General features: G+C 43.2%; 1 protein-coding gene across 2 annotated transcripts; it reads left to right on the top strand.

Annotated features, from left to right (window-relative positions):
* The first annotated feature begins 44205 nt into the window (after positions 1-44205).
* On the top strand, positions 44206-136147 carry ADA (adenosine deaminase). 2 transcript variants are annotated; one of them, XM_033914664.1, is made up of 12 exons: positions 44206-44360; positions 77856-77909; positions 81319-81380; positions 88574-88696; positions 92172-92315; positions 96724-96839; positions 107389-107513; positions 117103-117174; positions 122765-122866; positions 129210-129277; positions 132801-132930; positions 135573-136147. In XM_033914664.1, exons 1-12 carry the CDS (start codon positions 44328-44330, stop codon positions 135675-135677), a joined length of 1134 nt encoding a protein of 377 aa, XP_033770555.1. In that variant the 5' UTR covers positions 44206-44327; the 3' UTR covers positions 135678-136147. The 2 variants fall into 2 exon arrangements, with proteins under 2 accessions (XP_033770555.1, XP_033770556.1); XM_033914665.1 differs by lacking the exon at positions 77856-77909 and having other exon boundaries at positions 44207-44360.
* Positions 136148-141812: the final 5665 nt, after the last annotated feature.

Below are 141812 nucleotides of genomic sequence, written 5' to 3'. Positions count from 1 at the left end.
ACAAACATTCAGGGAAGCAGGACTCCAGGGAAGACTATCTGGCCAAGTCAAGAGCCGTCAAAACGGCAGTCAGAGAGGCCAAATTCCAGATGGAGGAGAATCTAGCAAAGAACATCAAGAAGGGCGATAAATCATTCTTTAGGTATATTAGTGACAGAAACAGGAACACAGGAGGGATAGTACGCCTTAGGAAACCAGACGGGAACTATGGTAGAATCGGACTCCGAAAAAGCTAAACTTTTAAATGAATACTTTTGCTCAGTCTTCACCCATGAGGCGCCGGGATCCGGCCCTCAGCTACCGACAGGGGATAGCTCGGTAGACCCGTTTTGTAATTTCGGGTTTACGCCCAGTAGTGTCTACAGTGAGCTATCCAAACTTCAGAGGGTGGTGGTGAATGGCACCCCCTCCGAAACAACAGGGGTGATCAGTGGAGTGCCGCAGGGCTCGGTCTTGGGCCCAATCTTATTCAACATCTTCATAAGGGACTTGGCTGAGGGGCTTCAAGGTAAATTAACATTATTCGCCGATGACGCCAAACTATGCAATATAGTAGGCAAGAGCACAACAGGGCCTGACATTAAATCAATGCCCAACAGTATGACGCACGACCTTCTACTGGAGCATTGGTCTAGGACCTGGCAACTAAGTTTCAATGCCAAAAAATGCAAGGTCATGCACCTTGGCAGCAAAAATCCATGCAAGACTTATACTCTTAATGGTGAGATCCTAGAGAGAGACTGTAGCGGAACGAGACTTAGGGGTGATCATCAGTGAGGATATGAAGACTGCTAATCAAGTGGAGAAAGCTTCATCTAAGGCCAAACAAATCATAGGTTGCATACGTAGGAGTTTCGTTAGCCGTAAGCCCGAAGTCATAATGCCATTATATAGGTCCATGGTGAGACCCCATCTGGAATACTGTGTACAATTCTGGAGGCCACATTACCACAAAGATGTGCTAAGACTTGAGTCGGTCCAGCAAACGGCCACCCAGATGGTCTCAGGACTCAGGGAGGAACGGCTGAATAAATTGCAGCTCTACACACTAGAGGAACGCAGGGAGAGGGGAGACATGATCGAGACATTCAAATACCTCACACGCCGTATCGAGGTGGAGGAGGATATCTTCTTTTTCAAGGAACCCACGACAACATGAGGGCATCCATGGAAAATCAGGGGAGGGAAATACTTCTTCACCGAGAGGGTGGTGGATCGATGGAATGGTCTTCCGATACAGGTAATTGAGGCCAGCAGCATGCCTGATTTTAAGACTAAATGGGATCAACACGTGGGATCTCTTCACAGAGAGAGGTAAGGGAGGGTCATTGGTGTGGGCAGACTGGATGGGTCTTGACCCTTATCTGCCGTCACTTTCTAGTTTCTATGTTTCTATGTTTAAACCCCAGCTGTTCCTTGTGACCCTGGGCAAGTCGCTTAATCCCCCATTGCCCCAGATACATTAGATTGATTGTGAGCCCTCCAGGACAGACTGGGAAAAATTCTTGAGTACCTGAATAAATTCATGTGAACCGTTCTGAGCTCCCCTATGGAAAATTGAATAAATAAATGGTGTGAAAATTTTCAACCTCTGATAACCAGAGCTGGTATTGTGACATCATAATGCATCATTCCACTAATGCCTAAGAACCAACCTCATCGGTGATGTCACAATGGCATGGCTGTCCTATACTTGACTCACTTTTACTACATTTTGATTTCTAGACTGGAGTAGTGGTTAAAGCTACATCCTCAGCACCGTAAGGCTGTGGGTCCAAACCCCAGCTGTTCCTTGTGACCGTGGGCAAGTCACTCAATCCCCCCATTGCCCCAGGCACATTAGATAGATTGTGAGCCCGCCAGGACAGACAGGGAAAAATGCTTGAGTATCTGAATAAATTCATGTAAACCATCCTGAGTTCCCCTGAGAGAACAGTACAGAAAATTGAATAAATACATTTTTTAAAAAAATTATTCCAGGTTCCTCATTAAGGGCCTGGCCTTAATGCATTTTATTGCAGGAATTTCCTTCATGCTAAGCCCAGATCTGATAAAACATTCTGTTTTTTCAAGACTTTATTTTATATTTGCAAGTCATGCACGAATGTTTCCCCTCAGCACAAAATACCTGCAATAAATGAAGGCAGGGACACCTACCACGTCTTATTTAGGAGTCAGTAAGGGGGGAATTCTATAAGAGTTAGGCTCCTAACTTAGGTCCCCTTTTATCATGCTGTGTTAGGTTTGTTTGTGTTTTTTTATTGCGGGCCGCTGTGGTAAAAGCTCTGGCGCTCATAAAATTTCTTTTGCCACAGGGGCCCGCGATAAAAACCCTAATGCAGCTTGATAAAAAGACGCCTTAATTAGTAAATTAACTTTAATTTAAGAACAAATTTGTATACTTCAAATCTACAATTCTCTGCTGTTTGCAACCTACATACGTAAAATACTTTGATTTATGTTATAAGAAATGATATGTTGTTTGTCAATGATTCATATCAATAAACCCAAGTAATATAACATTACAGGAACACTTGAGAAAACAGATACGTTTTAAAGATTTTTCAGTCAGTCTTTTGGAAGTGGGTTCTATAACTGAGATCCCATGACCATAAAGATTGATTCTCTATACACTTCCCCTTCAATATTCATTACATTCACTTTTCATAAGTTGTTATCATTTTGGTATTTTCCTAGACTCTAGTTGGTTCATTTGTTGTTTTTCTCACACTTTACACAGCAAGGCAACTCTTGTTCAAAATTTCCCCCGAAGAAGACCCGCTCCGGGTTGAATCGCCCACAAAAAGAAAAGGCGTCGGGAGTTCTTCACTATATCAACGTTGATGGTGGGTGGTTCTACCTCACCACAAGTTAAGTGTTGCCTTCCTTCCTCTCTCTTTTGTTTCAAATATCAGCTATTTTGCACATAATTTGTTCATATTTAAGAGGTTCCTTTAGGCATACGTATGTCTTAGGCACATGCACTTTAGTTTATTAGACATACTTATACTCACACTTTTTTATACTCTGCAGCTAATTAATTGAGTTTTTCATTTTTTATAGTTTCTTAGGTAAATGCACTTTAAAAAGTTCTGTTATAAATGTATTAAATTTTTAAAAAAGCACAAATTTAGCACACTCAGATGAATGAACTATTTAGGTTTCTTTAATAAACCATTCTGTTTATTTAAATACTCAACAGGGATTGTGATTTAATATCAACATTTTCATGAACACATATATATATATTAGAAATTATTGACTCAAATCTGTCTTGCTAGATGTCATTATGGCCTTGAAGTAGTCATGAATATTGTCAGAGTTGATTGCTCAATTATTTCATTTACTTATTGAATTATCTTCCCTTTCATCTCTTTTTGTCAACTATTACTCCATGGGTTATGGCAGGTACTAGTGACCTGGATTGACCACCATGAGAATGGGCTACTGGGCTACCCAGTAAGGCTAGTCTTATGATCTTACATGAGCCAAGTATAGGACAATTAAGCCATTGTAACATCACTGATGAGGTTGGTGAGGCGTTACATCACAGTCTCAGTTCTGGAATGTTGCTCTCAGTGGGGTTCCAGAATCTTGCTATTCTTTGAGATGCTGGGATGTTGCTACTCTTTGGGTTTTGGCCAGGTACTAGTGACCAGGATTGGCCACCGTGAGAACGGGCTACTTGGCTTGATGGACCTTTGGTCTGACCCAGTAAGGCTATTTTTAAGTTCTTATTTTCGTGCAAGAGGTTATAAGAGTCCAAATTTCTTGCACATTGGATGATACATTGTGTCGGTGAGATCTCTTTTGCATATTGGGTGTATGAGGTACTATTAGTAGGGGGGGGGGGGTTCCAGATGGGATTGAAATATGTGAAAGTTTTGTAGTGTTTAGTGCTTGTAATGTTGCATATCCAGTTATCTAGTGCAGTGATTCCCAACCCTGTCCTGGAGGACCATCAGCCAGTTGGGTTTTCAGGATATCCCTAATGAATATGCATGAGAGAGATTTGCATATAATGGAGGTGACAGACATGTAAATCTGCTCCATGCATATTCATTAGGGTTATCCTGAAAATCTGACTGGCTGATGGTCCTCCAAGACAAGGTTGGGAATCCCTGGTCTAATGAACTTTAATTCAAGATTTGATTTAAGGGGGGGAGGGAGGGAGAAATTTAAAATACAAAAAAATGGATGACAAGAGTTGTAACATTATACTTGATTGTTGTACTGTTGTGAAGTCAACATAAACTGTTGAAACTTAAATTGTATTTTTAATAGGTTTTTAAATGGCGTTTGAGTTATCAGCGCCAAGTAACCAATTAAAAAAAAATTAAGGGCTCCTTTTATAAAGCCGTGGTAGAGGTTTCTACCACCGGCCAGCAAGATAAACGCTCTGATGCTCAGAGGAATTTTATGAGTGTCGGGGCATGCACCTCGCTGGCCTGCAGTAGAGACCTCACATCAGTAGGTGTGCCAATCTAGGCGCTTAGTGATAGGCACCATTTATAGAATCAGGGCCTTAATGCCCTTTTGCGAACAGACACCTAAATTCTAATATATATTCATTACAGTTTTCTTCTTAAAATTCAAATATGCTAAAACAGCCAGAAACCCAGAAACTACTATAAAGCTTAGAGAAATCTGATTTAATGCAATTTCTTTATTTAATAAAGAACTATATGGTTAAGTATGCATGTGGATACATATTTTAATATGATAGGGTAATGAATTAATAATCATTGTGCAACAGCAACACCTACTGGCTGAATTTAGGAAGTACAGCTACCATGCTTTAAGATGGACCTTGAGCCAGCACAGATGTTCACACTGGTAAAAGGGGCTTAATTCGGCAAAAGCTATTGTAGCTATAAATAAAAGACAGAATGTTATGCTTGGGTCTGTGCTTCCTCCCATCTATAGAAGTTCCCAGACTGTGGATTGGAGCACTAAAGAAGTCTCAAATGAGGTCAAAGAAGCATGGCTGCTCCTTCTCCCTCAGTGACTTGTGCTCAGTTGTGGGAGCCAGTATGTGACAATCTGTGAGTCAGAGGAAGTTCACAGTCTGGGCTCCTCCTCCTCGTTAATGGGTTTCCTATTAGACTGGAAATGTATACAAAGTAGAGAATGGCACAGGGACAAATTTATCCTCATCCCTGCAGGAACTCAATTTCTCCATCCCATCCCCATGAATTTTGTCATTTTCCCATCCCGGCAAATTATTTTCCTGTCCCTGCCCCATTCCTGTAAGCTCTGCCTTAACCGCCCAAGCCCCAGACACTTATGATTTTAAAGTGTTTGAGATTTGTGCAGATGAGGATGGAGCTTGCAGGAATGGGGCAGGGATAGGAAAAGAACTCGCCGGGATGGGAAAACGAGTTCTCGTGGGGACAGGGAAAAATTTGTTCCCATGTCATTCTCTACCTGGGAGAACAGTATAGAAAATTGAATAAATAAACAGTGTGAAAAGTTTCAGCCTCTCATAACCAGAGCTAGTATTGTGACATCATAATGCCTCATTCCACCAATGCCAGAGAGCCAACCTCATCAGTGATGTCACAATGGCTTAATAGTCCTATACTTGGCTCACTTTTACTACATTTTGATTTTAGAGTGGTGTAATGTAGAGAATGACACTGGAACTCAATTTCCCCATCCCGTCCCCATGAGTTTTCTCAATGTTCCTGCCCCATTCCTGTAAGCTCTGCCTTATCTGCACAAGCCTCGAACACTTATGATTTTAAAGTATTTGAGGCTTGTGCAGATGAGGACGGAGCTTAGGCATTGGTGGAATGAGGCATTATGACATCACAATCTGAGCTCTAGAATGTTGCTACTTATGATTTTAAAGTGTTTGAGGCTTGTGCAGAAGAGGATGGAGCTTAGGCATTGGTGGAATGAGGCATTATGACATCACAATCTGAGCTCTAGAATGTTGCTACTTATGATTTTAAAGTGTTTGAGCCTTGTGCAGATGAAGACGGAGCTTAGGCATTGGTGGAATGAGGCCAAATCCTTGCACGACATGGCGCTGGATTATGTGACCGTTAAGCTTCCTCCGTAGGTGCCAAACAGATCCCTCCACTCCCATAATGAAATCCACCTCAAAACCACGACCCTGGTCGTGCCCTTCAACTGCAAACGGCCAAACGATGTTCCTGCTCCCACTTCATACCGAGCCACTGGAATCGACTGCCCCCCTCAAATCAGATCCCTTGAAGGACTCCTCAACTCTAGGAAAGCAACCTAACTCCCCTGCCCACGATCAAAGGATTATACAGAAATGTATATTGGCACCAGATCCCAGTATTCAGGTGCTTCAGTTCGATTGTGAGCGTTTTAGACAGATAGTGAAGTTCCAAGCGCCTAATATTAGATATTTAATTGTATGTGAACCGCAAAGAGGTATTGGCAGTATAGTACTCCTCCAATATTCGTGGGAGTTCCGTTCCATGAACCCCTGCGAATGTTGAAAAACTGCGAATACGGTTTTTAGTGGGGGAGGCAGGAGAAGGCAGCCGGAACGCCAGCGAGTGAAGGGAATCTCTCGCGGTATGCTCCGATCGCCTCTTCCTGCACTACAGTCGGGCCTCACCAATCAGGAGCTACGTGTCAAAGCAGCTCCTGACTTTAGTGCAGGAAGAGGCGGCTGCCCTCTACTGCCCGGTCATTTGCGGTGGGAAAATACCGCGAATGACTGGGACCGTGAATCTCCGACCGCGAATGAACGGGGGAGCACCGTATATAAATAAAAATTGTATTAGGAAAACTTGTATTGAAAAATCTTGCTGTAACTATGGCAAATTCAACCTGTATACTGTCTAAGAATGTTAAATTTAGCAGTGCTATGATTTATAAGTATCTACCCCTATATGTCTAGAGGGAGTTTGTGTGGCGTTGCAGAACATTTGTATATTTTCTGTGTAGATTTATGTACGATACCTCTACGTTTACTTAATGGTTTATGTGACTATATTGTTTTGTATTTGAGAAAGAAAACATTATTAAATTGAGAGGAGTGTGGGGAGTGAGTGGCACAGTGGTTAGAGCTACAGCCTGAGCACCCTGAGGTTGTAGGTTCAAATCCGGTGCTGCTCCTTGTGACCATGGGCAAGTCACTTAATCCCCCCTCCCCCCATTGCCCCAAATACATTAGATTGATTGTGAGCCCACCAGGACAGACAAGGAAAAATGCTTGAGTACCTGAATGTAAACCTCTTAGACTATAAGTGGTATAAAATGCTTAAATAAATAAATTCTATTTATTTTAACTGCCCTCTAGCACTCAGGCCAGTCCAGCTCATTTGTAACATGCAATAAAAAAAAAATTTTTAAAAGACGTTCAATGCTTAATCACTTCAGTCTGACAATACAATGTACTTGCCTGCACCCAGATGGAATACTCTCACAAAATATTCAACACATTTTCTGCAAGCAAGAATTTCCACGAGCACGGCCAAGACTCACAGAGCTGGTAGAGAAACACTTGGCTTGTCCTGGCTTCGACATTCCTTATATAAAAACATCCAGGACCACAGTGTCCTATTTTCACATGTAACGCCAGACTGACATGTTTTGAAAAAGATCCTATTTTAAGAAAATACATTGCATGCATTACTAACAGACTATCATTCTTCAGGTCAAAACATCCAAAAGTGACTGGTCTAGGCCACCAGGCAGTCTCCACTAAGAACATAAGAATTGCCGCCGCTGGGTCAGACCAGTGGTCCATCGTGCCCAGCAGTCCGCTCACGCGGCGGCCCTCTGGTCAAAGATCAGCGCCCTAACTGATACTAGCCCTACCTGTGTATGTTCTGGATCAGCAGGAACTTGTCTAACTTTGCTTGAATCCTAAAAGATGACCCATTGCTAAGTTGAATGTCGCTCCCAGCGAAGAGCAGTATATTCACTTGGCCATAATTGCTTGTAAACTTTTCCTTTAGGAATTGATCCAAAGTGCTTTTAATGCAGCTGGGTTAGAAGTCTTGACCACTGATGTTATTTAACTATGACATCTGTGATTGTAGCACTTTGTTCTGGCTTTCAATTGTGTAGTTGGTCTTTGTTTCTGGTTGACTGTTTTATATTGTGTATGTATGTTGTAAACCACCCAGATTTGTCGATGTGCGATATATCCTATATAATAAAACGCTAGCCGTGCATGTGCACTCCTATCGGCGTGCTTCCATGATCAGTAGGTCTGTGGCAGTAGGAGTGCGATGCACGAATCCCCAGCACCTACCTACATCGCCGGAAGGACTGGACCCCAGCGCTGGACATCAGTGGCGTACCTAGCATATGTGACACCTGGGGCCCATCATTTTTTGACATCCCCCCATCTATATGAAAAATATGATTTTTAGTAATAATCCACATATCGCACAACAAGAGTGTACCTAGGAAAAGGCAGCATCTTAAACACTGCAGTGAGCACTAGAATACCAACACATACATTGTAAAACTAAACAAACCAGATCCCGCACAGTCAATTGATCCTGTACAGTCGATACTATCAGAAAGCCATGTCCCTTTCATATACACAGACAGATACACCCTTGCCCAATATGGAATAATCACAAACTAAAAATAAAACTATGTAGACAAAAGTTAAACTGAACTGCCAAGAAACCAAACTCTGCATACAATGCAACACCACAAAAACAGTAATACATGTCCTCTAATACTGTGCAAAATATAAAGACAGTAGATGTAAATTTGAAAAAACTGATACATAACAATCACCACTTTAAAAATTAACAAATAAAAATAAAACAAATAATGAGAAATAAGAAAATACCATTTTATTGGACTAATCCCCGTAAGCTCGGTCCTCATCCCCACAAACCACCTGATTCCATCCACACAAGCCTTGAATTGTTTTATATTGAACTTATTATATTAAAGTATAAAAAGAAATAATATTCTGTACAATTGTCAATTTATAAATCAGCGTCTTTTCCCCACTCTCTGTTTCTCATTTCCTTTCAGCGTCCTCAGCCCACTCTCCACTTTCCTTCAGCGCACGCACATAAAAACAAGCAAGTAATTTTATATCATTTTCATTCTATTCATTCATAGAAATTAAAGTCTAGATAATGCCAGTCACATAACAAAATATGATTTTACAAAAATAATTCCCTGCACAGTCAAGCCTGCAAGGATTACTAGATGTCTTTCAGTAGCTCCCCTCCCTCCCCCCCTTACCTTCGTGGCCAAGTCAAAATGATCTACCAACAATAACATTTTAAAAACACAAAGCACACTGTACGCAGAGAAAATGTTAATTATCATTTATATTCTGCGGGTTTTCAAAGAGGTCAAGGCAGATGACTTTATGCAATGTCACCTCAGTAACAACTATACAAAAATAGACAAATATATTCCCTCCCTTTTTACTAAACCGCGATAGCGTTTTATAGCGCAGGGAGCTGCGCTGAATGCCCCATGCTGCTCTCGACGCTCATAGGCTCTCTGCGCTAAAAACTGCTATTGCAGTTTAGTAAAAGGGGCCCAGCATATATAAATTCTCAAAACGGACACATTTTGATCACTAAATTGAAAATAAAATCATTTTTCCTACCTTTGGTAATTTCATCAGTCTCTGGTTGCACTTTCTTCTTCTGACTGTGCATCCAATATTTCTTCCCTTCTTTCAGCCTCCTGTATGCTTCCTCTCCTCCAGACCTCATTCCCTCCCCCAACTTTTTCTTTGTTTCATTCTGTCCCCTTCTTTCTTTCTCTCTCCATGCCCCTTTTCTTTCTGTATGTCTGTCTTTCTCTCTCTCTCCCCATGCCCCATTTTTTTCTTTCTTTCACCCTGCCCCCTTTCTTTCTTTCTGGATCCCTGCCCCCCCCTTTCTTTCTTTCTGGCTTCCTGTCTCCCCCCCCCTTTCTTTCTTTCTTCCTGCCCTCCCCCATGCCACCGCCGCCACCACCACCATGCTGCCACCACCGCCGGGGAAAGGCTGCCACTGGCCATCGGAAACATGCCGGCGCCAAATTTGCCCTGCTTCGTTTCCCGCGGGCCGACTAACTCTGGCTGTCCGACGTCAATTCTAACATCGGAGAGGACGTTCCGGGCCAGCCAGGCAGCGATTGGCTGGCCCAGAACGTCCTCTCCGACGTCAGAATTGATGTCGGACGGCTATAGTTGGTCGGCCTGCGGGAAATGAAGCAGGGCGAATTCAGAGGGAGGGAGAACTAGCGCCGGCTTCTTTCTGATGACGGCAATGGTAGGCCAGCTGTGCACCCCCTTGGGCCCGTGCACCTGGGGCGGACCTCCCCCCACGCCCACCCCTAGGTACGCCACTGCTGGACATCCTGATCTCCTGTTGGCTCCTTTCACGAGCCGCACCAGCGTCGGAGAAGGCTTCCGACGCTGGCGGGGATCGAGAGGAGCCGCGGCCACACCTCAAGGGGCGGGAAGGGAAGCACCGAAAAAGATTCCAGCCGCTACTTTCTTTGCGGTCCTGACTCCAAACGCCGATTCAAGCAGCATGTGCAGCACTCTACACACGCTGCTTCGGGGCCTTCTACTGCCCTGATTTGCTCTGCCGCATCTCTGATGATGTCATCAGGGACATGCCAGAGTAAATCAGGGCAGTAGAAGGCCCCGAAGCAGCGTGTGTAGAGTGCTGCACATGCTGCTGGAGTCGCAGGTTTGTCGGGAAAGGGGAGCAGGAGAGAAGACATGCACAGCCACTTGCAGCAAGGGCTTAGAGGGCAAGAGAGCTGCAATTGGACAGACTGAGGAAGGAAATGTTCAGATAAAGAAGGGCTGAGACTGAAGAAGGAAAGAAAATTGGAGAGACTGAGGTAGGAAATGTTCAGATAATGAAGGGCTGAGACTGAAGAAGGAAAGAAAATTGGAGAGACTGAGGTAAGAAATGTTCAGAGAAAGAAGAGCTGAGACTGAAGAAGGAAAAAAAATAGGAATAAATACCTACAGGGAAACACAAGATCAGGAGCATACAGAGAAAAAAATACAGCATAGAGGTTTGCAGGAATAAGGAACACATAGAGAAAGTAGAGCAGAGACCCCTGCAAGAAGAGAAAAAGAGCAAAGAGACTGGGGATGAGAAAGAGATCAGAAATTGCTTGCAGGAGAAAAAGCGAGGCAGTAATGTTACAGCTGGAGAGTGCAAAGTGAGGAAGAAAGCAAAGACAGCGCTACACAGGGAAATGGAGGGGGAGAGAGACAGAAAGAAAAAAAAAAAAAGACAGACATATATTCTAGCACCCGTTAATGTAATGGGCTTAAAGACTAGTATATATATATATATATATATATATATATATATAATAAATTTTAAATAAGTAAGCACCCTCCTCTTCTATCAGCCAGAAGAATAATTCCTTCTAGACTTTGTAATGTTGATTTAAAGTTGGTCTTGGAGAAAGCTGGAATCACATTTGAGGTTTAAAAAAAAACTCTTCAGTCGGTTAAACAAAGAGAAGTACAGGCTGCATAAAGGAGGTGTTGATTCCCTGTACAAGTCATTGGTGAGGCCCCACTTGGAGTACCGTATCCAGTTTTGGTGGCCATATCTCTACAAGGATGTAAAAAGACTTGAGGTGGTTCAGAGGAAGGCAACGAAAACGGTCCGTCTTTACGAAGGAGGACACCTCAACAATACCTGAAGCGGAGAAAGTGTTTGCAGGAGAAATAGAAGACAGCCTCACCACAGTTGAAGTGGACTTAGACCAGATATACTATCAGATCGACAAACTTAAAAGTGACAAATCCCCTGGACCGGATGGAATTCACCCGAGAGTCTTAAAGGAATTGAAGGTTGAAATCGGAGAGTTATTGCAAAAACTTGCAAACCTGACAATCAGAACTGGACAGATACCGGACGACTGGAGGATAGCAAACGTCACGCCAATTTTCAAAAAAGGATCGAGAGGGGAACCGGGCAACTATAGGCCTGTGAGTCTTACGTCTGTCCCCGGCAAGATGGTTGAAGCACTGATCAAGGATAGCATAGTCCGGCACTTGGACGCACACGACTTGATGAAACCCAGTCAACATGGATTCAGGAAAGGGAAATCATGTTTGACGAATTTACTCCAATTTTTTGAGACCGTGAACGAGCAAATTGATAGTGGGAAGCCGGTGGACATAATATACTTGGACTTCCAGAAAGCGTTCGACAAAGTTCCACACGAAAGACTTCTCAGGAAACTACAAAGCCATGGCATAGAGGGAGATATACAAAGATGGATAGGCAAATGGCTGGAAAACCGAAAGCAGAGAGTGGGCATAAATGGGAAGTTCTCCGACTGGGAGAAAGTGACTAGTGGTGTACCCCAGGGCTCGGTACTTGGGCCGATCCTTTTTAATATTTATATCAATGACCTGGAGGAAGGAACATCCAGTGAGATCATCAAGTTTGCAGACGATACAAAACTATGCCGGGCAATCAGAACGCAGGAGGATAGAGAGGAACTCCAGAGCGACTTGTGTAGGTTAGAAACATGGGCGGAGAAATGGCAGATGAAGTTCAATGTGGAGAAATGCAAGGTTATGCATTTAGGCAATAAGAATAAGGAATACGAGTATACAATGTCAGGTGCAACTCTGGGGAAGAGTGAACAAGAAAAGGACCTGGGTGTACTGATAGATAGGACCCTGAAGCCGTCGGCACAATGTGCGGCAGCGGCAAAGAAGGCAAATAGAATGTTGGGCATGATAAAGAAAGGAATCTCGAGTAGATCGGAGAAAGTTATAATGCCGCTTTATAGGGCAATGGTCAGACCACACTTGGAATACTGCGTCCAACATTGGTCTCCCTACCTAAAGAAGGATATAAAACTGCTGGAGAGAGTGCAGAGACGAGCAACAAAACTGGTGAAGGGTATGGAGAAACTGGAATACGAGGATAGACTTATAACATTAGGATTGTTCTCCCTTGAGAAAAGGAGACTGCGTGGGGATATGATCGAGACCTTCAAAATACTGAAAGGAATCGACAAAATAGAGCAGAGAAGATTATTTACATTGTCCAATTTGACACGGACTAGAGGACATGTAATGAAGCTAAGGGGGGACAGGTTCAGGACTAATGTCAGGAAGTTCTGGTTCACTCAGAGAGTGGTTGACACCTGGAATGCCCTCCCAGGGGAGATTATTGCGGAATCTACCGTCCTAGGCTTCAAGAGCAAACTAGATGCATATCTCCTTAAGAGAGGCATATAAAGATATGGTGGACTATAAATTATCAATATTTATATTCCAAACATTCCCATATATATAAGAAAGGTGTAAACCACCGATATTTAAACTCTATTTAGGGGGGAGACCTCAGTAACGGAGCCCACGTACAGTCGTTTTTCACAGACCGAGAATTCAACGTGGCTCTATGCTCCTTAGCTCCAATCATCGGTCTCCTTCCCACCTATATTTTATCCTGTGTTCTAAATATCTTATAAATATTATTTAAAAAGTATTTCTTTATTTGTTTTTTTATTTTTACTATTTAGTATTTTCTATTTCTGATTAATGCACATCTTAATACTTTTTTTTATTCTAATTACTCTAATATAATGATAAGTCAGGTGTCTACACTCTTTCATTAAAGATCAAGCTGACATCACTTATACTTTTCTAATTTCAACTGGTTGTTAAACATTTAGTACTTATCAATCGTATGTTTTAAAAGTACTTAGCTTTCATTTTTTAGCTTTCATTTTTAGACAGCGCTCGTATATCATGCAATACCAACGTGGCCAGCGTTTCGTAGACTTGAATGTTTGTCTACTGCTTCAGGGCTATTTTCCACGTATAACAAGCTGTTGTTCAACACACACTATCAGTCATCTCAATCATAAAATACTAAATAGTAAAAATAAAAAAACAAATAAAGAAATACTTTTAAAATAATATTTATAAGATATTTAGAACACAGGATAAAATATAGGTGGGAAGGAGACCGATGATTGGAGCTAAGGAGCATAGAGCCACGTTGAATTCTCGGTCTGTGAAAAACGACTGTACGTGGGCTCCGTTACTGAGGTCTCCCCCCTAAATAGAGTTTAAATATCGGTGGTTTACACCTTTCTTATATATATGGGAATGTTTGGAATATAAATATTGGTGATTTTCTTCTCATTAGGGGACTTTACTATAGTGTAGTTTACAAACCTGGACTATAAATTATGCCAGGTGTACACCTGGCAGGGCCTCCGCGTGTGCGGATCGCCGGACTTGATGGACCAAAGGTCTGATCCGGAGATGGCAGTTCTTATGTTCTTATGTTCTTATGGTACAGTGTTTGTGCCATAAGACGTATGAGAAGAGACTGGAGGACTTAAATATGTAAATACTGGAAAAAAGAAGAGAGAGAGGTGATACAATATCCCTCCTCGAGGGCCACAATCCAGTCAGGTTTTCAGGATTTCCCCAATGAATATGCATGAGATCTATTTGCATGCACTGCTTTCATTGTATGCTAATAGATCTCATACATATTCATTGGGGAAATCCTGAAAACCCAACTGGATAGAGGCTCTTGAGGACCAACTTTGACACCTGTGATAGACCTTTAAGTACCTGAAAGGTATTATTATTCAAACAAACCTATCTCAGAGACGTAGGCGCAGTAGAACTAGAGGATATGAATGGAAGTCGCAGAGAGATAGACTCAGGAATAACGTCAGGGAATACTTTTTTTACAGAGAGGGTGGTGGTGCATTTTCACTAGGGCTATCCCGAAAACCCAACTGGCTGGTGGTCCTCCAGGACAGGGTTGAGAACCACTGGCCTAAACTTCTACAGGTTGCTGGAAAAATGTCGTTTCTCTTGCTTTGGGTGAGTAATTCCAGTTTGCAGTGCTGCCATGCTGTTTGTGTTTATATCAAGCCGAAGGAAATAAATCTGAAAGGAAACAAAACAACTTGTCCAAAAGAAACAAACTAGCCTTTAGCTCAGTATGTGAGCACTCGATGTGGAGGCACAGGATAAGAGAAAAATCTGCTCCGAAACTGTTCTCTTCTGAAGCAAAGTTTATAGTCATAGGAACATAACAATTACCATATCGGGTCAGACCAATAGTCCATCCAGTCCAGCATCTCATTTCCAACAGTGACTAATCCAGGTCACAACAAGCCTACCTTGAACCCCAAAATTAGCAAGATTCCATTCTACCTATAAGCGGATTACAAATCACATAATTATTATTATTATCCTCTTTATGAAACAAGGGTGCCATCATGTGGCTGTCATTAGGTAACACATGTGCAATTCTCTTGTATGTATAAACTGCTCTAATACATCTTGCAGGGATCTCAAAGTCCCTCCTTGAGGGCCGCAATCCAATCAGGTTTTCAGGATTTCCCCAATGAATATACATTGAAAGCAATGCATGCACATAGATCTCATGCATATTCATTGGGGAAATCCTAAAAACCCGACTGGATTGCGGCCCTCAAGGAGGGACTTTGAGACCCCTTATCTAATGTATCTGTTTTCCCCGTTGCTTACTTCAATTGAAGGCTAGCCTGTTATAATTGCTCCTAGAATCTCTTACTGTGGACGGGCCTGAACTATGGTAAATTACTTAAGAATACCTGATTACTATTCAATGAATTGTTTCTTTGTTTTTTAGTTCATAAAAGCTTTTCATTGAAAAAATTGAAATATGGAAGGGGAAACCCCCCCCCACACACACACACATCCAATGAACGTGGAGGTAATCTACATATGCATCATAACCATACAAAACTATCAGCAGTAATAGGATTACAAATACAGGACACATATATGATCAACCCCCCCCCCCTCCCACAAGAGAACAAACAGGTAACCTGGAGAGGGAAACACAGGGAAAAAATGCAATGAGAGGAATCTTGTAAAGGAACTAGAATTTAGCAAGGGGGGAGGGATATAACCAAATAAAATAGCAGTTACAATAGATAAAGAAAAAGAAAAAATTTTCCAAGAGGAGCAAGCCATGATATAAGAGCATAGGAATGTTAATTAGTCTTCAATGAATGGTTAACTGCTTTGGGTGAATCTCTTCATGAAAAGGTGGTTTAAAAAAACCTCTAAATAAATAATAAACTCCCCCTTTTACAAAACCATGGTGTGAGTTTTAGTGCCAGCTGTAGCGGCAACCACTCTGATGCTCATAGAATTCCTATCTATAGAGTCCTTGAATGAATGGCTATACAAGAACTGGAATTGATATATATGTATAAGTTATCCCAAAGAGAAATATTCCAGTATGATAATCTTAATACACTCCAAATTCATAAGGAGGAATGAGATTCGCGATCCTCAGAGGGTCAAAAACCCAGGAAGTTCAAATGGGTAACAACTCATATGAGTATGTTTTGGGAGCCTCGACCCTGAGGAAAGTGTCTGAAACATGGACATGTTGATGGAGGCGCTCCCTGTTACAAATTAAATACAAGCTAAGTAAAAATTATTCATGATCTATTATTGGATAGAAGATTAAGTATATAAAGAAAAATATAATAAAGAAGATACATTTGGATCCCATGAAGATTGGGTTCTATGGGTTGTTACCCATTTGAACTTCCTGGGTTTTTGACCCTCTGAGGATCGCGTATCTCATTCCTCCTTATGAATTTGGAGTGTATTAAGATTATCATACTGGAATATTTCTCTTTGGGATAACTTATACATAGAATTCCTATCAGCACTGGAGCTGTTACTGCCGCAGCTGGCGCTGAAAACTGCGCTATGGTAACATAGTAGTCAGCTGTAAAGTTCAGAAATAGCTGTGAGCGCATCTGGAAGTATCTTTGTGGCTGTGTGTAGGTCAGGAGCAGGGCAGAATTGCCCCATTGGCAGGTCCTAGGCAAAGAAGTGCACTGGAACCCCCCCACCCCCTTTGAAAGATATGGGTTTTATTGTGAGCTTTTGAAACCAAGTCAGACCTAAATGAATTGAGGTGGTATCCCATGAAAGAAAGGGCTCCTTTTACTAAGGTGCGCCAGCGGTTTTAGCACACACTACAATACCGCACACGCTAAACGCTAACGCCTCCATAAAGCTGGGGATAGTATTTTTCGTTTAGCGCATGGTTAGCGTGCGCTAATCTTTAGTGTGCTCTAAAAACGCTAGCACACCTTAGTAAAAGGAGCCCAAAGTTGCGCCGAGCCAAGCCAAAATCTAGAACCCTCTGCACACCCAGAACTAAAAGAGCTCATGTATGTTACATGCAACATGGGCTAGAGGTCTGTCACTGGATCCTCATATTCCTCATTTTTATTAGCATTTCTAGCTTTAGCTTGTGGTTTGTTATTCTTTATAACTGGAATGTCAGCAGCCAACATAAAACATATTATCATTTCGTGTTAGTCTGGTCTAGCACATCTTATATTAGTTATGCCATTTGTTTAAAAGTTGCTTTTTAGAATATTTGTGTTGTTATTGGCGTTTTTAAAATTTTTTTCCCCTTCATAAGCGACAGACTCAAATTTTAATAAAAACTTGAAAACTTGAATCTGTTTGAAATGTGTAATTTTAAATCTGCACACTTTTCATCTACTTCTTCGTCTTGACAGAAATCGGTTCCCCCTAAAATACATAGACAATCTCCAGCTATAGATACGAAAAAATGAATGCCGATAGTTTGGGGCACAGTAATTTATTTAAGCTGGTTTGGGGGCTGTTGACATCATATATTATCTCACTATAGTAGGTCTTTGATTATGAGTCAGTTTTGGTTTATTTTCATACACATCCAGGAAAGGGGGGGAGGCCTATTTCTGTCCTAATTTGACTTTTGAGTATGTCCACCTGGGGTGGGAAGAGGGTGGGATGATATTTTTAATCTGAATAGGGTAAGGTTATTGGGATAATCTATGTTTTGGTATTTTATTGAATAGTCATTGGGGGGGGGGGTTAGAAAATGGTTGGTTATGCATATTTGTAAGTTGAATGTGCTTTGATTAACTTATTATATGATATATATTTGTGTATTGCACTTTTGAAGTTTAGAAAATCAATAAAGAATTTTTAAAAAATAAAATACATAAACAAAATAAAAGGTTAAGAAAACAGCTCTTTTTCTGTGCTCATGAACTTCAGACTGGACTTTCTGTTGGGGCGATTGAGACAGTCAAATCGTCCACCGCAGGGCACCCAGTAGAAGCTGTTTTGAGCACTTGCAGGATTTCACATCGGAAGGCAAAGTGTTATATCAAGGTTTTATTAAAATTTGATTTGATTGCTTATCCAATTTCTAAGCGAGTTTACAATATAAAAATGACATTAGCTGTCCAAACTGGAAATTATAGCAAATTTCAGGATGTGTGGAGGCCATTGATAGATTATTGCAAAGATTAAAAATATTCTTCCCTGATTATAATATATGACATATAAGGGAGGGTGGGAGGAGGGAAAATTTGATGATGATTATTATTATTATATATGATATATAATATATATTATTATTATATATTATTTCATATTATAAATATATAATATAAATATATTACAATATTTTAGAATGATACGATCAAATGTAAGAATTCAAGTGTTTTTAAATGTTCAGTTGTTAAACATCATTTATTGTACTTGATTTTAAGATATGAAATGAATAAAGATTAAAAAAAAAAAGACAAAACAGAGCATGAACATAATAAAAATGCCATTGACAATACCATTAACACATACAGAAAGAAAACAATTACAGAGAAACATCAACTAATACGTGACATATTAAAAGGAGATAAATGAGACAGACAGATGGGAGACAAAAGGAAATAAGGTTAGAAATAGAAATTCGATAGGAACGAAAGCCAAATAAGGAAAGGGCTCATTGCTGCTTGATTCCTTATGGGAGTTAAAAGGATACTGTAAGTTATTAAATCAAATGTTAAAAGCTTCTTTAAATAAATGGCTCTTGAGTAGGCTTTAAAAACGTTAAAGATTAGCTTCTTCTCTTACGAGAGCTGGCAGGGTTTTCCATCTGGGATGTACATTTCGTACAAATCGAAAAGTGTGTGCTACTCTTCACGTATAACTGAGGGGCTGAAGGGATTTTGACACATATTGGCCGCCAATCGCATGTCAATCGCACAAGGGGGGCTGGGTACAGAATCGCGCCTCTAGCCAGTGGCATAGCGAGAGTGAATGGCACCCCTCCCCCTCCCTTTTTTCTGTTCCCACTCCTTCCTGGCCCCCCTCTGCCACGCGCATGTCCCCCTTCACTTTCCCCATACCTTTTTCATTTTCCTGGCAGAAGCAGCATCACGAACTTGCTTCCCACACCGTGTTGGCTCTCCCTCTGATGGTCCTGGACGCAGGACCCGGAAGTGACATCAGAGAGAGCTGACACCGACACGGGTAGTAAGTTCATGATACTGCTCATGCTGGGAAAATTAAGGAGACACAAGGGAAGGGAAGGGGTGCACGCTATTCTGTGAAGGATGCACATCCCTTTTAGAATAGCGCTCACGCACGTATCTCGTGTAACTTTAGACACCAGACTTAAGCCTGCTGAAACCCAGTATAAATGCTGGAGCCCAGGTTAGGTGCACTGATCTACTGTTCTAGAACTATGCGTTCAAACGTTTGAAATAGAGAATGACACGGGGACAAATTTTTCCCCGTCCCTGTGGGAACATATTTTCCCATCCCTTCCTCGTGAGCTCTTTTCCTGTTCTTGCCCCATTCCTGCAAGCTCCGTCCTCATCTGCACAAGCCTCAAACACTTGAAAATCCTAAATAGCAACATTCTAGAGCTCAAACTGTGATGTCATAATGCCTCATTCCACCAATGCCTAAGCTCCATCCTCATCTGCAGAAGCCTCAAACACTTGAAAATCATAAGTAGCAACATTCTAGAGCTCAGATTGTCTTGTCATAATGCCTCATTCCACCAATGCCTAAGCTCCGTCATCATCTGCACAAGCCTCGAACGCTTTAAAATCATAAGTAGCAACATTCTAGAGCTCAGACTGTGATATCATAATGCCTCATTCCACCAATGCCTAAGCTCCGTCCTCACCTGCACAAGCCTCAAACCCTTTAAAATCATAAGTAGCAACATTCTAGAGCTCAGACTGTGATATCATAATGCCTCATTCCGCCAATGCCTAAGCTCCGTCCTCTTCTGCCCAAGCCTCAAACGCTTTAAAATCATAAGCATTTGAGGTTTCTGTGGTTAAGGCAGAGCTTAAAGCAGTGGTCTCAAACTCAAACCCTTTGCAGGGCCACATTTTGGATTTGTAGGTACTTGGAGGGCCTCAGAAAAATAGTTAATGTCTTATTAAAGAAATGACAATTTTGCATGAGGTAAAACTCTTTTTTTTTTTTTTTTTTTTTTTAGTTCAATGTTTTTATTAATGTTTGTGAAAAGTTACAGTCCAAGTACAGGTCCAAATACATGTTTTAAATACATATTCAAAATCAGAACATCAAGACTAAAGCACTTAATATAGTACAACTTCAATTGCAATTAACTATAGTCATGTCGAAACTTTTTAAGAAGTTCATAATACTTGAACCGTCAATAAGAGAACAAGAAGAAAAGAGAGAAAAGGAGGGAAGAAAAAGGAAAGAAAAGAATGAAGGAAGGAAGACAAGAGGAGGAAGATGGAGACAGGAGTGTCTATGAAACAGAACGAACATAAAAATCTAAGAATTTCCAGGGAGAATTACATCGTACCATGTTCATGGAAAGACGAGCAATGTTTTTCTTCTCATATGCATATGATTCATATTTATGGTACATACTCAAAGAGTTCCACCAAAAAGTATAGTCCAATAAGGAAGAGGATTTCCAGTTTTTTAAGATATGCATAATGGCAGTCACAAACATAGTATCTATGAGTTTGGGAGGACAGTTTGACAAAGTAAAACATGGGTGTTGAGAACGAAGAATAATAATGTCTAAGGAGAGTTCATCCGAGCAGTTGGTGATACATTTTATAGTGACCCAAATGCGAGCCCAGAAGGAACGAACTGGAGTACAGTGGAAAAGCATGTGATCCAAGGTTCCTGTCTCTTTCATGCAGTTCCAGCATACAGAGTCTTGTTTGAGGTTAGCCTTCCACATCCTAAAAGGAGTCCATACTGCATTCCACATGACGAAGAACATTGACTGTGAAACTCTGGAGGACAGGAGAGGACGGTTTGTCGAAGACCAAAAAAGATCCCAGTCAACATCCGTAAGAGGGGTCGTTAGCATGGATTCCCAGTGTTTCATAGAATTGGAAGAAAAAGTAAAGGAATTGTCTCTTAGTATGTTGTAAAATAAGGAGATTGCTTTACCGTTTAGTATAGCCAGTGAAGACCAGTGGCGTATAGTGTGGATGGATGATTCAAAGTCAAAACGTAGAGACAAAGAAGCCAGCGCTCCAGTGAGAATAAGCCATTGAGAAGCTGTAGATTGGGGTAGCGAGTAAGTGGAGCAGAGTATGTTAAAGGGAACAATAGAGGATTGTTTAATAATTTGATGAGGGAACCACAACCCAGACCTCTGCCAACGTTTCCATGAGATTGATTTTCCATTATGTTGAAGTTTGGGATTATTCCAGATACACATGAATGGACTGTCTTTAATTGAAATTTCTGCGATTGCATCTAATAGATGAAGGGCATGCTGCGTTGCACTCAACAGAGAGTATCCTCTCAAATTTCGAGGAACAGGTATAGTTGCCAAACAGGAAACATGTAATGGTGTACAGAGAAATCGCTCCATTTCAAACCAGGTTGGAGGATCTTGGGGACAAGGGTCAGTGATCCAATATGCTCCGTATTTGGCCAATGATGCTACATAATAAAAATAAAAATCAGGTAGGTTTAAACCACCATGTATTCTGGAGGCTTTTAATTTAGTGAGCGCAATACGGGGCTTTTTCTTATTCCAAACAAAATCAGAAATTTTCTTATTTAGCCATTGAAAAAATGTCTTCCTGCATAAAGATGGGAGCATCGAAAGGGTGTAATTTATCTGTGGGGCGAGAGTCATTTTGATGGAAGCAATCCTGCCCCACCAAGACAAATAGAGTGGGGACCATCTAGATGTCGTGTTCAAAACTAAATTTTTAATTTTAGTCAGGTTGAGATCTTGAGCATAAATTGGATCTTTGTGTATTAAGACACCCAGGTACTTCACAGCCCCACGTGACCAAGAGAAGGGGAATTGAGCGAGATCCGATGGAGAGATGTGATCATTAAGGGGGAAGATCTCTGATTTTTCCCAATTAACTGAGTATCCAGAGAGCAGGGAGTATTGAGAGACAATGTCAACAAGAGCAGGAAGGGAATTAGTAGGGTCTCGAATGAAGAGGAGAACATCATCGGCATAGGCCGCTAACTTGACATGACGAGAGGAAGTGGAGATGCCTTTAATTAAGGGACATTGACGAATGGCCGAAAGAAGTGGTTCTAGAGCTAAATTAAATAATAGGGGAGAAAGTGGGCATCCTTGACGAGTTCCTCTATGAAGTGGAAACTTATTGGAAAGAGAATTGTTGATAAGAATGCGAGCCGTGGGTTGTCGGTACAAGGTTTCAACCCATGACGTGAAGGAGGTACCAAAATTGTACCACTTCATGATTCGAAAGAGAAAAGGCCATTCGACGCGGTCGAAGGCCTTTTCAGCATCAATAGCAAGGCCAATTACAGGATCTGGGAGGGTCTTAGCATGGGCATTAATGTGATGAAAAAGACGTAAATTATCACCGATAAATCTCTGTTTAATAAATCCTACTTGATCCTTATGAATTAAAGAAGGGATTGCTTTATTAAGTCTCAGGGAAAGGAGTTTTGCCATAATTTTATAATCTAAGTTAAGAAGAGAGATGGGGCGAAAATTTTTAACCAAAGTGGGATCCCTGTCAGGTTTGGGAATAACCACAATAGTGGCCTCGGTAAAATTAAATTGTTTTTCTGGGGTAGAATGAAGAAATTCGTAATAAGTATGCAAATAAGGGGCCAAGAGAGTCCGAAATTGTTTAAAGAATTCATTAGTGAAGCCATCTGGGCCCGGTGCTTTGCCGTTAGGTAGAGATAAAATTGCTGCTTCTATTTCAGGTATAGTAATAGGAGAGTCTAAGTCCAATTTTACAGATTCTGATAGAGATGGGTGATCCAAAGGAGCTAGGAAAGAATCTATCTCAGAGTCAGAGGCTGAGTGTTCAGATTTATACAAAGTGGTATAGAATTGTTCAAATTGAGAGGAAATCAGAGATTTAGTCTTAACCATCAGCCCCGATGAGTCTTGAACAGCTGTAATATGTAAGCGTTTAGATTTAGTTTTAAGATATCTGGCCAGTGGGCGACCCATCAAATTGTCACCTAAGTAGTGGCCCGAGTTTGAAATAAAAATGTCTCTCCTAGCGTTTTGGGACATCAAGGTATTATATTCATATTTAAGGTTTTGGATACGCTGATGCATGGCCGGATCATATAAGTGATCAGACATATGTTGTAATTCTAACATTTTAATAGAGGATTCCAATTCCTTCTCTTTCTGTATGGATTTTTTCTTTTTCCAGGATGAAAGTTTAATTAATTCACCTCTAAGGGTAGCTTTGTACGCCTCCCAGACAATGGCAGGACAAACCTCAGGATCTTTAGAGTTAAGTTCAAAGAATTCGGCGGTGATTGATTTTATTTTTTCAGCTATTTCCGTATCTAAAAGTAAAGTGTTATTCAGTCTCCAAGAAGGGGAATCTTTGCGGGGTGCCGAGAGAAGAAGATGTAGTGAAATGGGTGCATGATCTGTGAGAGAGATCGGATGAATAACGGTGTTTGTGAGATCATGAGTTAGAGAAGAGGATAAAAGAAAGAAGTCTATTCTTGTGTATGTATTATGTGGCGGTGAAAAATGAGAATACTCCCTACCCTTCGGATTGAGCAATCGCCAGGGGTCCATTAGCGAATAGGTGTCTTTAAGGGCCTGTAGGGCTGCGAAGGACCTGGATTTTGAAGGTTTGCATGACGAAGATCTATCGGTATAAACATCCTGAACTTGATTAAAGTCGCCCCCTAGTATTAAGGAGCAGGATGCATGTCCCATCAACTCCATCTGAAGATCTTGAAAAAATTCCGGGTGATCTAAAACTGGAGCATAAATATTAAGAAATACAAAATCTACCGAGTGCAACGCAGCATGAATCAAACACCATCTGCCCTCTGTATCAGTTTTAGAGGAGTGAATAGTAGGAGAAAGTTTATCATTAAGAAATATTGACACTCCATTTTTTTTACGCTGGGTGGCAGGTGAGTATATATGAGTGGAGTATCCTTTAATTTGGAATTTCATAGCGGCAGCAGGCGTGAGGTGGGTCTCCTGTAGAAATATAACATCAGGGTGTTTACTATAAACGTAATTGGTTATCTTTTTTCTTTTAATAGGGTGGTTCAAACCATTCACATTAAAAGAAAAAACATGTAGGTCAGTCATAGGTCACAAAATGAAATATCATAATACAGAAGAGACTATCCATGCTCAGAGGAGGCACAAATTCAGCATAATAGTAATGAAATAAATAAAGGACACTCCTGTCAGAAAATAGAAAAGGGAAAAACAGAGAAAGAAAGGAGAAAAAAGAGAGACAACTAGAAATATCAGCATGTAATGCAGTCAAAATGGACTCCATTGCCATGCGTACAATATAACAATTCAAGGGTGCACCTATGGGCACAGGGAACTAGCACGGATGAGACAACTGGCAAACCTCCCACCCATATATTATCAGAAACATGAAAAAAAAAAATGTGCCTGTCAAAGAAACAGGTAAATACACTTGTAACTGTGAAGGGGAAAAAAAAAAAAAAAAACATATTAACCAGCAGCAGCCTTCCTCTTCAGCGCATTTTCAAAGAATCAAGAAAAGCAACTAAATCATCTGGCTCAGTATATGAAGTGGTATGATTGTTGTAGGTGACTTTCATTCTGGCCGGGTACATCAGTCCGTATTTGGCACCTATGTCTTTAAGCTCCTGGCGGTGAGATAAAAAAGCCTTTCTTTTTAATGCTGTAGTTTTAGCATGAGGTAAAACTCTTAATAGTTTATAAATCTTTCCTTTTGACTAAGTCTTAATAATATTATAATGTATAGCTAAAGAGACATATGATCAAGAAACTGTTTTATTTTACTTATGTGATTATGATAAACATACCGAGGGCCTCAAAAAAGTACCTGGTGGGCCGCATGTGGCCCCTGGGCCACGAGTTTGAGACCACTGGTGTAGATGGACTGGAGTGAGCTTTGACGGAGCACTGAAGAAGGAAGTTTGATACCTTTCTAGTGCGGTTTGTTTCATACCTTATCTACCATGGACCCCTGAGGAAGGTGTGTTGTCCGAAACACGGACCATGTCGGGTCCCTTGGTTGGTAATAAGATTGTATATTTACTGCATTCACTTACTGGTATAATAAACATTGCCTGCATCCTGTACATAGTCTGCAGGCTGTGTTTTGTGTTTTGCATGTTGCTTGGTGTACTGCAGACTCCGTTGGATTTCTTATTAAAGAAATGACAATTTTGCATGAGGTAAAACTCTTAATAGTTTATAAATCTTTCCTTTTGGCTAAGTCTTAATAATATTATAATTTATAGCTAAAGAGAAATATGATCAAGAAACTGTTTTATTTTACTTTTGTGATTATGATAAACATACCGAGGGCCTCAAAATAGTACCTGGCGGGCCACATGTGGCCCCTGGACCACGAGTTTGAGACCATTGGCTTAAAGGAATGGGACAGGGACAGCGACAAAACTCGCAAGGACAAGACAGGGAAATCGAGTTCCTGTGGAGAAGGGGAAAAATTTGTCCCCGTGTCATTCTCTAGTTTGGAACACCCCTGACATGCCTAGGCACCTCCCATGGCCACACCCTTTTTGAGTTAGACGCTATAGGAGTTAGGCACACTGCCTTATAGAATAGCACAGAGCTAGATACACACGCAAATACCATCTGGTGACAATTAACCTCAATAATCGATTGACAGCATCCAGAGCACAGCTGTGCTTTTGTCCTGGCACAGTCCAATGCAGTTTGCCTATTATTTCTCAGGTGGTTTAGGATAAGTATAAATTAGCCATCACACTGAATTTTGAATATGCATTTATCAACAATCAATATTTCCACTGGAGGTGGGGGTTTGGGGGGATATTTTTTTTAACAGTGGAAGCCTCTTTCTATCAACCAAACCTCTGAAGCCTCTTCACCCCTCTTGGGTGTTCTCTTTCAGTGAGACAGGGAAAATTGTAGTGGAGAATTTGGGCATTTTTCCTGGGCTCCCAGTAAATTGTCTTAGGATGATCTCATGCGTAGGCAATAATTGAATTGGATCTTGTCATTAAGAGAGCTAAAGTTGATTGCCCTCGAAAACAAGGACTCAGCTTACCCACTGAAGCACTTTATTTTTTTTTTCTGATTAAAGTTCAAGTCAGCAGGAACCTGTGTTCGTTCTGATAAGTTTGCTGAACGAGGTGACTTCTGAGAATTGCAGTCTAATAGTCCATTATCGAACCCTGAAATCAATAAGATCTATGACACGTTTCGCTCACTTTTATTGCAAATAGTGGAGGAGAAGAGTAATACTGCGTCAGCTCTTAGCCTACAGTATAGTGACTTGATAGTCCAGTGCAAAGTAGCAAAGTTCATAATTATTCTATCTCTCAGGATCTCTCATTTAATAGACTCACTGCAAGATTCAGTCTGTTGTTCATATATTCCTCATGGTTTGGAACAGTTCTCTGCCTGCCAGTTTCACTTTATGGGCTAAGATTCTGTAAATGGTGCTCAAAGATAGGCAAACGAATCAGAGCAGTCGTAGAGCGCCCACTAGTCCTATGGCTTAGCTTGAGAGGTTTATTGGATCAAAAAATAACTCCACACATGTTTCAGCCAAATAGGCCTGCATCAAGAATCTGTAAACAAAGTTGAAACTGTACGTGTTGACCAAAAAGATCACCAACTAGTATACGCCAAGAAAGTATATAGAAAAACCTCTTCCACAATGCGCACTACCAGTTTGTATCTACGTTACATTGTGGAAGCGATTTTTCCACATAATTTCTTGGCGTATACTAGTTGGTGATCTTTTTTGGTCAACGCATAGCGTTTCAGCTTTGTTTACAGACTCCTGATACAGGCCTATTTGACCAAAACACATGTCAAGTCATTTTTTTGATCCAATAAACCTCTCAAGCTGTACGCCTTTTTTTTTTTTTTTTTTTACACGTTTAGCTTTGTCAGGCTATTTCAGTTCCTGCACACATGTTATTCAACACAGTTTGAGGTTCAGAGATTTCAGCACTCATCGACATGTCATTCATGATACACCAACTTGCTGAGAGAGTCTTTGAGTTATTTTAACAATAATTAATTTTTTTATTTTAATAATTTATATTCCGCATATCGTACAATTCTATGCGGATTACAAATTATTCAGGTACGGCCTCCTCCCAAGAACATGGCACCGATATTAGAGACGGGCTACTTTTCCGTGGCCCACCCTGTATAACACTGTGCTTAATTTCTGGGAACACACTTGACCCGCCCAGGGTCACACCCCTTTGGAGTTGCTCACTGTGAAATTTAGGCACATACGATGTATCATAGAAAATGGTGAAGGGCAGTGCGTATCACAAACTGTGTGCCGCCCGAGATTCCAGGTGTGCCGCGAGATACCGGGGAGGAGGAGAGACGCTGGCTTACTGCCTACAGGAAGTTCCTCTTGCGGTGAGAGGCATATCCTGTAGGCAGTCAGCCAGCGCCTCTCCGCACCCCTTCCCTTCCAGCACCGCTCACTGGCGACTCAGGGCCCCATCAGGAGGGCCTTTGCACATGCACGGACGTTGACGTGATGATGTCATGCTTGTGGGTGATGTCATCGTGTCGATGTCCGCGCACTTCCAGATGCCCTCGAGCTGCGGCCACCAGTTTAGTGTGCTGCGGCTTCGCAAAGTTTGTGTGACACTGGTGTAAGGTAAATCCACATATAACTCTCCTAATTATTGAGAATTCAGTGCTTGTTAATGTCAATATTTGATTGTTATCAGGGCAGGATTAACCAATAGGCCACGTAGGCATGTGCCTAGGGCCCAAAATGGTCAGGGGGGTCCGATGAAGGAAGGCATCAACATTGTTTTTTCCAAACGGCAAAGGGCCCCTCCAGCATCGATCAGCAACGCGGGCCCTCTCCTGATCGGCAATGCGAGCCCCCCCTCTCCCCCCCGATCGGCAACTCGGGGCCCGCCCCCCATCGACAGAAAGTAAGACAAGCAAGCAATGCGGGTAAGAAAGGCAACGGGAACTGTAATTGTGCAAGTGGTGCTGCTTGCCCAAAGCTTCCCTCTGACGCAGCTTCCTGTTTCCACCTAGGCGCATGGTGGGGTAGGGCGGGGCAGGGGGGCCCAGTGTGCCTAGGGCCCTCAACAAATTAATCTTGCCCTGGAGGCAGTGTATGCAAATCAACCTCATGCATATTCAGTAAGGGTATTCTGAAACCTGACTTTCAAGGGTGTACTCTAAGACTGATAGGGCAAGAGCAGAACCCCTTTGCTCTCATCCCACGTGGCTTTGAGCCTCAAAATGGCTACATTTTATCACAAAGGATGTTTTCATATATATATATATAATATAATAAAATGCTAGGCCGCGATTGCGCACTCCCATCTGCTTGCATCCGTTTTCCGTGAGATGTAGGGCACCTTAGGTAGGAGTGCGCATGCGCGCTTACGTCACCAGCCGCCGATGCCTCCACAAGCCGGGACCGCAGCCAGCTGCTGATCTCTGTTCCTCCAGCGAGCGGGCGGGCGGGGGGCTGTCTCGGAGGAGAGGGATCGCGGCCGCTCAGCGCCCCCACGGAGGAGCCCAGCAACTTTCTGCCCCGGATCGGGACCCAAGTCTTTTGCCCCCACTTCCCTTCCCGCGTATCTGACTACCTTGGCGATTCAAGCAGTGTGTGCAGCAGTCTTCACACGCTGCTTCGGGCCCTTCTACTGCCCTGATTTGCTCTGCCGCGTCTCTGATGATGTCATCAGTGACGTGCCAGAGTAAATCAGGCCAGTAGAAGGACCCGAAGCAGCGTGTGAAGACTGCTGCACACGCTGGAATCGCCAGGTTCGTAGTCTGTACCGCGGGAAGGGAAAGGGGGGTAGAGGTAATGTTGCTGCAGGGAACTGGTGTGGGGGAAGGGAAATGGAGGGGGAGGGAATGCTGCTTTGGACAGACAGACAGAGGGAGGAAGGGAGATAGAAAAAAAGAAGAAAGACACAGGGGCAGGGAGATACACAGAAAGACAGAAAGACAAAGGGGACCAGGGACAGAGACAGACAGAAAGAAAGACAGCAGGAGTTGCATCAGGAGGGGTGCGGGATGCGGCAGAGGGAACTTTTCCAATGGGTGCAACTGGGCGGCTGTCGGGAACCTCTGATCAGGGGCAGAGCAAGGTAAGTGTATCATAGGGATAAGAAGGAAGGGGGGGAAAGGAAGGGTCGCCTATTGCTGGATAGGGGGAGAAGGAAAGAGGTGCTGATGGACAGGGGGGCTAAAGAAAAAGGAACGGAGGCCTAATGTTGGACAGGGGGAGAAGGAAAGAAATGCTGCTGGACAGGGGGGAGGTAAAACAAAGGGAGAAGGGCTGCTGCTGCATAAGGAGAGCAGTAAAGGGGTGGTGGTGGACACAGGGGAGGTAAAAGGGAGAATGGACAGGGGGAGCAGGCAAGGGGTGGTGATGGACAGCCAAGGAAAATGAAAGACAGAAAGAAAGAAAGCGGCTAAGGAGAGAGAGAGAAATAAATAAAAACAGACACACATATATTCTAGCACCCGTTAATGTAACGTGCTATAAGACTAGTATTTTATAAAAGAGCTGACCTTCCCTATCCTGGATAAGTTGGGGGGAAGGGGAGATGAGGAAATGGTCTGGTTGGGGTTTGTTCTACCTTTTAGAGGGGTAGGTTTTTTTGATGTGGCATGGATGCCAACACACAGACAGATACACACAATGAAACAAATGCATACAACACACATACACCCCCAACCAAAAGGAAAACCGGAAAACCCTCACACGCTTATTAAGAAAAAGAATATTCATATGTTTTTTCTTCCAAGGTCTATCACTGCAGTTGGTTTCTGGCACTTCAAATGTGTCCTGCATTACCATATTTTCTTTCTGCCTTTGAAAGTCACAATCTGGTTTGTCTGTGATAGTAACGGCTGGTTTCATAAAGATAGCTGAACCAGAGAGAATGTTGTTGAGCTGGGTTTTATTATACACAATCCAAAGTGCTTCAGTACACTTTAGTAGGAGTTAGGTCTTATATTAATGCAAGAAGAACAAGAATCGGGGTGATGACCCCACCAAATCCCCTCCCCTTCCTTTTCCTCTGCTTTTATATGCCCTCTAAATTGTTTTGAGATTTATTGACTTAACAATATATACATTGTCCAGATCAATAAATGTGTAGTTTGGCAGTCATGGAGTGGCAATCCTGGTCTGGACTATGCTCCAGGACTCCTTGAAACCTGCAATCATTTACATTACATTACATTAATGGCTTCTATTCCGCCCGTGCCTTGCAGTTCTGGGCGGATTACAAAAGAAACAGCTGGACATTTCCAGGAGAATTACAAGAAGATTGGAGAATTACAATTTAGGGACTAGGATACAGAAAAGATGACTGGGCTATTCCAGTAGATTTACAATATGGGGAGCAGTACAATTAGGGGATAGTGCAATTCCAGTAGATTTACAGTTTAGGGCGCTGTACAATTAGGAGATAGTGCAATTCCAGTGCAATTCATTTGCCTTCAATTCTAGCCCAGGGGTGGGCATACCTTTTGACTTGTGGACCACAATGACTTCTTAAATTTGACGGAGGGGCCAGACCAAGAGCAGATGGATGGAGTGTCTGTGTGAACTAATATAAATTAAATGTAAACGTCATAACATATAACCGTTAAAAGGTAGCAAAGCATGAAAACCTAAGGCTTATTGTACAAAACAAGTGTACATGATCATCTCTCCCTTCCTCTCCTTTACTCCAATTCTTCCTTTTTTCCTTTCTCTCCCCCACATGTGCAGCATCTTTCCTCCCCTCTCACCCATCCCCTTGTGCAGTCTCTTTCTATCCCTCCCACTCCCATCCCCCTGTGCAGCAGAACCCTTGCCAAGCTTCCACCCTTTCCTCCCTCCCTCCCATCCCTTGTGCAGCAGAACCCTTGAGCACCTGCTCCCACCGACCCTCCATCCTTCCCTCCCATCCGAACCCTGCCAACTGTGAGCCCTACATACCTCCCTCCAGATCAGTGTCGGGCCGACAGCACTCTAAACAGGCTGCTTCATGACCTCTCGTCGGGGCTTTCCATGTGCCACATTACTGATGATATCATCAGCAATGCAGCAGAGGAACACCGGGGCGGGAGAAAGCCGCGATGGGGCCTGTGCTGCCGATGATGCGGTTTGTTATAAGGTACTGTATTTTGGTCTCATGGTCGGGGTTCAGATGGGTGGGAGAGATGAAAGGGTCAGCAGGGAGAGGGGGATATGTGGCGGCGGGGGGATGGGAGGGATTTAAAAAATGCTCTACGGGGGATGGGAGGAAGGGAGGGATAGAAGCTGCAAGGATTCTGCTACACTAGGGGAAGGAGGGATATAGGCTGCAAGGGTTGTGCTGCACAGGGGGATGGGAGGGGGAAGGTATAGAAAGATACTGCACAAGGGGATGGGTGAGAGGGGAGGGAAGATGCTGCACATGTGTGGGAGAGAAAAGAAATAGGAAGAATTGGGGTGGAGGAGAGGAAGGGAGAGATAATCATTGTACATGAAAAAAAAATAAGACCTCTCCCTAAAATAAGACCTAGTGCCTTTTTTGGGCCCAAAATTAATATAAGATAGTGTCTTATTTTCGGGGAAACACGGTAGATGGATTTTTGTTTCGATTATGAGCCCCATACTGTATATACCTGCTCAGATGTAGATACGATTTATTGTGTGAATCTTTTTCTTTCTTGTATTAATTTGATATATTTTATAAATTTTGTGTGCTATGTTGTACATCATCAAGTATGTTCTTGTGTGGTAGAAACATTTAACCCCCCTCCCCCCTTTAACTAAGCAATAGTGGCCCGGAATGCTAAATGCTCCGACGCTGCTTTGACTCTGCTCTGACGCTCATGAGCATAAGAGCAACATTGGAGCATTTAGCGCTCCGGGTCGCAATAGAAACCGGATCCACGGCTTAGTAAAAGAGGACCTTAATAAATAAATAAATAAGGGGTCCTTTTATTAAGGCGCGTTAAATGCGAAGGCATCCATTATATTCTTTGGGCGCCTTAGCATTTAGCGAGCACCAATCTTTAGCACACGCTATATCGGTTAGCGCACCTTAATGAAAGGACCTGTAAATCTTGTTAGGGAAGGAAGCAGGATACATGTCCACCAGGCCCTGCCTCCTTCTGTAGGGACAGCCAAAAGTAGAATGTGAAAAAGAAAAGAAATTTACTGATTTCTACAGAGGGATGAGAGAGGCCAAAATTAGGGAAGAACCTCTGGTGGTCTTCAGCTGATACTCCCCCTTCTTGTCCCTCTTCCCGTGCAGTGAGTGGAGCCGAGACAGATTCCCATGAAATATGAGGAACTGTGAACCAGGCCATATGTTCAAAATGAATTCCACTGTGCCTGAATGTTTTCTAACACTACTAAAATGCAGGAAATGGTTCAACTATATTTTAGAACTGTTTAAACAAGAGACATGCAACAGCTGATTCCATAACTTGACTACAATATTTTGTGTACTCATCTGTTGCTGATTTAAGAGATCCTGAGACCAGTAAATACAGACCTTGTTACGGAGCACTGTTTAGCTGTTCTTGAGACTGTCGATTATGGTTTGCTTATCACATGTTTTATCCTATTAAATACTGGTAAATATTTTTGGTGAATCAGTGTACTTGTGATTGGCTAGAATCAGAGAAGTCTAGAAATATATTTTCTCTTTAAACATGAGCAATTCTTCAATGGAAGTCAAGAAGAAAAATTAACATCCATGGAAGTGAGCCTTGAAGATGTGTGCAGGCAGATAGAAAAACGAAAAACTGACAAATCCCCGGGTCCGGACGGAATCCATCCAAGGGTTCTGAAGGAATTAAGGGAGGAGATAGCGGAACTACTGCAGAAAATTTACAACCTATCCCTGAAAACAGGCGTGATCCCGGAGGATTGGAAGATAGCCAACATTACGCCCATCTTTAAAAAGGGATCAAGAGGTGACCCGGGAAACTACAGACTGGTGAGTCTGACCTCGGTTCCGGGGAAAATGGCGGAAGCACTGATAAAAGAAAACATCGATGTACATTTTGAAAGAAACGAACTTCTGATAACCAGCCAACATGGTTTCTGCAAGGGGAGATTGTGCCTAACGAACTTATTGCACTTTTTCAAAGGAATTAACAAACGGATGGACAAAGGAGACCCCATAGACATCATATATCTAGATTTCCAAAAAGCCTTTGACAAGGTGCCCCATGAACGTCTACTGCGGAAACTGAAGAACCATGGGGTTGAAGGAGACGTACATAGATGGATCAGAAACTGGTTGGAGGGTAGGAAACAGAGGGTAGGAGTGAAGGGCCACTATTCGGACTGGAGGAGGGTCACGAGTGGTGTACCGCAGGGCTCGGTGCTCGGGCCGCTACTATTTAATATATTCATAAATGATCTAGAAACAGGGACGAAGTGTGAGATAATAAAATTTGCAGACGACACCAAACTATTTAGTGGAGCTCGGACTAAAGAGGACTGTGAAAAATTGCAAAAGGGCTTGAACAAACTAGGGGAATGGGCGACGAGATGGCAGATGAAGTTCATTGAGAAATGTAAAGTATTACATGTGGGAAGCAGAAACCCGAGATACAACTATACGATGGGAGGGATGTTATTGAAAGAGAGTACCGAAGAAAGGGACTTGGGGGTAATGGTAGACATGACAATGAAGCCGACGGCACAGTGCGCAGCGGCCGCTAAGAGAGCGAATAGAATGCTAGGTATAATCAGGAAGGGTATTACAACCAGAACGAAAGAAGTTATCCTGCCGTTGTATCGGGCGATGGTGCGTCCGCATCTGGAATACTGCGTCCAATTTTGGTCGCTGTACCTTAAGAAGGATATGGCGTTACTCGAGAGAGTTCAGAGGAGAACAACACGTCTGATAAGAGGGATGGAAAACCTTTCATATGCTGAGAGATTGGAGAAATTGGGTCTCTTTTCCCTGGAGAAAAGGAGACTTAGAGGGATATGATAGCGACTTACAAGATCATGAAGGGCATAGAGAGAGTAGAGAGGGACAGATTCTTCAAACTTTCAAAAAATAAAAGAACAAGAGGGCATTCAGAAAAGTTGAAAGGGGACAGATTCAAAACGAATGCTAGGAAGTTCTTCTTTACCCAACGTGTGGTGGACACCTGGAATGCACTTCCAGATTGCGTAATAGGGCAAAATACAGTACTGGGGGTTCAAGAAAGAATTGCACAATTTCCTGCTGGAAAAGGGGATAGAGGGGTATAGATAGAGGATTACTGCACAGGTCTTGGACCTGTTTGGGCTGCCACGTGAGCGGACTGCTGGGCGCGATGGACCTCAGGTCTGACCCAGCAGAGGCATTGCTTATGTTCTTATGTGCAGTTTCCATATCGAAATGAGATTTAATTATTTGGGACAGAGATAATGAGCCCCACTGCATTGTGGGAATTCTTTTCTTAGCCATGTTGAACTTGATGCATGATGAAGCTTTTTGCTGAGCAACCCCACAAAAACATAAACAAATGTGATCCTGGCCTACAACATTTTTATTTATTAATTCAATTTTCTATACCATTCTCCCAAGGGAGCTCAGAACGGTTTACATTAATTTATTCAGGTACTCAAGCATTTTTCCCTGTCTGTCCCGGTGGGCTCACAATCTACCTAATGTACCTGGGGCAATGGGGGGATTAAGTGACTTGCCCAGGGTCACAAGGAGCAGCGTGGGTTTGAACCCACAACCCCAGGGTACTGAGGCTCTAGCTCTAACCACTGCGCCACACACATCAGGCGTATTCTCCTGGAATTGGAAAGGGGATCCCTACAGACCGGGTGGTCACCATAGGCGGCAAAAAGCAGGCAGTCAAAGCTCTTGTCAGTCACACAAAGAACCATCAGCGCAAAGTTATTAAAACACACACGGATTGTGAAAAAATTGCAGGCAGACCATAGGAAATTGGAAGACCGGGCGCCCAAGTGGCAGATGAAATTTAATGTGGACAAATGCAAAGGGACGCACATTGGGAAAATAGTCCGAATCACAGTTACCGGATGCTAGGGTCCACCTTGGGTGTTTGAGCCCAAGAAAAGGATCTGTCGAAATCACGTTGAGAAGGGACATCTGCGCATGCGCGGACACAACGAGGTGATGGCACGTGGAATGGGTGGGCCAGGGGGCGTGGCCATGGGTCCGGATTTTCCTTCAGGAAAATCTGGTAACCCTACCCCAGGTACATATTAGATAGATTGTGAACCTGTTGAGAAAGACAGGGAAAATGCTTGAGTACCTGGTTGGTAACCCATTTTATACTCCTTTGGGAGGATGAGCTAAAAAATTGAATACATAAATATGCCAATTCCTGCTTCTCCTCTGTCCTTGCAGCATTTTCTCAGACTCAGCAGCAGCATTTCATCGGGCCCATGCCCTTTAAACTTCAGGGGCGGCTCGTAGCAGTTCTAATTTGCAGTGGTCTGCATGCTTCCAGTCCCCGAGTCCCTTCCCCTTTTAGGGCACCCAGGCTGAGTGGTGCCTGTGCATACATGCCCCTGAAATATGGTTCCCTTGGTAGCTACCCCTGTACCTACTCTGCCTAGTAGCAAAACTGGGCGTGGACACATTGCAGATACTGCGCACTGTTTTATGCAGATCTCATGGGGGAGGTGTGTTTATCTGCACCAGAGTGATAAGAGATGTTCATATTAACGAAAAACATGCCGACTTCTTGGGCAGACTTGCTAATGAGTTTTTCCCAGAGTTTTGGGTCTCTTCCGAAAACACATAAAATATTTAGCCAGTGACATCCAGAGTAGAGAGTTGCACGGGGACAGAAATCCCAACCATTCCTGCCCGTCCCCGTCGGGATCCTCTCCGTCCCCACCCATCCCCATAAAAAGCAACAATTACTTCTGACAGGATCATCAATTCCACAGTTTCTTTTGTGTTTGCGCTGCTGTTTTCCTTGTGGAATCTCTTTGGTGGAACCCTTTTTTTGTTTTCTGTTCAGGTAATTAACTTATAAACCCCCTCTTTTACTAAGGCTGACGTGTCCATTATATTATATGGACGAACCCTGCTTCCAAAGCCTTTCATCCCCGTGGGACAGAGGGGGGTCCCCGTGGGAGTCCCGTGGGTTAGGGGGGATTCCCACGGGACCCCCTGCAGGATCCACAGGATTCCTGCAATCCCCGTTCCCGTGCAGACCTCTAATCCAGAGGTTGTTTAATTTGACCCCCCTACAGGCTTTACATTACATTTCATGTATTGATTTATAGTCCTTCCAAATTCTTAAAGTTCCAGGCGGATCACAGATCAAGAGAACTTGTCATTTCCAGGAACTACATTAATATGAACAGCGTCATTTTATATAACCAAGATCTATGAACATACAAACTTTCAGAAAAAGTATGTTTAACCCTTTCAGGACCAAGGGACCTATTTGTCCCATAACTTTAAAATCCTATAAATTTTGATTGGGATAGTCTACAGTTCTAAATTTGATATGTACGGATTCCATATGATACTGCCTTTATGTAAACAAACTGGTTCCGACATTCATTCATTAGCGTCGTTGCCAGATTGATGAGAAGATTCACTTGCCACACTGTCCATAAGCCAGAAGTGTGATTTAAAAAAAAAAAATAATGATATTTCACAAAAAAAATCAATTTTTTGGCATCTGCAAGCCCTTTTTACCATAAAAATGTCGTCAAAACCACAAAAATTGGCCTACGATCCTTATGGTCCTGAAAGGGTTAAATGCTGCTCCGGAAATTTTTTATAATCATTGAACTCAGATAATCAAAGTCAGGCCATGGCTGGCCACTGGCACTAAATACCCAGGTTTGTGCAGACAACTATCCCTTATCTGGAAAAATGTGATGCTCAGCACTTGGCTGGCTTCACTTAAGCCTAGATCCGTGGGTGATCCGTGGCTGAGTCTTGCTGGGCGACCGAGTCACTAAACAGTCCTCGTGCAAATTATTTGATCGGAGGCATGCCCCACACCGACCACACGGATTGCTGCAGACCGCACAAGCGAGGTCAAAACAAAGTGGAGTGGGGGTGGGGGTGGCTGCGGTTCTGAGTGCACAGAACATGCTTTAGCCAGGACAGAGCACGCTGCAGATGGAACAGAGCATGCTTTTAACCCGCACTGCAGGGACAGGGCGGCAGAGAGCAGGAGAGTCGGCAGTGACTTCTTTTTGGATTGGCCAGCCCAATCAGCGTTCCTTTTTCTGTTTAGTGAATCGCTGCCTTCCTACTTTGCATGCCATTTCCCCTCATTTGCATGTGTGGTTCGGATTGTCCAGAAGGTTAGCGAATTGGGTCGGGGTCCGAGAAGGCTCGCAAAGCTTAGTGAATCTAGCCCTTAGGCGGATAAAGATAGTCCTGAGTTTTATGCAGTCCAATTTGTTCTGTTCACTTAGGTGGTTAAGGGATCCTTTTACTAAAACTTAGCTCACTATTGGACATTAGCATGCAAAAAGGCCTGGATTCTCTACAGGGCGCCAATATCGTTAGCCGCCTGAAAAGTGGCTGCCGATCGCATGTCACTCATGTGACGGTGCCCCAGTGGAGGTGGCACCCCTCCCCTTCTCTCTTCCCCACCCCCCCCTGCCGTTCACTCCTGCCCCTTCCCCGGACTGTTTTAACTTCGGCACAGGCAGCCACCAATGGACTGCCCGCGTCAGCTTCGGCGCTCTTTCTGATGTGACTTCCTAGGTGCGGGTCCCGGAAATGACGCAGGCAGTAAGTTGGTGGCTGCTCGTGCCAAAGGTAAAAAGGTATGGGGGAAGGGGCACGCACGCGGCAGGGAGACGAATGGGAAGGGGGGTGGAGAGGAGGAGGGGTGCCCTGAACAAGATGGTGCCCGGGGCGGAACGCCCCTCCCCCCCTTACTACACCACTGTGGTGCCCTATAGAGAATTGCTCCTCCGAGAAAGGCGCTGGAAATGTAGGCCAGGGTTTTCCACGAATCGTGCCTACATGGGCACTTTACGACACCTAATGTCTCTTCCAGCATTAGCCACGCCCATTGTGGCATTATACGCCATGAAGCATCTATGTAAGCGTGATTCTGGCACCTGTTAGGCATTTTAGCATTGCATTTTTTTTGCCATTTTAAATGGAGTTTGTTAATTAACTTAGATGCCGGAAGGGCAACAACTGGCACCTAAGTTTAAGCGCTGTTTCTAGAACTTTCCCCAAAGTGCCATGTGACTCGCAGGTATAAAATAGATCATGCGGCATTTAGCATGCGCAATGTCCATTAGCACAATGGTCCCCAACCCTGTCCTGGAGGACCATCAGCCAGTCAGGTTTTTGGGATAGCCCTAATGAATATGCATGGGGCAGATCTTCATTACATGCAAATCTCTATCATGCATATTCATTAGGGCTATCCCAAAAACCTGACTGGCTGATGGTCCTCCAGGACAGGGTTGGAACCACCGCCATATTGCACCTAAGGCAGCCATTCCCAACCCACTCCTCAGGGCACACCTAGTCCCGACGGGTTTTCGGGATATCTACAATGAATATGCATGAGACAGATGTGCATGCGCTTGCATATTCATTGTGGATATCCTGAAAACCCGACGGAGCTAGGTGTGCCCTGAGGACTGGATTGGGAATGGCCAATCGAAGGGTTCTAAAACAGTGGTTCCCAACCCTGTCCAGGAGGACCACCAGCCAGTCGGGTTTTGGGAATAGCGCTAATGAATATGCATGAGAGAGATTTGCATATAATGGAGGAGACAGGCATGCAAATCCGCTCCATGCATATTCATTAGGACTGTCCTGAGAACCTGACTGGCTGGTGGTCCTCCAGGACAGGGTTCTAAAGCGTTTGACATTTATATTTATAACAAGATACAATAGGATGAGAGGAGCGTGACAAGAAAACGAGGCTGGGAAAGGGAAAGTGCCGTGCCAGGCAACTATAAAGTATAGGCATTAAAAGATTCAAGTTAACTATTCAAAACAGGAAATGCTTGAGTGAAATAATGAGCCTTAAGAACATCAATTACAAGTATACAGTATGTGAACACCAATAGTGATAGGAGTGTATCCCATTCACACTACCCCCTCCCCCCCACCCCCTCCCCCCACCCAGCAACCACCACCACCACCTTCTTATCTAAACCCAGCAGCTTCACCACTGATCCAAGAGCTTTGGCAGCCCTGCTTATCTCTTTCATCCAGTGTCTAGTTCCCCTTTACACTGCTAGGAGGGGATATTCATTACATATTAACTCCTCTTGAAGAGGTGCTTGAGCACAGAAAGTGCATCCACTGCGGCGGGTTACTAGTTTTACAGAGGCACTTAAGCGCTGCAATTTCAGCACAGACACTCTGGGAGTTCCCAACAGAGAATGACACGAGGACAAATTTTTCCCTGTCCCCGCAGGAACTCAATTTCCCCATCTCTGTGAGTTTTGTCACTGTCCTGGTCCCTGCCCCATTCCTGTAAGCTCTGCCTTAACCGCACAAGCCTTGAATACATGATTTTCAAGTGTTTGAGGCTTGTGCAGAGGAGGACGGAGCTTAGGCATTGGTGGAATGAGGCACTATGACATCACAATCTGAGCTCTAGACTGTTGCTACTTGTGATTTGAAAGCGTTTGAGGCTTGTGCAGATGAGGACGGAGCTTAGGTATTGGTAGAATGAGGCATTATGACATCACAGTCTGAGCTCTAGAATGTTGCTACTTATGATTTTAAAGCGTTTGAGGCTTGTGCAGATCAGGACGGAGCGTGCACGAATGGGGCAGGGACAGGAAAATGAGTTCACGTGGGGACAGGGAAAAATTTATCCCTGTGTCATTCTCTAGTGTTATTTTTTTCCATAGTAAAAACTGAGGATAGTTTTGAGTTTGGCAAAATTGTAGCACCTGAATTTAAGTCTCTTTAAGATGCTGTTTTCTGTGACATCTGTGTATGCTTGGATGTCCTGCCCAACATAATCAGGCAGTGGGGGGCGGGGTTAGAATGGGATTGGGAGCGGGATTGGGGTTATTACAGGGCGGGTCTAGGGGTCCAGATTTTCCAATTGGAAAATCTAGCAACCCTAAATGTATTCATCTTGAACGTCTCCTTACTTTTGTAAACCGCATGGATCTTTACTGTTATGCAGTATAGAAGAAGGCTTTTATGTTATGTTTTGTAATTTGGCATCTCTACATTCCGCCAAATTTTCTTAGAGATGCTGGGACTTCATGCCTCATTTAATGAAAATGGGACACAGTCCAGGAGTGGCCCATTCAGTCCTTAATCATGTGGTTGCTGTATTAGTCCACAGAAACAAAGGTCCATGATGCAAACATAAAATATTATGTAAGGCGATACCTTTTTATTAGACTAGCAAATATATGTTTGACTAGTTTTCACAGAATTGCCAAATTACCCAGTTGTGGCCAGTTCTGGCTTTCTGACACGTCTATCGTTATGGGACCTACGGCATGGATTTCGATGGGCAGAATCGGGGACTATAAATCCCATGCTGCTTTGTGGGTCTAAGTTCAAAATTGACCAAAAAGTCTCTCTTCTGGAAGAGGTAACTAGGCAGCTCTGCTTTCATAAGTAAAAACTCCTTTTTTCTGGTCAGCAGTAGAATTATCAAGTTCCCCAGTTCCAGGATAGAGATTGAGGCCCTCCTGGATTTCTGATACTACTACTAATTATCACTTATATAACGCTGAAAGGCGTATGCAGCGCTGTACATTTTGCATTTTTAGATGGTCCCTGCTCCGAAGAGCTTACAATCTAACTTGGACAGATAGACATGGCATATAGGGTTGGGGATGCAGAACCCAAGGTGATAGGAAGTAGGAGTCGAAAGCACTCTCAAAGAGGTGGGCTGACATATATAGACGGTCCCTGCTCGGAAGAGCTTACAATCTAACTTGGACAGACAGACATGGCATATAGGGTTGGGGATGCAGAACCCAAGGTGAGAGGAAGTAGGAGTCGAAAGCACTCTCAAAGAGGTGGGCTGACATATATAGACGGTCCCTGCTCGGAAGAGCTTACAATCTAATTTGGACAGACAGACATGACATATAGGGTTGGGGATGCAGAACCCAAGGTGAGAGGAGGTAGGAGTTGAAAGTGCTCTCAAAGAGGTGGGCTTTTAACTGGGCCATTGAACACTACCAGAGACGGAGCCCGCCATAGGGATTCGGGCAGCTTGTTCCAATCATAAAACGCAGCAAGGTAGAAGGAACGGAGTCTGGAGTTGGCAGTTGAAAAGAAGGGCACAGATAGGAGGAACTTACCAGATGAGCGAAGCTCAAGGGGGGAGGGGGGAATCATAGGGGGAGATAAGTGAAGAGAGATAGTGAGGGGCAGCTGAGTGAGTGCATTTGGAGGTCAGTAAGAGGAGTTTGAATTGTATTCAGAAACGGATGGGAAACCAATGAAATGACTTTAGGAGAGGGGTAACGTGAGTATAGCGGCTCTCCCGGAATATGTCATACAGCTGAATTCTGGACAGATTGGAGGGGAGTGTGATGGTTAAGCGGAAGGCCTGAGAGTAGCGAGTTTCAGTAGTCTAAGCACGAGGTGATGAGGACGTGGATAAGTGTTTTGGTAGTGTGCTCAGAGAGGAAGGGTTGGATTTTGGTAATATAGAGGAAGAAGGGGCAGGTTTTAGCGATGTGTTGTATCTGGGCAGTGAAGAAGAGAGAGTAGTCAAAGATGACCCCGAGATTACGAGCAGACAAAACAGGAAGGATGAGAGTGTTGTCCACAGAGACAGAGAATGAGGGAAGCGGAGAGGTGGGTTTAGGAGGGAAGATGAGCAGCTCTGTTTTAGCTATATTCAATTTTAGATGGTGGCGAGACATCCAGGCAGCAATGTCAGTCAGGTAGGCTGAGACTCTGGTCTGGGTCTCAGTAGAGATATTTGACGTAGGGAGGTAGATCTGGGAGTTGTCAGCATAGAGATGATACTGGAAGCCATGGAAGGAGATCAATACTGCAAGTGAGCAAGCGTAGATTGAGAAAAGGAGTGGTCCCAGGACATAGCCTTGAGGTACACCAATCGATGGCAGGAAGGCTGTGGAGGAGGAACCACCATTGTATACACTGAAGGTGCAATGGAAGAGATAGGAAGAAACCCAACAAGAAGTAGGCGGTGATTAACAGTATCAAAGGCGGCTGACAGATCAAGAAGGATGAGGATAGAGTAGAGGCCTTTGGATCTGGCCAAGAACAGGTCATTGGAAACTTTAGTAAGGGCAGTTTCTGTGGAAAGCCTAACTGAAGCGGATCCAGAATAGCATGGGATGAGAGGAAGTCCAGGCAATGGTGGTGAACAGCATGTTCAAGTAACTTGGATAAGAAGGGGAGGAGGGAGATGGGGCGATAGTTGGGGGGACACTTGGGGTCCAGTGAGGGTTTCTTGAGGAGGGGTGCTACAACAGCATGTTTGAAGGCATCAGGGACAGTTGCAGTGGAGAACGAAAGGTTGAGGATGTGACAGATAGGAGGGATGACAGAGGGCGAGATAGCACTGAGTAGGTGAGTGGGAATCGGATCGGAGGATCAGGTAGTGGGTTTGGAGGATGCGAGAAGATGTGTGATTTCCTCCTCAGTGATCTCAAAGAGGAGAGGGTGGCAAGTTGTGAGGGGATGTTAATAGAAGGGGCAGATGGAGGGAGGGGAGGGGGAAGCAGCCTGGTTGAGAGTTCAAGGTGAATCTTATTGTAGAAGAACTTTGCCATTGTCTGGGGGAGAAATTGAAGGGGAGATAGGCGGCGAGGGTGCTTAAAGTGGTAAAGAGACGGCGAGGATTGGAGCTAAGAGAAGTGGTTAAGTGGATAGAGTATTCTTGTTTGGCCAAGAGGGCAGACTGTAATGATGTCAGCATGAATTTGAAGTGTATGAAGTCGGCGAGCACAAGGGATTTAAGCCAGAGATGTTCAGCATAAAGGGCACATGAGTGTAGGTAGCGGATGGGGGAGGAGGGATGAGCCAGGGTTGGGGTTTGGCACGCCTAACAGGACGTGAGATTGGAGGAGCAAGGGTATCTAGAGCAGAGGGAGAGAATGGCTTCGTTGACAGCCTTGTGCGATTACAGCAGTTGAGGAGAGGGTTCTGGGATCAATAGTCTGAAAGTTCCTGAATGTGTTGGTGGCAATAGGCCGGATCGGGGGGAGGGAGGGGGGGTGTAGGGTAATGAATAGTAAATGTTAGCAGATGATGTCAGAGAGGAGAAGGGTGGTATTGCAAAATTTAGTGGTTGAGCAGATGGAGGATAGAATTAGGTCTAGGTGGTGTCCTTTCTGGTGCAGGGGTGATGGAGCACAGCAGGAAGATTGTATGAGGATGTAGTTAGGCAAGGAGCTTAGAGGGGAAGGAGTTTGAGGGGTCATCGACATGGATAGTGAAGTCAGCGAGGATGAGAGAAGGGGATGAGGGCTCAAGGAAGGAGGAAAGCCAGGAGTCAAAGTAGGTGAGCGGGATGCACCAGGGGGTTGGTAGCTGATAATCTATCTTGTTGCATTATGGGATTTGCAGTACTGATTTCAGTGGGTGGCAATTAGGTCCTACAAATGCCACACTGCTTTGCCATCTCTGCAGGAAAAAGTGAAAAGAAAACTTAGCAATACTACTAAATACAAGTGAATTAAAAAAAAAAGTTTTGATAATAGTCTGATGGGGAAACTAGGTGAGATGTGAGATCTGCTCTTTATCTTGTTCCGGGTGATCATGTGTGCACGTGAGGAGAAAATAATATATCCTGTTCTGAATTCGTTTGAGAATTTGCCATCTCACCCAGGGCAAGTCATACAGGCTGACTCAGTCCTGGGTTTGCCCCGTTGCACTCTGGGGCTTGTAGTTCTAATGTCTCCTGAAGACAAGTAGGGATGTGCACGGCAGCAGAGGGCAAACCCAGGACTGAGAGGGGGCAGATCGCATATCTACTGTTCCAGCGTGCACTTGCCCGGCCCCCTTGCAGGTGACGTCAGATGGCCCCTCCTCTTCGAGGGCGGGGCCGAGGAACAGGGCAGGGTGCGGAAGAGTAGAGATGACTGTCTGATCATCCCCTACTGCAGGAGAGACCAGTAAGCGCAGCATGGAAGGCAAACTGGCTTTTGAAAAGCCCAAGGTATGGTAATCTGTGCATAAAGTGGGGAAAAGCAGGCAAGAGAAGTGGAGAAATGCTGCCAGTGAGAAAATCCTCAGGACTGATTATGATACAAGGAAAGTGCTTGCATGCTCTGGATTAAGAGAAAAGGGAACTGTAATTGTGTCATATGAATTAAGTTAGTAAAGGGGGTGGGGGAGGAAGAAATGTGCTTGTGAGTTGGGGGGGGGGGGTTCCCAGTGTCTCCTTCTAAGCTGAAGACATTCCTCTGTGCGGTAGCTTCTCCTGGGCTGAAGGCATCCCTTTGTGCCGTGGGGTTTCGTCTGCACTTCATCTGAACGGAGTTCAGGACGAGGTTGAGACACCCAGCGCACTAATTGGCAAATTGTCTGCACGTTTTTCACTGTTATTTACTCCCGAGCAGCCCCTGCCATGGCAAAAGTCTTAAGTTTTAGTTTAGATAAGGGGTAAAACTGCACGGGGGTAGGTAGGTGCTGCCCTCCCCCCCCCTACCACCACCAATTCGGCCACTACTGAGCCGCTATTTTTCCAAGGAGCACACCGGACTCTTTTGCTTTAAAATCTGCCCGAGACTTAAGTGTGGTTTGCACAGAGATTTCTCGAAAGCGATCTGCATGACAAATTGGTTGACCTGGGCTGGAGTCCATCCAAACCCATATCCTTGTTTCTGTAAAAGGTGCTGTGGCAAGACTGTAATAGGACTCTGGTTTACTGTACCTGCCCTCCCCCCTCCCCCCTCCCCCCCATAGTACAATTGTGAACATTGGTGCAAAGCAGAAGTTAAAAGAATGACTCCTCCCCCCCCCCCCCCACACACACACACACACTGACTGACTTACCAGGCTATGTTTTTGAATAAGACTATGGTGAAATCAAATATAACCTAGCCTCTGGTTTATAGAATACCAATGTTTTCAGCTTGTCATCAGTACCAAGTGCAATTTGTAGCCCTTCACTACTGAAGTGGCCTGAGAATGAGGGGAACTGCTTGGATTCCTACTGCAGCTCCATGTGAATCTAGGCAAATCACTTAGGACTGAATTCTATATATTGTGCCAAAAGAAATGCTATCCTATAAACTGTGCTTGGATGCAGTGCAGAAACATGATGGTAGATAAAGGCCAAATGGCCCATCCAGTCTCCCCATCCACAGCATCCACTCTCTCCCTATAGGCTAAGGCTCTTTACACCTGCATTGTGAGGTCATGGAACTTTATGCTTATAGAAACATGATGGCAGATAAAGACCAAATGGCCCATCCATCCACTCTCTCCCTATAGGCTAAAAAACTTGCATTGTGAGGTCATAAAGCTTTATGGTAATAGAAACAGGATGGCAGATAAAGGCCAAATGGCCCTTCCAGTCTGCCCGTCCACAGCATCCTCTCTCCCTATAGGCTAAGAGGCTCATAATTGAAACTGAAATATGTCTAAAATCCCGCCCAAGTCGGCACTTGGATGATCTAAAAGACAGATCATCCAAGTGCTGATATTCAAAACGGATTTTTAGATGTATCCAGGGACTTTTTAGGCCTCTGAATCCCGCTGTGCGCCCAGAGGTAAAAGGGACGTTTTTGGAGGAGTGGTTAGGGCGGGACCCGGGATGACCTAGACTTAGTCATCCTGCAGGGCTAATCGAAGGTTTGACGAGATTGCTTAGACGGAACTTATACGTTGTGAGTTAGACATAAAGACATGTTATATAAGTTCCCAAAAGCTATCCAAAGTGACCAGATAATCACTGCAGGAGCAAAGTTAAGACCCCTCCCCCCCCATGTTCACTGACCCCTGTCACACCCCCACAAAGTTCAGAATAGAAACGTACATACCTGTTTCCGGAACATCTGCACCTGCTATAAGAAACATAAGCAATGCCTCCGCTGGGTCAGACCTGAAGTCCATCGTGCCCAGCAGTCCGCTCACGCGGCGGTCCAACAGGTCCAGGACCTGTGCAGTAATCCTCTATCTATACCCCTCTATCCCCTTTTCCAGCAGGAAATTGTCCAATCCTTTCTTGAACCCCAGTACCGTACTCTGCGCTATTACGCCCTCTGGAAGCGCATTCCAGGTGTCCACATGTTGGGTAAAGAAGAACTTCCTAGCATTCGTTTTGAATCTGTCCCCTTTCAACTTTTCTGAATGCCCTCTTGTTCTTTTATTTTCCGAAAGTTTGAAGAATCTGTCCCTCTCTACTCTCTCTATGCCCGTCATGATCTTGTAAGTCTCTATCATATCCCCTCTAAGTCTCCTCTTCAGGGAAAAGAGACCCAGTTTCTCCAATCTTTCTCTTTCTATCTCTCTCTATCTCTTTCTTTCTATCTCTCTCTCTTTCTGTTTCTCTCCCTTTCTCTCTCTTTCTGTCTCTCTCTCTCTTTCTGTTTCTCTCCCTTTCTCTCTTTCTTTCTGTCTCTCTCTCTTTCTGTTTCTCTCCCTTTCTGTCTCTGTCTCTCTCTTTCTTTCTATCTCTTTCTCTCTCTTTCTGTTTTTCTCCCTTTCTCTCTCTGTCTGTCTATCTCTTTCTCTCTCTCTTTCTGTTTCTCTCTCTTTCTGTCCCTCCCTACTCTCTCTATGCCCTTCATGATCTTATAAGTCTCTATCATATCCCCTCTAAGTCTCCTCTTCTCCAGGGAAAAGAGACCCAGTTTCTCCAATCTCTCAGCGTATGAAAGGTTTTCTATCCCTTTTATCAGACGTGTCGCTCTCCTCTGAACCCTCTTGAGTAACGCCATATCCTTCTTAAGGTACGGTGACCAATATTGGACGCAGTATTCCAGATGCGGGCGCACCATTGCCCGATACAACAGCAGGATGACTTCTTTCGTTCTGGTTGTAATACCCTTCTTGATTATACCTAGCATTCTATTCGCTCTCTTAGCAGCCGCTGCGCACTGTGCCGTCGGCTTCATTGTCATGTCTACCATTACCCCCAAGTCCCTTTCTGCACAGAGGTGCTTAAGTAGTCTGGAAGATGGGCTAGTGAACCATAGAGAGGAGGATCCAGGCCCATAAGGCACTCTGCTACATCAATGGTGGAAAATGTGAACCCACCAAAAAAAAACCAAAGCCCTACTGTACTGCCATATAGGTGGCATCTGCAGCATAAGGGTTATCGGGATTGTAGACAGGTGGGTATAGGTGTTTTTAGGGGGCTTACCATGACTTATAAGGGAGTTGTGGTGAGATATTTATGTAGAGAATGACACGGGGACAAATTTTTCCCCATTCCAGCAGGAACTCATTTTCCCGTCACGTCCCAGCAAGTTATTTTCCTGTCCCTGCCTCATTCCTGCAAGCTCCGTCCTCATCAGCACAAGCCTCAAACACTTTAAAATCCTAAGTAGCAACATTCTAGAGCTCAGATTGTGATGTCATAATGCTCATTCCACCAATGCCTAAGCTCCGTCCTCACCTACACAAGCCTCAAACACTTTAACATCATAAGTGTTCGAGGCTTGTACAGTTAAGGCAGAGCTTACAGGAATGGGACAGGGACAAAACTCATGGGGAGAGGATTGGGAAATTGAGTTCCTGCAGGGACAGGGAAAAATTTGTCCCCGTGTCATTTTCTGTGTGACACATGTGACACCCTTTTTGTGAAGTTCACAGCAGTGCCCTGTAAGACGCCCCACTGCTCTGTTGCCATGTCTGGGTGGCCCCTGCCATGTCCAAAAAGTCTTGTTCTGGGCGTTTGGGACTTGGACAAATTTTTGTTTGAGAATGTGATATAAAGATAGACATAGTGGCGGTCTGGATGGTCAAACGCCTGGACGTATAGATAGACGATTTAAAAAAAAAAAAAAAAAAAATATATATATATATATTTTGGACATCTCCACCACCTCTACCAGGAGACTGTTCAACGCATCTACCACCGTTTCTGTAAAAAGGTTTATAAGCAGTTTTTAAGGATTTATTTATTTAAAATTTTTCTATACCACTTAAGAACTAAATGGTTCATATCCGTTAAACGTAATAAGTATGACAAACTAAATCTTAAAATCAACAGGGGAGAACTATCTTTTCTTTTCCAAAGAACTGTTAAGTCATAAGAATGTGGTGGCAAACAATTGGATTTCTAGCTGTTTCTGGAATTGAAACCGATCAATACGTTGCCGCAACCGACCCACCAAAGCATGTCAAATCTTTAACAGCAGCTATACAGAACGTCATTGCTCTGGAGTCTTGCTTCCTTGAGGTTAATAAATTTTTTATTTTCAGATCGTAAAGATCTGCCTAGTTTAGAGTTTGCAGTGACTTGTTGAAAATAACCATGGTGTTTGATGGTAAACAGTTTGATGGATCACAGAAATAACCTTGTGTTGTACTTAAAATAAAACTGGTAACCAGTGTAATTTCTTCAAAATTGGTGTCATATGTGTTAAAACATAACATAACAATCGGCTTCTATACCGCAGGACCATGAAGTTCTATGCAGTTTACAAAAGAAAATTTTTTTGCTCCATAAGACGCACCCTAGATTTATTGCAGGAAAACGAGAAAAAAACCCATTCTGAACCAAATTGTGTACTAATATAAATATACCTGGCCAAAATCCCATGCCAAGAGAGACTCTTGTAGAACAAAACAAATGAGAAAAAATAGATCCAGCACAAGTGAAACAAAACAATTTCCCCCTATTACACTACTCCCATGTTCTGCCCAGTTTCCTGTATATTGAATATGTATGCATTTATCTTTTCCAAGAATCTGATGCCTTTATTATACTGATTGTGAGGACAATCTCCAAAGTTGTTTACCATAATAAAGAAATATTTACCTGGAGCAAAGTCCTGAGCCAAAATCCCAAGCCGAAGAGACAGTTCTGCGAGAGACTAAGTGGATCCCCTGACGGGCAGCTGCCGCCTCTCGCTCGCATCCCTTTCCACTCCAGCCTGGGCAGCGGGAAGAAGGGGGACACGTGGCGCTTTTCCTCAGCATGCCCGCTCGCAGCTTCCCCGCAGAGCTGCAATAATGATGCATGGCTACGGCAGCTGACGGCACCACGCAACTGAGCTGACCCGGGGAGGCTCGCAGCGGCTCTCGGGCTGCGCGTCCTCTCTGGAAGGTGTGGGCGGGGAAGTGAGGGGGGATGGAGGGAAGGGAGAGAGAAAGAGGCAGATCTGTTGTCTGGTTCAGAGTCTGGTATATTCGCTTCATAAGACGTGCCTACTTTTCCACCCTCTTTTTGTGGGTGGAAAAAGTGCATCTTATGGAGCGAGTATACAATTGAATAAGAACAACGGGTATACAATTGAATAAGAAAACTTAGTTACCCAGATATTTAGCAAACGGGTATGTTTTGGGGTGTTTCCTAAATTCTAAATAAGTACAGGAAGTCATGATTGATCGGTCTAAATTCTTACCCCATAAAGCTGTGTGGTAGGACAATAAGCGTTGATTCTTTTAAAGTTTACATCCTTTTATGGGTGGAAAAATGTCTAATGTGCTTACTATTAGCAAAATTAACTTGGCCGCTTACACCTGGAAACGGTGACTAAAGGGTCCTTTTATTAAGGCACGCTAAATCGGTTAGTGCACCTTAATAATAGGCCCCCTAAATGCTGTATTATCATCTATGTTATGTCTGCAATGTAGATATTGCATTATCAGCTATGCTATGTTTGTCATGACTGTATTACAAATTGTCATGTCTGTCATGTCCTGACTTATATTGTAACCCATTCTGGGCTCCTTTGGGAGGACGGGCTAAATGAAATAAATAAATAAAAATTTGAATTGTGAATCTATTTGAAATGAAATCTATTTGTATTATATTTAATTATTTCCTTCAATAAAATGTTATAAATTAAAAATTTAGGTGCAGATGCTCTTATTCTATAATTACCCATGCAAATTAGGGCTCCTTTTATGAAGGCGCGTTAGCGGTTTAATGCGCATAATAGCATGAACTAAATTGCTGGCCACGCTAGCCGCTACTGCCTCCTCTTGAGCAGGCGGTAGTTTTCCGGCTAGCGCGGGGGTTAGCACGTGATGAAAAGTCGCACGCGTTAAAGCCGCTAAAAGGCTAAAAGGAGCCCTTAAAGTAAAACCCCCATATCTGAAAGGGATGTCCAGAAATAACTAACACCCCCTTTTACAAAATCGTAGCATGGCTTTTTAGCATCAGCCGCGGCGGTAACAGCTCCGATGCTCATAGGAATTCTCTTTATGTAAAATTTTTCTATACTGCTTCAGAACCAAACGGTTCATATGACTTAAAACAAACATAATATTTATGACAAACTCAAATTGGTTGGAAAAATAAGTTGGAAAAGCTGTGCCAATTGAAGTTTTCCCCATAAATTTGATTGTGCTTGATCAGAAAACAATTTTTTAAAGCCCATCCTGGGGTTGTTCAAAGCCACTGATTACATAAAGCTCAATTAATTTTCAAATGTGTTATTGTTTGTGCTTAATAGAGCAAATTTCTTCATATTATAGCTATAACGTTTGAATCAGGTTGGGCAGACTAGACGGACCATTCGGGTCGGTATCTGCCGTCATCTACTATGTTATTTTATTTTCACACTCAACAATGATACATTGATAAAAATACATTTTATGCAAAAATTCTAGCAGCATTTTATTACATGAATCTTCAAGATCTGTACTTTATAGTGGAAAATAACAGAAATTTGTCATGGGAAAAGTGCCACTCTGTGATAACTCAAACTTAAGAATAGACACTGCCTTATTCTTTGGTATGTGCAGATCGCTTTAGATCACAGGTGCCAAACTCAAGGCCTGCAGGCCAAATCCATCCTGCCTGGCTGTTTTCTGCAGCCCGCGGTGGGATGCCTCTGGTGTTATCTTCTGGCCGGCTTCCTCCTCCTCACTGCCGTAGTATGCATAAAGCTGCGGGCGGCGGTTCCTCATGCGTCCCGCACCTCATCCGGAAGCATTCCCTCTGACGTTGCGACATCAGAGAGAAGGCTTCCGGTTTATTTCATTTTATTAATTTGTAAAGTGGCGATTGTCAGGGTTTTTTTTTTTTCAAAATTTATATCTGCTATCTTTATATTTTGCACAGTATTAGAAGACATTTATCACGGTTTCTCTGATATTGCATTGTATGCAGAGTCTGGCTTCTTGGTGGTTCAGTTTAACTTTTGTCTACATATTTCTATTTTTTAGTTTGTGATAATTTATTCTGTTGCTCACTGCAGTGTTTAAGATGCTGCCTTTTCCTAGGTACACCCTTGTTGTATGACTCAAGGATTATTACTAAAAATAATTTTTTATATAGAGGAGAAGGGTGTTAAGAAATGATCGGTCCAATGTGTCAAATCTACTAGGTACGTAACGGAGTCTTGCAACTGTGTTTTGTACAATGCCGGGCAGTTTGACTGTTTATCTTTTTGTCACACAATACTGCTTACCAGTTGATAGTGTAGGCGACGGTTTAAACTTCTCCTATTCGCAAAAACCTTTCCACAGGTCAGCCAGTTTGCTTGTCTTCATTGCTAATTCATTACACTCCCAACTGGATGTTGCAATTCTGCATTATAAAAAAGCCTGAGAGCTGGTTGCCCATGTGAAGACAGCTTGTGGGTTGGGGGGAGGTAGGTAATTGTGTGTTAGATGATAGGATTGGGCTTCCCGCCTAGTAGACGGAAGTGACTGGACTGTGGAAGAGGTGCAGGGCATGATGGGAGGGAAGCCCATAGAATGCGTGCCTCCAAGACACTGGGCTCTTCCAGGTGCTCAGAGGCAGCTTTCCCTCCCACCCTCCCCTTTGTATGTGAAGTTTGCAGGGGAGAGGGAAGGGGCTTAGGTCTGTCGCAGCAGCGGTATTCCTGAGCTACAAAGTTCTGGTTCATCGGGAGATGGGCATTGGTTTGGTAGTGATCTTAGTTGAATGGAGATGCCACAGGTCTGGTGACCCAGAAGAGGGGGGCATGGAGGTCCATGCCTGCCCCCCCCTCCCCCGGCTCATCTGGGGATGAGCAGTTAGGGGGAACTGAGCTCAGGTGAGGGAATATGCCTTGAGGCAGGTGGTTCGGAATAGGGGCATGGATGGTCCATGCCACCCCCTAGGCTCCTGCTGACATGGCAGAGTCAGGGGAATACAATTTCAAGTTAGTCAAATTGCAATGTTTTGTAGCTTGGGAGGTGAAGCAATCATTGATTGCTTATCTGTTTGTTGACCCAATTAAACAAAGCTGCAGCCTGGTTATTACCATCAATAAAGTGTCTGTAGTTTATTTATTGTCTACATGTTATGGCTGAGGTCTTATGAACCTTAATAAGCAAGTAAAGTGAGGGGTCATGACGATTAAAGGGGGAGGCCAGGTGTAGGAGGACGACTCCTTGGCCATTCCAGATCCATATATTATCATCTAATTTTTCAGTTATCTTCCGAACTCGGTGATTCATTTGGACTTCTCTTGATCCATGCATGGCCTTTTTGCTGTGTTGCATCTTCTCTGGAACTTGTTTTTTTTTTAAATTTTATTTAGTTTTTAATGCCAACAAAAAGTGCAATACAATTTATATACAAATAATGATAATAACTAAGCACTTATAATCAATCAGTATCTATACAAAAGATAAAAATTCCCTCCCCTATCCATCATTACTATCGATCTTTTCCTTGAGTTATCGGAGAAGAAATTCAAAGATGCACTTTGATGTGGTTCTTTCCCCAATGTTCTCTTTGTTCAGCATTGTTCTTTACCTTTTTGTCTTTTTCTTGATCATTTTTTTTAGTCTTGGGTATTTAGTCTTTGATGTTTTTTTATTGTGCTTTTCAACCCTCCTTTTCAGTTTCAAATCTTTGCAACTTCTGTGTGTGTGTCAGTGTGATTTAGAGTATTTGTATTCTGTTTCTGCTCTGTGATCTCGATTCTCTGATAGCTCTGAATGACACTATATCAAATGCTGAATAAATATGATTGAGCGTTCAGGTGATAGCTTCACTCCTCCATTAACGACATTTGACATTGGATTTATTTTGTGGCTTGATTCCTTTTAGCTTAAATGTGTGTTGTAATTTAGTCAAACGTGTGAATTTAAGATTTGCGTGTAGTAAATAAAGCCATAGTCCTTGATTTCCCGGATCTTAAACTGGGCTGTCATGTAACGGCAAAGGGGAAGACACAGCAGGCAGGCTCTGAAGGAGAGAGAGAACAGACATGCACAGGTTATACTCCCTGTTTTAATGTCCTTTGGCGTGAATTTTGAAAGGAGATCCTGTTTGGCTTCATATCTTTGGCTCAGGACCCGTAATGAGGGGAGGAGGGGAACAGTTGGAACAGATCAGCTGATGATAACAGATATTGTATGGAGAAGAACACCAAAACAGCTTCTGTCAACCATGTAGCTCGTGAAAAAAGCCTCCCTAAACGAATCGGAGATGAATAAATGAGCATTATTCTTTCACCTTGATCCTTGGGGGGGGGGAGGGGGGTAAACAGTTCTGAAATGTTTGTTGCATAGATAAAATAATGACCGATAACTGCAAAAATGTTTTTCCCTACATGAGCCCTTTCTCTCGTGCTATAAAGGAACGTGGAGAGCGGTTTAAGTGCACCCTCTTAAGGATTGGCCGGGTGCTGGCCAATTTTATTTTCTCATGTGAGCAACAAGTTCTAAAACCTAACAATTTTCCAGATTTACAAGTATTTTCTGAGCAACCATGTAAAATCTGTGAGCGACGCTCCTTGAATTTGAGCAATTGCTCGTGTTAGACTCGGAAGTCGGCATGAGTGTCTATGTCCATTATAGTCAGTAGGGAAAGGGAAAGGGGCGGAGCAGAGCTGCAATTGATCCCACAACCTCAGGGTGCTGAAGTAGCAGCTCTAGGCCATCTCGGAACTCTCGCATGCAGTCCTCCCTTAATTTGGTTTAAAATGGTCAGAGTTTCCCCTTTTTTAAAGGGTTAATGTTGCCCACTGATTCACAACAATACAGAGGAGGGGAAACCGATGTCCCAGCCAGCTGTTTCCAGGTTGCCCTTCTCCTAGTTTTTCCATGGCTGCAGTTGGGAAGACTTAACTCATTCCTTTTCCAGGGTTGGGAGCAGTTGGAAAAGAGGACGCTGTTTGGGAGGGAAAAGGATAACGATTACTGGATCAGGGTCCAACTTGAGCAGAAAGCTGATCGCAGCATGTTAGAAACAGCAGGGGGCGGGAGGGCAGAAGGCTGATTCACCTTTTATCGTATTTGCCTCCAGGAGGTTAATTATTGTAGCTTCCAAATATTTAAAAGGAGATAATCGGTTGGTGTTTGGTTTGTGTCCAACACAGATCTTGGGCAAGGAACTTTTAAGGTAACTTGCAGTCTTTTAAAAAGGATTTGAAGACTCGTTTCTTTTCTATGGCCTTTTCAGCTTTCTTGTATTTGGTAGACTGCACCTCTGGGAGAACAACCTATCTATACGTTGGTAGTCTGTATATGTTTTTAGTTAGTTTATGTATTCAGTTTTCAATACCGTTCTCCCAGGGGAGCTCAGAACGTTTACATGAATTTATTCAGGTACTTGAGCATTTGTCCCTGTCTGTCCCAGCAGGCTCACAATCTATCTAATGCACCTGGGGCAAAGGGGAGATTAAGTGACTTGTCCAGGGTCACAGGGAGCAGCATGGGTTTAAACCCACAACCTTAGGGTGCTGAGGCCGTAGTTTTAACCACTGCACCACTCTAGAAATCACAATGTAGTAAAAGTGAGCCAAGTATAGGACAATCAAGCCATTGTGACATCACTGATTGAGGTTGGCTCTTAGGCATTGGTGGAATAAGACATTATGACATCACAATGCCAGCTCTAGTTATCAGATACTGAAACTTTTCACATTATTTATTCAATTTTCTATAGCATTTTCCCAGGGGAGCTCAAAACGGTTTACATGAATTTATTCCGGTACTGTAGTATTTTCCCCTGCCTATCCCGCTGGGCTCACAATCTATCTAATATACCTGGGGCAATGAGGGGATGAAGTGACTTGTCCAGGGTCACAAGCAGCAATGTGTTTGAAACCTAGAACCTCGGGGTGCTGAGGCTGTAGCTCTAACCACTGAACCTTATCATTGTAAACATTTTAATAAACATGCTCATTGAGAGATCCTTATTTATTATATTTAAATACTTTGCACATGCCTGAGATGGTGTCACCTCCACTGTAGCTCACAAATATCTGTCTGCTCATTTTGGATACATGGCTCTTATTTTTCTCTGTTTACTTCTTCTCAGAACAAGTTCAACTGGCCTCTTTTGCAACTGCTGTTATTTCCTCTGGGATGAAGAATACTTTTCTCATGGAAAGTCATGGGAGCCCGTCCATGTAACGTTCCGATTCCTTTGGAACAGAAATGCAAAAAAGTAGAGTTGGAACTGTTTCCTAAAGAGACAGTCCCTCAATATCTGCAGCACATTGAGACGCTTTTATCTGTTGAAAAAGCCACTTGCTTCAGACATCTTCATGCACTAGACCAGGGGTAGGCAATCCCAGTCCTCGAGAGCCGGAGCCAGGTCATCTTTTCAGGATATCCACAATAAATATGCATGAGATCGATTTGCATCTCAAGGAGGCAGTGCATGCAAATTCATCTCGTACATATTCATGGTGGATATCCTAAAAACCTGACCTGCCTATGACTCTCGAGGACCAGAATTACCTACCCCTGCACTAGACCAGTGTCTCTCAAACTGTGTGCCCCAAAGAGATTCCGGGTGTGCCACGAGAAATTCCAGAATTTATTATTTTTTTTTTTTTCAGTTCAAAATTTTTTATTAAGTTTCCAAAAAACACAATACAAAGGATAACAAAAATACAGTAGAAAGTATGTGGTCCATGTACAGAAAACAAATACGGTAAAATCCTGGATCAAACAGTCAAGTAAGTATTGAAAATTATCGGTAGCAAAAATTTCCATATCAAAGGCAGTGCAGCACAAAACATATCAGGTTCCAGCATCATAAGAGATATATAAATATAGTGAGGAGATATAATATCAAGTTAATTATTCAAACAGTATTGGTGTATAGGAGACCAAACATTCTTATACTTTACAAGGGCATTTCTTTTTTCTGCTATCACCTGTTCGTATTTACCTTGTAGGCATAGAGTGTTCCACCATGCATGATATTCTACATTATCTAAGTGTTTCCATCCAAAAAGAACGTTTTGAATTGCCAGCGACAGCATAACTGTGAGGAGGTGACTCTTATACTTATCTAGAGGAGTGGTCAAACCATGAGACATTAGTATGAGAATTCTGAGAGTAAGTGGCTCTGAAATGGCTAAGATTAAACTTATGGTGTCCCACACCTTATTCCAGTAAATGGCGAGATGTTTACAGTTGAAGAGCAAGTGTTCCAAAGAGCCATCATCACTATCACATGACCAGCATTTAGATGAAGAAGATGAGTCTATTTTGTTTGACAGCTGAGGAGTCCAGACAGCACGATGGAGCAGGAAAAATATGGATTGTAACACTGATGCCGATCTGATGGATTTATGAAATGTTAGCCATATAGCATTCCAGTCGATTGCATCAGAAGATAAGTTTAGAGTATGTTGCTATTTGATTTCATTAGACAGAGGCTTCTTAACAGAGGTCGCTTGGATCAACTTGTACCAGACGGAAGCTTTATATTGGAACACTGAGGACTTGTCCAAAAGTCTACTTAAGCTCGGTGTATCTACCAAAGATTGTAGTTCAGGAAGGGCGGCATGTAAACAATGAGTGAGTTGGATCCACGCATAGTACTGGTTTTTGGGTAAGTCCCAAGTATCTGCAAGTTCTTGGAAGGACATCCATCCATTCACACCAATCATGTCCTTGATAGTCTCAATACCTCTCTGTTGCCAAAGAGGCCAAAGAAAAGATTTGGACTGTATCAGAAACCTTTGGTTATGCCAAATCGGTATTAGCAAAGATTTATCCCAGCTATTAGACAATGTGGAATCAAGAACATGTATTGCAGTTTTGTACGACAGGAGAATACGATCTTCTTTATCCAGGCGAGATAGGATATGGCCGGGAAGGAATTTCATGCGAGACGCACCGTATATGGAAGTTTCCAAGTTAATCCAACCTGGTTTATACTGAGTTCTGGTGACAACATGTCCTTGTGTCCAATGACGAATGAGAAAGGCACTGTGATATTTATAAAAATCTGGAAAATTCACCCCTCCCTTCCATCTTCGCCAGTTTGAGTTTTCCAAGAGCAATACGGGGTTGTTTCTTATTCCATATATACTGTGTGAGAATAGATTCTAGGTTCTTGTAAAAGGAACGAGGCAAATATAGCGGTAACATGTTCAAGACATAATTGATTTTGAGTACAATCATCATGCGTATCGACTCCAACCTTCCCCACCAAGAAAGGTTTAGAGGGGACCAAGCAGAAGTTGTATGACGGGCTATCTGTAGTAAGTAATCAGAGTTCAGTTGTAATGTTTCTTCCAAAGTGGGTCCGAAGTAAACTCCCAAGTATTTCATTTTCGTGGTGGACCATTGAACTCCATATGTTTCTACTACTGACTTAACTTCTGGACAATTGAGAGGCATGACCAGCGTTTTATTCATATTTAATTTGTAGCCAGACAGAGCAGAATATTGCATGATTGTTGTGATTAAGTGTGGGAAAGATGGTGGAGTGATATATAAGAGTATGTCATCTGCATATGCCGAGATTTTGGTCTCCGACTCTCCAGATTTGAACCCTTAAATGAGCTTATTAGCATGGATTGTGGCTAGAAGAGGTTCCAATGCAAGATCAAACAGCAGGGGGGATAGAGGGCAACCTTGTCGGGTACCCCGTGTCAGGTAGAAAGCAGAGGACAGCGTTCCGTTTATAAGAGTTCTAGTTGTTGGAGCTGTGTAGAGTATCTTGATCTTCTGGATGAAATCCGCAGAGAAACCATACCATGCTAGTACTTGGAATAGGAAAGCCCATTCCACTCTATCAAAGGCTTTCTCTGCGTCCAGCCCCACCACAATAAGATCTTGATGACGGTTCAGAGATTGTGCGATGATATGTGAAAAGGTTCTCGAGTTATCAGAGGAGTACCTTCCGGTGATGAAACCACTTTGATCTGGCTTGATTAGATTGGTTATGACTCCCTGTAGCCTATTGGATAGAAGCTTGGCATATATCTTCGCGTCAACATTTATGAGAGAAAGAGGTCTGTAATTAGTTATTAAGCGAGGATTTTTGTCAGGTTTCGGGAGGACAATGATATGGGCTTCGGTGAATGAACCATGTACTCGACCTGAGTCAATAACAGAGTGAAGAAATTGTAAGTAATAAGGATTGAGTATGTCTTGGAATTCCTTGTAGAACTCAACCGTTAGACCATCAGGCCCGGGAGCTTTGTGAGGTGCCATTGATTCAATCACCTGTGTGAGTTCAAATACAGTCAAGGGTTCATCAAGTGTTATGTTGTCTTCCTGGGAGAGAGAGGGATGAGGGAGGTCCTCTAGAAACTGTGATGTGTGATCAGTATTATACACTTCGGAATTGGATAACGTCTCGTAGAATGACTTAAAGGCCTGAGAAATGTCCTGATTGGTGGTTAAAGTATTCCCATTATCCAGCTCAATAGCTATGATATTCTTTTTATCGGCTCTTTTCTTCAGGTAAGAGGCTAACAAGTGTCCACACTTATTATTCTCAGCGAAATAAGAGGCTGACTGTTGAAATACCGAGTTAGCAGCTGTTTTACTGAGCATGGAGTTGTAAAGATATCTGGCCTTCGCCAGACTAGTGAGAGTGGGGATGTCCAACGGATCACGTTGATGTTCCTTCTCCAGGTCTTTGATGTTGTTTTCCATCTGAAGGGTGGCTTCCTACTGGGACTTGCTTGTACGCGCTGTGTACGAAATGATAACTCCCCTTATGTAGGCTTTAAAGGCGTCCCAGCAGGTAATCCAGGAAGTTTGATCCGGTGTGTTAAAGGAAAAGTATTCCTCTATAGCCTTGTGTACATCAATTTTGAATTGTGGATCCTGGAGCAAGGAAGAATTAAAGCGCCATTGTCGATGAGGTAGCTGAGACATTCTACAGTTGATTTGGAGTGAGATGGCCGCATGATCTGATACCGAGATAGGTAAAATGTTAACAGAGGTGACTGAGTTGCACAAGGATCTGTCAAGTAGAAAGTAATCAATGCAAGAATATGACATGTGGGGGTTGGAATAAAACGTATAACCCCTATCCGAGCCATGTGTGGTTCTCCAAATATCTACTAGGTGAAGATCCGTGATCATATGATTGAGGGCAAACCACGATTTAGATTTTTTATATCTGAATTGGGATTTCCTATCAATTTCTGGGTTCAAAACCAGATTAAAGTCGCCTCCCAGTAACAAATGAGAATCAGAGTCCTGTAATATTGATGAAGAGATTCCATTAAAGAAATCAGGAGTATCCATGTTTGTGCCATACACATTGAATAGAGTTATCAGCCGTCCACTGTATTCGATCTTGACCTTGACCCATCTGCCTTGCAGGTCATGTGAGGAGGAGATAACATTAAGAGCTTGTTTATTTCGAATTAGAGTCAAGACATCTCTAAAAATTCACAAAATGATCAATAGAAGAGACTAATCATATACCTTTACTGCAGAGTTTCTTAATCTTTTCAAGCCAAGTACCCCTGAAGCCTAACAAATACTAATAGAATACTCTGACCAAACCCGCACAATCTCTGCCTCTGGCTCTACTCCCATAATAGTAATACTAATTGTAATGCAATTTCTCCCATCCATTTTTCATATACACACAATATAATCTTAATAATACATAATGGTAACCACAAAATTAAAAAAACACAGAGTAGAGAGCTGCACGGGAACGGGGACGACGGGAATCCTGGGATTGTGGGTTCAAACCCCGCGCTGCTCCTTGTGGCCCTAGGCAAGTCACTTAATTCTCCATAGCCCCAGGTACGTTAGATAGATTGTGAGCCCACCAGGACAGATAGGGAAAATGCTTGAGTACCTGATTGTAAACCGCTTAGATAACCTATATAGGCGGTATATAAAATCCTAATAAACTTAAACTTAAGACATCCCCCTTTTTCTCAATGGCAGGAGAGTAAAATGCAGGCAAAGCCCACCCAAAGCGAACTTTATCAGAAGCCACGCTATCCAGATGGGTCTCTTGCAGCATAATGATGTCAGGTGTTTGTTGCTCAAGATATAGCAGTATTTTCTTAAGTTTGATCTGATTGTTTAGCCCTTTAGTATTTAGGGAGATACATTTAAGGGACATAGAAAAATTTACCTAGATTAGTAGAAAATTGGATATGAACCAGCTTTAATGAGGCGAAAAGATGAGTTATTGCTATATATCTGCTGCACAACCTAGGAGAAAAAGGCATGTTAGTATACTTCATGACATGAAACAGTTGAGGACCAAAATACCTAAGAAATGACCTAAAGCCATACATTAAAGAACCCATGTGCACTGTGAGAGTGAAAACAGCAGCCATTAAAGTAAAGCACCCATATGAATAAAACAATGTAAAAAAGCATTAACATACATGAGATTCAGCATGGATTATGAAAAATTCTCTTGCATGTAACTGAATATTAAAGAACTATTGCAGACAGCTAGATATCATAATATAGACAAGCTTAGGTGAAATCAGCCCAGTGACAAGCATTTAAACCTGGTGAATGGGAGTGGGTGACTGCAACTCAATAAAGGCAGCTAATTCTTCAGGATTGGTGTAATCCTTAGTTTGGTTGAAGAGAGTTACTCTCATCCTGGCCGGGTAAAGCATTCCAAACTTAGCATTGAGCTGTTTCAATTGCGGGCGGTAGGAAAGCAATTTCTTCCTCCTTGCAGCTGTAGTTTTGCTCAGGTCAGGCAGGAAAAGAATGGTGTCACCCTCATGTTTAATAGGAGCTCTGACTTTGGCACGCTGCATAACATCCAAAACATGCTGGTAGCGGAGGAGCTTGAGGACCACTGGTCTAGGGAAGCGGTCATTTGGGTTTTTTGAAGAAGGAACTCTGTGAGCCCTTTCTATCTCAAAGTCACGAGTGAAGGTTAGGTCCAGTAATTTTGGGATTAAATCCTCCAGGAATTTGACCAGATCGCGGTCATGTGATCCCTCCTTGAGCCCAAGAAGACGGATGTTACAGCGACGTGATCTATTGTTATTATCTTCCAGTTCAGACTCCAGAAAAGCAATTCGTCTGGTTTGTGCTTTCAGCTCAGCCACGTGTTGAGTAGTGGAAAATTCCAGAATTTTAATTGTTAAAAATTCCCTTTATAAGTGTACATTACAATAGATGACATGTAGGTCACGCATGCGAGAGTCTGTTAATGTTATGAGCTTCTCTGTTCATAGGGATGCAACCACCCAGACAAATATCGGTCTTTCATGTGTTTGGTCCTTGAAAATTAACGGCAAATAATTTTATTTTTATTATGTATGCAGCAATATTCTATCTTCAGTAACAAAGCAATCGAGGCTTTGCAAACATTTTGATCTTCTTATCTTCGCAAATTTGTTCCCTTATATTTAAAAAATAAAATCTTTTAAAAACTTTGTATTACAGTCCTCCATCGGTTATTCATGGTCAGCGATTCACAGTCCCGGTCATTCGCAGTATTTTCTGACCGTGAACGACCGGGCAGGAGAGTGCAGCCGGAGAGGCAGGAGAGGGCAGCCGGAGTGCCGGCGAGTGAAGGAAATCACTCGCGGTATGCTCCGACCGCCTCTACCTGCACTAAAGTCGGGCCTCGCCAATCAGGAGCTGCGTGTCAAAGTCGACATGGGCGGCAAGTTGGTGGCTGCTCGTGACAAAGTTTAAAAAGGTACGGGGAAGGAGGGGGTGAGGAGGAGGGGGAGCTGTTTCCCTGAGCAAGACGGTGCCTGGGGTGGACTATCCTCCCCCCCCCCTCCCTTACTATGCCACTGCCTGGAAGCTAGATGCGAGTATGAACTGGATAGTACAAAAAGCAGGAGAGGGCAGCTGGAGTGCCGGCAGGTGAAGAAAATCACTCGCAGTCTGCTCCGACCGCCTCTTCCTGTAGTCAAGTTGGGCTACACCAGGGGTCTCAAAGTCCCTCCTTGAGGGCCGCAATCCAGTCGGGTTTTCAGGATTTCCGCAATGAATATGCATGAGATCTATGTGCATGCACTGTTTTCAATGCATATTCATTGGGGAAATCCTGAAAACCTGACTGGATTGCGGCCCTCAAGGAGGGACTTTGAGATCCCTGGGCTACACCAATCGGGAACTGTTTTGACACGCAGCTCCTGATTGGCGTAGCCCGACTTGACTACAGGAAGAGGCGGTCGGAGCAGACTGCGAATGAATGAGTCCGCGATTCGCAAACTGTGAATTCGCGGGGGAACACTGTACTGTTTAATACTCAATGATTTGGGTCTAGAGAGCCTTTAGCTGACCCGTATAGAAATGATGGCAAGAGTGTTCTTAAGAAAACAGACATGACCTCAGTGTAATCTGACCCACTGTCATCCTGGTCTGAAATGCGCAAATAATTCCTTTCATGCTTCCCGCAGACCAGTGCAGCTGGGCCACGCAGACTAGCTTTCCTGCTGGAACCTTGGAAAAGCTCTTGCAAATCAGTCTGGCAGATTGAGCAACATGGCTGTATCCTCTAGTGGATTCACTACTTTTCACTTTGATTTGGAAAGCGTGCAAACACACATTGCTGACCATAAAAAAAAAGCACCTTTTAACATTCTAAGAGTTCTTTCCTGTCTGCACGACATTATCATTTAGTGGTGGTTATAACTTTTGTATATCGGTGTCATGAATGCTGGTGCTAGACTTGTCTCCTTTTTAACAAATAATATAAAACAAATTCTATTATAAGACCAAAGGGATTGAACCACTTGAATAAACAAAACACTAATTCAAGCACTGCAATGTTTGTAATAAAACTCTTCAACTCCTCACATCAGCCCAGGATATATCCTGCTATTACTACTAATATCCATTAAGTCATGTCCAACCCTTGGTTACTCTGTAGGCCGTCCTCACCATGCTTCCCTGTTTTTCACAGCTTCTTTTAATAGCTTGATTTGTTCCCGTGTCATTCTTGATGGTAGAGAATGACATGGTGGTTGTTACCTGTGGTTAGCCAACCGAAATGGGGAAGAGAAAAGAAGTGGTTGCCACGGGTACGGGGAGAAGGCCATTCACCACCCTGTGGAGCGGTGAATGGCCTTGTCTCAGCAGTGAAGGGAGGGAACGTATGTGGTCACCGATCACGCTCTGTTCCTCCATACTTATAGCTGCCGCCCAAGTATCTCCCTCCATCCTGATCGCCGCCACCCAAGCATCTCCCTCCCTCCATCCTGATCGCTGCCACCTGAGCATCTCCCTTCCTGCCTTACCTTCGCAGCAGGGAATTTCTCTAAATGTGCTTCTTACCAGAAGCTGGAGCATTGAAATCACATGTTGCATCAGAGAAGATCTTTCCTGCAGCCCCACACGATTTCAACACTCTGGCTGCTGGTAGGAAACATATTTAGAAATTGCCTGCCGCAAAATTAAGGGGCAGGGAGGGAGAAAGGGAAGAAAGGTGAGGTGGAGAAAAATAGACGCTGAAGGGACCTGGGGAAGGTGGGGTGGAGGAAGTGGGGAGAAGATGCTGGGAAATGGTGAAGAGAGAGTGGGGAGAAGGCACTGGGATATGGGGAAGAGAGAGTGGAGAGAAGACGCTGGGAAATGGGGAAGAGAGAGTGGAGAGAAGACGCTGGGAAATGGGGAAGAGAGAGTGGATTGAAGATGCTGAAGAAAAGTGGGGAATAGAGAGTGGGGAGAAGAAGCTGAAGGGAAATGGGGAAGAGAGAGTGGGGAGAAGATGCTGAAGGGAAATGGGGAAGAGAGAGTGGCGAGAAGATGCTTGGAAATGGGGAAGAGAGAGTGGGGAGAAGATGCTGAAGGGAAATGGGGATGATAGAGTGGGGAGAAGACGCTGGAAGAGAAGAAGATAGAGATGCCGGACTATGGGGGAGTGGAGGGAAGAAGATGGGTGCCAGACCAATTGGGGGGGGGAGGGTGAAGGGAGAGGCACAGTAACAGATGGAAGATGCAGAGAGACAGCAGACAATGGATGGAAGGAATTGAATGAATATTTATTTATTTATTTATTTAGCTTTAGGATAAAGTAGTATGTTAGTTGTGTTGATAAAAATGTATAAACAAAGCTCTGCCAGCTGAACATCTGTTTCTCCAGTTCAGCAGCCAGAACTTTGATTTATAAGGAAGGAATAAGCTAAATATTGCAGTACTGAGGCTTGTATGGATGCTGCAGGGATGGGGCGGTGAAGGGGACAGATTTTTTCCCCGTGTCATTCTCTACTTGATGGTGTCCAGCCAATGGGTCTTTGGTCTCTCCTGCTTCCTTTTTACCACTGACCATTCCGAGTAGCATCTCCGTTTTTAGTGAATTCGCCCTCATCACATGCCCAAAATAGGTCAGTTTCTGTCTGGTAATCTTGCCTTCCAGGGACAGCTCTGGGTTTATATGATCAAGAGCATCTTTGTTGCTTCATTTGCAAATAAATGAGCATGCAACGGCGTGGTATAAGTGGCAGAAAATAAACTAAGGGCTAGATTCCCGACCCCTTTGTGACCTGGACCCGATTCACTAACCTGCCTCCCAATCTGATTCTGGTCCGTGCATGCAAATGAGGGGCAGGACATCGAAAACTAGGGAAGGCAGTGATTCACACAAAAAAATAAGGAGCTCCGACTGGGCTGGCCGATCACAAAAGAAGCGACTGGTGAGGACCAGTCGCTCACGTCCTTGCCAACTGTTCTGCAGCCCTGAAATCACTTCACATATCGCCCTGCTCGCTGCCTCTCTGCTCTGCAGCAATGAAATCTACTTTCCCCCCAAAGCAACCGCCAAGCACAGTGGACAACACTACCCGTGGGATGCCGCCTGCTCCCATGTATAGGAAGTAAGATCACTGGGTGACGAGCATGGCTGGAAATAGCAGCCGGGAAAGGGGGGGGACACGTTTGATTCCCAAAAATCCACACATCCAGGTGTCATCAGCACTCTCTGCACAACATCCCCAACTCTGGCCAGCCTGGAAAGCATGAGCTCTAGCCCAGAAAATGTAGCGGATGCTCAGTAGAGGGTTTTAACTCGCGGGTTTAAAGCAGTGCAGCCCCGCTTTAAATCTGCGGGTTAAAACCGGGCTCGCACTGAAGTCGGGGCAGTGAGGAGAGTTCCAGTTTAAATACAAAAGTTGCTACGGAAGCAAGCGCATGCGCAGACCATCTACAAGCAAAGAAGATGGCCTGCGCATGTGTCAGGATCGCTTTTCTGCAATCCGCGTGGTCGGTTGGGGACGTGTCTCCGATCGGCCTAATTAGCATAAGGACGTGTCGTGAATAGAGAGCCCGGAAAGGTAAGGTGGGCTTAGTGAATCTAGCCCTAAGAGAAGCTACTGAATTGAGAATGAAATGTCTCTAACAAGATAAGTCCAGCTTCCTTATACTGCCACATAATGAAGTTATCAGCTAAAAACATCTGAAGATAGAGTTGCTGTTTCTGGCCAAAGCAGTTTGTGAGGCATATGCAACACCTTCAGATGTAATTGGAGTGTGCGTGATTAGTTGTACCACTGGAAAAATTTGTGATTTTTTTTTTTTTTTTTTATTCATTCATTCTCTCTCTCTCTGTCTCACGGACTCTCTCTCTCTCTGTCTCACGGACTCTCTCTCTCTCTGTCTCACGGACTCTCTCTCTCTCTCTCTCTCTCTCTCTGTCTCTCTCACGGACTTGGGACTCTCTCAGACTCTCTCTGTCTCTCTCTCTCTGTCTTACGGACTCTCTCTCTCTCTGTCTCACGGACTCTCTGTCTTAAGGACTCTCTCACGGACTCTCTCTCTCTCTGTCTCACGGACTTTGACTCTCTCAGACTCTCTCTGTCTCACGGACTCGGACTCTCTCTGTCTCACGGACTCGGACTCTCTCTGTCTCACGGACTTTGACTCTCTCAGACTCTCTCTGTCTCACGGACTCGGACTCTCTCTCTCTCTCTGACTCTCTCTGTCTCACGGACTCGGACTCTCTCTGTCTCTTTCTCTCTGTCTCACGGACTCGGACTCTCTCTGTTTCACGGACTCTCTCTCCTCTCTCTCTCTCTCTGTCTCTCATGGACTTGGACTCTCTCAGATTCTCTCTTTCTCTCTGTCTCACGGACTTGGACTCTCTCTCTCTTGGACTCTCTCTGACTCTCTCTGTCTCACGGATTCGGACTCTCTCTGTCTCACAGACTCTCTGTCTTACGGACTCTCTCTCTCTCTCTCTTTCTCTCTGTCTCTCTCTCATGGACTTGGACTCTCTCTGTCTCACGGACTCGGACTCTCTCTGTCTGTCTCACGGACTCTCCGGATCAGCCTTTGGAGGGTTACTTCATAAGAATATTTGAAAATAAGACATTCAATCGTAGTTAAAAGTTGAGTATGATTAACTGTGTATAAGAGTTTTGTGCTGGAATTACAGTAAAGATAGTAAGTGGGAATAGAAATCCATTCTGCATAACACTGTCTCTGAAATGAGAAGAGTTAGAACATGTTAAAGTATAGTACTTGTTTATTCAGATCACACTTTCTTCTGGAAACTTGCTGTATGTTATTTATATAATAACAGCTAGGGATTTGGAAGTCTGGAAGTGAGAGGTTTGCCAAAATACATGTTTGCTATATCTCATATGTTCAGTCACTTGCTTCACTAAATCACTGAGCTCTTGGCCCACTGAGCTGCCAGTGACATCAGCTCTGGATAATGAAAATCTTTGAGCCCTCAGGGTATTGTGTATTCAGCTGGGGGGGAACCTTTTCCCCAACAACAAAACAGCTCAAATACACGGTACCGCCATGTAAATTTCTGCACCAAAGAAAAATGTTGGTTTATATGTAATGGTGTCATAAATCCAAAAGCAACAGATCCGCCAGTTAGGAAAAGCAGTTTTCCAAAAAGAAAGGGGGGGGAGGGTGGCCTGAAGAGGTCCCCAAAAAATGTAAACAATAAACTAAACTAAACCTTAAGCTTATATACCGCATCTTCTCTATAGAGAGATAGCTCGGCACGGTTTACAAGAGTTTTAAGGAAAATATAATAAGAATTAGTGATTATATAGAGTTTACATTTTTGAAAATATCCACGTTTTCAGATGTTTTCAAAATAATTGGAAAGAGCCCAAGTTACGCAGCTGGACAGGAAAATTATTCCAGAGCTCAGCGATTTTAAAGTAAAGAGATTTCTCTAATTTTCCAATATAGATAACGCCTATTAACGAGGGGAAAGATATAGGGCTCCTTTTATGAAGCCGTGTTAGCGGGTTTAGCGCACGCGACTTTTAATCATGCGCTAACCCCTGTACTAGCCAAAAAACTACCACCTGCTCAAGAGGAGTGCGGCCGGCGGTTTAGCGCGTGCTATTACACACATTAAACTGCTAATGCACCTTCGTATAAGGAGCCCATAATTTAAGCTTTTGGATAGATTTGGTTAAGAGAACTCTGTGTCCACCACAAAGCTAAGACTCAACATTGGTCTGTGTTTTGACACTTAGAAGCCTTCATGAGGAATCCTAATCTTATGGTAAATGCTCAGTCAGAAGTGGCGTTAGGCCAGGAGTAGGGAACTCTTGTTCTCGAGAGCCATATTCCAGTTGGGTTTTCAGGATTTCCCCAATGAATATGCATTGAAAGCAGTGCATGCAAATAGATCTCATGCATATTCATTGGGGAAATCCTGAAAACCTGACTGGAATAAGGCTCTTGAGGACCGGAGTTCCCTACCCCTGTGTTAGGCGTTCCGAAGTGCTTACATACCTGCAAATCACACAAAGATGGATACCGGAAATGTAGGCCTAGAAAACCCTGGCTTACATTTCTGGCATCTATCTTTCCCCACTGGCACGATTCTGTAAATAGCACTGATCTGTGATCGGCAGCCACTTTTAGAATCCGGGCGTTTATGATATCTTACAGTCTCTTTTACAAAGCCGCGCTAGCGGCTGCGCTGCGCTACACTGCGCTACCGGCCTCAAAGCCCATAGAGATTTAAAGGGCTTCCGGGCTGTTGCAGTGCGGCTTTGTAAAAGATGCCGTTAGTTTAAAACTATTTCTATTTCATTATTGTATTATTAATGAAATATGCTTAATCCACCTTCCCAAGAGATCCATAGATACCATGTTAAACATGGCCAACATTTTTTATGTACCAAGATAGCAACTTCAGCTTTTTTTACCCTACAGCAGGAGCATAAAAACACTGTTTGACCCAATCCCCTTCTAATTTTCTTGATTCTACTGCAGATAAATGAGCCCCCTGTCTTTTCAGAAAAGAGAATGTTTTCTTCCTCTTAATAGGGTGATTGAGACCATTGACATTTAATGAATATATTTAATGAATATATTGGAGGTTAAAATGTACAGCATCAGCATCTATGAGACAAACATGGTTATTTATATTGCGTAGAATTTTTTGGACCCCAGTTCGATTACAAAAATTGCATAATTCTAAATCTAATAGATACTGGCATTGTCATATTGATATAGGGACTTTGGATCACCTGATATATTTTTGTCCATTGATACTTACTCAATTTGAGGACAAATAAATCTCATTCTTGAGTCATCTATTCCCTTAACCTGTAATTTTTGGTACATTGCTACATGTTAAGCCTACTTTAGATAAGTATAAAAGTCGTCTTTTCCTGATCATGATGGGAATAGCTGTTCAACTGATCACACATAATTGGAAGAATCATGACAGGATTAATTACACTTTTTGGTGGGTAAATGTGTGTACCACATATAAGTATGAAAAAATGAAGGTGGAACGTTTGAGGACTAGTAAGTCCTGTAATGATGTATGGAGTCCATTGACTACTTTTGTTGCATTACAGTAAGGGTCATGTTTCTTTCTTTTTCATTACATTTCCTTACACATCCAGAGAGGGTGGGTGGGGGGAGGGAAATGTACTTTCAGGAGTTAAATTATTAAATTATAATATTGTAATCACATATGTATTATTGTATTAATCGAGATGAGGATGGGAGAAAATAACAGTTTAATGTAATAATTGTATAGTTAGTGTGTGTTATGCAATATTTCTGATTTATCAATTGTATTGCACTATCAAAGTTTGAAAATCAATAAAAGATTAAAAAAAAAAAGAAATATGCATTTTCTTTTCAAGCATTGCTTTTGCTTGTTGTTTTTCATATAATTATAAATAAATAATTTTAAAAAAAATAGTGCACCGTAAAACTGAAATTTTAAACAATGTCCCATCCCCATATAAAATACGAAACCATTTGCCATGCTGTGGAGTGCACTACTTATATATGAATACTGACATAGCAGTAAAATGTATAACAATTTTTTTTTATCATGCATCAGCTCCTTTTTCCAGTGCTTCAGCTAAAACAATAGACAAAGGGTCTAATTTACTGAATACTTCCCCATAGCTATAGAAACAGGAAAACTGCTTTTAGTAAACCAGGCCTAAACCGGTTTTGTAGCAATTCATAGCACTGATATAATCTCATAAAACATATTTGTATGGTACTGCATTAAGCCTTAGCCCACTTGATGAGCAGAGTATTTAAACTGAACCAAAAATACTAATTATATGCAGGACATCTCCGCCAAACCCTGTGACACTAGTAGAATCAGCTGATGATTTTACTATGTAACCATTTTTTTTATTGTTGTTTGTTTCTGGGTAATAAGTGTTCTTTGTGAATTGCCTATGCCACAAAAGTTTAGAAAGTGGCTATCATCCCCATCAAACTTTGCTTTTGTGACCAGGACATTGATATTTTGAAATGCTACCATTTTTTTGCAGAATATTCCAGATTGATTCCAAGCTGAGTAAACTTAGGGGCTCTTTTACTAAGATGCAAAGATCCAGCAGATGCATTTTGCTATGTATGCGGCCAATTTATCAAGGCAAGAAGAATAAAGTACTCCATAGATGCATCTGCTAAGATGTGCAAGGCATACTTTGGAATGCATGTTGAGAGTCAAGACAAACCTTGGGCACCTCACTTAACATTTAAACACTGCTAAAAACTCTGAAAGGTAAGACAACTTTGTTTCTCACTGGGATGGTGGAATTTTCTGCTACAAAATTTCTTAGAATGTTTAATTTTTAAAATATTTTTTAATTTTTTGAAATATGTTGCGAGAATGTCGTACACTTTAGGCATATAGGTGAAAGAAATTTATAGTTTTCATTAGTACAGTTTCAATTTGTTCTTTTACAGGATGGTACAGAAAGGGGAAAAGAGAAACATTAAATTTGCCATCCCAAGAATTTGGTGGGAACCCACTGACTTCTCAAGCAACTGCTACTTCTGCATGGTGGACCCTTCCAAATGTTGAACTGGCAAACATGCGTCTACAATCACATATCCACACATTCCTTCATCTATCATCCCAATACCACATTGCCCTGAGCTCCCCATACCCACTCCCTCAAAGAGAGAGCAGCAAGCTAGAGAATGAGGGAGATATTGTAGATCCAGTTTACAATATCAGTAGTGCAGTGAATGAGAGAAATTCATACCATCTAAACCAAAAAAGAACTCAACAACTTGATCAGAGATCTTGGTCTCGCCAAGTTCAATGCCCTGCTTTTGCCGTATAGACTTAAGCAGCCACGAGTTGGTAGCAGGCAGCAGCAGCGACCGAAGACAGAGAAGAAGAGGTAGGAGGAAGCAACAGGGAAGGAACCGGAGGGATAGCGGCGGCGAGGAGCGGGCAGCGGCAATAGTGAGCTCCGCCCACCCGCACCGCATCACCAGCGTCGTCAGCGCCTGGACTCCCCCTTAAAAGGGGGGGAGCCAATGGCGTGCAGCTGTCGGCGCACGGCGAAGGCGAGCAGCAAAGGTGCTCGCCTTAGCGTGAGCACCTTTGCGAAGAGCCTTAAGTAGAGCCGGTCCACTACACCCAAGAACACAAGGAGAGACAGCACGGTAAAGGAGTAGCAGGCGCAAAGGAGGAAACCACATACAGGCAAGTGAAGCAAAAGGACAGAAGGCACTGAAGACAAGGAACAGTTAGATCCAAGGGGATCGCACCCACACAAGAACAAAGAGAAGTGGCAGGCTCAGAGGGTACAGAAGAAAAGCAGCAGGAACAGAAGACAGGAAATGGGTAGGCCTAGGAGGCAGGCCCAAGAGGTAGCATACACGAACCTCAGCAAAAAGGGCAGCGACAGAGAGAGCACACACAAGCGAAAAGAGAACACACACAAGCAGAGAGAGCTCACATAAGCAGAACGGCAACGGTAGAGGATTAAGAAAAGGCAAACTCAAGCAAAAGGTTCTGGCAGGCACAGAGGGCTAGGAGGAGAAGGACAACACGCAGGCACAAGCGGAAGGAAGCAGAAGACGAAGGAGACCAGGAAGAGCCAGGAACAGGAGTGAGCGCACAAGCAAAGAGTACAGGAACTTTTAGAAGGTGGCCAAGTATGGAAGCTGTAGGAGCTCAGAGGTTGAGCTTCCCAGTGTACTGCACGGACTGCCACATGTATGACTATCTCCCCTCGGGGAGACAGTCGTATGTGTGCGGACGATGTCAGGAACTGAAGAGCTTAAAGAGTGAAGTCAGTCATCTGAAGCACAGGATCCAGGAACTGGAGGGACTCTACATCTCAGAAGACCCATTCCAGCCAGACGATTACCCTATGAGAGAGAGGCACATCGAGGAACAAGTCAGGGAACTTGAGAAGTTCATCGAGGACGCCTACAGGAGAGTGGAAGAGCAAGAACATGAGCAGCACAGGAACAGGGAGGATTCACTGAACGGAGGACATGAACCATCTGACACCAAGGCAGTAGGATCCCAGGGAGGAAACTCACGGGAGGAAAAGGCAAGATCTTACCAGCACCTTGATGAAGAAGAAACAAGAACCACCGAGGACACTGATCTGCGACCACAGCGGAGACTGAAAAAAGGGAAATCTGCAATCCTGGTGGGAGACTCGATCCTAAGATAGGTGGACAGCCACATAGCAGGAGGTTAGAGAGGTGACCTGTTTCCCAGGAGCAAGAACCAAGGACATCATCGACAGAATTGAAAGGATCCTGGAAGGAGCAGAGACGGAAGAGACGGCAGTGATAGACCACGTCGGGACAAATGATGTCGCCAGGAGAGACTACAGCAGGAAGGCACTTACCGAACAGTTCAAGATTTTGGGAAGGAAGCTGAAGATGAGGACTCAGAGGATAGCATTCTCTGAGATTCTACCAGTACCAAGGGTAATGTGAAGAGACAGACGGAACTACAATCAATAAATGCGTGGATGAGGAGATGGTGTGAAGAAGAGGGTTTTCACTTCGTGAGGAACTGGACAACGTTCTGGGGCAAGAACAAGCTCTTCAGGAAAGATGGACTACACCTGAGCACAGCGGGAACTAGACTACTAGCAAACAACGTCAGGAGAGGAATAGAGCAGGCTTTAAACTGAGAGGAAGGGGAAAGCCGACAGTCGACCAGGTTTTGATGATTCGGAAGACATTATCCCAAAAGGATACTGAGTGGGGGAAGTGCTGGGAAGACACCAAAAACACTAAACAGGCAACGAAAAACCAACGGAGCCAGATGAATCAAGAGGGGGATAGGAGTCTACTACATGGGGAAGACAAAAAGGAAGGGGAAGGGGAATGAACATAAAGAGGAAAAGTAACACGTACCACAAGGGGAAGACAGGAGAGACAATAAACAAGTCTGCAGAAGGAGAAGGGGATGGAAACAATAATGAATCACAAGGGAAAATAACAAGAAAACAAAAATATCGAGACTTAAATTGCATGTACACTATCGCAAGAAGCCTGAAGAACAAAATGGAACTAGAAATCATGGCCAAAGATGAGAACCTAGACATCATAGCAATCACGGAAACATGGTGGAATGATGAAAACAAATGGGACACAGTACTGCTTGGGTACAAGCTCTACTGAAGAGACAGGACACATCAGAAAGGAGGAGGAGTAGCACTCTACGTAAGGGACAGCATTCAATCGACCGGAGTGGACGCAGCAATGACAAATGACCAACTGGAATCAACATGGGTTAAAATACCAGGAAGAAGTGGAACCGAGATAAAGATGGGACTGTATTACCGCCCACCTGGGCAAACAGAAGCAAAGGATGAAGAACTGAGAGCTGAGTTGAGGCGAGAATGTAAAAACGCAAACACCATAGTTATGGGAGATTTCAACTATCCTGGGATAGACTGGAGCCATGGAGTTTCAAAGTGTTCAAAGGAATCAGAGTTCCTAGAGGCTGTAAGGGACTGCTACTTGGAACAGCTTGTCAAGGAACCAATGAGAGGGACAGCTATTCTGGATTTAATCACCAATGGGCTGAGAGGACCTGCCCAAGAAGTGGAAGTAGTGGGACCATTAGGAAACAGCGATCACAACATGATCCAATTCAAAGTGGAAATAGGTATGCCACAGGGAAGAAGAACCATTGCAACAACGTTCAATTTCAGGAAAGGAAACTGATGCCATGAGACAAATGGTAAAGAGAAAACTCAGGGACAGTTCCAGAAAGGCACAGACGGTGGAGCAAGCCTGGACCTTAATCAAGGACACGGTAAATGAAGCACAAAACCGGTATATACCCGGATTTAGAAAGGGTGCAGAAAGAATCGAGCAAAAGACCCAGCATGGTTAACCAATGAAGTTAAGAAGGTGATAGGAGACAAGAAAAAATCTTTCAGGACGTGGAAAAAGGATAAAACCGAGGAAAATTGGAAAGAGCACAGGAAGCATCAAAAAGAATGTCACCGCGTGGTCCGAACAGCAAAAAAAGAGTATGAAGAGAGACTTGCCAAGGAGGCACGGAATTTTAAACCATTCTTTCGATACGTGAAAGGAAAACAACCGGCGAGGGAGGAGGTGGGACCCCTGGATGAGGGAGACAGGAAGGGAGTGATAGTGAAGGAAAAGGAGGTGGCAGACAGATTAATTACATTCTTCTCGTCGGTCTTCACAAAAGAGGACACATCGAACGTGCCAGAACCGGAAAAATTCTTCAAGGGGGATCAAGAGGAAAAATTATTGTGCATGGAGGTAAGCCTTGAAGACGTACTCAAACAGATAGATAGGCTAAAAACTGACAAATCTCCGGGCCCAGACGGAATCCACCCGAGAATACTAAAGGAGCTTAGAGACAAAATAGCGGAGTTACTACAGCAGATTTGCAACCTATCCTTGAAAACCGGGGTAATCCCGGAAGACTGGAGGATAGCGAATGTTAAACCTATCTTCAAGAAAGGATCCAGAGGCGACCCAGGGAATTCTAGACCAGTAAGCTTAACCTCAGTTCTGGGGAAGATGGCCGAATCATTAATCAAGAACAGTATCAATGAGCATATAGAAAGAAATAAGCTGATGAGAGCAAGCCAGCATGGTTTCTGTAATGGAAGATCATGCCAAACGAACCTACTGCACTTCTTTGAGGGGATAAGTGAACAATTGGACAAAGGTGACCCCATAGACATAGTATACCTGGACTTCCAGAAAACTTTCGACAAGGTACCTCACGAGCGCCTACTAAGGAAACTGTGGAACCACGGGGTAGAAGGGGACATACACAGATGGATCAGAAACTGGCTGGCGGACAGGAAACAGAGGGTAGGAATAAAGGGACACTATTCTGACTGGAAAGGAGTCACGAGTGGCGTCCCGCAAGGGTCAGTGCTGGGACTACTACTGTTCAATATAGTCATTAATGACCTGGAAACAGGGACGAAGTGTGAAGTTATAAAATTTGCGGATGACACAAAACTCTCCGGTACGGTTAGATCTGTTGAGGAATGTAAAGAACTTCAAAGGGACCTGAACAAACTGAGTGAGTGGGCAAATAAATGGCAGATGAGCTTCAATGTAGAGAAATATAAAGTCATGCACATAGGGAAAGGAAACCCGATGTACAACTACACAATGGGGGGGACGATATTGGGGGAAGGCAACCTAGAAAAAGACTTGGGGGTTTTGGTGGATAAAACAATGAAACCAGCGGCACAATGCGCAGCGGCCTCAAAAAAGGCGAACAGAATGTTGGGCTTTATCAAAAAAGGTATCACTACCAGAACCAAGGAGGTTATCCTCCTGCTGTATAGGGCGATGGTGCGACCGCATCTGGAGTACTGCGTTCAATACTGGTCGCCGTACCTTAAGAAGGACATGGCGATACTCGAGAGGGTCCAGAGAAGAGCAACAAAAATGCTGAGAGGCTGGAGAAGCTGGGGCTGTTTTCCCTTGAAAAGCGGAGACTTAGAGGGGATATGATAGAAACTTACAAGATTATGAAGGGTATAGAGAAGGTAGAGAGGGACAGATTCTTCAGACTGGCAGGGGCAATAAAAACTAGAGGGCACTTTAAAAAATTGAAGGGAGACAGATTCAGAACAAATGCTAGGAAGTTCTTCTTCACTCAGAGGGTTGTGGACACCTGGAACTCGCTTCCAGAAGAGGTGGTATAGTAGAGTACGATTTTGGGTTTCAAAATGGGATTGGACGAGTTCTTGAAGGAAAAGGGGATTGAAGAGTATAATTAGAGGGATACTATACAGGCAAAATGTCTTAAATAATAGATAACTTACAGGTCATTGACCTGGGGGGCTGCCGCGGGAGCGGACTGCTGGGCATGATGGACCTGTGGTCTGACTCAGAGGCGATGTTTATGTTCTTATGTTCTTATGTTGGAAGAAATTGTGCAAGTCACAGACCAGAGGAAGTGTCGCCAAGTTTTTTTTTTTTCCGCCTTCTTCACCCATCAAGATAGACTCTGCTTCTGCCACAATGTGACCACTCTGTTTGAGGCAATTGGAATCGCCTGTAACTTGAAAGAGTAGAATCTCTTCATTGACAGCTCATCCAGGAGCATCAAAGACGTCTCTTCCACTGGCTTACTTGGTGCACTTTAAAGAGGATTACAACAGCATCAAGACTTTACTAGGTGCCTTGAAGTATGTATGACGAGTTTGGCTAGGAGTAAATCGGAGACTTCAAAATGGTGGCATTCCTAATGGGTCTCCAAAGTAGTTTTACTCAATTTCTTTGTTATCTCTGATTTTGGGACAGCAGGGTCACAAATTCGCGCTATCAAAGGCGGGACCGAGTTCTCTGTGGTGAGAAACTACATCATATGGAAACTACTGGTAGATCCTCAGAAGGTTCTGATGCCACCACTGCATATTAAATTGGACCTAATGAAACAATTTGTCAGAGCTCTAGATAAGAAGTCTGCAGCCTTCAAGTACCTTGAAGACATCTTTCCTAATCTGTTGAGGCAAACGTCAAAGCTAGTGCCTTCCATCAGACCACATATAAAGAAGATCCTGAAGTGCAATGAATTTCCCAATTTCTTCGTTTACATAGGATATGTTAGTCAATTGATGATTTTAAAACACAATCTAAAGAAATGAAGGAGAGGTTTTACCAACGAGGCTATCCGAGAGGAATTATACATCAAGCCTATACCAGGGCTAAATTCGCACAACGTGAGCTACTTTTGACATATCAGCAGGACAAGGAAGACATTGGACTAATTTTTGTTCAAAAATTTACTCCTCTTTCCTCCAAAATTAATAAAGTGATTCTTAAACATTGGCATGTAGCCAGACTGGCTGTTCCGGAGTGTCCTGAAAAACCTATATTTTCTTACAAACGCACTAGAAATATTGAAGAATTGGTCAAGCACAAGCCGCCACTGGAGCATAATAGGGGAACCCATTCCGGATGTGGTAGGTGTCAGTGGTGCCACCTTACTATGCCTGGCCAATGCTGGATTCACCCGGACACTGGGAATAAATATTATAGTTAGGGTTCCACTAACTGTGACTCTACTGGGATTATATACTTGATCCAATGCCCCTGCAATAAAATCTATATTGGCTGTACAATGCGCTCTATTAAAATTAGGTTAAATGAGCACAAATATAGGGTGCGTACAGAACGGGATACAGTCCCTTTAGTCAGACATTGGCAACTCATGAGTCATGAATGGTCAGATATTAAATGGAGAATCATTGATCCAGTCACAGTGGGGTGGGAGGGTGGTAATATTCAAAAAGCTCTAGCATATAAAGAACAGAAATGGATATATAAACTTAAGTCCCTGGCTCCTATAGGACTTAATGAAGAAATAGAATGGCTATCTATCTTATGAGTGCCGGTTGGTTGATGTCCGGCTGAACCTTGCACAGGTGTTTGATGATGTCACACGTCTCACGTTTGACGGCTGACGTCATCTTACGCCAGGCGATGCTGTATTTAACAAGCTGTAATTGCAAACTGCGGCCATGTTTTGATCCCGAACTAGCTCCTATATTTGGTAAGCTCCTCTACAATTTTTACAATTTGTATAATTTTGTTAGTTTTTGTAGGCTCTGTCATGGCTTTAGAGAGTAAATTTGCTAGCAGGAGAAGGAGGCACTTCGGTTGGTTTAGATTGTCAGTTGAAATTAGAAAAAGTAAGGCAGAGTGTTATTTTCTGTTGCAGTTTCCCTCGACCCTGAAGAAAGTTTTCTTGTGTGAAACATGCATGTCGGGAGAGGTGAAGAATGGATAGTATCACTATAAGCTAAAGCTAAGTGATGTTGTTACTGGTTTTAAAAATATGAAAAATAATTTAGTTATAAACTTATTTAAAATGAACAAAAAAATGAATAAATAAAGGTTGGACCGACAAAGAGTAAAACAGTCAGTGGTGTCTACCCTGATGGTGGTCTGAAGGTCCATACATTTGAAGAGTGTTCACTGTATTGTGAATCCCTGATGTGATGTGAAACCAACTTAGACAGTTATAGTGTTGTAATTTAACAAGGCACTTGCAAGGAAATTTTAAACAAAAAAGATGCCCCAAGAGCCAATACCCTAGTCCTTAATTTCAGAAATTATTTTCTCCTCAATTGAGTGGCTCTGGAGACATGTGGAAAATTTCTAACCACATCTCCGCAAAATTTTGTTAGTCTATTTTTAAAGTACAGTTCATTAATAACATCTTATTCATCTCACTCATGCATGTTATATCCAGGGTAGACCGAGTCTGGATCAAATCTTGGCTATCCTCTAAAAATTCTATCAAATTGATTTCAGTTGATACCAGCTGGTCTATACCCTGGCCAGGTTCTAGTTTTTTCTGAGGAATATAGTAATAATTATTAATTGGAAAACTCTCCGCATTGGGTAATCCCAGTGTTTCCTTAAAGAATTTCTTTAACAAAATTTCAGGAGATAGCAAATGGGTTACTGGGAAATTAACCAAGCGAAGATTCCGTGCTCTATATAAATTTTCCATTACTTCTGTTTTAGAGTGTACGACACTAGAATAACCACAGAGATTGAGACAGTATGAAGTGTAGTAACTTGAGATTCCAATGTATTTAACCTTTTATCTAAGAAACCTAAGTTAGTATCCACATTTTCAAATATGCTTGTGAAAAATCCGCTGTTTGTTTCACTGTTAACCTTAGAACCTCCTCCACTCTAGAAATAACTAACCACAAATCTTTGAGTGTAATATCTTGTGATTCCTCTGGTAAGGACTGTTCCTCCACAGCACTTGAAAATTCAAGTGACTTAGGAATTGAGGTAAATACTAATCTATTGGTCTGAATGGAGAGAACCTCCTGCTCGGAGGGATTAGTGGGATTTACCTTAGTCCCACTAACACTCGATATTGGTGGAGGGGGAGGAGTTCGATTGAGGGGACTTAAAGAAGCTCCCAAGATAGAGGAATCCATATTGAGAACTACTCCCGGGGTACTATCAAATGATTTTAAATGCCTAGTCATTGGACCTATTATAGCTGTCGTTGAACTTTTTGGTTTAACTTTTCTTTTTCCCATAATTTATCTTAATACAGCTTAAATCAATTCATATAATACAACCTTATTTTCAGCTCCTCGTGGCTCCAAGGGGCTCCCAAGGGGCCTGGCGTGCCCCTTCGGCCATGCCCTGTGGCCACGCGCTGCACCTGCAGTGCCATTTTAAGGCTGGTAGAGACGGACCTGATATCAGCGGTCCGTCTCTCCCGATGCCTGCCGAACGCAAGCACCAGTCCCAGTAAGAAAGTCCAGGGAAATTGACCTGCAGCAGGGAACTCCGGGGCTCAAAGTAAAGTCTCCTCTGTATTTCCCGCCGGTCAGTAAGGCTCCCGTTCTTTAGATTACTTTTGAGTCAACCCCTCTTCTTCATCGTATGCCCTTTCTTCCCAGAGCTTCTTTTCAGTTGATAAAGACCTGCCTCCTGTGTATTCGTGCCTTGTAGATATTTATGTCTGAAGTCTTATTTCCAGTCTCATGTCTTTTCTTCTAAGGTAAACAAAAGCAACGAAATAATTGACCCCTTATATCCACAGAAGAGTAGGAGTCCAAAACAAAACAAACTGTGGAGTCCGATGTTACTCATGTCGGCTTTATTGATATAAGAAGAAAGGCGCTTACAATCTTAGAAGGGGAAGGGGTAAAACACGGACCTCGCGGACCTAAAACCGCACATCCTTAAAAATCTGAGGTCCGTGCCACTTGTAGTTAGTTTCTGGTTCTGACAGACCTGGATGGCAATTTAGCGCTGACGGATTCGTTTCAGCATAGAGAGGAAAAAGCATTAGGATCTGTCAGCGCTAAAATGTCATCCAGGTCTGTCAGAGTCAGAGACTAGTGCTGGAGTGGCTCTAAAACGAATCCTTTAAACCGGTTTCCTGCAGCCCCAGTAAATTTTAAAATCTGAGGTCCGCGGCTCTGACAGACCTGCGCTGATGGATCCTAATACTTTTCCCTCCCTATGCTGAGACGGATCCATCAGCGCTAAATTGTCATCGAGGTCTGTCAGAGCCAGAAACTAACTACAAGTGGCACGGACCTCAGATTTTTTAAGGACGTGCGGTTTTAGATCCGCGAGGTCCGTCGGGTCCGTTTTACCCCTTCCATCTTAGAAACAGTGAAGTACATCCACAACTTGAGTCGATGAAGAGGACCCGACAAGGTCCGTGTTTCGACCAAAAAGGTCTTCCTCAAGTTGTGGATGTTTGATTCCTAGCCACTTAATAAACATCATCAAGTTTTTGTGTCAGAATACAGAAATAGATTGCCAGGCCTGCCTTCTGCGCAGTACAAATTCGACATGACTTCCAAATAACATAAAGCTTGGATGGTTATATTTTAAAAAATCCTTTTTTGTCTTGTGATAGGTGCAAACAGTAGCAAAATATTTCATACATATCCAATAAAATACATTAGATAAAGAGTGTGAGCCTGCCAGGGCAGATAGGGAAAAATGCTTGAATATTGAATATACACCACTTAGGTTATAAATATAAGTGGTATATGAATGCTATAAAAACATAAATAAAAATTGGATAGCTCTTAATTTTGCATGTTGCTAATACAGCTTTCAGTAGCAAGATAGATACAATTGACAGCTCTGTATGTAACTCGTGCAGCATGAATGAATTCTTTGGAACATATTGTACCATTTTAACCCTTTATTTGGCATTTTAATTCTTTGGAACATACTGTACCATTTTAACCCTTTATTTGTTCAGAAGCAACATATGGTCTTCTATGGCTCTTATGGGAGATTTGCATCTCCAAATGCCTGTTTACTTGGCACTGTTGCTCTCGTTCAACATCGAGTTATGTAAATCAGCCGTTTCACCATCTGCCAATTAAAGGGTTAAATAAAAAGCTTGTGGTCCACCTTGTAAGCACTTTTCAGGAGAAAACATGGAGGTTCTAGAAGTTAAGAACATAAGAATTGCCACTGCTGGGTCAGACCAGTGGTTCATCGTGCCCAGCATTCCGCCCTGAGTCTAGCCTTACCTGCGTACGTCCTGGTTCAGCAGGAACTTATCTAACCTTTTCTTGAATCCCTGGAGGGTGTTTTCCCCAATAACAGCCTCTGGAAGAGCGTTCCAGATTTCTACCACTTGTTAACTTAATTTAATTTTTCTTGTCTTGCAGGTGGAGCTTCATGTCCACCTGGACGGGAGCATTAAGGCAGAAACCATCCTGTACTTTGCCAAGTGAGTCAACTGGAAATAATAATGTGTTTGTGCTATTTTTATAAGGTATCTGCAGAAAGTACCAATCAAATGCCAACCACATCCTGACTTAAAAAAAAAAAAAAAAGTACAGAAATGTTTGTGACTTCAGTTTGTTATGACTGTGTTTTAATCAGCCCAAAGCGACCAGATGTTTGTCTCTCAGAGGGGTTCCCTCGGCAGTCCATTGTCTAGTTACTCCCTACTTTGGGGCTGTTTCACCTTTACATTTGCACAGCTTAATTCATTCAAAACTTGATACCAAGCAGATCTTCATTTTGATTTTAGTTCATTTAAAAATGCGATAAACTATCTTTTGATACAACAAAGCTACAATAACTAACCAGGAACACTTCCCCCCCCCCCCCCCACACACACACCCAAGATTTGGGGCTCCTTTTACTAAGCTGCGATAGCGTTTTTAGCACACGCAGGATTTTAGTGTGTGCTAAACCCACGCTACGCGGCTAGAACTAACGCCAGCTCAATGCTGGTGTTAAGGTCTAGCGCGCCTGACAATTCAGCGTGGGCTAAAACCGCTATCGCAGCTTAGTGTGAAAGGAGAAGTAAAAGTCGATTTCTTTTCAGCCTAAGATAAAAGCAGCAACATCGTAACAACAAATACGTTACATACATAGCGGAATTACGAGAGTGACCTGGAACGGCTGCTTTCGGAGGCAGGATGCTGGCTTTGATGAACCGCTAGTCTGATCCAGCGCAGCGCTTTTGCTCACAAAACTGGGTGCTAATTATTTTTGTTTTAGACTAAGTTTTCTTGACTGATGGTATTTTGTACTTATAAAAGACAACATTTTGCCTTCCTGAGACATCACTTCACAGCTTTTATTGGCAAAAATCTGAAAAAATGACTTATCAGCTGACACTGCTGCTGCCTTGGCCTTTTTAGATAAGACCATCTGTAAAGGGTCATGGATTTGATAGTCCACCTTTCTGTGATACAACCACAGTGGTTTCATAAGGTTTTATACTTGGGGCAATGGAGGGTTAAATCACTTGCCCAGAGCCACAAAGAGCTGCAGTGAGTAGCCAGTGAGAAAAGAATAGGGTCTAGAATAGAGAATGACAAGGGGACAAATTTGTCTCCGGCCCCACAGGAACTCAATTTCCCCATCCCATCCCCGTGGGTTTTGTCACTTGTCGCTGTCCCATTCCTGTAAGCTCTACCTTAACCACACAAGCCTCGAACACTTATGATTTTAAAGTGTTTGAGGACAGAGCTTAGGCATTGGTGGAATGAGGCATTATGACATCACAATCTGAGCTCTAGAATGTTGCTACTTATGATTTTAAAGGGTTTGAGGCTTGTGCAGATGAGGACGGAGCTTAGGCATTGGTGGAATGAGGCATTATAACATCACAGTCTGAGCTCTAGAATGTTGCTACTTATGATTTTAAAGGGTTTGAGGCTTGGGCAGATGAGGACGGAGCTTAGGCATTGGTGGAATGAGGCATTATGACATCACAGTCTGAGCTCTAGAATGTTGCTACTTATTATTTAAAGCGTTTGAGGCTTGGGCAGGTGAGGACGGAGCTTGCAGGAATGGGGCAGGGACAGGAAAAGAACTCACGGGGACGGGAGTTCCTGCAGGGATGTGAAAAAATTTGTCTCCGTGTCATTCTCTAGTCTAGAAAGAGGCAAGCTTATAATTTCAAGGAAAATATGGTACAACATTTGGTACTGTTCCAGTTTTGTGTTTAGAATACATTGTACATTGTCTGTAAAGTTGTGCTTCTGAAGCATCCAATGCCTTAATGTTATCTGTTTAGTATATTTTTGGACCATGATGCATGTTTTTAAAAACATCACGTTCTTTATGTAACTAGGCTGTATAACTACACTCGAATAGAAGAGTTGTTTTGACAATGGAACGAAGACTTGTCCCTTTTGTCTAGAGGCAGTGAAACAATGTTTCAGTTTGGGGCTGATTGCAAATTTTTAACATTCACTGGAATTTCACAAGGTCATATTGATATTCCTCACTTGACAAATTTAGGGCTCTGATTTTTACTACGCATTTTTTTCCTGCTTAGTTATACAATGGAAGTAAATTTTTGCAAACTGATGCCTTTTCCTGCCTTGCGTCTACTCTGCTCAACAAATATTTTGTAGTGACCTGATGGAAGAAACTTGGGGGGGGGAGGGGGGGTGGAAAAAAATTTAAGGAAGGAAAATCCACTATCAAAACAGCAATCCTTAATAGCACATTATATAATCTGTAAGACTTTTTATTTAAACAAAAGATGTGCTCACAACTGTAATTGTGCAGCTCCTAAAGGTGATTCCAAGCTATCTCGGACTACTTTATCATTTTACTCAAATAGGCTTGAAATAGGAATGGTTTTGCTGCCTTGGACGATTCACCCAGTTATATATACGAGGGTTCTTCAAAAGGTTTCCGCACTTTTGTATTTTTTTGCAGAAAATGGCTGGGGGGGGGGGGCGGGAGAAGTAATAAGAGGGTGTGTCATAGAATGTCATGTGACTAGTTGGGCAACAGGGTGATTATGTGGAAAAGTGATGTACAGTACTCCCCTGAAATTCAAGGGGCTTCCATTCCAGGAACCCCAGCAAATTTTGAAAAACCGCAAATGTGTTTTTTTTCCCCCTTGTCATAAGGTAGGGGAGGCAGGAGGAGGGCAGCTGAAGCGCCGGCGGGTGAAGGAAAACACTCACGGTCTGCTCCGACCGCCTCTTCCTGTAGTAAAGGCGGACTACACCAATCGGGAGTTGCTTTGACACACAGCTCCTGATTGGTGTAGTCCGACTTTACTACAGGAAGAGGCGATCGGAGCAGACCACGAATGAGCGAGTCCGCGAACTGCGAATTTGCGGGGGAACACTGTAATTTGCTTTTGAGATATTTAATAAACCCCTTCCTTTACTAACGCGTAGTGAGGGTTTTTGCACAAGCAGTAACTGCTCCGTTCATAGAATTCCTGTGTACGTCGGCCCAGTTACCGGCACTACTATGTGTTAGTAAAGGAGGGGGAAATTGTGTTAAAAAAAATAAGGGTGGAAACTTTTTGAAGATCCCTTGTGTGTGTATATATAATTTAAGATTATACATTAATTTTTATATGTTGCACCTGCTTCATTGGTACAAATGGGATAATGAGCCTTGTTCCCGTCTAGCTTGAATTTTGAAAGGGAAACTGGGAATACAGTATTCCCTTTTGCAAACCAGCAACTAAGTTTCAGGCACAAGGAATCCGTTGACTTGCAGCTATACATTTGACCTCATATGCGCCCTTTGTCAAACTGCCCGATCTTCTGTAACTATGGAACCAGACATTCAAGTTTGGAATGGTCTTGGAATTTTTTTTTTAAAGTGTCCATTCGGATGTACTGGATCATGAGTGGAAGGCCTCCAAAGGGTGACCAAATCCTCTGCGTTGCAACACAAAGTTTGTTAAACAGAGACTTGGCACAGTGACAGACCAGTACTGTAGTTCCAAACAGGCGTGACGTTTATTGAAAAAGAAGTTTATTTACAAGCTGCCCTATGAATGTATGGAACTCTTAGATAACTGTGTGCTGAATGGTGAAATATGGGGCTCACAAGTGCAAGTGAGATCCCTGGGAGGTTTGTTTGTTTTGGGTGGTTTTTTTTCACACATCACAAATTTTCTCATGGGAAAGTACTGGGGGGTTGAAGCATCCTGCCTAGGATTGGCCTCCCTTTTAATACTTTCCTCTTTCGGGATTTTTCATCTGCTAGGTAAATTTTTAAATTAGGATCCCATTTTCATTAAGGGGGGGAGGGTGTCAAGAAGTGCTCAATTATTACTTGCTCCTCACTTTACCCTTCAGACAGAGCAGCTAGAGATATCATTTTGCCTCCCAGGCAATGGCATAGTAGGGGGAAGGGGGACTCCCTCAGGTGCCATCGCCTCTCCTCTCCTCCTCTCAGCTCCCACCACGCGTGCATCTTTAGTTCACCCCCTCTACACCTCTAGCTGTTCACCAGCACAAGAGGCAGCTCTATCCTGCTGCTCACACCAGCCTTGTCGCTCCCCTCTGATGTCACTTCCGGATCCCGCAACTAGGAATTGATGTCGGAAGGAGAGCCGATGCTACTCACGCCGTGGAAGGTAAACAGGTATGGGGGAAGGGAAGGGGAGCGTGCACAGCAGGGGGCGCCTCCGCCCCGGGCACCTCCCACCCTCGCAATGCCACTGCTCCCAAGAGTTTGGTAGTCTTGTCTCCAGCCATTTCTCAGACTCTCTCTTTCCACGTCTTTCAGTGGAGCGGCTTTCTTTTGCCGCTACTCGCATTTATGACCAGCTCCAGCATGAGACATGTTTCTCCCTAAAAAAAGGCTCATGTCGCATTACTGTAGGGCACTGCCACTGGGGCTCAAAATAGAGGGTTAACGGTTCTCTCTAAAGCTTGGCTGTGGTGACAAGAATGCTACAGATATAAATAAGACTAAAGGGCTCCTTTTACAAAGGTGTGCTAGTGGTTTTAGCGTGCGCTATGCTGCGCCTGCCTCCTTTTAAGCAGGCGGTAATTTTTCGGCTTGCACGCACTAATCTTGTGCGTGCACTAAAAATGCTAGCGCACCTTTGTAAAAGGAGCCCTAAGGGGCCATTTTATTAAGCTGTGCTAAAAAGTGGCCAGTGCTATCCCCCCAGCGTGGGTCTTTCCTACGCACTGAGGCCACTTTTTTTTAGCGTGGGAATAAATTGGCCCCATTTCTCCATTTTATTTCCTAATAATGGCCATAATGCTAATTTCCCCCCATTTGTTTGTGAGTAGTTAGGCCCTGATTCTATAAGTGGTGTCTAGCCAGTTTCCGCGCAGAAGTTATTTAAATTTTTTTTTTTTTTTTTAAATTTTCTTAAATGCTGTGGTAATTTTAAAATGCAATGAAAAAAAAAAACAATGAAAAAAAGTTCTGCATGAAAATCGGCGCTACGCCTACCTGAAAAGTGGGCATGGTTAGGGGCAGAGAAGAGGCATGGTATGACTTAAACGTTGTTAGGTATCTGTTAGTCACCAGTAAATTAGGCCACTGGCCTAATCTACAGTACCAGCACCTAACACTGATGCCTACCAGCTCCTAAGTTGGGTTAGGCACCATTGGACGCAAAATGACGACTAGCAGTCGATTAATAACTGCAAAGAATGGTGCCTAGGAGTTGGGTACCATTACTAGAATCAGGTTGGTACTCCTAGAAAATAGATGTCTGTAAGGGCTCGCACACTAATTAGCGTGTGACAATGTGGCGCAGTATTCCCTGCCTGAGATACACCATCAACGCTAAACATAAAAATTTTGTTTTCTTTTTTTTAGTGCGTGGGAAGTCTGCGCTCATCTAGACCTACTAAGGGACACCTGAGCATTCCTTGTCATAATACATTTTATCCTTCAGTGAGCGCGCGTTTGCGCCTTACTGTAGCTTAGTAAAAATAGCAAATAAATTCTGAAACCGGAGCAGTGGAGTAGCTCAACCAGGAAATCCCAGTAGATCGGAAGAGGTCATAATGCCACTTTACAGAGCAATGGTCAGACCTCACTTGGAATACTGTGTCCAACACTGGTCTCCATACCTTAAGAAGGATATAACTCTGCTGGAGAGGGTGCAGAGACGAGCCACGAAACTAGTCAAAGGTATGGAGAATTTGAGCTACGAGGAACGTCTCAGAAAACTGGGACTGTTCGCCCTAGAGAAGAGGAGACTGCGAGGGGATTTGATAGAGACTTTTAAAATATTAAAAGGATTTGATAAAATAGACCAGGAAGCAGCATTGTTAACATTTTTGGAAGTCACACGGACACGGGGTCACAGCCTGAAACTGAGTGGCAGCAGGTTCAGGACAAACGTCAGGAAGTTCTGTTTCTCACAGCGAGTGGTTGGCGCTTGGAATGCTCTCCCGGAGGAGGTTGTGGCGGAGACTACTGTTCTGGGTTTCAAGCGCAAGTTGGATGCACATTTTCTTGAAAACCATATTGAGGGATATGGGAAATCCGGGTCTTCCAAAAGGTGTACTTAAATGGGCCACCGTGTGCGCGGATCGCCGGACAAGATGGACCTCGGTCTGATCCGGTGAAGGCATTTCTTATGTTCTTATTAGCATGAAAAATAATAAATAACAACAAAAAAAAAAAATTTAAAATTTAAAAAAAAACACTAAAAAACCAATACACAAAGTAATGAAAATAAAAAATATATAAGCCCAAAAAGAACAGCAAAAGCTCACAGTGAAGAAAGGCACTGGCTCTAAAATGTGAAACATAAGAGTCCCAAATGCTGTGCCAATGTAGTCATGGCTAGTCCCAAATTGGTGCCAGTGTAACTGGTGGGAGATTGGATTCGCTACATTTGGATTTACAATGACAAAGGGTGTAACAATGTGATGGACTCTGATGGTTAAACTGAAGCTTAGCGTCGGCATTTCTAAGCCGTCTCCACTGTCCAGCGGTGTTTTATCACATTCATTTTGGCCACGAGAATTTATCAAAAAGTCCCTCCTTGAGGGCCACAATCCAGTTGGGTTTTCAGGATTTCCCCAATGAACATGCATGAGATTTATTAGCATACAATGAAAGCAGTGTGGGCAAATCTCATGCGTATTCATTGTGGAAATCCTGAAAACCCAACTGGATTGCGGCCCTCAAGGAGGGACTTTGACGCCCCTGACCTAGATGGTTATTTCTAGTAATGGACCCCTGATGAAGGCAAACATGTGAAGCACGGGCCGTGTAGGGTCCCTCGCTTCAGCTCATCCATCGGAGTCCATTGTCATTGGAATCGCTGCATTTGGATTTACAATCTCCCACCACCAGTTACACTGGCACCAATTGGGAAACTAGCTGCTGACTACATTGGCACAGCATTTGGGACTTTTTTTCACTGTGAGTTTTTGCTGCTCTTTTGGGATTTATATATTTTTATTTTCATTACTGTGTGTATTGTGTTTTAATTTTCAGGTTAATAAACCTGAGACTTGCTGGTTTAGCTACTCCGCTGCTCCGGTTTCTTTGAACACTGGGATTTGTTTGTTGCTTTCCCTTTGCTCAGTGGAGTTCTGAGGTTTTTGTGCGCTTAGTCAAAGCAAAAATTGGACCCAGGTGAAAATGTCCACTTTGGTTTGCCAGATATTTTCAAACTGGAATTCATCCTCCCTCCTGTGCTATTTCTGTTTTTAGCAAAAGGGGAATTAAATTACTTGCGGAAACTGTTGAAGGTCTCCTGCAGCACGTTGCCTACTCAAAACCGATGAGCTTCGCCGAGTTCCTGGCCAAGTTTGATCATTATATGCCTGCCATTGCGTAAGTATTACACTGTTTTGTCTCTGTTGATCGAGAGAAGTTCTCTAGGGCTCTTAAGAGATTGTAAGTACCACAGCAAAGTAGCAATTATGGAGACCTCGTGATCCACTTAATTTAATGTGTTTTTTCCCCTTATAACTTTCCCTGTCTTCCTTTTTTGTTTGTTGTTCATATTATCTTTGGAACTCCTTCCTCCTCTCTCCATTGCTTTTCTTCAATAGGTCAACTTTCAGAGAGTTTACAAAACTAACTTTGGGAGTTAAGAGCCTAAAAGAATCCCTTTAAGATCTGACTAAGACCGATTTGTTTTCCCTATAAAGTTGTGGCCTTGTAAGCCTGTACAGTAGATGGCTACATCTGGGTAGGCTCAAGAGGATTAGATTTAAAATAAGCATGAGAATATCTGGATCGTAGGGAGTGACCTATTGGCCCTAAGCAGTGTCGCTCATCCTTTCCTCTGGCATCCCCTGTCATTGGGACTTGCTTACGTTCACTTACCGTATGCTTGATGAATCAGTCAAGGCTAGACGTTCTATAACTGGGTGCCTTTGTTTAACCCCCTCCCCCTTCCCTGTGCGGCACAGGTCATGCCTATTCTATAATAGTTTCAAGTTTATTGAAAAATCTAATTTGATCGCAGAATCATAATCCAATGTGATTACCAATAAAATCGGGGTAAGAGAGAGAACCCCTCCCCCTCCCACATTGATTAAACCAGACAAATAATACAACTTTTGACAAAACAGACACAATAGGATACATTATGGAAAATAGCATAAACTCAGTGGCGTAGCGGGGGTGAGCTGCACCCGGGGTGGTGGTACCCCTCTCCCACCCTCTTATCCGCCTCCCCCTACCGCGCACGCCCCCCTTCCCTGTACCCTTTTTATCTTCGGCATGAGTAGCCACAAAGTTTAACTCTCTCACAGCTTAGCCACTCTCTCTCTGATGTGGCCTCCTAGGCGCAGGTTCTGGAAATGGCGTCGGAGAGTGCTGAAGCTCACGTGAGCAGCTATTTTGTGGCTGCTCTTGCCAAAGGGGGGGGGGAGCGAAGGGGCGTTTGTGAGGCAGGGTTGGCGTAGAGCAGAAGGGGGGTGCCAGCGCCCCAATGAAGACCACGCCGGGGTGGACCGCTCCCCCCCCTTACCATGCCACTGCATAAACCTGCGTTTGCACACTGATTTATACTAAGTCAATGGTAGATATAAATAGGCACATTTAAAATGCAGCATGCAACTTGCAGAACTTAAGGCAGCGTCCTGCAAACTTTCTCAAGTCGCATCACACTAAATGGCTCGAGGCCTCTGGAAGTGCACGGACATCACGTTGACGTCCGCACATACACGAAGGCCCTACAGACGGGTCCTGAGCCACCACTGGGGGGCGCCGGCAAGGAAGAGGGTCAGAGAGATGGAGAAGCGCTGGCTGATTGCCCTACAGGACGTGCCTCTCACCGCAGTTTGCGATACACTGATTTATACTATTCTCTGTGCTTTTAACTGGCAGCCCTGTTTATGCCCCTCCTATGTTCTGCCTACATATATGCCCCTTGCAATTGTACGCTATAGCAGTTATGAGCACTTGGATACCCTAGAATATTACTTAGTACACTTACATGTGCAATACTGTCTGTGCACTTATTCATGCTAGGAGTGCGCGAATGCTGGTGCCCAGTTCAGTTTATTTGATATACCGCAGATGTTAACAGATACAATCTATGCGGTTTATTACATTACATTAGAGATTTCTTTTCCGCCATTACCTTGCGGTTCAAGGCGGATTACAAAAGAGATATAGAAGGTGGATTACAAAAGAAGATCTCTGGTCATTTCCAGAGTGAGTAAAGAGTAGACCCGGTTGATTCAGGGGGGTCAGGAAGATGGGAGGAAGGAAGATATTCATAGTGTTAAGATTTTTTCAGGGATTTCTTGAAGAGTATAGTCTTTATTTCTTTTCTGAACGTTTGTGGTCTGGGGTTTTTATCAGTAGATTGGAGATTTGATTATCTAGTTTTGCAGCTTGAGTGTCAAGAAGTCCGTAATCGTAATTGTTGAATTTTTGAAAGGAGCGATATCAATAAGGTTTCGGTGCTGAAATTAGAATGAAATCCAAGTTGAAATGGTTGAAGTAATGAGATTTCAATTTTGCAAAGGAGGGTTCAATCCTAAGATAGAGAGTACAAGAGTTCCATAGAGTAGGGGCCATAACTGAGAAACTAGAATGCCTATGAACATCCAAGAAAAGCTGTCTAAAGGAAGGAACTGACAGAAGTCTTTGTTGAGAGGAATGAAGTGCCCTCTATCGGGTATAACGAACCAGGAGGTTAGCCAGAAATGAGGGAAGACCCGAGGATTGTATCTTAAAAGAAAGAATACTGTACTTTAAAGGTTTTCTATAAGATATTAGGAGGTTGTGCTCCAGTTTTAAGGAGATGGGTAATGTGATCAAATTTTGAACAGTGATACAATAGTCGAACTGTGGTATTTTTGAACAAGCTGGAGTCTATGAAGCTGATGACAAAGGAGCCCAATGAGAAATGAATCGCAGTAATCTAGTTTGGAAAAGACTAAAGAATATAAGAGGATACGAAGAGAGTCCCTTTGAAGCAGTGCACAAATAGACATGTAGAATTGCCTCTTACTGAATTGTACATGTATAGACATAGGACACAGAAAGACTTGGTTTGTCACAGTTCATTGGCTCCCTGTGAAAGCATATATAAAGTACAAACTGATATGTGTTTGGTTTTTTTAAAATGTTATATGGTCTAGCTTCTGAAAGTTTGATTTGCCCTACTCCATATCCTCCATTTTAGAGAAAAATCTAGGCTGAAAACCACTCATAATTTTTCCTTCTTTTAAAGCTGTAAGGTTATAAGATGTTAGTGTCATCAATTACCTAGAAGGTAGTTGAAATATGGAATAATTTCTCTTGCTACAAGATAGCAGCCTGCTTATGCTGTTTGTAAGAGTGGTAAGTAAAATGTTTTGAAATAAATCAGTTGAGGTTTTTTTTTTTGTTTATCTTTATTAATTTTAAAACTTTCAATAAGTGTGATACAATATACAATCAATTTTCATTTTAACATCACTTAAAACTCTTACAATATTCCTTCAAAACAATTACCCTCCTTCCCCTACCATCAGTTCCTCATTCAAAGACCTTAAGTATCCCACCCTCCCCATGGATGTGTACAACCAACAGAGGAATAAATCAGTTTTAATGTTGGTCATCTCTTTTTTATTGTTATAGTAATTTTCTTAAATTCTGTTGTGTAACTATCTAGTTCTATATTTTTGTGAATCTCTTTGGACCACTTTAGGAGAGGATGACAGTATAGAAAACCTAGCTTAGATTAGTCAGGGAGAAAGGGCTTCCATGAGAAGTGTGTTTAAAAATAAAAGAAGGTAGATTATAGCAAGAATCCTGTTATATCTTTCTGAAGGAGAAACAAATTTGTCGTTCTTCTTTGCAGGGGTGATCGAGAGGCGGTGAAACGAATAGCCTATGAGTTTGTAGAAATGAAAGCCAAAGAAGGCGTCATTTATGTTGAGGTCCGGTACAGTCCTCACTTCTTAGCAAACTCCAAAGTGGATCCCCTTCCCTGGGAACAAGAAGAGTGAGTAATGCAGGGAGATATGCTAGAAATAACCAAATGCCAAGATTCAAACATCAGGAAGGAGTATTAATGAAATGACATTTTGCCTGAGGAATGGAGGTTAATAGTCTGGAATGTTGCATCGTTGAAGGTTCCTTCACCTAATAAGGACATCTCAATGCGACTGCTTTGCTGGTTTTCTCCTTTTAACCATACTGGTAATGTCTTGTTACAATTTTATGTAATTAATTTGTGTTGGGTACCAAGGACCCTTGTATTAATGAATTGTGATGATAGTTTTAAAGAGAGGTTTATCAGGCTTTTAAAACGTAATCTTGTAGTGCCTGGTTAAAAACCTTTCTTTAAAAACTGTATCGCTACAATTCATAATATATTCCTAGAAATCTATAGTAGAATATAGAATATGGTTAAAAAAAATTCTACTAATTGCTTAAAATCACAAAGCCACATCTAGTCAATTCAGGTATAATGAGAGAGTGATTTCCGCATACAGTTCAAACTCCTCTTATTAACCTACAAGTGTGCTCACTCGGCAGTTCCTCAATATCTCTCCTCTCTCATCTCTCCCTGCACCCCGCCCCGGGAACTCTGTTCTTCAGGTAAGTCTCTCTCTTGACTATATCCTCCTCCTCTACTGCCAACTCCTGGCTCCGCCCCTTCTGCCTTGCTGTACCGTATGCCTGGAACAACCTGCCTGAATCAGTACTCCAGGCTCCATCTCTGGCGGTATTTAAATCCTAGCTCAAAGCTGCGTTTAGGTCCTAACCCTTCCAACTTGTATTACGCTAAATCTGTTTCTCATTCCCTCAGCAGCCCCTTACCCTCTCTACCTTTTCGTCCCTTTGTATCCCCCTTCATGAACAGCATATATTAGATTGTAAGCTCTTTTGAGCAGGGATCATCTCTTGCGTGTTTAATGTATAGCGCTGCATGCATCTGGTAGCACTATAGAAATAATAAATGGTAGTAGAAGTGACTTACAATAATGAAAGCTTAGGCATTTAAGCATGCATAAGTATATATTTAAAAGGCAACTTTCCAAAACCTTTTATCGAGGGGAAAATTAACCTAGTGACAACTTTATTTCCTTAGTGCCAAAACATGTGGATATGGGTTGAAACCTTTTTTCTTATTGTAACCCCGTCCTTCTCAGACTGAAACTTTCTCCAGACTCTCAAACATTACCAGCATCAAACAGTTTCACAGATAAAACAATTCTTCACATCAGCCAGAAAGAAATGTTTTCACCCTTGAATAAATACCAGAATCTATAAATTAAACCTCAGCTTCAATTAAAACCTCCAATTCCTGTTCAAAATTCAATCAAACCAGCTATAATTACTGTCTCAAACGCCAAAACACCTCCATACAGAATCAAGTCACCCTCCCAGCTGTCAAATCTGACAGTTTGAATGTTCAACAACAACACACTCCTAATTTGCCAAACAAATCCTAAACTAGAAAAAACAAGGAAGGCAACCAAGTCACATCAAGGTCTGTGAGGGGGAAGCTCAAAGTGCCTAACTTGGCTCACAACTTGCAAACCAAATATAGTGTAATATGTCAAAGAACATGTCACATTATATGATGTTATAGGGCGCTCTCAGTGTGAACCCTCAGTGATAGGAGCACAGCTCCGACACTTCACTTCTGGGCCAAGGCCATAAGCCTCCAACCGCACACCATCATCGAGCGCCCTGTGTGTGCAGAAATCAAACCAATCAACAATCAAAGTGAGTAAATGAAACTCAACACAAGCAACCTGAGCGACCCCCACACAAACCCTGCCAGCCAAACCCCCTCAAAAAACTCACGCAAAATCACAAACAAAGTCAAAAACCATACCAAAAAGTGAAAAACATGTCCAAAAGAAACAATACTTATCCAAAACTGTCACACAAACGGAAAAACCGCGCCAGGAGGAGAGGTTCAACCGCGCTGGTTTCGGGAGGAGCCCTTCTTCAGGAACCTGGCCTCCAACAGAACACAAGCAGAGAGGAAGGCTGGAGGGCGGGGTCTGAATGTTCAAGCAGCTGATGCTGATCTCTGCACTAGGACAGCAAACCTGTGCAGGAGATCAGCAACAGAATGCCAAAACTGCACCAATACAAAAGACACACAAACCAAACCTCTCAAAATAGGACCCCCCCCCCCCCACACACACACAATTCTTACATTCCAGATCCTCTCTGCTTCTTTAAACCCTGTTTTCTACACTCAGGTAACTTTTAAAAGTTTAATCCTGGTTACATTATGTGCATGCAGTATCCCTCTGTCCTTGTTTCCCCCCCCCCCCAGTAGAGCAAGTAGTTGTAAAATGTACAGAGATTATGTATCCATGACAGCAAACTATTTTTCCCCCAAAATGGCACACGCCGCTTTATTTGAAAATTGCTAAGGAGGTCCATAGCTGCAAAATGACCCACGGACTTTATCCCTAGGTGGGCTAGTGATAATTAATAGTGGAACACTACTCAGAGACAGTAGAAAAAGTCCCAAATGTTTACCAACCAAATTGCTATTGAACTTTTGAATCGCCAGTATTGGAGAGATAGAAAATTGTTATAATGTGGTAAGGAGCTCTCAGATTCCTGAGCTTGGCAATACAATAGATTGAACCAGCTTTTGGCAGGTGAAAGGTTTCTTTCATCGAGCTCCTTATACCACCTAGTCTAAATAGAATATATATTTTTTATACTTGTGTCATATCCATGTGACAAAATAGTGAAAAAACACAACATTTAGCTTTAAACTCGGTCACTGGTTGTGAATCATGTACAGACTTTGGATGGGACCCGTTTCGCCAATTATTGGCTTCCTCAGGGGTCGACGGGACCTGTTTCGCCAATTATTGGCTTCCTCAGGGGTCGACGGGACCTGTTTCGCCAATTATTGGCTTCCTCAGGGGTCTCAATGTTCAGGTGCCATTTTTAATCCTGTATATTGCAGGTTTGCTGTTCACACCTGAACATTGAGACCCCTGAGGAAGCCAATAATTGGTGAAACGGGTCCCATCGACCCCTGAGGAAGCCAATAATTGGCGAAACGGGTCCCGTCCAAAGTCTGTACATGATTCACAACCAACGACAGAGTTTAAAGTTAAGTGTCGCGTGTTTTCACTATTTTGTCACATGGATATGACACACGTATAAAAAATATAGATTCTATTTAGAGTAGGTGGTATAAGGAGCTCGATGAAAGTAACCTTTCACCTGCCAAATGCTGTTTCAATCAATTGTATTGCCAAGCTCAGGAATCTGAGAGCTCCTTACCACATTATAACAATTTTCTATCTCTCCAATACTGGTGATTCAAAAGTCCAATAGCAATTTGGCTAGTGATAATTAGCCATGTTTTTCAACCAGCTCTTTGGCCTCTAAAGTGAGGTGCACTCAGTGGCGTAGCGAGGGTGAGAGGAACCCCTCCCCCACTTTCATCTCCCCCTCCCCGCTCCCCCCTGCCACATGTGCACCCGCCCCTCTTCCCTTCCCCCATACCTCTAGCTCACCGATGCGAGAAACAATTTCAATGTGCTCCTAGCAACCCTGGTGGCTCTACCTCTGACGTCACTTCCTGTGCGTAGCACCCGGAAGTGTCGTCGGCGGGAAACATAGAAACATGATGGCAGATAAAGGCCAAATTGCTCATCCGGTCCGCTCATGCGCAGTAACCATTATCTCTTCCTCTCTCTAAGAGATCCCACGTGCCTCCCAGGATTTCTTGAATTCAGATATAGTCTCTGTCTCCACTACCTCTTCTGGGAGTCTGTTCCATGCATCTACCACCCTTTCTGTAAAAAAAGTATTTCCTTAGATTGCTCCTGAGCCTATCACCTCTTAACTTCATCCTATGCCCTCTCATTCCAGAGCTTCCTTTCAAATTAAAGAGACTCAACTCATGCGCATTTACGCTCTGTAGGTATTTAAACGCCTCTATCATGTGTTTCCTCTCCCGCCTTTCCTCCAAATTATACAGATTGAGATCTTTAAGTCTGTCCCCATTCGCCTTATGACGAAGACCACACACCATTTTAGTAGCCTTCCTCTGGACCAACTCCATCCTGTTTATATCTTTTTTGAAGGTGCAGCCTCCAGAATGGTAAACAATATTTTAAATGACTGACATGGTCGCGCGGAACACGTTGAAGTTGTTGCTTGTGGCGGTGAGCCACTAGAGAAACAGGGAAGGGGGGCACATGCGTGACAAGGGGAGGAGTGGGAAGAGGCAGAGGAGAGGAGAGGTGCAGGCACCAACACGGTTGCACCCGATAGCTGGGCTACTCTTGTGTGGTACATAATGTCACTGTTCTATTCAACGAGTCTTATTCCATTCAGACTAGTTTAATGGTTTGATTAGCATTGCACATAGTAGGGCATAATTTTAATTTCTTTTCTGTTTTCTCCCTCAGAGGCGACCTCACTCCCGAAGAAGTGGTTGATCTCGTCAACCAGGGATTGCGAGAAGGCGAGAGAGACTTCAACATCAAAGCCAGATCTATCCTGTGCTGCATGCGTCACAGGCCAAGTAATGTAACCCAGGCCATCTGTTCTCAGGGCCGACTTCACCCTTGGGCAAAGCGGGCAGTCACCTAGGGCTTTAGGTCCTGGGAGGGCAGCAAAGAGCAGGAGCAGTCGAAGCAGATTAATAGGTCCTGACGACCACACAAACCGAAAAACCATCAGCAAACACTTTTATCCATGAGGAAAGTAGGCAATTTTAATATATTTGGGAAAAGGTGCAGTCATGAGAACCAACCAGTGACTAACCCGTAGATGTTTATTAAAAGAGCAACGTTTGGTAATAGGTGTGATATAATCCCAACATGTAGACATAGTGAAAGCCGAACATGTTTCGGCAACAGATTGCCTGTATCAGGGGTATGTTTGGTCCTCATAGTGATATGTAACATCTAACATGATAAAATTTAATAAGATCTGCCCCCTCCCAGACCTCTCAACATCTTATTTTTAAAGTCTGGTTGTCTAGCAGTGAAGCAGGTCAGGCGTAATCTTCCTGTGCTCCTGCTCCTTGTAGAGCTGCAATCAAAAATGGCTGCAGTGAGTTGCTGGGGGTCTCGTGAGATTACAGGAGGAACTCAACGACAGCCATTTTTGATCACTGCTCTGCATGGGGCAAAAGCATAGAAAGATCGCTCCTGCCACACTTCATCACTAGACCACCAGGCTTTAAAAGTAAGGTGGGGAGGGAGGGAGGTGGGGGTGGTTCAGAGTCAGCCCTAAAGTTATTCACAAGGGGATTGTGCCCCTAAGCCTCGTGAATTTGGAGGGGGGGAGTGTACAGTGGCTTAACGAGGGTGACCGGTGCCTAGGGCAGTGGCGGCCCCTCTCCCGTCCTCTTCCCCGCCCTCCCCCCTGCTGCGCATGTGTGACAACGCCCCTTCTCCATACCTTTTTGCAGTGACGAACTTGCTGCCAACGTCGGCTTCTGAGTTCTCTCTGATGTCACTTCCTCCTAGAATATTTACCCCACTCCTGTATAGAATTGTCCTTGCATACCTAAACTTTTCAGCAGAAGTGTTAATCTAAATCTAGGTGCAAAGAACTAGGGTCCTAAATTTTAGGCCTCTCTTAGTTTGCCTAGATTTTATCTCTTAAGTTTGTTTTTCCTTCTCCCTAAGTCTGGCTCCATAGTTACCTCTTTTAGGCTCCTAACTCTAAACTTTAGTAAAATTAGATTCCTAAATTTAAAGACTCATAAGAGCCAGTCAGCTTTTTTTTTTTTTTTTTAAATATTAAGTGAAATTAATTTATTTTAAGAGACAATGAAGATAGACCCAGCAAATATCAAATATGCACTTTGCAGGAGCAAATTTAGAAGCTAGATCCCAATTAGGTATTTTTAAAAATGCTTTGAAAATTGACCCTCAGGCATTCAAAAACTCAGCCTGGTTTTCTTTTTATAGCTTTTTTTTTTTTTTTTTTTTTTTGGGAACAATATACAGAGATGCTTCCAGAACATTAGCAGTTTCCTGGTCCCTGTTCAAGGTTAATCAGAAGGCTGGGCCTTTATAGGAAAGGAAGAACAAATATACCAACAAAGGCATGACATTAACTTTTTTTTTTTTTTCTTGAAGCAAAATTGGACAAACTTGCTCTATTCTTCAAGCACAAAGTTCAGTCTTTGAGAACCACAAATGAGCCAAGTGTTCAAGATGTACATGAGAGGGATTTTTTCACATTAAAGTGACCATATAAATATAGAAACAAATCTTTCACAGAGACTGAAGTGGTGGAACTAGAGAACATAAAAGCAGTTGCAGAGAAGCAATGTCAAGAAGTACTTTTCATATGGAGAAGATGATGGATGCCTGGAATATCCTGGCACAACAAAGGAGTCGTGAGGATGAGTTGTCAATAATTCAGCCACGGGTGTAAAGTTTAAAAGTTCACTTTATTGATAGTAACACTGCGAGGACTCGACACGGACAGTGTTTTGGCATCGCTTTGGACACCGGGTATTTTCCCACTCACTTCTAAATTTGACCTGTATTGAATGCTCTATTTATGTGATCGAACTACCAGCCGTTGAGACTCTTGACAAAGGCATAGATGCCGAAACACTGTCCGTGTCGAGTCCTCGCAGTGCTACTATCTGAATGCTACTATCCGAGTGAACAGAAGGGGCTTAGGAAAACTCTGGTGGATCTGCTGGCTGACGTTTTCGATGCTCCTCTAGAATCGGGAGGGGACCCTCTCTACAAAAGCTGAAGTAAGGAAAAAATAGGGAACTATATGCCGGTAAGTTGGTGACTTCTGTAGTAACTAAATTAAAGGAAATGCTTTTAAAACAGGGAATAGTGATGTTTCTGGAAATCACTGGATTACAGGACCCGGGATAACATGGATTCGCTAGAAGCAGGTCTTGTCAGACAAACTGACTAAGTGACCAGAGAATTGAGTAGAGGGAGTGTGCTAGATCTGGTGTATTTAGATTTTAGCAAAGCATTTGGCAGTATTCCACATAGGCGTCTAATAAATAGAGTGACCTCGGGATGGGCCCCAAAGTGATGGACTTGGTCAAGAACTGGTTGAGTGGAAGGCAACACAGGGTGTTGGTTAATGGAGATCTCTCTAAGGAAAGGGATGTTACCAGTGGTGTGCCTCAAGGTTTGGTTCTTGGGCCTGTTCTTTTAACATTTTTGTAAGCGCTATTGCCTCTTTGCAGATGATACCAAAATCTTCCATAGAGTAGACGCATGGTGTGAACAACATGAGGAAAGACCTAGCAAAGCTTGAAGAATGGTCTGAAATTTGGCAGCTAAAATTTAATGCTAAGAAATGCAAGGTCATGCATTTGGGCTGCAAAAACCCGAGGGAATGATACAGTTTAGGGGGTGAAGAACTTTTGTGCACAAAAGAGGAGTGGGACTTGGGTGTGAAAGTATGATGATCAGGTGACGGTGAAAGCTAGAAAGATGCTAGGGTGCATAGAGAGAAGTATGGCCAGTAAGAAAAAAGGAGGTATTGATGCCCCTGGTGCAACCTCATTGGTTCCACAGAACTCTTTTGTTGTTGGATTCTCCTTGTATATAGAAACATAGAAACATGATGGCAGATAAAAGGCCAAATGGCCCATCCAGTCTGCCCATCCACAGTAACCATTATCGCTTTCTCTCTCCGAAAGATCCCGCATGCCTATCCCAGGCCCACTTGAATTCAGACACAGTCTCTGTCTCCACCACCTCTTCCGGGAGACTGTTCCACACATCTACCACACTTTTTTGTACAGAAAGGATTTCCTCAGATTACTCAGGGGCCTCTTTAACTTCAACCTGTGCCCTCTCATTGCAGAGATTTCTTTCAAATGAAAGAGACTCGACTCGTGTGCATTTACATTACTTAGGTATTTAAACATCTCTTATGATATCTCCCCTCTCCCACCTTTTCTCCAAAGTATACAGATTGAGATCTTTAAGTCTGTCCTCATACGCCTTATGATGAAGACCACGTACCATTTTAGTAGCCTTCCTCTGGACCGACTCCATCCTTTTTATATCTTTTTGAAGATGTGACCTCCAGAATTGTACACAATATTCTAAATGAGGTCTCACCAAAGTCTTATACAGGGGCATCAATACCTCCTTTTTCTTACAGGTCATATCTCTTCCTATGCACTCTAACATACTTCTAGCTTTCGCCGTCATCTTTTCAATCTGTTTGGCCACCTTAAGACCATCTCATACAATCGCACCCAAATCCCATTCTTCTGTCATGCACATAAGTTCTTCATCCCCTAAACTGTACCGTTCCTTTGGGTTTTTGCAGCCCAAATGCATGACCTTGCATTGTTGTTCTGTGAAATTTTCTGGTAATTTTTCTTGTGAACTTTCGTCATTGTGATGGATCATGGCTTTTTCAGTTTGGTAGGTCCGGGCTACATGTTTGGCCACTATTGATTGTTACTATTTATGTCAACTACTGGATTTGCTACTTTGCATTTTCACATTTTCTGTTTTTTAAAATAAACCTTTACATCAAGAACATTGGTTCCACAGTACTCTTTTGTTCTATAATTCTGGAGACCACACCTTCAAAAAAGATAAAAACAAGATGGATTTGGTCCAGAGGAAAGCAACTAAAATGGTGTGTGGTCTTTGTCATAAGGCATATTGAGACTTAAAAAATATGCATAAGTATACATATTGAGACTTAAAAATCTCAATATATGTACTTTGCATGAAAGGCGGGAGAAGGGAGATATGATAGAGATGTTTAAATACCTATGTGGCATAAATATGCATGAGGCAAGTCTTTCATTTGAAAGGAGGCTCTGGAATCAGAGGGCATATGATGACGTTAAGAGGTGATAGACTTTAGGAGTAATTTAAGGAAATACTTTTTTACTGATGTGAGTAATAGTCTCCTGGTAGAGGTGGTGGAGACAGAGACTGTGTCTGATTTTAAGAAAGCGTGGGTCAGGCACATAGGATCTCTTAGGGAGAGGAGGAGATAGTGGATGCTATGGTTGGGCAGACTTGCTGGGCTATTTGGCCTTTAGTTGCTGTCATATTTCTAAGAGGTATAATCTGCATGGAATGGCAGGTTCAGCTCTGGCCACCTTGTTGAGTAGACTGAATGATGGACTTTATCTGCCATCATTTACTATACTCTAAATCTCTCATGCATATTCATTAACTCAAATTTGAGTTATCCAATAGGCAGCTATTTAATTAACTGGGGGGGGGGGGTACCCCGAGCTTAGGCATTATGCATATGGAGGAGTGTGTGGTGCGGTGGTTGAAGCTACAGCCTCAGCACCCTGGGGTTGTGGGTTCAAATCCCGCGCTGCTCCTTGTGACCCTGGGCAAGTCACTTAATCCTCCATAGTCCCAGGTACGTTAGATAGATTGTGAGCCCACCGGGACAGAGAGGGAAAATGCTTGAGTACCTGATTGTAAAACCGCTTAGAAAACCTTGATAGGCGGTATATAAAATCCTAATAAACTTAAACTTAAACTTAATATTCATTAGGAATATCCTGAAAACTTGACCCTTGTTGGCTCTTGGATTAAACTTGGGGACAAGCCTGAGGTAGAGCATTACATACCAACGTTATTCAAAATCCAGCCCTTGGTACATACTTAGCCATTTTGGCTTTCAGGATACCCACAATCGACATGCTTGAGAGATTTGCATGCACTATTTCCAGTGCATATTGATAGTACATAGATGAAAGCGCACGGGACAATTGCGTGAGGACAAAAATGCTAAGACAAATGTGCACAGGACATCAGCATGCCAGATTAAAAGGTAACTTTAAAGTACTTTGAGGTGGCTGTGTGGGGGGGAACCCCCCGATTTTACTTAGAAGTGTTGGTGCTGCCGTTGGGGGGTTTGGGCAATGGCAGCGGCAACACTTCTAAGTGAAGTGGGGGGGGTTCCCCCCACCCACCCCCTCGGAGCGATATAAAGTTACCTTTTAATCCGGCGTGCTGAAGTCTTGCACGCATTTGTCTTAGCGTTTTTGTCCGTGTGCGATTGTCCTGCGTGCTTTAGTCTCGTCACCATATTGATTGCGGGTATCCTGAAAACCTGAATGGCTGAAAACTGCTGATCCAGACCATGAGCGTTACATCTCCCATCGTCTCTTCCTTATCCTCTCCCTCATCTTCCCAGTCTCAGTACGTCAGCCATCTTGCCTCCCACCCAATGGCGTAGCGAGGGTGAGGCGCCCCTCCCCCACCTTCCCTTCCTCCGTACCTCTAGTTGTTCATCGCCGCGAGCAGCAAGACATGCTCCTGGCAACTCCGTCGGCTCTCCCTCTGACGTCACTTCCTATGTGCGGCGCCCGGAAGTGACATCAACGGGAGACGACGCGGTTGCGAGAAGCATGTTGAAGTTGTTGCTTAGGACAGTGAACAACTGAAGGAAGGGAAGGGGGGAGGCGTGCGTGTGGCGAGGGGAGGAATGGAAATAGGTGGAGGGGGTGGTGCCCTACCAACATGGCACCCAGGGCGGAACGCCCCCTCCCCTTACCACACCACTGATCCCACCCCATCTCTGCCTTTTAATCATTCCGTATTAATGATCTGACTTAAGATCCTTTATGTTTTTTTAATGACCTGCTTTTATATTTGATAAATGAGGAAACATGATGCTGCACCTGTGTGGCACAGATCTTATCACTGCCGTTAGGACAATCCTTTTATTAATAGAAGAAACTCTTTTGTTATTCATGTGCAGAAACCGGGGTGTGGAGGAGTAGGACTAATCGACCTTAATCCCTTCTTTCATGGCTGCCCTTTTATTTGACAAAGGTTCTGGGGGCTGGGAGTTGCTCAAGTTCTTTTTATCATTTCCAGATAAGCAACACAGTAGGAACGATTCCGCATTCTTTGTACAGGAAGGTGGGTTATTTTATGGGTTGGCTGGTTTGGGTTTTTAAAAATGTATATCCCACCTAATGCACAGTGGCTCACAGAAAGTTATCAAAAGACACCATCTAGATGAGTCTAGCATTGTATCCCCACTGTGCCATCACGCACCTGTAGTTTATTTTGTTCAGCCTCCTGTTCACTTTTTCACTGGGAGTGTCGGTGACTGCAGGCGCTTTATGCAGCTGTAACAATGGTAAATGAGCTACAAGAAATAATGGACTTATTATTCCCAAGTTAAAAAAAAACAAATGCTGCCAGTGTCTTAATATGGCCTCTGGGGACAGTTGTATAGCACAAGAGCCGCCCTCCCTGCTGTCACCACACAGAAAAGGCCCAGAGTCTGGAATAAATACAGTTAAGCACTGGGCTGCTCCATTAATATCTTCTGAGACAGAGTCTTGGAAAGTAACCCGGTGCTGAGGTCGCCTCGTCTGCTATGCAGAGATGGTTCTCCTCTTTGGCGTCTCATGATGCTTTCTTGGGTGAGGGGAGGCCGCGTGGCATCGCTGCCTCGCTTTCAAGGCTGATGAGTAGCCATGGGCGTAGCGAGGGTGAGAGACGCCCGGGGAGGTGGGGCCCCTTCCTCCCCCCCCCCCCGCAGCCGCACGCAGGCCCTCTCTCTTGTTCCCCGTAACTTTTTAATGTCTCCGGCGCGGGACCCGAAAGTGACATCGGAGAGAGTGTCGATAACCGACGTGGGCAGCAATGTTGCTCATGCTGGAGAAGTAAAAAAAAGGTACAGGGGGAAGGAAAGGGGCGTGCGCATGGGGCGGAGAGGAGGAGGAGTGTTGGCGCCTCTAGCAAGATGGTGCCCGGGGTGTACCTCACCCCCCCTTACTACACCACTGCTCATGGGTTGAAGAGGAAATTCTCTAGACATTTACCCCCAGATTTTATAAAGCCCGCCTAAAGTTAGGCGCCTACATTGGCATGCTTAGCCAATGTAGACGCCTGACTTAATTGAATAATAGGCTTAATCAGCACTCAACACCTCTTAATTGGCACCAAGTGGAGTTAACTGAAAGTTAGGCGCCTAACTTGGTAGGCGTGATTTTACAACAGGTAGGTGCCTAGTGCAAAGTGAACAGTTAAAAGTGGATATGGTTAGGGAGACGGGTCTTAGGCGTGGTTTTTATGAGTTAGGTGCCTGTTGTTGAGCTAGGAGCCATTGGATGCTTAACTTTAGGAACAATTCCACATTATTTGTACAGGAAGGCGCAGGCATTAGGCCCTGGCATAGATAGGGTGCCGCTGTTAGAATGCTTTATGCTGCTTAATAGTGCTTAGGTGGCGCTGTGTGTGATTCTATAATTTGCGCCTAACTTTTATGGAATGACATTTAGTGCCACTCTAGTTGGTGCTAATTTTTTGTAGGTGATATAAAACTGTATTTATTTATTTTGATTTTTATCCCGTTCTCCCGGTAGCTCAGAATGGCCTACAAGCAAACATTCACAGTGGAGTATATTTGGACAGTACAAAGATTATACAGTAGTTCAAGTATGGGGATTATACAGCAATTTAAGTAGAGGTTAAGAGAGGACTATAAAGTAATTTAAGTAAGGGTTCAGGAAGGGGGGAGGAGGGGGGGAGGAGGGGAGAAGGAAGGGGGAGTTTTAAGGGTGGATTGCAGTTGTCGTTTTAGTTGAAGAGGAGGGTCTTTATGCTTTCCGGAAGGTCATCAATGAGTTCTGTGATCTGAGTTGCGGGGGGAGTTGGTTCCAGAGTTGGGGGATGAAGTGGCTGCAGGAGCGTTTGCGGGCGGTTTACTGAATCGGGACCTTTATGATGGAATATATACTTGCACCCAACTAATGGCCGTTAGGCACACACAGGCAGGTATTCTATGTCATCAGGCCTAATTTTCAGGAATGCTCCTGCCCATGCCCACACCCACTTTGGTATTGCACGCTATGAATGTTAATGGGACTTAGGAAAGATCCGTGCGCAACTCAACCAAAGAGAGCTTTGCGTTCTGTGAATCAGATGAATCTTGAAGTACCATCATTGAATCTGGCGAGATCAATAAGAATTTGTCAGTCTATGATGTCAGTTCAAGGAGTTGTTGGGGGAATTCATTGCCTGTTGAAATTAAGCAGTCTTCTAATGTGATGTAATTTGGAAAAGGAGTGAAAGAGTATATAAGTTAGTTCATGTATTACAGGCCGTTTCTTTTAATTTGCAATATTTTTGCTAAAAGAGTTAACAGTAGGTGAAAGTAAATTGCATAAAAGGTTTTTTATTGTTTTTGTTTGTTACAACTTTATTATGTACTAGTCTTTAAGCCTGTTACATTAACAGGTGCTAGAATAGATGTGTGTGTGTCTCTCTCTCTCTCCTCGGCTGTCCACCATCACCCCTTCCCTGCTCCCCCTGTCCAGCAGCACTCCTTACCTGCTCCCCCATCCCTCTTCCCTGCTCCCCCTGTCTAGAAGCACTTCTTACCTGCTCCCCCTGTCCAGCAGCACTCTTTACCTGCTCCCCCTGTCCCTCTTCCCTGCTCCCCCTGTCCCTCTTCCCTGCTCCCCCTGTCTAGAAGCACTCCTTACCTGCTCCCCCTGTCCAGCAGCACTCCTTACCTGCTCCCCCTGTCCCTCTTCCTTGCTCCCCCTGTCTAGCAGCACTCCTTACCTGCTCCCCCTGTCCAGCATGCGGCTTCCTTGTCGTTTGCGTCTGCCCTCCTCTTCTTTAAAGCAGCCTGCTGAGGATCGATGCCAGCTATAGCGAACCTCGCAGGCCACTCTGCACCTCAGTAGCACGTTCCCTCTGACGTGCTACCAAGGTGCAGAGCGGCTTGCGAGGTTCGCTACAGCTGGCCGTGATCCTCAGTAGGCTGCTTTTATGTAACCCATACAGAACTGTGCATGTAGCGGGATATACATTTTTTCTAAAATAAAGAAAGAAACTCCTAATTACTGAAAATTAAGAGCTTGTTGACACTTATGATAGAGCCTAATTAGTTATTTCTATAGCGCTACCAGACGCACACAGCGCTGTACAGAGTACATGCAAACCTGGGATCCACATCCAACTTTGTGCAACCTATATAGAATCTAAGTGTGTGTTTATTTTTACGCTCTATTTTCAGAGGGATGTTACCACTACTACTTATCACTTATATAGCACGGAAAGGCATACGCAGCGCTGTAAATTTTGACATTTGTAGACGGTCCCTTCTCGGAAGAGCTTACAAACTAACTTGTCATACTGTCACCTTTTCTCTTTCACTTTGCTATACTATACGTCATATCTTCCACACTATACTTGCCATACTATGGGGCTCATAATTGAAACAGAAATATGTCTACAAACCCGCCCAAATTGGCACTTGGATGACCTAAAAGACAGGCATGCATAAGTAGGAAGGCAGCGATTCACTAACAGAAGAAGGAACACCGATTGGGCTTGCCGATCCAAAATGAAGCGACTGCTGAGGGACTAGTCGCTTACTGTCCTTTCCAACTCTCCTCTCTCTGCCGCCCTGAAATCTTCCTGCTCTCTGCCGCCCCGTGGTTTTAACCCGCGGGTTTAAAGCGTGTTCTGTTCCATAAATGATTCCTTTCGGGAGCTGCAATGTCGACCTATCCCTATGCCGCCCCTTCCTTTTTGTTTTGACCTCGCTTGTGCGGACTGCATGCGCATGCGTGGATTGCATCTACAGCCAATCAGGATGGTCTGCGCTTGCGTCGCGATCGCTCTGCAGCGATCCTTGGGGTGTGCGTCCGATCAGATAATTTGCATGAGGACTCTTTAGTGAATTGGTCACCCGGCAAGACTCGGCCACAGATCGCCCAACAACGGAGAGGTTAGTGAATCTAGGCCTTTGTATATTAGCTGGTACCTGGGTAACTTCTGGGTAGCTGTACTGACCAGATGTGTAATGCTGGTGCCCAGACATGGCCTGGCATTGAATACCCAGGTTTAATTAATCCCGCAGTAACTTAAACTGCTGAGCATTTTGGGCTACATATTGGCTCCTTAGTTTATTTTTGTACTCACTTTGTTTAATATTGTAGTAGTTCATTCAGTTTTATCTGCCATCATTTACTATGTAGTGATATACACCCATTCTGTGGCAGAAGAATTAATGTTGTTTTTGATTAATAAAGTTAGAAAATTGAAGAAGAAAAAAAAAAAAAAAAGACCAGTTAATGTTTGTATTCCTGTCATTCACAGATTGGTCACCTGAAGTTGTAGAGCTCTGCAAGAAGTACCAAAATGATACAGTGGTGGCCATTGACCTTGCAGGAAATGAGATGGTCAGCTGTAAAGAATCCTCAGGACATAGGGAAGCTTACGAGGTTTGTTAAATATGTGCATATCTGTGTGTGTTGTATGTAATAGAGATGAATGTAGAAGTGAAGAACAAGAGAAGCCAGGATTCAAACTTGTTGATTCTTTTTGTGACCTTAGGTAAGTCGTCGTACCCTTCACTGTCTTGGGAACAAATTTAGAGCCTCGGGCCTGGATTCTCTAAGCAGCGCCGTTGTGAGCAGCTGCTTTAAAAAGTGACTGCTGATCATGTGTCGATCATGCGACGGCGTCTGTTAAAGAATCGCACCTCCGTAGGCACTTTACGATGCCTAACGGCACTTCCGACGCCACGCCTACATGTAGGTGCCTTGAAAATCTGTGAAAATGTTGTTATAGTAGCAGTGGCGTAGTAAGGGTGTGGCAGCGGTCTGCCCCGGGCATAGCCTTTGTAAGGAGTGAAGGCACCCGTCATCCTGACCCCCCCACCAACTCGCATGTGGGCTCCTTCCCTTCCCTCGTACCTCTCCCTGCACGAGCAGCATTATGAACTTGCTGGTCGCTTCGGTGTTGCCTCTCTCTGACATCACTTCCGGGCCCCGCGCCTAGGAAGTGACATTGGAGGAATAGCCGACATGATGTGGGCAGCGAGTTCACGGTGTTGCTCGCGCCCGGAAAATTAAAAATTAACTTAACCACCACTACTCAGGACTTATGGACTAATTAATAGCTTACAATTTATCTTAATAACCTACACCATATAAGCTATTTTATACAAAATCATCAATTGTTATAAGTATTTTATAATCAAAATCTATTATCAAACAATATTTATTAGTTCTGTTTACACTTTCTTCATTTTTTATCTTCATTATACACTGTACAATAAATTACTTCTTTCCCTTGAACCTTGTTACGAACGATTCAGACAAAACTACCCTTCACATACACACATAACATAATGCACCAAAATAGCAATCTATGCTCAGGTGAATCCAATATCAGTCATGGAGCAGGGTATTTTTCAATTTCACAGGGTCTGTTATGTGCACGACAGGAAGGCACCAAACGGTCTTTCATCGGTTCTTTTCTTCCAAGTGTGTAGTTCCTTTCTCCACTTGGTTCTTCTCCTCCAAGTGCGTAGGTCCCCTTCTCCACTCTGTTCTTCTCCTCCCAAGTGTGTAGTTCCCCTTCTCCACTCGGTTCTTCTCCTCCCAACTGTATAGTCCCCTTTCTCCACTCAGTTCTTCTCCCCCCAAGTGCATAGTTCCCCTTCTCCACTCGGTTCTTCTCTTCTCCTCCCAACTGCATAGTCCCCCTTCTCCACTCAGTTCTTCTCCCCCCAAGTGCATAGTTCCCCTTCTCCACTCAGTTCTTCTCTTCTCCCCCCAAGTGCATAATTCACTTTCTCCACTCGGTTCTTCTCCCCCCAAAGTGCATAGTTCCCCTTCTCCACTCGGTTCTTCTCTTCTCCCCCCAAGTGCATAATTCACCTTCTCCACTCGGTTCTTCTCCCCCAAAGTGCATAGTTCCCCTTCTCCACTTGGTTCTTCTCCCCCCCAAGTGCGTAGTTCCCCTTCTCCACTTGGTTCTTCTCCCCCCCAAGTGCGTAGTTCCCCTTCTCCACTCGGTTCTTCTTCCCCCCAAGTGCGTAGTTCCCCTTCTCCACTTGGTTCTTCTCCCCCCCAAGTGCGTAGTTCCCCTTCTCCACTCGGTTCTTCTCCCCCCCAAGTGCGTAGTTCCCCTTCTCCATTCAGTTCTTCTCTTCTTCTCCCAAGTGCGTAGTTCCCCTTCTCCACTCGGTTCTTCTCCCCCCAAGTGCGTAGTTCCCCTTCTCCACTCGGTTCTTCTCCTCTGCCCTGGGCGCCACTCAACCTCACTATGCCATTGTATGCTAGTGTTGTATATTGGAATTTGGGCATCCAGATACCGTTCTAAGAATGAGTTCTCACCATGCATCCTCAATAGAGATGCTCACTTATAGAATGGACCTCTAAAAGACTGGGATAACTCACATTAATGCAAGTTAGTAAATGGAGCTATTAGATTTCTAAGCCATCCGAGGACATGGTATATATTCATATTCAGTAGGCGGCTTACTTTAAGCTACCAGTGAAAAGGCAAGAATGATTGAAGCTTGAATTAAGATATTTGCTAAAAATACTGTAATCTCTTAGCACATTTTATATTCATATCTGTAATGAAAGCAAATAACCCTGACGTCTTGCTGAATTTGCTGTCCTTTATCTACCTTAATGGCATTCCTCCTGGACTAAGGCAGGGCTTTAGTATTGTAAATTATTACACAAATCCTTAGAAGGACTAATTATAAGAGTAGCTGAAGGTAAGTCCATCAGCTTATAAGGAGCTGATGCAAAAGTGGCAAGACCAGGACACATTCTTAAAAGCATAAAGACAGTACAGTATGTAAAAAGCATGCAGAATGCCCATTTTCTATATAACTTCCAGGATGGAAATCTTCAACAAGCCACCGTGCACACTTAAAGGAAATCAGAGATTCCTGGGGGATAAAGGGATCGTGGGATACTGAGAAAGTATAGTGGGATACTGGGATACTGAGAAAGTATAGAAACCCAACCAGGTCGTGCATGTGCAAGACCGGAGGGCTAGGACTTCGATGGGAAGATAGGACTCATCAGGAAACCAAGGTGGCATGGGGGCCCCTTCTGGTGATTTAGACAGGTCATGACCTGTTTGGGCCGCCGCGGGAGCGGACTGCTGGACGTGATGGACCTATGGTCTGACCCGGCGGAGGCACTGCTTATGTTCTTATGTTAGTAGCCCGCATGAACTGAGAGTTCAATATCTTCAATATAAAATGTACCGCTAACTCCCCTCTCTACCTCTCCCTAGTTGCATTACATTACATTACATTACATTAGTGATTTCTATTCCGCTTGTGCCTTGCGGTTCTAAGCGGATTACAAGTTAGAGGACTGGACATTTCCAGTAGCATTGCAGTACATGTAATCAAGAGTGTGTCCAGTTACAATTGTTAGTCTGGACTTTTCCAGGAGAAATTGATAGCAGGTAGTAGATAGTGATAGGTTGTTTAGACGAATAGAGATAATACTGTTCGGATTCAGGGTGTTGCTGGTGGTGGTGATGGAGGTGGTCGTGAGAACATTTTCTAATACTTTTATGAGGTTATGATGATGGGAAGTGTTTTTTGAAGAGATGAGTTTTGATTTCTTTTCGGAATACTTTAATGTCTGTAGATTTGGTCAGTAGATTGGTGATGGTAGTATCGATCTTTGCTGCCTGTGTCGCTAAAAGGCTGTCGTATAGTTTCTTTCGTCGTGTTCCTTTGAGAGGGGGGTGAGTGAATAGGCTCTGAGTTCTCCTTAGTCTGTGTGAGAGGTTACGGTGTAGTCTGTTATTTAGGTAGCTGGGGGCTGTTCCTCCCTCTCTCTTTTCCTCCTTTTCTTCTTCACTCCTCCCTTTACCTATTTGTCTGAACTTGAATTGTACATTTTGAACCTTTTCAGGCATAGAGCGACTCACAAATTGAAGATTAGATTAGAAATGTTGAACTTCTGATGCCCTCAGCTGCTGCTGCTAGTCTTCTAGTCTCCATTAGTCAAATAGATGGATTGACCCCAAGTGCACTCTTCTATCTTACAATGTAGAGAACGACACGGGAACAAATTTTTCCCCATCCCCACGGGAACTCATTTTCCCGGCCCAGCGAGTTCTTTTCCTACCCCATTTTTGCAAGCTGTGTCCCCATCTTCACAAGCCTCAAACACTTTAAAATCATAAGTAGCAACATTCTAGAGCTCTGACTGTGATGTCATAATGCCTCATTCCACCAATGCCTAAGCTCTGTCCTCATCTGCACAAGCCTCAAACCCTTTAAAACCATAAGTAGCAATTTTAGAGCTCAGACTGTGATGTCATAATGCCTCATTCCACCAATGCCTAAGCTCCGTCCTCATCTGCACACGCCTCAAACACTTTAAAATCATAAGTAGCAACATTCTAGAGCTCTGACTGTGATGTCATAATGCCTCATTCCACCAATGCCTAAGCTCTGTCCTCATCTGCACAAGCCTCAAACACTTTAAAATCATAAATGTCTGAGGCTTGTGCAGTTAAGGCAAATTTTTTCTCATGCAAGTGACATGTTCTAAAAACCGACACTTTTTCAGATTTGCAAGTATTTTTATGAGCGACAACTGGAAAATCAGTGAGCATGTCATGGGTGTGTCACCATGCAAAAGGCTCGGCTTATATTGGCAGTTGTGTGCACCGAATGACACACTTAAGCATGACAACTTACATCACCCCGTCATAACTGATTGTGCCTAAGACAAAGCAGCTTTGTGCTAGTATTTTGTAATGGGCTAGGCATGCCTTAATGTGGTTCTAGAATTGGCACTAAGTATATTTACATCAGCACCACTTTTTAGAATTGCCCCAGTGATCCCAGAACTTAGATTTTTAATAACCTCTTTCTTTCAAAACTTTAGTGTGGGCTGCTGTCTTTCGGATCAAACTTTGTCAGTAATGAATACAAATAAAACGAGAGAAAAATAAGCGATACCTTTATTGGACGACAGGGGGGTCTTGTCCGAAAAAGATTAAGCACATATTGCCACAAGACCCATTTTATTCCTAGGGATTTTGCTGCAGATAACATGTGCTAAATTTTAGTAGAAGACACCTGTAATATTTTTGACAAGCCTTCAAAGACAGAATCGTCTTCAGGTCAAGTATGACCAAAAGATAACAATATCAGTATATAATATATATATATAAATTTTTTTTTATTCTTTATTCGTTTTTGACATCAAATACAAAGTGCAAACGCATGAACAATGAAGTAATATAATCTACTACACTCTGTTCCAACAAATAATATAAAACTGTTTTAACCCCCCCGCCCCTCCTGGTTATGTATGACAATCTTTCATGAATCAAAGGGAAATAATAAAAGTAATAATAATGATAATAATTCATATTCATAACTTACAATATTTTTTTAATGGGCCCCAAATTTCCTTGAATTTGCTATGGTGTCCCAACTGTAAAGAATTAATGTTTTCAAACTTATAAATCCGGCATAGGGATTCCCACCAGAAACTATAATTTAAGTCATCCCAACTTTTCCAGTTTTTCCTTATCCGTTGCATGGCTACTCCTGTCATGATGAGGAGCCTTTTGTTATGATTTGCATGAATTGGTTTCTTGGGTAATAAAATCATTCCAAACAATATTATGTCATACGATAACAAAAGTGGAACTTCCAATATCGTAATAATTTGACCCCAAATGGATTTCCAAAATTTGAGTATCAAGGGACAATAATATCAGTATATAATTAAGTTAATGTCACTTTGCTCATTCCTTGGGCCAACCCTGACCCTGCGCATACTTATACCTGTAAACTCCATACAACCCTATAGTCAGCCATTTCCACACACAAAACAGCCCCTTTAATGCTTCAAAGCAAGGAACTGTTCGCTGTTGCAGCTGCACAGCTCTAGTCAGTCTGTCGTGCTGGTCTTGCGTTGTCATGATCATTAGTTAATACTGTACAAGAGTGCATGCCATCGCCTAGAGTTAACATGTAAGAACACTATTAGCTTGCTTTATTGGCGACTAGCTCCCATTATTGCAAATGGGACAGGCAGGAAAATAGTGCATTAGTACTCTAAATACTCAAATATAAACTGAGATTTGGGGGCCAAAAACATGACCCAAAAATGGGGGTCTTGTTTTAGAGTCAGGTCCTCAAGTCTGCGTGCTCTCTCGCTCCCTACCCAGACCCATTGCAGGCCTCCCACAGGGCCTGCCTTAAGCCCTGGTGGTCCAGCGGTGGGCCGAGACAGGAGCGATCTTTCCCGCATCCTGTCCCAGCCAACTGTTAACCATCCCACCTCTCTCCCACCTCCTGGACCCCTCTACAACATACCTTTGAACCCTGGTGGTCTAGTGGTGAAGTGGGGCAGGAGCTATCTTTTTTTCGCCCCTGCCCTGTTCAGAGCTGCGATCAGAAAAGGCTGCCGCAAGTTTCCGGGGCAATCTCGCAAGACTGCTGCTGGAACTCCCAGCATCCACTTCTGATCGCAGCTGTACATGGGGCAGGAGCGAACGAAGATAGCTCCTGTCCTGCTTCACCACCAGAGCTCAAAAGTATGTTGTAGAGGGGCTTCCAGAAGGCAGGAGGGAGGTGGGGTGGTTAATAGTTTTCTGGGACAGGACGCAGGAAGGATCACTTCTGTCCCGGCTCACTGCTGGACCACCAGGGCTTAATCAGGCCTGCAGAAGGCCTGCAAAGGGTCCAGGAGGCAGGAGAGTGGTGGGGTGGTTAACAATTGATTGGGACAGGTCACGGGAAGGATTGCTTCTGTCCTGGTTGGACCACCATAGCTTATGGGAGGCTTGAAGTGGGCATAGGAGGCTTGGTACAGAGCTGGGGAGGAGGGAAGGAGGGGGCTGGGTGCAAGGTAGGGCAATTGACTATAAACCCCTCAGTTTATATTTGAGTGAACATTTCTCCCCTTAGTTTGTGATCAGGTCAGTTTATATTCGAGTATCTATAGTAAATCTAGCTGTATATTGAAAGTAAAGGACAGCTTTGAAGAGATTGTTGCAGTTTTAGCGTTATTCTGGGATTTTCCACACTTACTTCCTCATAAATGGTAGAACAAAGGAAGAATTGTATTATTGATTGGTTGGTGTTGGGTTGTTAATTTATTAGCTTGTACAAACAACTGTATCTGCTGATGCACGAAATTGCAGGTTACCTCACTGATTAGGCTGAGGTTATTTTAGAGCAGGGGTGTCAAAGTCCCTCCTCAAGGGCTTCAATACAGTCGGGTTTTCAGGATTTCCCCAATGAATATGAAAGAGATCTATTAGCATATAGTGAAAGCAGTGCATGCAAATAGATCTCATGCATATTCATTGGGGAAATCCTGAAAACCCGACTGGATTGCGGCCCTCGAGGAGGGACTTTGACACCCCTATTTTAGAGCATGCAAGATGCAACATCTCCTTTTTTATAAGGGGTGGTGGTGGTCATTGATACAAGTAGATGGAAACTTTGCATGTTGTGAGTAAAAAAAAAAAAAAAAAAAGAATTTGTTGGGGTTAGTTGGATTTGATTTTCTGAGCATTTCCTGTTGACTAGAAAATTTTCAGACTGGATCAATTCTTTACTTCACCAAAACTTTAAAAAAGACTAGGGGACACTCAATGAAGTTATAGGGAAATACTTTTAAAACCAATAGGAGGAAATATTTTTTCACTTCAGAGAATAGTCAAGCTCTGGAACGCATTGCCAGCGGTTGTGGTAAGAGTGGATAGTGTAGCTGGTTTTAAGAAAGGTTTAGACAATTTCTTGGAGGAAAAGTCCATAGTCTATTATTGAGAGAGACATAGGGGAAGTCACTGCTAGCCCTGGTCTTCACGGAGCATCTCCAAGTTCTGATAACACTCGAGCCTCACGACCTTCTGACATGGCGTCAGCATTTTTGGAACCCATCTTGCACTATCCTTGGACATGCCCAACTTTTCATTAATTATTTTCCAAACTGTACCTGTCGAGATGCCCGTTTCTTCAGCTATTCAGAAAACCTTAATTCATCTGTCTGACAAAATTAAATCCACGACTTTCTTGCACATTTCTGTGGCAGCTGTTTCCACAGGCCGTCCAATGTTAGGTTCATCTTCAATGGACTCTTTACCCCACTTAAACTGCTTGCTCCAAAATTTTACTTTGTAGGATGATGGGGCAGACTCGCCATAAACTGCAGTCATGCTTTTGTGATCTCCTTTGCCTTTTTCCCTTCTTTTGTGAGAAATTTTATCACTGAACAGTGCTCAAAATCTAGCAGATTCTTACTTGATTCACACAAAGACTCTACTGACATCCTGTCTCTTGGAATGTTAGACTCGCTTTGAGCCACAACTGTGCATAAGTAACCTTGAGACATGTCACAACATGCATAGACTTGTTTCAAAACTCTTGCTACTTTTTTCAGTCAGGTAGACAAATTATTGAATGCCTATCATAATAGCTTCATTGTCTACCCTCTAGTCCTAGTATCTTTGGAAACTGTAAACAACAATTCACATCTATCCTTTCCACTCCACTGTAGCTTGTGTCACACAAGTGTAGTTTTGCATTCCAAAGCAAGTGGAGCCCAGCAATCTTGAACATCCTTCCATGCAGTTAATACTGCAAGACTGACCGAACTGGCACCATACAGTGGAAGAGGATTATGGCTTGCAAAAAACATGAGAGAGATTGGAGAGTGGTAGGGAATGCTTTTTATGAGGTCTAAAATATTCCTTCAGCAGCCCTATGTTGTCATGGTGCTATGACACTACACCAGTGTTTCCCAGGTGAGTCCTGGAGTACCCCCTGGCCACTCGAGTTTTCAGGATATCTGTCATAAATGTGCATGAAAGAGATTTGCATATAACAGGGGGCAGTGTATGCAAATCAACCTCATGCATATTCATTGTGGCTATCCTAAAAACCTGACTGGCAAGGAGGTCCTCCAGGACCAACTTGGGAAACTTTGTCCTATGCTTTCCCAGCCTTAGTTGCCCTGAGGAGCAGAAGCCAAATCTGGGAATGGAGTCCAGTTGTCCCATATGGTAGCATGTAGCAGTGTGACTGAGCTATTGAAACAGCCTAACACAGCATGGATTATTCCCCCACCCCCCAACATACACACACACAAAATATGGTACAATTTCCAATAAAGATTTGGGTATAATGACCATTCCAAGCCACCGTTCTCTATCCTGAAGGTTCTCTAAACTTAGATCAACTCCTGTAAAAGAGACGGCACTAATTTCTGCAGGAGCTTTCTAATTTCTAATATCAAACTCATTGCTTCATCTTAATGGTCATGACTACTCAATTATTAAATCTATCAAAATTCTGGAAGTTACACTAGACCGGCATTTAACAGTAGCAGAACACATGAACTTAGTGGTACAAAAATGCCATTTTACATTATGGAAATTAAGAACCATAAAAAAATATTTTGATCCTTTATCGTTCAGGCTATTGGTGCAGGCATTAGTTTTATCTATTTTAGACTATTGTAATATCATGTATTTAGGAGCACCCAAAAAAATTCTAAGGAAATTAAGGATAATTCAGAATACAGCTATTCAATTGATTTTTGGTTTAAAAAAGAACGACCATATTCGTTCATATTATTGTTTACTTCATTGGTTGCCTTTGGAGGCAAGAGTATTATTCAAATTTTCCTATATTTGCTTTAAGCTGATATCGGGATTGTCTCCAGCTCATTTTGTGTTGCATAGACCATCAAGAGAAACTAGAAACTTTTACTTATTTGCTTATCCAAAAATTAATGGGTGTAGACATAAGACCTTCTTAGATAGGACCCTAACATTTCAAACTGGTAGGCAACAAGCTTGGTTAGGTAAATGTATTCAGCAAGCTATGTTATCCTATTGCTGTTTTCGGAATATTTGTATTTTTTTCTGTATTATTGTATTTTGCTGATTGTCCAGCTCTTTTTAGTGTAGAACTTTTTAGTGTAGAACTTTTTAGCCTAGAACTTTTGGTTATGGCGATATAAAAGAATAAAATTATTATTATTGATCTGCACCTCTTTCTTCCAGGAAGCTGTGAGGAGCGGCATCCACAGAACAGTTCATGCTGGTGAAATTGGACCACCTTCAGTAGTCAGGGAGGTAAGAAGTGTGATGCCAAGTGTTGAATTAAAGCCTAAGAACTAAGATTATAAGAATCCTTGTTAGTCTTGTTTTCATTCACATGTTTTGCCAGTCATTACAGGCTTTTTGTATCCATCAACTAGTTTTGTATCCATCAACTAGTTTTGTATCCATCAACTTGTATCCATCATCTGTTTGACACCCCTGGTCTAGGATAAAGTCCCTCCTGAAGGGCCACAATCCAGTCAGGTTTTCAGGATTTCCCCAATGAATATGCATGAGATCTATTAGCATACAATGAAAGCAGTGCATGCAGATAGATCTCGTGCATATTCATTGGGGAAATCCTGAAAACCCAACTGGATTGCGGCCCTTCAGGAGGGACTTAGACACCCCTGTCCTAGACCAAACTGAATCATGACTTTACATGCTGCAAGTAGGCTGATGGAAGACACCCCTTTGTGAAATGCTGGTGACCGAGAAAGCTCAACTCTTTCTTGTAATGGTCCATCATTTTGGAGTGTCTCCTAATCTTTTTAGAAAAGTCTTTTAAAGCCTCAAATACATGTTTTCAAAGTTGTGATTTGTGGAGTTGTTATCTAGAGATTCTTATCTGGGTGAAAAGCAGATCCTACCCAGATAAGTGCGATGGGAGGGATGTTATTGACTGAGAGTACCCAAGAAAGGGACTTGGGGGTGATGGTGGACATGACAATGAAGCCGACAGCACAGTGCGCAGCTGCCGCTAAGAGAGCGAATAGAATGCTAGGTATAATCAAGAAGGGTATTACAACCAGAACGAAAGACGTTATCCTGCCGCTGTATTGGGCATTGGTGCGTCCACATCTTGAGTACTGCGTCCAGTATTGGTCACCGTACCTTAAGAAGTACATTACTCGAGAGAGTTCAGAGGAGAGCGACACGACTGATTAAGGGGATGGAAAGCCTTTCATACGCTGAGAGATTGGAAAAACTGGGACTCTTTTCCCTGGAAAAGAGAAGATTAAGAGGGGATATGATAGAGACTTACAAGATCATGAGAGTAGAGAGGGACAGATTCTTCAAACTTTCAGAAAATAAAAAAACAAGAGGGCATTCGGAAAAGTTGAAAGGGGGCAAATTCAAAACAAATGCTAGGAAGTTCTTCTTTACACAACATGTGGTGGACACCTGGAATACAATTCCAGAGGAAGTTATAGGGCAGAGTACAGTACTGGGGTTTAAGAAAGGTTTGGACAAATTCCTGCTGGAAAAGGGGATAGAGGGGTATAGATAGAAATTTACTGCACAGGTCCTGGACATGTTGGGCCGCCGCGTGAGTGGACTGCTGGGCGCGATGAACCTCAGGTCTGACCCAGCGGAGGCATTTCTTATGTTCTTATGGTAAGAGGGATATTCAGTGGCATTAACCAGATAGTGCTGTTTGAATGGAGCTAATCTAGTTATCAGCAGTATTTATTTATTTATTCATTCATTCATTCAGTTTTCTATACTGTTCTCCCAGGGGAGCTCTGAATGGTTTAAGGTATGGAAAACCTTTCATATGCTGAAAGGCTAGAAAGGCTGGGGCTCTTCACCCTGGAAAAGCGGAGACTCAGAGGAGACATGATAGAGACTTACGAGATCATGAAGGGCATAGAGAAAGTGGAAAGGGACAGATTCTTCAGCCTATTGGGAACTACAAGAACAAGGGGGCACTTGGAGAAATTGAAAGAACCAATGCTGGGAAATTTTTCTTCACTCAGAGGGTGGTGGACACCTGGAATGCGCTTCTGGAGGCTGTGATAGGACAGAGTACATTAAGGGGATTCAAAGAGGGATTGGACAAGTTCCTGAAGGATACGGGGATTGAGGGATATAGATAAAGGTAGAGATAGGTTCATAAAAGGGTATAGATAGAAGAATAATGAGGATTGAAAGGTTTTAGTCAAAGGATCACTTACAAGTCATGGACCTGATGGGCCGCCGCAGGAGCGGACTGCTGGGCGCGATGGACCCCTGGTCTGACCCAGCGGAGGCAACTTCTTATGTTCTTACATGAATTTATCCAGGTACTCAAGCATTTTCCTTGTCTGTCCTGGTGGGCTCACATTCTGTCTAATGTCCCCGGGGCAATGGAGGATTGAGTGACTTGCCCAGGGTCACAAGGAGCGGCTTGAGGTTTGAACGTTGAACCTCAGGGTGCCGAGGTTATAGCTTTAACCACTGCACCACAGGTTCAAAGTGCTGCCTGGATAAACCATCCAGAATGTAGTTATTGCAGCTGCCCTGGAAGGTGCCACTAGCTTGGTGCTCTCTGTGGGAGCCTTATTCTATAATTACACAACTTAACACTATTCCAGTACTTGTGGGATAGTTGTGTCCATCAACCAGTAGGTGGAGATAGAAAACACTAAACTGAGCTCTGCTATATCCTCAGTATTTTCCATGTCTAGCAGACATAGTCTTCGGAAGTGGTCTCTGGTTCTGAGCAGCTGTCCCCTGGTCCAGTTGGTCAACTGGTTCTTGGTAGAGCCTGAGCGGGGTATTGGTGCTCTGTGTGTTATAGCTGGAGGTTCCAGATCTGACTCCTGCCCTTCACTTCTTTCCTGTCTGGCTTTGTCAGTTGGCTGCCTTCACAACAACCTTTTTTTTTTTTTTTTTCTAAAAAAAAAAAAAAAAAAGAAGACAGAAGTACTGGGGGGTTCCTTCCAGGGGTACCTGTGTGGAGGCAGCGTGCAGTAGAAATCAGTAGTGGTAAGTCTGATTTTCTCTTGCTCAGAACTGCATCAGAGCTCCCGTATTTGACATGCAGGGTACCAACAGGCATGCCACATTTCAGCTCCCATAGAAATAGTGAAGCGGTATTCCTGCTGCAGGGCCTGGCGCTTGTAATCTGGTAGGTCCAGTGAGTATGCGCCGAGCACCACATGGGAAGGGGCTGGAGTGGCCTTGGCTTTCCTCCGTGGTGTCAATGGTACACAACAGAGACCAGAAAACCGTGGGAGTACCGGCCATCCTAGTGGAGCAGTCTATTGCATCGGCCTCTACTTTTCCCGTGCAAACCTAATCACTATATTATAGCAACAGAGCCCGGTTGGAGGCAGCAGCCTGCAGGAAGGATGTTTTCTCCTGAATTTGTACTGCTGTTATATCAGGCATATCTTCGGAAGCAGGCTCAGGGGCAGCTGGCTGTGTCCTCTGACAATTACTACTGGATGGACTTGCAAGAGAGGGCTGAGGAATTAAGCCATTCTCAGCAATGTGAGGATGCATTGGTGTGCTCAGAGGGTCCTTCTATGAAGGAGCCCTTGGAGGATGGAGAAGCCCCAAAGGTTCTCACACTATTCCAAAGGAAGGAACTGGATTCCCTGATTGCAGAAATGTTGGCGGCCCTCTCCATTGAATAAACAAAGGCAACAGGCTCGACAGAGCGCTCTGTATCTTTAATGAGGGGCATTTGTGGTTCCTGCAAGCATTCATTTGTAGCTCCTTTGTGGCAAGGGCCTGCCTGCAATGAAGTCAACAGGCAGGGGTTCAAGATAAATCCATTAATTTGGAGTCGGGGTTTGGCCTTTCTAGTGGATGTGGTCTAAGGCATTCTACGGGTCATGGCTAAGGGCATGTCTGTCAGTAGCTGCTCATTGGGTTGCATATTCAGCATCCAAGGCTCGACTGGTGAAGCTGCCATTTGGGGACAGTGGCTCTTTAGTAAAGACCTTGGTAATTTGATGAAGGAACTAGGGGAGATGAGGCCCCAGAGGTTGCCAGAAGTTTTGTGACAGTAGGCATTACAGGCCAGCCGTCGGCAATTTAGTTAGAGATCTTATTTATTTATTTAAAACATTTTTAATCTGCCTTTATCCAAGGCGGCTCACAATATTACATATATATTTCAAAACTTTGCACAACATAAAGATAAGAACATAAGAATTGCCGCTGTTGGGTCAGACCAGTGGTCCATCCTGCCTGGCAGTCCGCTCACGCAGCTGCCCCCAGGTCAAAGACCAGTGATCTAAATGAGTCCAGCCTCACCTGCATACATCCCAGTTCAGCAGGAATTTGTCCAGGTTAGTCTTGAAACCCTGGAGGGTGTTTTCCCCTACAACAGACTCCGGATTCTCTACATCAGCAAAAATCATAAGATTATACCATCTCAACCTATAAATTACATCTCAACTGTATGTATTAAGTAGTTAGCTTTTGTTATTATTGATAATTTGATTGTATAGAATATTATGCATTTTTATAAAAAAAAACCACCTTTTTCTTTTATTCTTTCCTCTTCTATTTTGAATTATATACTGTAAACCGCTTGGATCTTTTTTGGCTATATATGCGGTTTACAAAGCTTTTAATACATATAAACGACTCATCTACTATATTACTTCAATCAAGCAACACAAATCTAATAATCTGCACAAAAGATGATATTCGGCAGTCGTTTCATGGGGAGCGTAAGTTGACTGGAATGCCCAGAACATCCCAATGATGACAGTGGGCAGTCATCTTTGAAGTTTCAGGAGTGGACCGGTGGGTCCTGGATATTGTGCAAGATGGATACAAGTTAGAATTCTCCCACCTGATTGTGCCTCTCTTCTTACAGTCTCCCTGTCGAGGGGGTGTCGAGGCAGCTCGGAGTCGAGCCACTCTCGATTTCCCTGGTGGTGCTCCAGGCATCGTTCCAGTACTGCCATATGTTTCATGGTGCTCAAAAAGGATTGGACTTTGTGCTCAGTCTTAGACCTCGGAGGGCTCAATCGGTGTCTCCACATTTCACATTTCTGTCATCGCATCGGTGCAAGTGGGAGAATTTTTCACTGTGTTCAAGAAAGTGGATCTATGTATTCCCAATGGGTTCCGCGTCAGCAGTTCCTGCACCGGTACTTTCAATTCAGGGTATTCCTAAAATTTATTTCAATGCCACATAAATTTTGCATTGGCACTTTGAAATGCTAAGTCGCTCATTCTTTTAAAATATGAGCCAGATTCTACTACGGTAAATTAAACATTAAATAGAAAAACCCTGGCTTTTCCAGCAAGTTTCATCTGGCTGAGTTGCTTTATCTCAGGGTGGGCTGTTGGCTGCCTCTTTTTGCTCTCTCTCTCTCAATTTTTTTTTTTTTGTAAACTGCCTCAACATGTCACTGACCTTGAAAGACAAGGACTTGGAATAGCACAGAATAGAATTTGCACTTACAAGACATTAGCAAGATATTAACACGAATTCCTAGGGTTCTTATATTGTCCACATTCCAGATATGAACTTTATCCTTTCAGTTTTTCCATATACTCACCTCTTAATCAACTTAAGATGTGAACAACATGTGTTCCTTCTGCAGCTAGTTAAAATGGCTTTATAAATGAGCCACTATATCCATATTGACTACATATTCAAAACAATTTAAACATGGGTGTCACAGGACCGTCGAAGGTGAAATTCTCAAGGCAGTGTCAATGAGAATTTAAATTCACCAAAAAATCTTCATCAGTCCCCTTTGCAATAAATTTTCAATGCTTAGTGCAATTAGAAACTTCATCAATTAATTGAAAAGCACTTATCTTAAATGTATAAATGAGCCACGATGTATGCATACCAAATCCCTTGTTCCTTTCTGTTTATTTCTAGGCAGTTGAGATCCTCAAGGCAGAGAGAATAGGTCATGGGTACCACACCACTGACGATCCTGACCTCTATAAGGAGCTGCTGGAAAAGAACATGCATTTTGAGGTACATTGGCCATTACTGTGGGCAGTGGCGTAGGGAGGGTGAAATGCGCTCCTGCCCCGCTCCTTCCGGCCACACGCACGTCATTTCCCTTCCCCCATACCTCTTTAACGTTCCTGGCACAAGCAGCAACTCCAACCTGCTACTCACACCAGTGTCGGCTCTTCCTCTGATGTCACTTCCTAGGGCGGGTCCAGGAAGTGATATCAGAGAAAGAGCCAACACTGGTGGGAGCGGAAGGTTGAGGTGGCCCCTTACTATGCCACTGACTGTGGGTACTGAGTAGAAAAACAGGCACATGTTAAAATACCCTTCTCAAAGATGTCTTCAGATTTGGTATTTAGCTTATAGCTTATCTTTTGGCAGTGATTTAAGGCAATTAATAATTAGCTATTGTGGGTATTTCCTTCAGCATATAGGCCTTAGAAGCAAAGGGGCCCTTTTAGTAATGTTTAGCATGCGCTAAACAATACTTATCATATGCTAAGTGGCACATGGACCATAGCATACTCTAAATGCCATGTGTCTTTGTCTGTTAGTGCATGCTAAGCTTTAGTTAAAGGGTCCCTAAAATATTGTACCTGAGGCATAGGAGGGTTAAGTGACTTGAGCAAGGTCACAAGGAGCTTTAGCAGGATTTGAGCTGGGATTTTCTGGTTGTCGGCTCTTGCTCTAACCATTGGACTCTCCCTGCACTCTTATATACTAGCAGAACTATGAAAGATACAAGGGATGATAAAGGGACCTGAAGCGTTCGCTAACAGATTAGGACTTTGGAAAAGATGACTGAAAGGACATACGAAAGATATTTAAAATCATGACGCTCTAGGAAAGGTTAATACTTTTTCAAATGGTATCGGGAGTAGGGGGCATATCTTAAAACTAGTTGCAGACTTAAAATCCATGCATATTCAGAGGCCCTCTGCACACGGGGCAGAGCTTTCCAAAACCCGGACAACTGCCGGGTTTTGGAAAGTCCGTCCTGGTACCGGGACGGTCCTCTAAAAAAAAAAAAAAAAAAAGGACATGTCTGGGTTTTCCTATCTTCAGCCAGGCTCAGGAACTTAGCCAGAATTTTATGCAGCAGCATGCAGGCAGAGCCACTAAACCTTCGGATCAGCTCTTTGTTTTGATTATGGGTGAATTATGTTAACATGGCAGCAATGTCTAATCCATGTTCTGGCCCATGGCAAATTTCAGAAAAAGACAAGGGAACTTTGTTAGGATGAGCAGAGGAAAAAATTTATTTTACTTTTTGATAATGTGTAGGGACATTCCCTCCCTCAGCCCACTCCCTCCATGATTATCAGTTTTTTACACTTTAAAAAAAAAATAAAATTTAATATTTGTTACATACAAAAATAACAGGAAAAGCCACAGTTAAATAATTCAATAAAAGAAAACACCTCTCCTGACACGAATATTGGAGGAGCCTCGACCCTGAGGAAGGTTTAAATTGAAACATGATCGTGTCGGGAGAGGCGCTTCTTTCATTAAGCCTAAGCAGGTAAGTGGCTTTTATGAAATAAAGTTATAAGAAATAATCAAATATCTATAATAATAAAATGCTAAGCGCGCATGTGCACTCTCATCGCGTGTTCCCCGAGATCTGATCTGTCGGGATGTGCGAGCGAATGTGGAGTCCTGCCGTTGCCTTCCCGAGCCTGCTACTTACTGTTACCATGGACAGGGAGAGAGACAGAAAGAAAGAAAGACAGACAGGGGGAAGGGAGAGCGACAGAAAGAAAGAAAGACAGACAGGGGGAAGGGAGAGCGACAGAAAGAAAGAAAGACAGACAGACATAAAGAAAGGGGGCAGGGAGAGAGACAGAAAGAAAGAAAAAAAAAGAAAGAAAGAAATGCCTAAGTCTACACATCTATTCTAGCACCTGTTAAATATAACGGGCTAAAAAACTAGTAATAAATAATGTTATAGATGCGAGCAATAATTGAATAAAACAGATTCTGATGATGAATGGAGTCGATTTGGTAAAGATTTTTGCCATTATAAAGTCTATGAATGAGTCCACTGAGGATCTAAAACAGGGGTGCCCACACTTTTTGGGCTTGCGAGCTACTTTTAAAATGACCAAGTCAAAATGATCTACCAACAATAAAATTTTAAAAAAACACAACGCACACTGTACGCATAGAAAATGTTAATCATCATTCCTATTCCAGGGTTTTTCAAAGAGGTCAAAGCAGATGACTCTATGCACTATCACCTCAGTAACAACCATACAAAAATAGACAAAAATATACCCCCCTCCCTTTTTACTAAACCACGATAGCAGTTTTTAGAGCGCAGGGAGCTGCGCTGAATGCCCAGCGCTGCTCTCGACGCTCATAGGCTCCCTGCGCTAAAAAAACTCTATTGCGGTTTAGTAAAAGGGGACCTTAGTGTAAAATATAGACAGCAGATATAAATTGAGACACATTTCGATCACTAAATTTAAAATAAAATCATTTTTCCTACCTTGTCTGGTGATTTCATGAGTCTCTGGTTGCACTTTCTTCTTCTGACTGTGCATCCAATCTTTCTTCCCTTCTTTTAGCCTGTATGCTTCCTCTCCTCCAGACCTCATTCCCTCCCCCAACTTTTCCTTCCTCTCTCCCTGCCCTTTCTTTCTCTCTGCCTCCCTTTCCTTTTTTTCTGTTTCTCTTCTTTCCTTCTGTCTCCCTGCCTGCCCTTTTTCTTTCTTTCTTTCTCCCTGCCCTCCCCCAAGACACTGCCACTGCCATCGGGGACCCAAACTGCCATCGGGGACCAGGACCCAAACCGCCACCAATAACAGGCCCGAAAGCCGACGCCAATAACACGCCCAAAAGCCGACGCCGCCCCAACCTCTCCCTGCTTCGGCCGACCAGCATCGCGAGGAACTGTTGGGGGAAATGCTGCCGGGTCCTGCCTTCGCGGAAACAGAAAGTAGGCAGGACCCGGCAGCAAGAAGAGGAAATGCTTCACTAACATGTCTCCCGCCTTAGCCCGTAGCGAACGCTTGCTTCAGGGCTCTCTACATGTGCGTGCAGGCTTCCCTTCTCCCCCCCTCCCCCTCCCCGGGCATAACTTCCGGTTTCGGAGGGAAGAGAAGAGAAGCCTGCACTCACACGTTAGAGCCCGGAGCATAAGTTTGCTAGGGGCTGAATCTCCAAGCCGTTTTTTTTGGGGTTTTTTTTAATGTTCAGCAGCGGCAGGCTGATCGGCCCGTAGATCAGGACGGCAACACGAGTGCGATCGACTCGAGTTGCCTTCCTGAGCTACTGGTCGATCGCGATCGACGCGTTGGGCACCCCTGATCTAAAACATTGAAAAAAATTATAATCAAGAAGATCGAGGGGATTTGTGTGGTGTGTTTTTTGTTACAGCAGCAGAAGAGAGAACTGAACTAGGATACATACCTCCTGAAAATGTTGGGTATCAATAGTATATTCATCTCTGATTGAAAAGATGCCCTTGCCCCCACTTTTTTTGCTTAATCTTTTTATTGAGTTTGGAAAATACCATACAAAACTAATAACCTAACTCAGGGGTAAGCAATTCTGGTCCTCTAGAGCCGGAGCCAGGTCAGGTTTTCAGGATATCCACAATAAATATGCATGAGATAGATTTGCAAATCCATCTCATACATATTCATTGTGGATATCCTGAAAACCTGACCTGGCTCCGGCTCTCGAGGACTGGAATTGCCTACCCCTGACCTAGCCCAATGAATAAACAGGCGGAACAATGATAAGGAGCAAAAGACATTTGTTAGCAACAGGATCTTGCAAAGAGTCTAAAAGAAAGAGTTCTATAGGTTTCCACGTAAACGGTAGACTGGAACATTCCTTTTTAATGTGGATAAATGTAAAATACACTAAAACCCTATGAACAATTTCCAGTCAGGCTAATTTTTACTTATAGATTAAGCTGCTTTTGAAAATTGCTCTCTGCAGGGGTAATTTTTCAAAGCTAGTTCTGTGGATAAAAACATTCTACCCATGAAAATGAACTGTTGAAAATGCCCCAACTCAACATACTTTTTACTTGCATTTATCAGAGATTCCTGGGGACAAGGATTGGAAATAAAAAACAACCCCAACTTGCTTTCTTATTTTCAAAAACACACAAGCCTTATGATCAGAAAAAGTACCCACAGTGCATTCAGCGATAGGTAGCTGTGAGAGTATTTTCTTGGGTAGTTTTCAAGTACTTTTACTTTAATAACTCCTATGAAGTCCACATGGATTAAAAATAGAGAATAATACGGTGACAAAATTCATCACCGTTCCCGTCCCTGCGGATAACCGCGGTAAACGATCTTCATGTCATTCTTTAAGGAGAGAGGGAAGAATCGGAGTATGAATGGCCACAACCACTGACCCGCAAGATTTGCTTTGAAGAATGCTGGTGTAGAAGGATTGAGGCTGAAATAGACACTAAAAAATGACATGGGATTATTTCCCGCGGTTATCCGCGGGGACGGGAACGGTGATGAATTTTGTCACCGTGTCATTCTCTAATTAAAAACAACCATTTAGACCTCATTTAGAATATTGTGTACAATTCTGGAGACCACACCTTCAAAAAGATATAAAAAGGATAGTCGGTCCAGAGAAAGACTACTCAAATGGTTTGTGGTCTTCATCATAAGGCTTATGGGGACAGACTTAAAAGATCATAATGTGTATACTTTGGAGGAAAAGTGGGAGAGGGGAGATATGATAGAGATGTTTAAATACCTACGTGGCCTAAATGTGCATGAGTCGTGTTTCCTTTGAAAGGAAGCTCTGGAATGAGAGGGCATAGGATGAAGTTAAGACATGATAGGCTCAGGAGTAATCTGAGGAAGTACTTTTTTACAGAAAGGGTGGTAGATGCGTGGAACAGTGTCCTGGAAGAGGTGGTGGAGACAGAGACCGTGTCTGAATTCAAGAAAGCCTGGGATAGGCACGTGGGATCTCTTAGAGAGAGGAAGAGATCATGTTTACTGCGGATGGGCAGACTGGATGGGCGAAAATGATAGGAGGCTTGCACCAGAAGACATATGAGGAGAGACTGGAAGCCCTGAATATGTATACCCTAGAGGAAAGGAGAGACAGGGGAGATATGATTCAGACGTTCAAATACTTAAAGGGTATTAACGTAGAACAAAATCTTTTCCAGAGAAAGGAAAATGGTAAAACCAGAGGACATAATTTGAGGTTGAGGGGTGGTAGATTCAGGGGCAATGTTAGGAAATTCTACTTTACGGAGAGGGTGGTGGATGCCTGGAATGTGCTCCCGGGAGAGGTGGTGGAGAGTAAAACTGTGACTGAGTTCAAAGAAGCGTGGGATGAACACAGAAGATTTAGAATCAGAAAATAATATTAAAGATTGAACTAGGCCAGTTACTGGGCAGACTTGTACGGTCTGTGTCTGTGTATGGCCGTTTGGAGGAGGATGGGCAGGGGAGGGCTTCAATGGCTGGGAGGGTGTAGATGGGCTGGAGTAAGTCTTAACAGAGATTTCGGCAGTTGGAACCCAAGCACAGTACCGGGTAAAGCTTTGGATTCTCGCCCAGAAATAGCTAAGAAGAAAAAAAATAAAAAATTTTTTAATTTGAATCAGGTTGGGCAGACTGGATGGACCATTCGGGTCTTTATCTGCCGTCATCTACTATGTTACTATGTTACTATTTGGCCTTTATCTGCCGTCATGTTTCGATGTAGGGCATTTGAAAATTGTCCCTTTAGGTGAAAGTTAGCAGTCTAACCCTATTTTTACGGGATATAATTTGGTTTTATATTTTATGCTGTTTGCTTTTATATATACAGAGGTCAAAGTCCCTCCTCGAGGGCTGCAATCCAGTCAGGTTTTCAGGATTTCCCCAATGAATATGCACGAGATCTATTTGCATTCACTGCTTTCATTGTATGCTAATAGATCTCATGCATATTAATTGGGGAAATCCTGAAAACCTGACTGGAGTTGCCCATCCCTGATCTAGCCCCTAGTACTGGGGTGTCAAAGTCGGTCCCCGAGGGCCGTAATCCAGTCGGGTTTTCAGGATTTCCCTAAATGAATATGCATGAGATCTATGTGCATGCACTGCTTTCATTGTATGCTAATAGAGCTCATGCATATTCATTGGGAAAATCCCGAAAACCCGACTGGATTGCGGCCCTCGAGGAGGGACTTTGACACCCCTGGTCTACAGGGTCCCTGCTTTGCTCTCTTTTGTTTTGAGAGATACACCAAGGTGTTCTCCGCAAAATGTTGTTTGTATTGCTTTTAATGGATGACCATTTCTGCTTATTGGAATTCACCATGAAATGGCAGTTCTACTGAATGTGACATGTCTCCGTTTTCTGCTCCCTAACACAGTTATGCCCCTGGTCTAGCTACCTCACCAGTGCATGCTGTTCAGACTTTACAAAGCATCCTGCAATACAGTAAGTATAGATGAAACCGTACAGCATTTAGCCAAATTTCTGTGCCATTCTGTCTGTGCATGTTATCCTACTACCCAGGGAAGTTTGTAGCTTCCTTGTTAGACCTATGGGCCTGCAAGCACAATTCAAAGGGAAACTGAGCATTTTGCTTTTGCAAATGTGAGGACTAGCTGGTGTTACAGGCACCTCAAAGAGAGAGTTTGCTTAACAAGGAGATATCGCCGTAATAGAAACATAGAAAACATAGAAACATGACGGCAGATAAGGGCCATAGCCCATCAAGTCTGCCCACACTATTTACCCATCCTCTTAAGTCTACTGACCCCTGAAAGTATAATTGTGATTATACTGTCACTCTACTGACCCGCTCATTCAGTCCTAGTGACCCTATCCCTTGGCATGACCTCGCAGGGATCCCACATAGGTATCCCATTTGTTCTTGAAGTCTGGGATGCTGCGTGCCTCGACCACCTGCACTGGAAGCTTGTTCCTTGCATGTGTCCTGCATGTGGTCCTGCATGTGTCGTGTGCCTCGCATGACACACTCAGGACAGCTACCAGCAGGTCTAGAACTGCTGGAAAGATTTTGAAAGGGAGGGGGGGGGGGCATTCCCTTGTGTGCATCGCAAGGAGAGCTCGTTTAAATACTAAATGAGCTCCTTGTGATGCATTTTTATAGGGTTCTTAGCAAGTCTGCTCTAACAAGTTTTAACTGCCACTGAAAGCTTTTGAACATCGAGGCCCGAGTGGAGAAACTGATAACATAACATCTATTCTCAAAAGACCTGCTCTGGCTCCCTATCACGGAGCGGATCTCGTTCAAACTACTTTGACTTGTATTTAAAGTATTTCAATTGCATCAGCCAGGCTATCTTAGAACGAAGATGGAGGGCTTGCATCAGGACAGAGTATTATATGCAACTCAACGCAGTTTGTTTGAGCTTCCTTCATTACAATCAATACATCTGACATTTTCTAGAAAAAGAGCCTTTGGCTATGCAGGCCCTCAACTTTGGAACGAACAATTTCGGATTTATTAGGATACCTTACATTGTATAAGATGTTGAAAACCTGGCTTTTTTAAACTCGGCATTTCATATTACTGATCACTAAATGTTCTAGCATCATTTTATTTTAAATTTGTTTTTTTCTTGTCAGTAGTCTTATAGGGCTGTTCTGATGTCATGATTAGTGCAAAGCTTAAGTGTAAGTTAGCACTTTGATGGTAAACGGCCCTTAAACCTTGTAAATGAATCGGATCAAGATTGTTTGAAATCTATTTACTTTATTGCATGCCTTCTCGTATTTTTGGAAAGAGTAAAGCAAGTGATTCACATCTACCCATTGCACTCCATTCAGTATGGTATAGACCTCTACTGAGCCATCTCTTCCCCAGGCTGAAGGGCCTTTAGTAGTTCATCTCCTTTATCATTTTTGTTCCCTTACTCCAGGGTGTCAAAGACCCTCCTCGAGGGCCGCAATCCAGTCGGGTTTTCAGGATTTCCCCAATGAATATGTATGAGATCTATTTGCATGCACTGCTTTCATTGTATGCTAATAGATCTCATGCATATTAATTGGGGAAATCCTGAAACCCGACTGGATTGCGGTCCTCGAGGAGGGACTTAGATACCCCTGCCTTACTCTATATCAGGGGTCTCAAAGTCCCTCCTTGAGGGCCGCAATCCAGTCGGTTTTCAGGATTTCCCCAATGAATATGCATTGAAAGCAGTGCATGTACATAGATCTCATGCATATTCATTGGGGAAATCCTGAAAACCCGACTGGATTGCGGCCCTCAAGGAGGGACTTTGAGATCCCTGCTCTATATCTTTTCTGAGAGGCGGCGACTGGAATTCGACATGATTCGAAGTCTGACTGTACCATGGAGAGATGCAAAGGCAGTATAACATTTTCATCTGTTTCTAGTCCTTTCCTGATAAATCCTAATGTTCTGTTTGATTTCATAGTCGCCACTACTGCACACTAAGCTGAAGATTCCAATGTATCCTTAACAATGACACCTAGATTCTTTTTGGGTGGTGGCTCCTAATATGAAACCTTACATCACATATGGTAGCTATACCATGTTTCCCCGAAAATAAGACACCCCAAAAATGAGCCCTAGCATGAATTTCGGGGTAGGTCTTAATATAAGCCCTAGTTGCCGGCAGCAGCGGCACTCCCCCCATCTCTCCCTCCCATCCAAACCGCGAGACAGAAATAAATACCTTATAACAAACCAGCAGTGTTGGCAGCAATCAGACAGGTTGCTTCGCGGCCTTCTATTGCTCGGGGTTCCTCTTGCGCGTTGCTGATTATGTCATCAATGATGAGGCAGAGGAACGGCCGGGCGATAGAAGGGCGCAAAGCAGCCTATCTAGATTGCTGCCGACACTGCCAGTTTGTTATAAGTTATTTATTTCTCTCTCGTGATTCAGATGGAAGGGACAGATGGGTCGGCGGGGAGGGGGTGATAGAAAGATGCTATATGAGTGGCTGGGAGGAAGGGAGGGATAGAAGCTGCAAGGGTTCTGCTGCACAAGGGGATGGGTGAGAGGGGAGGAAAGATGCTGCACATGTGGGGGAGAGAAAAGAAATAGGAAGAACTGGGGTGGAGAAGAGGAAAGGAGAGATGATCATTACATGAAAAAAAAAAGACATCCCTGAAAATAAGACCTAGTGCCTTTTTTGGGCCCATAAATAATATAAGACAGTGTCTTATTTTTGGGGAAACACAGTAGTTCAAGTTCTTCTGTCCTACATGCATCATTTTGAACTTGCTCACATTAATCATCATCTTCTATTTTGATGCCCAATCTCGTAAGTCCTCTTGTAATTTTTCACACTCCTCTTGGCTCACTCTTTAGTCCCATCTCTAGATTGTGATAAAAAAAAAATGTTAAAAAGCAGTGGCATTGCGAGGGCAGTGATGCTCCCCACAGGCTCCCCTTACCCCCCTGCCCCAGTACTTGTTTAAATCTTCGCCAGCACAAGCAGCTTTTCTGGCCTGCTGCTCACGCCAGAGTTGGCTTTCCATCTGACATCACTTCCTGGTCATGTGACCAGGAAGTGATTCAGAGGGGGAGCAAGGCCAGCGAAAGCAGTAGGCCAGAGAAGTTGCTCGCACCGATGAAGATTTATAAAGATAGGGGATGGGGGCAGAGAGGTGCCAGCACCCAGGGCAATCTGCCCCTCCCTTTACCACACCACTGCATCCTAGCAGCTGATGCATGCATGTATATTCATTGTAGATATTCTGAAAACCCTGCTTGAGAAGCACTGACTTATAGTAACCCTTCTCTTCCTTTTTGAAGTCTAGCTCCAAAGCTATATATACGAGGACAGTGCGTCGCTCTAGTTTTTCAGCAAACATGATGTCAATTCTATTTAATTTCCAGACAAAAGATTTTCTGAGCCACTGTTCATGAAAGGCAGATGCAATGGAGAATGTGATTTACAGTATATTTCTGTCATTTAAATTATGCAGTTAGAACCTATCTCCTTTATTTTTTCGCCTCAGATTTAAGAATGATAAAGCAAATTACTCCTTGAACACAGATGATCCATTGATTTTTGGATCTACTTTAAACAAGGATTACAAAGTGGCCAAGAAATATATGGGCTTCACAGACGAGGATTTCATGCAAGTGGTAAGCAACCTTTAAAACGGTGGATTTTTATGTATGATCATGCATGAAACAGAGAAAATTAACAAGGCATGTGATATACTAAAGAAGGTTAGCATTTGACATTGTGACTTTGTACTACAGGAATTTACTAGCAGGTTCTATGTAAATAGAGGTGTACTAAGAGAAAATCGGATAAAGGCTAAATAAGTATATGTTTCTAGATTTTGTTTATTAAAAACTTTCTATAACTAAGGTGACCATATGTCCTGTTTTGAACGGGACCGTCCCTTTTCAGATCCCCTGTCCTGTTGTCCCCACATATAGCTTCGGGATGCCAAAATGTCCCATTTTCAGGGACAGCATCCCGAAGCTGTGCGCGGGGACAACGGGGCAGACGATTGCTTCCTGTCCTTCCCTGCTGCACAAAAAAAAAAAGCAAGCCTCCCTCTGGCGCCCGATTGAAACCACCTCGGTCCGCCGCTGCTCTCTTTACCTCCTTGCTGCTGCTGCTAATCGCCTGCGGGATTGGGGGCGGGACTGACAATTAATAGATGTCCCCTTTTGATGAAAAAAATAAATGGTGACGTTATCTATACCGCATAACAGCCTAAAAAAGGATCCAAGCGATGTACAATATATAATCCACAATCATCACGAAAGGAACTCCATTTAAAAATAGGATAGAAAAGAGTAAAAGCAAAAGTTTTTTTTAAAAAAAATTTTTCTTAAAAAAATTTTTCTTAAAATACAAATGATCAAAATCTCCATAATCTTAATTCTAATAGCAATAAAAACAAGCAATCAAATCTCAGTAAACCATTGTAAATACATATAGCTAAAAAAAATTGTTTTTCCATATCAAAATTAATCATTATAAAAATACAGATTACAGCCCCAGCCTCAATTATTCAATTTGAGAAAGCCAATTGGAAAAAAATGTGCTTTTAGGTGTCTTTTAAAGTTTATGTATGATTCTTCTTTTCTCAAATCTATGGGCAAATTATTCCATAACCGCGGAACTAGATAGAAGAATGCACAATCTCTAATTGACACAAGATGTGCCTTCGAGTTATATAGGAACGACTACCCTATTGTCATTTAAAGATCGTAATAGACATCTTGGGGCATAAAATAATACCCAAGTTGGAAAGATAAGAAGGCATGTCTTGGTTCAAACAACTTCAGGCTAAATTCGCATATATCAAAAACAGAAAGCCTTAAGATATATCATTCATAGCCCTCAATAGCGCAGGCTAGTATGAGTATCAAACATTTTCCCATACAACACAACAGCACCTAAATCGTCATCGGTCCCAGTTTAAATCTTTTTTAAATATGCTTTTAAATATATTTTTCTTTAAATAGTTTGAGTAGAAAAAATACTTTTAGAGTAAAACAATAATACTCATCTAATCTAATCTTTGGTTTATATTCAGGGTCATCTCTAATCAGAGCTTGACTCGGTTAACAAAAATCAGACCAGAATATACATGGAGATCTTAGTCTATGCGGATAGGGGTTAGTACTCCGACATAGAGCTATGTCCCAGGACCTGAGAGGAGATGTCCTCATGTGAGAGAGGCCCCAGAGAAAGAAAGGTCTCAGGGAAGAAACATCCAGAGAGACAGTCTGGATGGGGGGAGATTTCCTTGATAAAGCCTTGTGTAGGTGAAACATAGCTCTATGTCAAAGCAAAACAAAAAGAAAATACATTTTAACCATATCCCTTTCAATCACAGCTAGGTCCACAAGGTTGTCCTAATTAAGTTCCTGACCACTGAAGAGATGAATGCATAACCCTTCAATCTCCCAGTAGATACTGACCTCTCCACATCCCTCCTTGAGGAGGGACGGTGAACAACCACCAATGACAGCATTGGGTATTATGGCCATTCCTGATAGAGCAGCAAGCAACTGTAGCCTGGTGGTCGGTGCAGTGGCCTTCCACATACTTGAACAGAAATAAGAATTATACTTAGGTCCCCTTAGAAGTCCACTGCACTAGCAAATGGACTACTTCGCTGCAGGAACCTGTGTGGCCAGTTTTGTAAATATGCCAGATGTGTGAGGGTTTTTGTTGTTTCTTTGGACTGTGCTTGTCTATTTTGGCCATTTACAAGGCAAGAACATCCTTCTCCTATATTTTCAAACTAGAAATCCCAGTGTTTTTCCTGTTTGAAAATGGCTTTTGAGATTTGTAAAATGGATTGAGTAGAACACATCCTAATTCTGTTCTGAATGTTCTCTTGAAAATGCTCCTCTATGCCCAACTTAGCACGTGTTAATTTGTAGGTTAGTTCACTGGAGTGAGCGCATAACTTTTAAAACTGACTTTAAAAAATGCACAGAGTTAGTACTGAGTGGCTTAAGTCTACAATCATTTTAGCCTGCTCTCCAGCAATGGAGGCTCGGGAAGATGAGTTGACTTGCTCCTTGCTAGCCCTGCTAGAACCTTGCTGTTTACAAGAGGGGGTGGGGATATTTTAGAAAGGAGATCAAAAGTCCACCAGAGGTAGTACAGGGGTCAGATTTGATAAGGGGGGCAGATGTAGCTTTTTTTTAGTAGCCTGGGCATAACTCTAGGCCGTTAGTGAAGGCTTTTCTACAGCCTCTCAAGAAGAAGCATTTACATATCTCCAATACTTGTTTTCTGATGTTTACAGAATATCAATGCAGCTCGCTCTTGTTTCCTACCTGAGAAAGAAAAGAGAGAACTTCTCAATCAACTCTATGAAGCTTATGACATGATCCTCAGTACAGAATTCTAACTATAAATCCAGCACCACTTTCTTCAGGCTAGATCTGAGTGATTGACGCTAAAGTCTTGGTTCTACTGCTCTCCGGATAAAATTGCCTATAGCTCTCCGGATCTCTTGCCTATAACGGCATTGTTTTTATACCAGCAAGGATTATTGAACTTTGCAAAAGTGCTGGGTGTTTATAAATGAAGTAAAGTTTCCAGATAAGGTGTTGCATAGATCTGCTCTGTGGTCTTAAAACTATTCTCTCTACCTCACTGACAAACTCAGCAGTATTAACTCTCGGTGAGTCTTTCATTCTTGAAGAGAATAGTCACAGTTAACAAATTTCATTATAGTTAGAATTAAAATTTTTTATTAAGTATCATTTTCTAGTTCTTAATGTATAAGCCAATCTATCTCATAATGCCTTGTACTTGGATGACAGCAATGATGTGTAATTAAGTAAATACAATTATGTACATTTTTTTTATCTAGAAGTTGTGACATCTAAATCCAATTTTGGATGTTTCGGGGAAAAATATTCAAACTGCCAGGAGAGAAAATGACTGTTTTCAAACCAGAAAAACACTTCCTTTTTAAAAAATGGGTCATTTTCCCGATAGATTTGTCCTCAGCATGTATCTTTCCTTGAACCATTTTTTTGTGTGTGTGGGTAAGGAGGGAAAAAAAGAGTTCAAAAGGCAAAATGCACAAAAAAACCAACTACAGTCTTCTTATCAGAAGGCCACAGAAATCCCAGTAGAGCAGTAGGGTACTGCAGTGAAATTTACATAAAGGTCCCAGCTACATTTCTCATTATATAACCCATAATATTTGTATGGTGAGCACTACAAAACTCACCTATAACCTATCATACCCCTCCACAATATCCCTTATGGCTTCAGGTATCAACTATAGGTCAATATTGTAGGTTTTTGGTGGGTTCAAACTTTCCACTACACGTGTACTAGATAACCGTGGGATAAGGGCATGGGCCCCCTTCTGGGTCAGCAGCCTTTCTACATCAAGGAGCCAATTTATCCAAAATGTCTGACCCAAGACTTACAAAGAGCCACAAGGTGTAGCTTCTCTCCCTTCTCCCCCTAACCCAGAACCAAGGTTCTCTTCCCCTCTCCAGGCTCAGACCCTTTAATCTTCCTCACAACTGCATGATTCCTCCTCTCCCCTAGGGGGTGAGAGAATTCCAACTTGTAGCCCTCTCAAATGCTGCCCAGTACCCACTGGTCCAAGCCAATCCATGCCCAGGCCTCCTAGTGGACACAGCCACCCCCATAGCTGGGATAGTTTGGCTACTAGCCTGGCATCATTGGGTTGAGGAGGTTGCTACCTTAGGGGAGGGTTCAACCTCATTGATCTGCCTGAAGGAAGGGCACAGGACTCTTAAATCCAAAGCAAAAGGAGGCTAGCAGAAACAGGCAGAAGAACTGGAGCAAAAAGAGAAAACTCAAGCTAAAACAAAACACAGCTGAATCACAAATAAAACTTGAGCAATGCATATTTGCGCCAGTCTGCCATGAAAAGCAGATGAAGCTGATAGTGTACAGGACAGTAAAGAATTGTCAGAAGTGAAGGAAAATGTGAGTGGCATAGCAATTGCAATGAACAGCATGTTAACTGTCCTGAAATCGTCCTTGAGCTACATCCTGGGGAGAGTAACAAAAAAAAGGCAGAGAGGAAGTGAAGTGGAGAGAAGGCAGAATGTAACCAAACGGGAGCTTCCTCTTTAAAGGATTTTAAAGTCCTATGCCCTTCCTGCAGGCAGATCAGTGAAGCTGAACCCTCCCCTAAGGCAAAGCAGATGACAATCCATATGCTACCTCCTCAGAAGCATAGTATCTCTTTATTCTCTCAAACCTAAAGCCCCAGCTGCCCTTCATTCTGTAACTCCCCACCCCGTGTCCTCCTTCCAGCTTATTCTTTTGTAACCAGCCTTGCTGTTTTCTTTCACCAGCATCCAACCACCCCCCGACACAAACATCTTTCTCTTTGCCTCGTTCTGCCCTGCTGGGTCGTGGTAGCTTTCCCTCTGCTACAGCTTCCCGCCTATGTAGCAGAATAGAAGGGTAACAAAGCGCTGGCTCCCACTGGGGGTGGGAGGGGCTGCATGGGCCACAACCAGAGCTCCACCGTCTGCTCATAGGGCCTTCCTTTGAAGACCACCGCTGTAGGATCCAGCTCAAGGAGCAGGAGCTGAGATCTGGGAGGTGGTTGTAGAGTTTTACCAAGAGCAAAGATTCAGTAATTAAGCAAGAAAGCAGTCAGGGTGCCAAACTAGGTGAGGAATGGGAACAGTGCTACTACTCGCATATGAGAGACCTCGCCTTAGGCACCTGGGATGCACTGGGAAGGGGAAGGCCTGCCATTTTGAAGAGGCATCCCTCTTGCTGGTCTTCCTGTAAAGGTATGGAGGTGGGTGGGGGGTCACTCAGGCGGGAGGGAGAGGGCGATTGGGGGGCGGGTGGAGTGTCTTCTGGCCACTGCAGCCAGCTGAGCTGCTCGCAGCAGGGGAATAATGTAAGCCAGGGTTTTCTGGCTGACCTTTCAGCTGCCTATCCGACACAATTCTCTAACCGGCACTGTCCCATAATTGACATGCAAACGGTGGCCGCTGACATGGTCCCAGTTTAGAGAATCTGGGGCTTACTTTCTTAAAAGCAATAACTGAGGTACAGAGAAGCTAAAAAGTCACATAGGATGCAGATTTTAACCATTGTGGGGTCCGGAATAAGTCAAATGCTGGCTGTAACTTAATCCTTTTTATTCAGCAATATTAGCAGTAGAGATAGCAGAGCTGAAGAGTACAGTCACCATGCAAGCTTTACCTAAGGAGAATCGATCAAAGAGTAGAGGATAAATGAACATCCCCACATGAAAAAAGAGAGTGAAAAGTCAAAATTTGCACCCAGTACATTTAACATTAATCAGATTATTTATTACGGGATGGCGATCCTCAGAAATGGAAACTTGCATGACACTTTTCTGATTCACAAAAGTACAAGTTTAAATGAAGTTACTTGCTCTATACACATCACGGGTTGCCCATTGAAACATAGTACAAAATATCTACCCCAGTACGAACAACTTTAATTACTAAACTCTGTTCTCGTGCGGTTCAATACAACAACAGTTTGGGAATGAATTTCAACTGTTACAGACTGGAAAATAATCTTCAGATGTTGAGCAATATTGCCTTTCCAACAGACCTGTATCTAAAAGGTGTATAAACAGTACCTGTGCATTAAAAAAAAAAAAAAAAAAGAAACTTATCTTTTGCACACATTATGGTACCTCATTTTGAATTTTTTCAGCAACCAGCAGCGGTGACATTTAAAAACAAAGACCTCGGCTTCACGCAATCGTGGTGGCTTTGCTAGATACAAAATTTTGAGTTTTTCATTCACTCAGAGTTTTGTATTTGGCCTAAACCAGGGGTGTCAAAGTCCCTCCTCGAGGGCCGCAATCCAGTTGGGTTTTCAGGATTTCCCCAATGAATATGCATGAGATCTATTTGCATGCACTGCTTTCATTGTATGCTGATAGATCTCATGCATATTCATTGGAGGAGTGTGTGGTGCAGTGGTTGGATCTACAGCCTCAGCACCCTGGGGTTGTGGGTTCAAACCCCGCGCTGCTCCTTGTGACCCTGGGCAAGTCACTTAATCCTCCATAGCCCCAGGTACGTTAGATAGATTGTGAGCCCACTGGGACAGAGAGGGAAAATGCTTGAGTACCTGATTGTAAAAACCGCTTAGATAACCTTGATAGGCGGTATATAAAAACCTAATAAACTTGAAACTTGAACTTGAAATCCTGAAAATCTGACTGGATTGCAGCCCTCAAGAAAGGACTTTGACACCCCTGGCTTAAACTAAAAACATAATTCCTAAAGTGTGCCTAGGATTTAGTGCATGTTAGCGTGGGATTTTTTTTCTCCCATGCACGGTGTTTAGCGTGGGATAGGTCAGTGCTTTGGACAGAGACCGGACATGGAATGCACATTGGAATTGGTGAACAATTATTTGCACAGTTATGTGTATATTCTTACTCCTTCCTAAAGAAAGCGACATTAAGTGCATCTGTGTTAACTGTGAGCGAACTTGACTAAATAACAAAGTTTAATCACAAGTTAACACCAGACATTGCTGGATTTACATTTAAGCTAGACTAGCTACATCTTAGGGCTCCTTTTACTAAGGTGCGTTAGGGCATTAATGCGCGGAATAGCGCGCGTGCTAGACCTTAATGCCAGCATTGAGCTGGCGTTAGTTCTAGCCACGTAGCACGCGGTAATATCCTGCGTGCGCTAAAAACACTAGCGCACCTTAGTAAAAGGAGCCCTTAGGGCCTCATGCTTTACTAGCATAGAAAATTTATACTTAAATTTACAGTTTAGGTGCTACGATACGTAAAAATCAAATCTGGCTCTGGATACACCCAACAGACTGCACAACATTTGCATGTTTTGCACATTGTAAGTGCAAAAACATATTACTCTCCCTCTAGTAAAACAGGCCCCTCCTTTTGTATAAATTGTCTATTGTAGTGGACAAATACAAAAAAAAAAATCCTATCCTTATCCAGCCCCTTCTTATACAGATCACTACACCCCGTAATGCAGGGCTGCCCAATTCCAGTCCTCCAGATCTACTGGCAGGCCAGGTTTTCAGGATATCCACAATGAAACATGCATGAGAGAGATTTGCATACCACGAAGTCAGTGCAGGCAAATCTCTCTCGTGCATATTCATTGTGGATATCCTGAAAACCTGGCCTGCCAGTAGATCTCGAGGACTGGAATTGGGCAGCCCTGCATTAATGGCTTGTTGCCATCAATATCAGCTGCAGTTAAGATGTGTTATTTTAGCACAGGTCAAATTTTAAGTAATGTGACCTAAGGGGGTTAATAATCAGCCCACAGCCGTGAACAGCTTGTAAGTTAGTTACTCATAGGCTGTACATTTACTTTCAAAAAAAAATCCCTGGCTGCATTTTCTAGTACAAAAAGTAGTTCAGGAATGTTGAGAAATCTAACTTAAATAGTGAAAAAAAGTGCACCATAATTACTGCTGCACTGCAGTTGTTTCTGCATTTCCATATACACTTTTCTTAAATAACTATCTTCCCGGTAACAATACAGTAAAACCTTGGATTGCGAGCAAAATAATTTCCTGAACCATGCTTGTAATCCAAAACACTCGTAAATCAAAGTGAATTTCCCCATAAGAACTAATAGAAACTCAGACAATTCGTTACACACAAAATACTGTACTATATAAAGTAAAAATATATTAACCTGTACTTTACTTTTGAAAACAAGCGTGAGGGAGACGCGAGGATGAGGATTATTGTGCAGGACAAGTTTCACGATGATGGGTCGTGCGTATTGCAAGACCGCAGCATCGGCGAGAGAAGAACCATCGGCTCAGCTGTCATATGTGTTTACTGCATGTTCTCGTAGTGTAAGTCCTCGCTCGTTCATCAAGTTAAAATTTAATAAAACATTTTGCTTGTCTTCTAAAACACTTGCACACCAAATTACTCACAATCCAAGGTTTTACTGTATAAACAGCAATTATGAAAAAACATTTACATGTATCTTTAACATTACTGAGGCTGAACTAACCTCATGTTCAATGTCAGGGCAAGTGCAACCCCTGGCATGGAATAGCTGAGTATTGTGTATTGACAAGGGAGAATGATACGGGGACAAATTTTTCCCCATCCCTGCGGTAACTCATTTTCCTGTCCCGTCACCATTCCTGCAAGCTCCGTCCTCATCTGCACAAACCTCAAACACTTAAAAATCATAAGTAGCAACATTCTAGAGCTCAGATTGTGATGTCATAATGCCTCATTCCACCAATGCCTAAGCTCCGTCCTCATCTGCACAAGCCTCACACTTTAAAATCCGAAGTAGCAACATTCTAGAGCTCAGATTGTGATGTCATAATGCCTCATTCCACCAATGCCTAAGCTCCATCCTCATCTGCACAAGCCTCACACTTGAAAATCCAAAGTAGAAACATTCTAGAGCTCAGATTGTGATGTCATAATGCCTCATTCCACCAATGCATAAGCTCCGTCCTCATCTGCACAAGCCTCACACTTGAAAATCCAAAGTAGAAACATTCTAGAGCTCAG

The sequence above is a fragment of the Geotrypetes seraphini genome, chromosome 11, assembly GCF_902459505.1.
Source record: "Geotrypetes seraphini chromosome 11, aGeoSer1.1, whole genome shotgun sequence".
Lineage (NCBI taxonomy): Eukaryota > Metazoa > Chordata > Amphibia > Gymnophiona > Dermophiidae > Geotrypetes > Geotrypetes seraphini.
The sequence above is the reverse complement of the archived record's forward strand: the minus strand, read 5'-3'. Positions and strand labels throughout refer to the sequence as shown.

What these genes read in the sequence shown, in the direction of transcription:
- ADA (XM_033914664.1), top strand. Translation starts at nt 44,328, where the DNA reads ATGGAAGGCAAACTGGCTTTTGAAAAGCCCAAG. An exon ending in CTTCCCTGGGAACAAGAAGA is followed by an intron (nt 92,316 to 96,723) that starts GTGAGTAATGCA and finishes TTTCTCCCTCAG; the next exon opens with AGGCGACCTCACTCCCGAAG. An exon ending in ACGAGGATTTCATGCAAGTG is followed by an intron (nt 132,931 to 135,572) that starts GTAAGCAACCTT and finishes TGATGTTTACAG; the next exon opens with AATATCAATGCAGCTCGCTC.